This window comes from Magnolia sinica, chromosome 17 (assembly GCF_029962835.1).
Source record: "Magnolia sinica isolate HGM2019 chromosome 17, MsV1, whole genome shotgun sequence".
Lineage (NCBI taxonomy): Eukaryota > Viridiplantae > Streptophyta > Magnoliopsida > Magnoliales > Magnoliaceae > Magnolia > Magnolia sinica.
The window spans coordinates 70075189-70219367 of NC_080589.1; the positions used below are offsets into that span (position 1 = coordinate 70075189).

The window sequence follows — 144179 nt, forward strand, 5'->3', positions numbered from 1 at the left end:
CACTTTCTAATAAAGAAAGCGGCTCAAGTAGTACCTTGCAAGGAAGATCCGGGGCGCATGATAAATGAAGGCAGAGTAATCTATCCTTCAGATGTATGGTCTCATAGTAGGGGCAAAATATTTTGACAAGCCGATATTTGTTTGTTTTCCTTCATTCAAATTTGTGTGATCCTATTTTAGATGGAAAATAATTAACATTATGGAAACATTACTGTGGGTCCTAGGATGTTTTGAGTGGTGGGGCATTCAATGACTATTTTTTTATAGTATGGTCCACTTGAGATTTGGATATGTTTGATTTTTGGGCTTATGTCCAGAAATTATTTGGCAAAATGAATGGACAACATGAAAATAGAACACATATATCTAAATGAGCCCCATGTAAGGGCTTGATGTACACAAGAGCATAAAAAGGTGAAGAGGAAGATCAACGTCTTCCTCAGGTGATTAAAACCTTAAATCCTCAAGGGTTTTTCTTCAATCCACAAGAAAAAAGAGAAATTTCAGACAAATTTTATTGAATAATATGTATGTATATAATTTCTTCGTCACAGTACTAATAAATAAAAAAATAAAACTCTAATTCAAAATTACTCAAAATAGAAAATTCTAAGACTCCAAAATTAAGGAGATATGTAAAAAATCAAAATTACTAACAATAGTAAATTTTTTTGAAAATCACAGTTTTCAACTGGAAGCGTACGTTTTTTCGTGAAATGGACAGATGTGACTCACATTAATGGGCGGTTGACCTCAAATGACCCACTACATAAAGATCGATAGGTCTTATATTTCGTGATATTGCCCAAATCAAAAGTTCCAGTTGATTTATGGTCCAAACTTTGAATGGAAATTTCTCTCTACCAGGAATGAATTTCTTTGATCCGGACACCCTTGGGGCTTAGTTTTGTCATGCCCTATGTAGGACTAGGCCCAGATTTGATGAACCTCTTTCGTTTTCATTTAGGCTTTTTTTGGTCTAGTCGTGCTAAGAATATGTTTGTGTCAAATCCTACATTAGTTCCCTCCACTTATAAAGAACTCGTCCTCGAGTTATTCAATGGAATTGGCTTATAATACTCATAAAGGTTTGCCACATTAAAAGTCCATGATGAGGTCTACATACCCTTGGGAAGATCAACATATAAGTCTTAACATTAATTTTTTTAAGGATCAAAACAAGATCGATATTCTTATTTCTCGACTTGTTATACATTCTGATAGAAAATCTCCTATTGCACAAGTGAACTAGCACATTATCACCAACTTCAAACATCTTTTGACATCGATATGTTTATCAATATCTTCCTTTTACTTGGCGTTGGACTCCTGTAATTTCTTCTAGACATCGGCATGCACTACCACGATTCGGCTGCCATATTTTCTTTAGCAATACTTATACCTAGTAACTCAGGCCATAGGACTAGGCTGAGCATATGCATTTAGATCACGACGATACACAACCTCGAATGAAGACTTGCTGGTAAATCGATTATGCATGTTATTGAAGGTGAACTTTAGCTGAGTAAGATCAATATCCCTCATAGGGGTAACTTGTTGAGAAGTTCATCGGGCACAATCTCCTTAAACTCTTACAACACTGGTTTTAACTTCTATACGATGTTCATGAGTTTTACTTCCTTTTCCTTTATAACTAATGTATTAATCTCCCACGTCTCCTCAAATTCCTTAACGAAATCTAGTAAGATTACAAGAGATCACTCCTCCACTTTAGAATTCCTTAATTGGGCTTCCTTTGAGTGATGATAATCTTTCTACCATCTTTAATAAATATAATTATGTTATCCCATCCTCTTTGCATGACATCAACATCACACTACCATGGTTGACCAAGTAACATGTGACAAACTTTCATATCGACCACGTCACACATTAAATCATCTTTATAATATTTACCAAGGGAGAATGGAATACGACATCATTCAGTTACTTTTATTTCGTTGACCTCCTTAATCCATTCAATCATGTAAGGAGATGGGTATTTTTCTATCTTTAATTCCAGTTTTTCCACCGTAGTCTTTGACACAATATTCTCATTGTTCTCTTTCTCCCCTAGTAAATATTATAAGTATGAAGTAATATTATGTGACATCATTGATATGAAAGCTTGTCATATGTTACTTAGTTGACCATGACAATCTAATGATAATGCCACACATAAAAGCTGAGATAAATTTTTATTTTTGTTAAAGAAGGTAAAAGATTACCCTTGCTCCTATGAGAATGGAGAACCAATCCAAGACTTCTAAACTGGATGAGCAGTCTCTTGTAATCGTACCAAATTTTGTTACAGAATTTGAAGAGAAGAGGGAGATCTATGCATTAGTTGTAAAGGGAAAAGAAGTAAAACCTAAACACATCTCAAAGAAGTTGAAACCAATGTTGCAAGAGTTCAAAGGGATTATGCCCCATTAACTTCTTGACAAGTTTCCCTCAATGCGGGACATTTCTCTTCCTCAAATGAAGTTCTCCTTCAACAACACGTAGAACTGATCCACTAGCAAGTTTCCATTCAAGGTCATGTATGGTCATATTCCAAAGCATACATTCGACTTGGTTCCATTGCTTAAGTTACCAGGTATGAGTATTGTTGTAGAAAATATGGCGGACCAAATTATGGTAGTGCATGCTGATCATGTCCAAAAGAAGTTATAAGAGTGTAACACCAAGTACAAGAAAGAGGCTAATAAACCTCTGCACCAATAAGTGAATGAAGTGGGTGATAACATGCTATTCACCTACGCAAAGGAAAATTTTTGACTAGCATGTATAACATGTTGAGCAATAAGAAGATTGGTCATGTTCTGATCCTCAAGAAAATCAATGATAATGCCTATTGTTGACTTTCTCAAGGGTATCGAAACCTCACAGACTTTCAATGTCACAAACCTTTATGAGTATTATGAGCCAAGTTCATTGAATATATAACTCGAAGATGAGCTATTTCGAAGGGAGAGGGCTGATGTAGGATGTGACACTGATGTATCCTTAGCACAGTACCAAAAGAAGACTAAATGAAAACATAAGTAGTCTGTTAAATATAGGCCTAATCCTACATAGGGCATAACATAACTAGAGCCCGAGCGTGTTCAGATCAAAGAAATTCACTCCGGATAGGGAGAAATTATTATTCAAAGTTTGGACTGTAAATCAACCATAACTTCTAATTCGGGTGTGGTCATGAAAGACACAACCTATCGATCTTTATGTAGCGGACCATCCGGGGTCAACTGACCCACAGTATAGGTCATGTCTGTCCATTTCATGAGAAAATATATGCTTCATGCTCAAAATTGCAATTTAAAAAAATATATATATACTATTTTTAATAATTTTGATTTTTGTCGTATCTCCTTAATTTTAGATTTTAAATTTTCATCTTTTTTAGAAATTAATTGCAATTATTCAGTAATCCACTAATAAAATTAATTTAGGACTTTCTATTTTTGGTAAAATGTACTATTTCCGGTAATGCCTATTCTAGTCAACTATGACTTCTATTAAGGTTAGAATTTTGCTTTGGATAATTTTGGATTAAGATTTTTATTTATTTATTTAGTAGTGGTATAGTCAAGAAATCATACACATTGCAGATTATTCAATAAAATTTATCCAGAATTTCTTCATTTCTTATGGACTAAAGAAATATCCTTATGGATTCAAGGTTTTAATCACTTGAGGAGACAGTGATCTCCATACCAGGGCTGAGTTGGGTAAAAGTAAATGTCGATGGTGCAGTCTCAAGTAACCCCGGGCCATCTGGGGGAGGCGGAATTTGCATAAACTCAATCGACAATATGTTATTTGCTTTCTCCTCAAGTTACGGTGTCAGGACAAATAACAGGGTTGAACTCTGTGCAATTCATGACAGGATGACGTTATGTATCTCTCTTGGATTCACGAGGTGATCTTAGAATCTAATTCAAAATTTGTGGTGGATGCATTTAGGGGTATTTCTAGCCCCGCGTGGAAATGGAAATATTAGTTGGCTAGGATAAAGGGGCTCAGTAGACAATGCAGCTTTTCCATTTCCTTAATTCCTAGGGAGGGGAACGGGCTGGCTGATGAGATGGCTAGGGAAGGGGCGAAGACTCAAAGGAACATTCTAATCAGGGATGTGACTAATTTACCTCACTGTATTAGAGGTATGCTCATGTTGGACAAGGTTGGTTTGGGCGCTATTAGAGAAGCTAGCGCATAAATAGGCTCGGGTTGGGGAGGTGTGTTTCATTCTTCTTCTTCTTCTTTTTTCTTTTTTTTCTTTTTTTTTTGTATATGGATATGATAGGCAGCCCTAGAGTTTTATCTTTTGATCCTAGGGCTGCCCGAAATTTTGTAATGCTTCCTCTTATATATATATATATATATATATATATATCCCGTTTTTCAAAAAAAAAAAAGACAATGATCTCCATCTTCACTTTTGCATGCTTTTTCCTGCATCAGGGCTGCATTATCTTAGGTGAGGCTGGGGCCGAACCTAATCTGCTCCCAATTATAGAGGACATGGATTGGCTATTGACTTAGTGTTGAGGGTCAAATATTACATATCAGACCCCAGTTATTACCTGGGTTTACGAACATGATACTGATTAATGGTTTATTTTAATCGTGTTTGTGATGCAAGGTGAATTTACAAGGGTGGACTGAAAAGGATGCTAAAAGCATGGAGAAAGTTCTCCACCGACTCCACCAGACATCAGACCGACCCTCTTCCAGCCTCCCATTTATTTATTTTTATTTATTTTTGGTAAAATCTATTAATGGCTTATTTTAATCGTCTTTTCACTCCGCAAATCCCTGTTGCTGCACAACTTCTTGCGGAAGTTCTCCACCAACTCCACCAGACATCAGACCGACCCTCTTCTAGCCTCCCATCCATCGTCTTGCATAGTTATAAAGAGAGAGGAGAGAAGGAATCATGGAAGTTTTTGGGACGTGCCTGCATAAGAGAGATTAGTTAGATTTTAGTTTCTTTTATTTTTATTTGTTTTTTTTTGTTTAAGAATTAGCTGCATCATGGCGGGCTAAACCTCTTAGCTAGGGCTAAGAGGTGAAGCATGTGGCGTGATTGAATGATCCTACTGTTTTGATTCATGTTGAACTTATTATTAATTAGTTTAATTTTAAGGAAGGCTTTAGTTTTTAATGGTTTATTGTGACTGATATTACAATAAATCTGCGATGACTTGAGTATTTCCTTTTCATTATTCTGATTATGTGGTTAGGAAGCCGTGTTGTTCACCATCGTCTCCTGGGCATGGTTGGATAACAGAACTCTTCCTGACATTCATACATCTCTCTGATTGGTTGTGGATTAGTTTAATTCTGTTGTTTACTTTGTCTCATGAGCATGGTTTTGTGATGGAATCTACTCTAATTTACATCTGTCTTATCTCTTGAAAACTAGGTCAAAAGAAGTTCAGATTTGATTTTCATGGTATATCTTCTAACTGGATGAAGATAAGACTTGAAGTTTAGTTGAGATCATGAATCAAGCGTAGATCTCCCTAATCTCTACAAGTGGATTCTTGGCACCCTAGTTTCCTACCTTTGAATTTCTTAAGTTTTAGATTAATATTTCACCATTATTCCTCAAATTACATTCGATTTAGATTTTATCTTAGTCTAGTTCTAGTTCTACTTAGTTTCAGATAACGTACAAGGTTTCAGTCCCTTGGGATTCGACCTCGGTCTCACCGAGTTTATTACTACATCACAACCCTATACTTGGAGAATGAACAAGTTTTTGGCGCCATTTTCGGGGATTGACGATTACGTTTTCTGAAATTAACTAGTTTTAGGATTAGTTTAAGATTAGGATTTTTCTAACTTTAGGTTTAGTTTTTTCTGATTTCTAGAAACTAACTTGTTTTCCTGTTTTGTAGGATCCTGACATAAACCTCTAAATTGGTAATCTCTTCTAATTCCTCTACTTTTTCTATTTTTAGAATTAGGGTTTGAGTTTTAGAAATTTTCTAATTCTAGGCTTTCTTTTAATTTTAGAAATTTTTTATTTTCTAATTTTAGAAATTTTTCCCTTTTTAGAAACTAACATTACTTTCTATTTTAGGATTATGTTTTTTTTTTTTTTTTAAGAATTTTCTAACTTCAGGTTTAGAACGTTCCTACTTATTTTTAGAAACTCTCTAATTTTAAGTTTTATTTTCTCCTTTTAGAAATTTTCTAATTCTAGTATTTTTTTATTTTTAGGAACTAGTTTATTTTTAGAAACTTTTCTCTTTTGTTTTTAGAAACTAGGTTAGTTATTTCTGTTTTTAGAAATTTTTTCTAATTTTAGAAACTAACTCATCTTTCCTTTATTTTATTTTTAGAAACTTTCCGTTTTTAAGAATTAGTTTATTTTTATAAATTTTTTAATTTTAGGTTTAGATTTTCTATTTTAGAAACTTTCTAATTCTAGGTCTTCTTTTTAGAAATTAACTTAGCTTCTAAGTTTAGGGAACTTTCCTTTTTAGAAACTAACTTTCTATTTCAATTGTAAGAACTTTCTATTTTAGAAACTAATCTCTTTTGTTTTCTTTTGCAGGATCTTAACATAGGAACTTCTCATTTGGTACCTTCTTTCTAACTTCTCCTCCTCTTAGTTTCCATATTGTTGTAGGATCTTTTCTTTTATTTTTGTGAGGATTAGATTTAGAGTTCGGGTTTCACCATGTATATGCATGAGTGGGAACGTCAGTATGTTGAAAAGAATAACATATATTGGGATGATGATGATAATAATCAACCAATGTCTCAAAACTTTTCTAAAACTATCATTGCAAACCGATCAGAATATAAAGATCCACCGGTTAAGAAGTCCTTACCCCCCCCCCCCCCCCCCCCCTTTTTTTTCTAATTCTCTCATCTACTGGGATCGCTCCCTAGATAATTTCCACATGAAAACAGAAATCTTAATGGGCAACTTTGAATCCCAAATCCACTTAGCCCAAGGCTTCAACTACCCTCTCAATCTGCAAACCTCCCAACCAGATTTAACAGAGAAATGCCCCGATCGATCATGGGGCCAGATGCGCTGGTAAGGCTCATTTGAGATACAAAATCCTCCCCTAATGATGTGCTGCACTACTTCCTTCGGGAGTAGCACCGCCGCTTGGGAATGCTGGATGACCCCTCAAAGTTGACTACATCTTGGACTTTCAGTTGGCGAAGATCTGCTGTGATTGGGTGGATAACTGTATCTGCTCGAGGGCCTAATCTAGTCCAATTACAATACTAGAAGTTGATTGAACCATGGCCCCACCTGCCATTGTAAGTTGTTATCCAGGAGGGGGAAGAGCTTAGTAAGACTTTTCGAAAAGGGGGATGCATTGACAGGAGGGACGTAACCAGGAGGAGGAGACCGGTAGGATCCGTATTTTGATTTGACGAAATCAGCCCACAAGCTGCTACCAACGTCGATTTTAAGAGACCATACCATTTTTAGTCTAAGGGCTTTCATGACGTCTTTCAATTTTCTTATACCTAGCCCACCTTCTTCTTTAGGCAATGATATTTTGTTCCAACTCAGCCAGTGGAATTTTCTTTTGCCTTCATGCCAGCCCCAGAAAAAAATCTGGGAATTTCGCTTCCATCTTTGACAGAATTTGGGACGGGATAATGGCTACAGCCATAGTATGAACGGGCTGACATATTGTATTTATGAAATCCACCAAAAGATTTTCCTATTTTATGGCCCAAATGAGATGTGGATCTGGCTGGAGAGACGCCATATTGTCTATAAGATATTCAATTAATCCATAAGGTGTGTCCCTGTGTATGCTCCATGTGCAATGAGGTGCATGTGCACTGAGATGATGTGCCTTGCTTAGCATTGGTTTTTAGAATGGGTGTAGTGTTGACTTGAGATGGCATGTTTGATTGACTTGGAATTGCCACTAACCAATAAAGCTTAAAATCCATTGCCAGCTAGATACCATAAAATTGTACAGTGATGAGGAATTGGTGAATCGGTGATTTCCCAACTCAAATGACTTCTAGACAAGATTTACAATTGAAAATTTTAAGTAAGGACCTCATTGACAGAGAATGAGTGGGTTAGGCACCATTCTCTGCTAGCACTTACATGCAATCTGTACCTTATGGGATTTTAGGATTTTTATGGATTCATAGGGTTCCAAATAATTCTATCTAATTAGTTAGTTGTGAACACCATTAAAAAAAAATAATAATAAAAAAATAAAAAAAATAAAATAAAAATAAATTTAAAATGGACAAAAGAACTACTACTCAACTCTGTTACCTAGGAGATCGCAATGTCCAAACCTTAGTAGAAACTAAAGGAGATAATAGTTGCAAACAGAAAGAAAAGAAAGAGCAAATAAGCAATGAACTAATAAACAAATAGAAACAAAGAGTAAAATCAAGTAACACTTGTTTTATGATACACCAAGATCTAAGGATTCGACAAGCTATAGTGCATACACTCAAAAACCACTTGAAAATAAAGCAAAGAGCGTGTATGAGAAGGGAGATACATAATAAAGAAAGAAAAATAAAATGAGTGGTTGGATTGACAGCCATGCACATGAAGATTTAGGAAGAATAAAAGAAAGCTACGACACTCCTCCCAAGAGAGAAATAATTACGACACTTCACCCAAGGGAGAAATAATTGTGGATCTTAGGCCCCGGCCCTTATCTAATAAACTTGAACAATCTTTGGATGCTCATAAAGGTGGGCACTCTCTCCTTTCCATACTCTCTCTTCCTCACTTTTCCTTTTTTATTATCACTTTCAAGTGTAGAGAACTAATTAGTGTTGTTGAAATGAGAGGGGGAATTGGTAATTCTTTTAGAAAAACTCATGACATTATTGTAATAAGTGGGAACTTAAGGGGTAGAAATGCCATGTGGAGATGTGTGGTTGGCTGAGGGACAAGCAACATTTCTGGGTTGGCTTGTGATAAGTTCGTAATTTCATCTCTGTTGGAGAAAAATCAACTATTTCATCCCTATGCATCAATTTCAGATTGCTGGGATGAAATGCCAAATTTCTCTTAGCCGTCCTAGAAATCTTAGAGATTTGTGCACAGAGTACATAGTGATGTTGACATGGCTATGCCCTCACAAATTTCACATTTTGATAACATCTGCAACGGGATGAGCTTTGCACCTATATATATATATATATATATATATATAAAAGCTCATTTTGTCCCATAGAGACCTTATGCCTTAATATGAACTTGGTTATGAGTCAGTTGGGTATTTTTGGGTGATTGAGGTTCCTAATATGTTTCCTAAGCGTTTGCGGATTTTGAGTTAGTCATCCATTACGTTTTAAAATGAGTACGCAATTTGTAGTGGTGGGGGTGTTTACAGCCCTCAAAGTTCAACTATGTGGCCAAAAATCAACCAGATACACAACTCAAGTTGCCCACATCACATGGAATACGTATTGGACACCAACCATAGGTTTCTGTGGTGGGGCCACCAGGGTGTGTATCAAATCCATTCATTAGGTGTGGCTCACCAGGATGGAAGGAAAACATAAAAAGCTCATCCATATCTAAAACTTAGTGTGGTTTTTCTGCTTTGGGTATATAATAGTCGGGCCCGATTTATCTTTTTGTCTATCGTGGTCCTGCCCGAATGGTTGTAAATTCTCCTTCGTCAGTGAAATTCTGGTGGTAACTGCCCACCTTCCTTTTTAAAAAAAAAAAAAAGAAAAAGAAAAGAAAAGAAAAAAAAAAAAAGAAGCATAAATTTACATCATCCAAGTGTTGTGGCACATCTCACTTTTTTTGCTGATATGTACTGTGAACATAATTAAAGGATTATCGGATGATGGACATATTGTTCGTCAAACATACTATATAGTGGGCTCCAGGAGTTATATGCATAAAACAAGAGTTGTTAATGAGCATGGAGAGAGGGGAGAGGTTTTCTTGCCGAAGTGGACTTGGGGAAGTTAGGTACCAGCAAAAATGGTATTTTAGTCACTCCATTGAATTTTCTTTCTTGACTCTCCATCATCAAGTGTATAAAAATAAAAAAAATAAATAAATAATAAATAAAATAAAATTAAGCTATAATAGTAATTAGATGACCAATATGTAACTGCAAGTATACAATCGATATGGGTTTTGCGAATAATTTTCTCTGTAAGTTATAATCCTCCTAGTTGCATTTATTTGAATTGGGGCAATTGGACTGCAATCCATTGATCTAGACCATTCATTAGGGCCAACTCACATTTCATGGGCAACCTTGCAAGCGTCACACCTCTCTGACAAACATTAACCATTCAATTAATGGTCTTTAGCATGAATAGTCAAGATCATTCATACAAAAACAGTTTTAGAGACCATCATGGATTGCTTATGATTCTAAAGAATCAACTTTGTTAGGAATTTATAGCCATTGGCCATGGCTTGGAAAAATAGGGCTATAGAAAATACGGCCAAATCAAGAATCCATTTATTCATCCGATCAATTTTATTTTTGCATAGTAGCCTAAGAAATGTACTTTGAACTTAAATGTACAGTTCATATTAATCAATTGGACTGTCTAGTTAAACCGTTGGAACTAGGAGCATGATAACTTACTAGTGCTTTCAAGAGAACTAGAGCATTTTCCCTAGAAAATATCTAAGCGATAACCCGCACTTACATGGGCTGATATCTATAAGATCCAGGCCGTTCATCTTGGTCCCTGCTATCGTTTGGTTGTACCCAAAAAATCACACTGGTTGGGCCATCGTATCTGCTAGTACATGTCTCTACCCCATTGAATGTTGACCATTGGTTGAAGTTTTCATTATCTGTCCATTTGCCATCCACAGAAGCCCTCCAATAATTACTAGGTTCATCCAAGCTAGTGTAGTTTTTCTGGGTACGCATCTAGGTGAAGGGACTGGATCTAACACATGTAGATCCATAGGTGGGTCCTTACTCTTACACCGGTAGTAGACTTTCAGGAGTTTCAACACCTGGTTGAGGGTTCGAGTACCCATGGGTGGCGAAATTCCACTACTGCGTGAGTGTACGTGGTGGTGTGTGTGCGTGTAAAAAAAAAAAAGGTCCAAAGTTCTAAAACTCGCTGACTTGAAACTCAGCTTGACTTAGTGAGAGTTGAGCAACGCAGTCCTTGAAACTCCGTCTCAGCTTAAATCGATTCAGACTTAAACGACTCATCAGCCCAATCATTTAGTCTAACTCGAATTGACTCAAGGTGACCCAAACCCTCACTGAGCTGCTCCCTGTAAAGAGAAATCTTCCTGGGCTCTTAAAGCATTATAAGTTTGCATCTATCACTTGGACAGTACAACTGGTAGATCTGAACTGTTAATTAAGTCCAGATCACATTTTATGGGCCATTATTCAAAAATCATATTGATCAGATGATCAAACCCATCCTTCATTTATCCTTACTTTTGAAGCCCTCCTTTTTTTGAGCCACCGATGGGACGCTTAGGATTGCATACCAAAAATGACTCTTTAGAACCATAAGCGATCGAAGTTGGGACAAGCTAGCTAGTAGACTGATCAAATGGTTGATTGGACCTATTTTTGTATAGACAATCTTAAACATTCATATTAAAGGCTAATGATCAGATGCATGGTTATGATTGTCAGATTAGAATGATATTTGCATGGTAGCCCATGAAATCAACGTTGGACCTAATTGTACGGTGTAGATCAATTGGTGGGACATGACTAAGTGCACTAATGGGGTCAGGTTCCACAGTTCGGTGGTAAACACACTGCGTTTCAACACTGACGTCTTGGGTTTTGACTACCTATGCGGCATGGGTGAGTGAGTGCAATGGTCATAGGTGGCCATCCGTTTTCTTCACAAAGGTATGGCCTGATTTATGATTCACAGGCATGAACTCAAAATTGTACATGTTCCATGCCGTAACTCAAATGGAATGGCCTCATTTATGGATTTTGAAAAAAAAACAAAAAAACACTACGATTATTGGGCAATAGCTTCATTTTTGGGGCACTAATAAGATGGACGGCTTCAATCATCCGACCATCTCTACAAGTGGATACAGAAGCAACAGATGTCTGTGATCGCAGTGACAATACATACAAAATGGATTCGTTTAAGATTGTTCAATCGGTGTGATTTCAGGCGATGCTCCATGCAAAACGGGCCCCACAATTTCCAACCCCACTATTTGGACAGCTTGAATCGATCTATATGTGCAAGCAAGAATACGGTGGATGAGCCACCACCATTAATAAAATGGTTGTGAAGAATCTATTACCAGTCTCATGCAGTAATGGTTGGCAGTTGGAAAATAATAGAGGCTCCACCTTCTAACAGTGGGATCTGGCGAGCATTTAATAGTCCACCGATCTATAGATATTTTTTTCTAAGACTCGTATTGCGTAGGGTCTTGTGTTGAGGTTGCAAAGTTCCTGGGACCCTTCATGATGTATGTGTTATATCCACACCATCCATCCATTTGCCGGATCATTTTAGGACAATAGCCCAAAAATGAGGCAGATCCAAAGCTCATGTGGATCACACCACAGAAAGCAGTAGGGTGGTTTGGATCAACCGGATTCTTAGGCTAGAGCATGATATAGGTGGTGCCACTCATGGATGGATTATCTCTGACCTATCTTTCCATGCTGGCACATGTGTGGGTGTACATGAGCTTTATAGCAATGCTTGTGGGCTTAGCAGAGTTGTGTAAAAAGTTGCTAATCTATATCAAGCACTGTATCATGGCCAACGTTTATGGGATCTAGGCCGTTACCTTTGTCTCTATCAAAAGTAGAGCATGCCACGAAAATCACACTGGTTGTGTGATCTTATTTCCTGACCGTGAAAATCACACTGATGTGATCCTACAAAAGTCCTTCAATCAGCAAAGAGGACCATGTCATCTTTTGGTTATGATCCATCAACGGTATGGTACAACTGATGAATGGCACTGATTGCATACATTGAGTCCATGTGCTCAGTACTATGGATATGCTCCCACCTGTACATCTATTTTAATCATGGGAGTGCGTAGTCTTCATTGAACAAGTCAAACATGTTATTTTATTTCTTGGACCACAACCAAAGTTGGGGTCCACATGTCTGGTAGTATAGAGGATCCGGACTCGGCAATGAATGGATTGTCTGCCTCTAGAAGAATGTCATTTTCATGCTTCCCAATTGTGTACTATACACGTGGCACATATTTGATGACATGAATCATGGCATCAAGTGCTTTCAAGCGTTGATTGGCCACTAATTTTATTTTTTTTTTATTGTTAGAGATCTCGGAAATACCATAATTTATAATGCTCCTGGTTGGAAGGGGTGGTCTAGTCAATTTAATCTAAACTGTCCATTTGTCATATAATACATTTCATTGGCTACCATGCAAAAATCATGCTAATTAATTAGAGGAACAACCACCGTTGTTTTGATCTAACTTTACATAGCCTTCCTTTTCTGAGCCATGGATGGGGTGATTAGGATTACCTAATTATGTAGAGTGGGTCGCGGACACTGTCATGGCAAGGATGGACCAGAGAATGATTGATTGGAGGCGGAAGTGATCGGGACCATCAAAACCTTAAACAGTCGTATATCACAAACCGAAATGAGTTTTTCAACGTATCATATATGATTAGTGGTAAGAGAAGCTACTTTAGCCAACCAACACCGCTATGCCTGGTTGCCCACACTGGATTTGCGAGATTCCATCGGATCGATGGTCAAAAGTCCATTTTAATTTTGTTTTTATTATAAATAGTAAGTTTAGTTCGATCATAACTTTTGATCCTTTTGAGTTTTAGGAGTGTTGCCCAAAATGAAAAGGGCTTAGAAAAATTAGGAGAACAAACATAGTTAGGCCAAATTGGACACTTATTATTTTTGGCCGAAAACCATGAGGTCTAGTAGGAATGATGACCATCTATAAATAGTAAGTTTGCTATTTATAGTAAGTCACATTTTTTGGGAGTTTGAGTTGAAGTTTGAGTCTAAAAATTTATCCTCGATTTGAACTCATTATTTAAATGATTCTAATTTCATTTTTATCATCAATCAATTTATTTTCTAACTTATTAGAATTTATTTCTAGGCTCTAGATTACGAGTCATTGAATGAGAAACATGAAAAAGGTTGCATATGCTGTTAGAGGCCAGATGCATCGCTGAGCTTCGGAGCTTCAAAATGAAGGGGAAAAGGTATACATCTGTCTTTGGGCTATCTTCCACTTCTGTTACTGTTGTTATCCCATTTTTTATTTTTATTTTTTTGGTTTGTTGGTAAACTGATTCGTATTGTTCTGTTCAATGATCCTTTGTCCTCAGCTCTGTTCTTTCAAAATGCAGTGCACACATGTTGATTTTACATCCATTTAACTATTATGATGTGTGAATATTGCTAAGTCCTCATTAGATCAAAGACTTTGACCCAGCAAAGGTTTGACATGCATTGGCTGGCCCCAATCTTCCTATGGCCCATTGATTGCACAACAAGATTTACCAACATCATTCAGTGTACAACAAAATACACAGTTGAGTTAATTAATTCAACTGTGATATGAAATAAGGATAATGAAACCCATATTGAGGACTTTTGAGTAGGCATTTGTTTTTTTCTTGCACCTTTATTGTAGATTTGCATGTATAGTGGCATTTCTTGAAATTAGTTTAGCCGAAGCATTCTAAATGAAGATGATGATATCATGCAAGAAAGTTTTAGGTTTGAGCAGTTCTAAGGGAAAGCTCCTCCTTCAATCAACAGATAAGACCTTATTCAGCCTTATACCAATCTTTCTTAGTCTTTTGGGCAGTTCTGTATTAACTTCATAAATGAGAAATTTCAACAACATTTACACTAGCTAAGGCATCAGTTTACCTGATATTTGCAGGTCACAATTAACTTTGAATTGTTTTTATAGATATAAGAGGCATGTATGCTATACTTTTTTGGCACGTGTTCAGTATGGAGCATGAACTTGATTGGAAATACAAAGTTTCTTCATAACCAAGACATCTTGGATCTTGAAATGTTTTGGCTTCAAATTTTTCCTTCGTAGTTGCTATTCTGAAAAACACATCTTGTTTATTGTAAAATTATTATTTTACTTTATAGAAGTTTTAGGAGAAAGAAACATAAAAAGATTTATTGTCGACTTTCTTGAATCAAAGATTTATTGTCGACTTTCTTGAACCAAAGAAAGTAACTGATGGCCTTTTTGGATTAGACGGCTCGCAACCGTCGGTAAATGAAACATTAAATATGCTTCTGCGGGGTTTTTGACCGTCGTTATTTGTGACGGTCCATAATCGTCATTTCTGAACGACTTTTTTTTTAGAACGTCTGGTAATTTTTACGACAGCAAAATAAGAGCCCATGCGACGGTCCAAAACCGTCGAAAATTTCGATTTACAGTAGTTTAAACCATTGTGTTTTCATTGTTTTTCTATAATGTCCCTATCATACTACTAGAGAAAATAATGTTTGAGTGTGGGAATATTAAGGCAAGTGACGTGTATATCTCTACATATCCCTGCAAGTATATTCTCTCATGCTTTCAATGATACTCCTATTGAAAAAAATTAGAATAGAGGGGAGTATTAGTTTTTAAAAAACAAGTCATAAGTAAAAATGACTCCTTACGAGCACACCTGTCTCCCTCTTCTCCTTTGTTTGTATGAACTGACAGTCTAGTTTAACTAGGCTTCTAACATTCCTTTCTCCTGTGGTGTTACCTATGTAAGGGGAGCAAGAGTAATGATAGTTGTATTATTCAATCTTCTAGAAATTTTTATGTGAGTTTCTTATATAAGGAAGAGTGGAAGAGATGGGCCTTGTATTTTTATTTAGTAAAGAAAAATAATAATAATAATAATCTATGTTGTTGTGTCGTTCACGCATGTATATTATCGAGCCATGTAAATTTGTGCTTCTTATCTTTTATTATTAGTTTCGCCTTTTAACTTTTAGCCTCTTCTTTTTATGGCTTTATTTTGCTTACATTGATCGTGTGCACAGGGGATTTTCCAGAACAAGTTCCAGTACTATTACCTTCGTGTGAAAAATATTATTACATACCTCACCTTTCAATAATTTAAATATTACATATACCTCCTTTTGATGTTCTTAATGTCCATAGAAATTGTAATTACTAAAATCTGCTACCCTATCAATGGGACTAAAATTCCAAGATTCTATCAACAAGACTAACACAATAGTAACAATGCATGCATAAGAACTCTATGAGCCGAAGGAATTGAGAAAATGAAGCATATTTTTGTCATTTCCGATACTTCAACAGTTTAGTGCACTCTTAATTAGTCAAGGAACCACTCGATACTTTAGCAAGTAACAATGTTACATGGTAATTCTTTTATTTGGTTAACATCACAATTCAAAAATTGTTTTCTTCCCAACTGGGATCTCTATTAAAAGTGCAGGAAATACTTTTCCCTCCACCATGGGATCTTTGCCAAATTTTCACATAGCTCCCTGATTGGTGGAAAAAGTTTTCCCACCACCTTGTGATATTCTCTACCAGATTTTCACGGAGCCCCATAATTGGCAGAAATATTTTCCTACCAGCTGGGGCACTCTAGGTCGTTCTTCAAATATGGAAATGGCTCACCATCACGTGCCCCTCTGCTCTATTTAGGTCTTCTACATGGGCAGCTGCTAGAAGGTCCATCCGCCTCAACTACCAATGTTGTCCTCTAGTCAGACCATTCATCAGGTATTCTGTTTATTTTGTACAATACAGTTCACCTAATGAGAGTGCTGGTACACCTTTTTGTCAAGTCACCTTTCTTCTTCTTCTTCTTCTTCTTCTTCTTCTTCTTCTTCTTCTTCTCTCTCTCTCTCTCTCTCTCTCTCTCTCTTGTCAAGTCACCTACACGGTGGGTCCCACCTAAGACACAACTCAAGTTTTGGGCCAAGCCTTTTTTATGCCATCAACAGTGCAGATTGGGTTCAATGGTGGGTTCTGGCCCATCTATGGTGGGACGTCTTTGATGGTCTCCTGCAGGTTAGACCACCGATTAATTAGGACACCCACTAGTTTTGTATACTGAGGCCTACCTGGTGATGGACAAGTACAATTATGAACCAAAATAAACACAGTGGGGCCCACTTATTGTTGGAGTTGGATGTCAGACAAAAGTGCCAACTTAGCATGTTTTCTGGTGTGAAGATGGCCACACACATAATTGGAATAATATTAGGCCTGGTCAGGTACGAGGAAAAGAAACGAAAAGAAATTGTAAGATACTGATTTCCCAAGATTTCCAAGAGCACTTGATTTTCACGAATTCCATTTCTGGGATCACGTATGGATTGCAAGTGGAAGTCTGATCAAGTTCTCACAATGATCACCTCATATTATTTTTTTGCGTAGCGTTTGTGTAATGACTGTTTTTGAAACTCAATATTTACTTTGATTTCTATGCACAGTGAACCTTCTTATCCTGAAAAAAAAAAAAACTCTTTTTTTCTTTTCTTTTTCCATCATCCAAATAAGCCCTCTAAGCAAACTGATCATACGTAAATATAGATAGGATAATTTCTACCTTAGCTTAGTAAGTAATGCTAGACGTGATCTTGTACAATCATAAGAACCACAATCCAAAGCCATTAAGCAAATTCAACCCTTCGCAGGCTTTTAGATGCCCACTCGTGTTGCCAGCTGTGGCTTCTTTTTTTTCTTTTCTTTTTTTTTTTCCCCCCTTCTACTAATGTGTTCGGTGCAGCTGTGGAAGTGAATTTCGTGGCTCTGTTTGGTGGTTGTCTTTAGCATTTGTTGTGACTCTGTCTTTAGCATTTGAGAAAAAAAAAATGTTTTTCACGATTACGCTGCCTTTACAGCTATAGGACTCCTCACGTAGTGCATACCGTCAGACCATACCAGCTGCCCAAACACATACTCACTAGCCACTCCACTTTCCTTGGCCTGTAGACTCACGTTGAATGTTTTCTCTTCACCAATCTTCTCAAATTTCAAGCTCATGGGTTCGATCAACACAGAAATTCCTGATGGCGCATCGATGTGCACTGTGTATGTGCTTGGTTGTCCCACATTCTTTACCGTCCGGCTCACAGTGGTGACACCAGCCAGATCCGGAATGGTTATAGAAGGATAATTGAAGTTCAAGAGATTTAGGGAATTGGGACTACATGAGTATGGTTGTTGGGTAAAATTTGCAAACTGGGTCTGGTTGTATCCGATGGCACATAAGAAATTCAAGTAGTCCTCGATGGTTAGGTCGTACACTAAACCAGGGTCCACAGCACGGTTTGGGTCCACATGTCCTGCACCGTAGCTAAAAGGGTTGGCCCTAGATAAGGAAGAGTAGCTCAAGGGCCCTCCCATGTTGTCTTCTGTTCGTGCCGTGGTCATGATTGCTGATCTGATCACCGATGGGCTCCATTCAGGGTGGACAGTCTTGAGAAGGGCAACAATGCCAGAAATATGAGGGCATGCCATGGATGTCCCAGATTCTACGTTGAAGAGTACTCGGCGTTGATCAGAAAGGATAGCGCTAGGCCCTGTATACTGGCTATATGCTGCGAGGACATTGACTCCTGGTGCGGTAATATCTGGCTATAGAAAAAAATAAAATAAAATATCATTAATGTATTGAATGTGAAATTAACCATTTACGAATATTTAAAAATAAAATCACCCATTTGTATTGTTTGGGGAGTAGGAAAATGAGAAGAAATTATTGCCCATTCCAATTTTCCTTATTTTGTATGTGATTGTTTTTTTTGGGATAATTGTAAACACCTCTCTCCAATGTTTTAAAATTTTAAACTCTCCTCTGTTAGGGACATTAGAGGAATCGACACCAAATGACAAAAAATACATGTAAATGGTATCCAACTTCGCTGCCAAAGTTCATGCTCATAAATATTGGATATAAAAGACCCTAAATTTTAAGTGGTGAGTCACTTGATGGTTGGATCAGCCAAACTTTTGAGGTCTCCATGCTTTTGTAGTGACCATGACAATCGGATTAGGTGACATAGACACAGTATGGTAGGCCTACATGGCCATAACTAGTTATCTATGAGATAGGGGTGAAAGGACCAATTTCTCAAAAAATACTATACTAATACATCGTGTAGAATGGGGGTGTCAATAGGCCGGGTTGGCCCGTTGGGATATTGGGACTCGCTCGCTTTGGGCAGGCTTAGGCTCAACAATCAAGCCCATTTCAAAATCGGGACGAGCTTGGGTGTAGAAGTCTGAGAAGCCTAAAAGCCTAGGCCGAGCCTTCAAGTTTTGCATTTTGTTTCTTACATAAAACTCCCTTCCTTCCTCTGTCCCTCCCTCTCTTCGTACATCCCTCCTTGTGTGGGAGTGTTAAGTTGTTTGATATACATTGATTACACCATCATCTAACGGTTTGAGCTTCCAGAGAAAGTGCCATGTCAAACAATCACTTTCTCTAGAACCTTGAGCTGGTAGATGATGGTGTAATCAATGTACATCAAGGGACTTAACACTCCAACACCTTATGACTGACAAATTGAAAATCGAGACGGAAAATTTCAATTTGAAATCCCTCTTTGTACATCCCTCCACGAAGGGAGTGAAAGTCAAGTGGAGAAAGGCCATCTGAGATCCTCAACCTCTCTGCCTCAGCAGCCTCTCATGGCGAGAAAAAAACACTTTTGTCGCTACTCTCCACAAAAACACTACTTCTCAACTCCTCCCAAAACAAGTCGACCTGGTCCTCTCTCTCTCTCTCTCTCTCTCTCTCTCTCTCTCTCTCTCTCTCTCTCTCTCTCTCTCTCTCTCTCTCTCCCCAACAACCCATGCCTGCTTTAATCCACCACCCCACTGCTTCAATCCAACAACCTACCCCACCCTCGCTGCTTCAATCCACCAACCCATACCCCTTTCTCCATTTCGGGATCGGACTCGAGCTCGGGCTGAGCATACACATATGGGCTGTGTTGGGAGCCTTGCATAAAACCTTAAGATCTAGCCTCCCGAAACAAATCAGAATTATGGAATAATAAAGCAATGAAATAAATCAAAGCATAAACCACACGACACCAGGAAATTTTACGTGGAAAACCCTCAAAGAGGTAAAAACCACGAGATCTCATCCATATCAACAATCCAATATAAAGCAGAATGTTACAATCGATCACAAGCACACACCGCTTGGATCAAACCTTCTTCATTCACATAGAAGTGGATAAACAAGAAGAGAACAAAAGAAAAACGAAAAGATCTCATCGATCACGAGGACGTAGAAGAGCTAAGACGTGGACTGCGAAGTAGATCACCTCTACGAACAGAATCTCCCTTCCACAAGCTTCCTCTCTCTCTTTCTCTCTCTCTCTCTCTCTCACCTTTTGATAGCCCTAAGCCCTCTTAGAGTACCTTTAGGAAACCTTAGAAAACCCTGGAATACACCTCAATCCCACATACACCCCTTTATATAAGAATAAAAAGAGGTAGAATCAAAATAGAAAATAATTTCTGTAAAATCTGCGTTTCCGCAATTACATCTACGTAACTCTTCGATGATATCGAAGGTCTCTCGATGACAGCCTTCGATATCATCTAAGGTCCTTCGATGATATTGAAACAGGACCAAAACTGTCCATTGACTAGGGGTGAAAAAATTCTACAATTATCGATGTCATTGAGGATCTCTCAATGATAGCCTTCGATATCATCTAAAGTCCTTCAATGATATCGAAACAGGACAAAAACTGTCCAGCGACCAGCAGTGAAAAATTTGACAATTATCAATTATATCGAAACTGGTTCGATTTCATCGAACCTAGCAATGAGGAGACAATCTCCATCAAATCTCCCCCTTTTCGACTCAGGAGGAATTCACATTCTTTAAGTCAGCTTGGTTTCTACAAACCTCAAACTTGCCCTTGAGCAAAGCCTTGGTCATCATGTCTAACCCATTATCGTTCGTGTGGACCTTCTCAAGTTGTAACATCTTCTGTTTTAAAGTTTCCCTGATCCAGTGATACTGCATCTCTATGTGCTTCGACTTGAAGTGCTGACTTGAATTCTAGCTCAAGTGTATAGCACTTTGACTATCGCAATAGACCACGTGCTGCTCCTACTTCAGGCTAAGTTCCTATGGGAACCTCTCCATCCAAAGTATCTCTTTACATGCTTCTGTGACTGCAATTTACTTGGCCTCTGTTGTCGACAATGCTACGACCTTCTGTATCTTGCTCTGTCAAGAAACCGCTCCTCCTGCAAACGTGAACATGAACCCCGATGTAGACTTCCTGGATTCTATGTCATCTGCCATATCTACATCTATGTAGCTCTCTAACACAGGTTTTCCGTCACCATAGCATAAGCTCAACCTGGATGAGCCTCTTAGATACCGCAGTATCCATTTCACTGCTGCCCAATACTCTTTGCCAGGATTGGCAAGATACCGACTGACAACGCCAACCGCATATGCTATGTCTGGGCGTGTACACACCATAGCATACATTAAACTTCCTACTGCTGACGCGTAGGGTATCTTCTGCATCTCTTCCACTTCTGCCTTCGTCTTAGGACACTGTCTGTCGCTCAATCTGAAGTGACCATCCAGTGGAGTATTGGCCGGCTTCACTGCATTCATATTGAACCGCTCTAGGAATTTCTCAATATACCGCTCTTGTGACAGCCAAAGCTTCCTTCTGCTTCTGTCACGGGTTATCTCCATTCCTAGGATCTATTTAGCTGGGCTCAAATCTTTCATCGTAAACGACTTGCCTAACTCCTGTTTCAGCCTGTCGATCTTCTTGATATCTTTTTCTATGATGAGCATGTCATCAACATATAACAGCAGAACTAAGAAATCACCATCTGAGAACTTGCGTGTGAATACACAGTGGTCCGACTCCGTTCTGTCATACCCATGCTTCAACATAAACGAGTCAAACTTCTTGTACCATTGTCGTAGAGCTTGTTTCATCCCATACAAGCTCTTCCTCAGTCTACACACCATATGCTCATTGCCCTTGACTTCGAACCCTTCTGGTTGGTGCATGTAGATCTTTTCTTCCAGGTCACCATGGAGAAAGGCAGTTTTAACATCTAACTGCTCTATCTCCAGATCCATGCTCACTGCCAACCAAGCAACACCGGTATAGATGTCATCTTCACCACTGGTGAGAATATCTCCTCGAAGTCTATACATTTCCTTTGACCAAACCCTTTCACCACAAGTCTAGCCTTGAACCTCGTCTGTGAATTCTTCTCCTCAACCTTCTTTCTGAACACCCACTTATTACTCAAAGCTTTCTTGCCCTAAGGCAATTTCACCATATCATAGGTATGGTTCTTATGCAAGAATTTCATCTCCTCTTGTATAGCTTTCAACCACTCACCCTTATGCTCGTCGGCTAGGGCCTCAGAATAATCTTTTGCCTCTCCCCCATCAATGAGCATAATGTACTCATATGGCGAGTACCTCTAGAACAGTTGTCTGTCCCTAGATGACCTCCTCACTTGTGGCTCAACAGGTGGATCAAGTGGGGGCTGCTCCCCTGGTCCATCTTCTGAAGGAACTACCTCGTCCTCTGCACCTTGCTGTACTCCCCCATCATCAGGCACCATGGGAGAAATAATCGGATCCATGTCCTCTAGCTCACCTGAACTAGGCTGGTTCTTGTCTGGCTTAACAATGTCTTCTATACACTGATCTTCAAATAAGACCACATCTTTGCTCCTGATAAGTTTCTTCTCAGTCGGATCTCACAACCTGTAACCGAACTTTTCATCACCGTACCCCAAGAACACACATTGCCTGATCTTTATATCGAGCTTAGACCTCTCGTCCTTTGGTACGTGAACGGATGCCCTGCATCCAAACACCCTGAGATGACTGTACGATGGATCCTATCTAGTCCACACCTTCTCAAGCACTAATCTATTCAACGGGACTGATGGAGACCTGTTTATCAGATACACCGCCATGTGCATTGCTTCTCCCCAGAACGTCTTGGGTAACTTCGCATGTGATAACATATATTTGATTCTCTCAACAATGGTGCGATTCATTCGCTCAGCTACACCATTATGCTGGGAGCTCTTGGAAACCGTCTATTCATGCCGTATACCCAGGGACTTGCACTACTCATGAAAGTCGCCAATGTATTCGCCACAATTGTCAGTGCGGATGCACTTCAATGATCTACCTGTCTCTCTCTCTCGACCATAGCATGAAACAATTTAAACACACCAAAGACCTCGTCCTTGGATTTCAAAGTATAAACTCAAACCCTCCTAAATGCATCATCTATAAAAGTGACAAAATACAATGTCTCACCCAAGGTTTTTGTCCTCATAGGATCACAAACATCAGAATAAACCAAATCTAATGCATGCACTTTATTAACATAAGAAGCAGTTTTAACGAATGAAACTCTGTGTTGTTTCTTTGATAAATAATCAAGACAGGTTTTGAGAGGTATACATGTTACGTCTGGAATGAGTCGCTTCCTCGCTAGTAGTTGAAGCCATTTTTCACTCATATGGCCTATACGCCTGTGCCACATGTCAATAACTGAATCTTCCGCTGCGTTCAACCCACCCTTGCACACACTGACACTTGCCTTGTAAAGGGTGCAACACTTCTTTCCTCTGGCCGAGATCAACGAACCCTTGATGAGCTTCCAGTGCCCACCAGCAAACCGGCTTTTATAGTCATCATCATCCAACCTTCCCGTCGATATCAAGTTGAGGCGAAGGTCTGGGATATGCCTCACATCCCTGAGAACCAATGTGCATCCTACATCTGTCTTCACACAAACATCACCGACCCCTACGATCTTCGGTACGCCAGAATTTCTCATCTTCACGGTCCCATAGTCACCTGACTTATAGCTTATGAAAAAGTCCCTGCGTAGAGTCGCATGAAAAGAGGCTCTTGAGTCTATCACCCAGTCAGTGTCCTGACTCGTAGCCGTGAGACAAACATCATGATCTACTAAAAGAATAACTACAACGTCGCCATCTGAAGTGACCGCAATGGAATCTAATTCATCTTCCTTCTCCTTTCCTTTTCCTTTCTTGTCATTCTTCTCACCACGACATTCATGCTTGTAGTGGCCCTTCTTACCACAATTCCAGCATTCAACATCCTTCCTGGTACTCGACTTGCCTCTTGATTTATCTCGGGCCCTCCCGCCCTTCTTGTTCTTTCCTCTCCCCCGTTCCTGTGTCACAAAGGCATCTTGCTGAATGGACCCCTGAGACTTCCTCATTGTCTCCTCATTGAAGAGACAACTGGTTACTTATTCCATAGATATCTTTCCGTCTAGCGCGGAGTTACTTAGAGATATCACCAATGTCTCCCAACTGTCAGGCAATAAACTAAGCAATAGCAAGGCCTGCAATTCATCATCCAAGACTATCTTCATAGCGAAGAGCTAGTTCACTATATTGCTGACCTCATTCATGTGCTCGGCCATAGAACCACCATCTTTGAACTTGAGATTCACAAGTCACCTTATTAGAAAAATCTTATTACCGGCTGTTTTCCTCTCATACAACCCTTCCAATTTCAGCCATAGGCTAGCGGCTGAGGTCTCCGTAGACACATGGTGGAACACAGAATCATCCAACCATTGTCTAATAAGCCCCACCGCCTTCCGGTCCATATTCTTCCAATCATCATCAGACATATCCTTGGATTTTGCTAATATGCCTAAAATTGGAGAATACAGGTCGTTGCAATTAAGCAAGTCCTCCATCTTAGCCTTCCATATAGTCCAGTTAAAACTATTGAGGCTGATCATCCTTGATGAGCCACCTTCCATAATTCCAAACCGATCCTACCCGTTCAATGAACTTAGCTTTGATACCACTTTGTTTGGGGCCTTGCACAAAACCTTAGGATCTAGCCTCCCGAAACAAACCAGAATTATGGAATAATAAAACAATGAAATAAATCAAAGCATAAACCACACGACATCAGAAAATTTTACATGGACAACCCTCAAAGAGGTAAAAATCACGGGACCTCGTCCAGATCAACAATCCACTATAAAGCAGAACGTTACAACCGATCACAAGCACACACTGCTTGGATCAAACCTTCTTCACTCATGCAGGAGTGGATAAACAATAAGAGAACAAAAGAAAAACGAAGAGATCTCACCGATCACGAGGACGTAGAAGAGCTGAGACGTGGACTATGAAGTAGATCACCTCTACGAGCACAATCTCCCTTCCACAAGCTTCCTCTCTCTCTTTCTCTCTCTCTCTCTCTCTCTCTCTCTCTTACCTTTTGATAGCCCTAAGCCCTCTTAGAGTACATTTAGGAAACCTTAGAAAACCCTGGAATACACCCCAATCCCGCATACACCCCTTTATATAAGAATAGAACGAGGTACAATCAAAATAGGAAACAATTTCTGCAAAATCTGCATTTCTGCAATCGCATTTGCGTAACTCTTTGATGATATCAAAGGTCTCTCGATGACAGCCTTCGATATCATCGAAGGACATTCGATGATATTAAAACAGGACCAAAACTGTCCAGCGACTAGGGGTAAAAAATTCCTACAATTATCGATGTCATCGAAGATCTCTATATGACAGCCTTCGATATCATCTAAAGTCCTTTGATGATATCGAAACAGGACAAAAACTGTCCAGCGACCAGCGGTGAAAAATCCAATAATTATCGATGATATCGAAACTGGTTCGATTTCATCGAACCCAGCAATGAGGAGAAAATCCCCATCAGGCTGGACTTGGACTAGACCTTTAAGGCTCATTACGGTTGACACCCCTACTGTGTAGGAGGAAGTTTTAATCTATAAACTAGAGGGGCTACATTCAGTGTAATCCACTGTAGAGGGGATGTGTTTACAATTATCCATCATTCTTCCAACTGGCTATTAAATATAGAGACATTCCCCATGCCCCAGTGCTCCCACAACACTCAAGTTATAATGCTCCTAATTACATTGGGACAACAAGTACAATCTAATGATCCGGACTATTCATTACCTCCAACACAGATTCAATGGAGTACGATGCAAATATCACACCAATCTGTCAAATAATAACCGTTTGATCAATAGCCTTTAATATAAATGGTTTGGATTATCTACACAAAAAAACCTCCAATCACCAATTTGATCTATCTATTTGTTAGGTCCCATCATCGAGTTCATATGATTCTAAAGAATCCTTCTTGTTAGATAAATAATAATCATCTCATCAATGGCTTGGAAAAGGGATGGTTATAAATAAATAAATAAATAAAAAGGCCAAATCAGGGATGGGTTCGATCGAATGGTAGTCCATTAAATGGCTTCTAGACTTGATAGACAGTATAGATCAGTCAATTAAACCATCCGAGTAAACTGATGCAAGGAGCATTATAACTTATAATGCTCTGGGTGGGGCATTTCTCTAAACTCGTTTATTTATTTATTTATTTAGAGTAAGGCGACATTTGATAAACTGAAAAATAAGCTCTAAAAATTAAATTAAGTGTTGAAAATATAAAAAGTTGAATTTTAGTATTTATGAGTGCTCAAAAGAATACTTGGCAATTTGTATGAAAAGTTCTTAATATTTGAAAATAAACACTTTTTTTTCACAAATGTTTTTATTAAACACAAACCGCATGCATATGTATGAAAATGAACAATTTGTCATATCTGTCCCTATTGTCTCAATTTCTACCATGAGTGTGAGATAAAACATATTGCCATGCCGCCAGATTTTGCATATGCCTAATCGAATAAAATTTCAATACTTCCCTACCAAATAAGCTTAGTAGAAGAATGATTTGGATCTTTTATGATTGCCACATTCAATAATATAATACTGGTCCCTGGAATATGCACTATATGTTAAAGTTTTCTATTTCTAATCATGTGGCCTTTAGTTCTATGATCAAATGACATTGGTGACATAGGCCACACCATTGATGGCCATACACTGTATTCTTGGTGATAATCAGAACCCTTCTATTGGTCGCATTAGGCGATAAGCACAGCAAGTGAACGATGCGGACTATCTGATCTTACCCAATATATATATATATATATATATATATATATATATATATATATATATATATATATATATATATATATATATATATATATATATATATAAACCATTATAGTGGGCTCCATACAACATGATGTGGCCAAAGAACTTTTTCATGTGAACATGTGAACCGTGCCTTGTTCTACACCACACAATCTGAGTCCTTCGACAGCTTGCACAAAAAATCACTTAGAAATGGGTAAAGTTATCACATAAAAAGTTTTAGTGAGATTTTAATGATTGATGAGGGATTACAACATAAAATCACTTACCACATTGGGTGTTCAGTGTTAACTGGGGGAAGCTTAATAAAAAAATTCATATTTTTAGTGAAAATCAAAATTAAGCTCTTAATATTTTGATATATATATATATATATATATATATATATATATATATATATATATATATATATATATATATATATATCGAGTCATGCTCACTTGGTCACCTAGGCACATGTGCACCTTTGCACACGTGTCATGGTCATCTAATCCGAACGGTCCATGTGACGCGGAATCCTATGAAACTCCAAGGGACAAATTTTCACCCTGATCTAAAATTCTGGTGGACCATAACAAAGACAAATGCAAATCAAGGGAGAAAACTGTTTTCGCTTTTCATGGCGCACCAAAGTATTGGATCAAAGTAAAGATTAAGCCCGAGGGGTTTTACGAGGTGTTGCTTCACCTGGACCGTTCAGATTTTGGAGTTACATCACTTATGATGAGTTCTCAAAAAAATTGGCATGAGTTACGTGTGAACTAGTAGGCCCGCAAAGCATTCGGCTACACACACACAAATAGCCCATTTCATTATTAAAGTGCTGAAAATAACCTTTGTCGACAGGCTCTAAATACATGAATTGAATATGGGGTGAACCGCATTGAAACAAAAGTGGTGTATATATATATATATATATAAAAGATTAGCCCATTTCATTATTAAAGTGCTGAAAATAACCTTTGCCGACAGGCCCTAAATACATGAACTGAATATGGGGTGAACCACGTTGAAACAAAAGTGGTACACACACACACACTGAAAATAGCCCATTTCATTATTAAAGTGCTGAAAATAACCTTTGCCAACAGGCCCTAAATGCATGAACTGAATATGAGGTGAATCACATTGAAACAAAAGTAGACTCGGACCACTGAATCGAGTCATGACTCGGTTCAGTTTCTTCCGGTCCTAAGTACCAAGACTCCTTTATATTTAAAATTTTAAATGACTTGTGTAAATACTCTCGATATTGATGATTCCTTGTCAGGTACTGGGAGTTTTTTCTAGCTCACCTTTTGTAGTAAATTTCGAGTTTTGGCCATGCCTATTTAGTGAACCAGATTGACATAATTCACATGTGGGCCACATTCATAGCATTTTAGTACTTACCTTGAGGATCTCCGGCGTGATCGAATTGGGCCCTAGTGATGAGAATGCAGCCATCGTGGGTGCGGGCTTAGTTCCAAGTTGTGTTGTGGGACGGGTTATGAAAGCCGTTGGCGACGCTGTGGACCCAATGTAGGATAATACGGCAGCAGCTCCATCCTGATCGATATCTGTGGCTGGTAGGACGTGAGGTCTGGCCTCGATTTCGGCAGTGGGCCCATTCATGATCATGATGATCGCCCCGATGCCTCCTGCCTCTTTGACTACATTGCCCTTCTCTACACTACTGATTAATCCAGCGGTGCAGGTGACGATCTTTCCTGTTACCTTCATAGGATCAAGGGACCCTGGTCGACAGTACTTGGCATCGCGAGCCGTTGAATTGGCGGATACAGCATCAATGGATGTGATCAATGGATACGATTTGTTAGCAGGAAGGGCTGTTGTCGAGAGGCTCTGTCCCTTGATGCGCTTGTTATTGCCAAGCTGGACGTATGATGGGAATTCCCTGTCCATTGTACTGGCCCCCACAGTCATGATCCAAGGGGCTACATTTGCAACCGTACCATTACGTGGGCCTGAGTTCCCAGCCGCGCAGACGACGGGGATACCGTTCATGACAGCATGGAGCGATCCTACATCGATGCCACTTCTAAAGTAATCAGTGGGTGGCGCAGCAAGGGAGACGGATATCACATCCACACCATCGTGGATAGCGGCATCAAAGGCTGCGTATGATGTCTGCGTGGGAGCAGGTGGACCAGCAGACTTTGTATGCGGCCACACGAGCATTGGGTGATCCGCCTTTCGCTGTACCATTGCCGTAAGTGAAGATGTTTGCTCCGTGGACGAAGCGACCGCCAGCTGTTGAGAGGGTGTGGGTCCCATGGCCAACGGTGTCACGTGCCGTTGAGAGTGTGGAGTTGATTGGGCCATGTTCGGCCTCGTATCCTTTCTTAAAGTATCTCGCTCCGATAAGCTTCCTGGCGAATATTCCAATATTAGAGTGATCAGATACAGTGGCTGTATCATAAGTTAAGATACAGCTTTCTTTTTCCACGTACGTGTGACACATATAAAATATCCTATCCATACAAAAGGTGTTTCAGACCATGCCGATCAGCTGATATGAAAATGAAGACGATCCAGATAGACACCAGGACACAATCTCAATATCAATGGACAGACAAGGGTGAACCATATTTTGAATTATACATCAGACAACTTCCATTGTTCAGCGCTAAAGATTTTCTGTGTCATCCAGTCTTTGATGAAAGAATCATTGATTTTAGTATGAAGAAAATTAAAAAGAAAAAAATATTGACACATGGCACCCTCTCTTTTTGTCCAATCACAAATAACATCTCAATGCATTTTATTAAACAACAATTTGCCCTTTTCAAGTATGATTAAATAAATAAATAAACAAATAAGTAAGCTGTCGTAAATATTCTGATGTACAGAAAAATTATATATACACACACACACACACACACACACACCCAAATCCTTACCCTAATCATTTGACACAGAGAAGTGAGAATGCTGCCCGACCCATGAACTTGTTGTAAGGTCCGAAACTGGCTCGAACTCGGCCCGATTGCTGATCGGGCCGAGTTCGGGTTGGACATGTTTGCTCGGTGACCGGTTCAGGCTAGGTTTAGCTGGTGATCAGGCCGGGCTGGGTTGAGCCCAGCTCAACTTGGTTCGGCCCAATGTACACCCATATATATATATATATATATATATATATATATATATATATATATATATATATGGGAAAAGGTTCTATGTGGTCAAGCTAATGGGAACTTCCCATGAGGTCGAGCAGTGTGGGCCCCACCGTGATGCGTGTCGAACATCTACCCCATCAGTCAGATGAACCATCCCACTAGGGATTAAAAATCAAGTCAATCCGTGACTTGTTTGGGCCACACCACATACAAAAGTTGAGAGGGATTTTCCTCCATTAAAACATTCATAATCATTTGTTCCGCCCACCAATATATGGTTCACAAATCCAGCCCATCCATTATGTGTTTCCCACTTGGATGAGGGGTCAGACCAACTTAAGACGCATCCAAATTTCAGGTGGGCCCCACCAAGTGCCTTTATATGTTTTAGGTATGTCTTCACGTGATTTTAAACGGTATGGCCCACCTGAGTTCCATATACGGATGATTTTTGGGATATCCAATAATTTAAAGGGGACCCATCAAATGCATGGTGTTAATGTTCAACACGCATCACAGTGGGGCCCACACAACTGGACCTCATGGGAACTTCCCATGAGGTCGAGCTGTGTGGGCCCCACTGTGATGCGTGTCAAACATCTACCCTATCAATCAGATGCACCATTCCATGGAGGGCCTAGGGCTTAAAAATCAAGTCAATCCACGACTTGTTTGGGCCACACCACATACAAAAGTTGAGAGGGGTTTCCCTCTATTAAAACATTCATAATCATTTGTTGGGCCCACCGATATGTGGTTCACAAATCCAGCCCATCCATTATGTGTTTCGGATGAGGGGTCAAACCAAACTTAAGACACATCCAAATTTCAGGTGGGCCCCACCAAGTGCCTTTATATGTTTGTATGTAGGGGTGCATATCGAACCGGTAGAACTGTGGGACCGAACTAGAACTGACCAAATAGTCCGGTTTGGTCTGGTTCTAGAGTGCACCGGTTCCGGTTCCGGTTCCGGTTCCAAAAATTAAAGAACCATTTAATTTGGTTCGATTCCAATTTGGGGGTATGTACAACTAAACCGAATCGAACCGTGAATCCGATCTGTGGAACCGAACTTGGAATGAACCATGGAACCGAACCTAAAATCATGAGTTTACAATATATTTTAGTTGTATATTTGACTCATGATTTATGGTTTACAATGCACTATTTGCTTGTTTTCATAAATGTATTTTTTCACACCATATACAATATCTAAATCATTCATCAAGTGGATCATAACACGAATGGACATAAGCAAAATTATAAAATAGAACATGCAATTGGGCCGAATTATAAAAAGCCCAGAACCATGGAACCAATCCGGAACCGAACTGGTTTTCACGGTCCGGTTCCGGTTTGGTTCTAGGGTGCTAACAGTCCAGTTCAGGTTCCGAAAATCCTGGAACCGTAAGGAATGGTTCGGTTCCGATTTCACCCCAGAACCGGACCAAACTGAATCGTGTGCACCCCTAGTTTTAGGTATGTCTTCACATTATTTTAGATGGTATGGCCCACCTGAGTTTCGTATACGGATGATTTTTGGGATATCCCATAACTTAAAAGGGACCCATCAAATGCATGGTGTCAATGTTCAACACGCATCATGATGGGGCCCACATAGCTGGTTGAGCTGTGTGGACCCCATTGTGATGTATGTCGAACATCTACCCCATTAGTCAGATGCACCATTCCATGGAGGGCCTATGGCTTAAAAATCAAGTTAATCCGTGACTTGTGTGGGCCACACCACATACAAAAGTTGAGAGGGGTTACCCTTCATTAAAACATTCATAATCATTTGTTGGGCCCACCGAGATTTGGTTCATAAATCCAACCCATCCATTATGTGTGTCCCACTTGGATGAGGGGTCAGACCAAGTTTCAGACGCATCCAAATTTCAGGTGGGCCCCACCAAGTGCTTTTATATGTTTTAGGCATATCTTCACATGATTTTAGATGGTATGGCCCACCTTAGTTCCATATATGGCTGATTTTTGGGATATTCCATAATTTCAAGGGGACCCATCAAATGCACGGTGTTGATGTTTGACATACATCATGGTGGGGCCCACACAGCTCGACCTCACCTTCTTCCCTTGTATCGTTCTTTCCGGTGTTGGGTAAAGGAATGGAACCTCTATCTCATCCCTCTGAACCACCATAACCTTTGTATCTCCACCCCACCTGATCACCTCCACTGCTTGAAGTGATTGTTATGACCATGAAGAAACGACGAATCCCAACTACAGATATATAAGGGCCAGAACTGCTAAGGGCATTCCATCCAGTGTAAGCATCTGGATCTTTTTGGACAATAGTTTTGCATTTCGCAAAGACAAAGGAAAACCATCTTTCATATGGGTTCTATCAAAATGTTGTTATATGTTAATTTGATTCCAAGTTTACAAACTATAAGTTGTGGGAAGTTCCCATGAGCTCGACCACATTGTGTGTGTGTGTGTGTGTGTGTGTGTGTGTGTGTGTGTGTAACATAATTGACTGTATTTTTTTCACATGCATACACTCACACTTTAATGGGATTTCATCACCTATGGTTACACAAATCCTTAACCTGGTGTTGAAACTCTTGTGAATATACAACCGGAATGGTTACAATTCTAATATTCTCAAATTACGTATTTGTAATTTCTGTAAAATAAAGAAAATAAACATAAATTATTAAGAACGGACTGAAGCACATGTGATTACATTGTCCTTAAAATGTTATTTGTCCATTCTCAAATTAATAGAGACTACTAATAAGTTGCACATAAATAGCTTGTAGGATAAAGAAACCACTAGTGAAACTATATGTACACAATTTGCTGGTAGCTTAAAATTTTAAAGACAAATCCCAAATCAGAAAGTCAAAAAAGAAATTGTTGGCTTATACCACTACATTGGTTTGTTTCTTAAGGACTTGCTTACTGATGAATAAGATTCATATTGAACCTTGTTGGCTAATTAGAGAACACTTTTTTTTTATATATATAAAGAAACTGAGATTATATTGATTGGAAAGGGATGAAATTACAACCTAGAAACTTTGGGCAGGAGACAGAGAAAAAGGATCTGCCCCGCCTATCATTTGCTATACAAAAAGCCTAAAGACCCAGCAGAACAAGAAACTAGAAAACCGAACCAACCGGGACCCAAAACCAGATGGGAAGGAGAGACTAGCGCTAAGGCCTAGGAGCTTGCTCTTTGATGGAGCCAAGGCCCGCCTTGTCAAGAAGAGAGAGGCCTCTAGTGATGCGGGGCAATGAGGAAATGGAAGCAAATACATTGTTAGTCTGCGTCTTGCTGCCGAGCTTCGCCAAACTATCAGCAGGGTCATTAGCTTTTCGAAAAACATGCGCTAGATGAAAAGAGCCTCTACTCAAGAGGGAATAAATTCTAGATAGCCAATATGCCCACTTCCAGGAGGGGGTGCAGTTCATTTGGAGACAACATACTACCCAGGCTGAGTCCGACTCAATAAGGATATTGTGAAGACCCTTGTTCAAGCAAAGAAGAATGCCATCGTGGACAGCTCTCACTTCAGCCAAATTGTTTGAGGAGTTGCCGTACCCGTTAGCGAATGCGAAAAGCACATTACCGAGGTGGTCACGAACAATACCACCACCACCTGCAAGTTCGGGATTGGACAAGGCCAATCCATCGACATTTAACTTAAGAAAACCCTTCGTAGGTTTCATCCATTTGACAACTGAACCAATCCGATCAGTTCCGGGAGAACGGGGAGGATTGGCTGCCGCAGTCCTGGGCTGAGAAGGAGAAGGCGTAGCAGAAGAGAAGGACGGGAAGAGAGTAGAAAGCCACCATTTCACCCTTGAGAGTAGCACAAGCGCAGAAATCTGTTTATTATCGAAACTCGCCTCATTTCTCGCTTTCCAAATTTCCCACAAGATAAAAATCAGGGCTAGCTGAAAACAATTTCGGTTGATGGAATGAGGCAGGGACCTAATCCACCACCAATGAAGGCGATCCTGGATGGAGGAGTGACTGAAAACCTGCAACCTGAACATAGTTGCAGCTTAGAGCCAAATGCAGGAGGCTAGCGCACCTTCCAAGAAAAGGTGGTATGGGGATTCTGCACAAGGGCCAGAGGTGTGCTCATTAGGACAACAGGAACATTTTGAAGCCATGTGAACCCCCTTCTGCTGGATGAGAGCATCGATGGGGAGGGCCCGATACAGAATTTTCCACATTATGAGAGAAATCTTTGGGGGAATCACCAAGTTCCAGACAAAATTCGGCCAAGGGAGCACAACTCCCCGCTCACGGATGGCATTCCAAGCGGAAGAAACAGTAAACTTCCCCATTGGGTCAGGAGGCCAAACAAGTTTATCATCGCCGTCAGAAGTGCAGAATCCTCCTTGGGCAATAATCTCACGAAACCAGTCAGGGAGAGGGACAGGGATGATATGTTTCAGCCTATTAGAGTCGAAAAAATCTACAATACATCTGTCAGCTGACGACGCAGGAATGTGTAAGGAGTGAGACGACATCAACAGGCCTAACCCAGACCAGTTACTACGCCACATACTGCTGGAACCAATACCAATGAGCAGCTGTGCATGCTCATCTAAAATGGGGAACAGGTGAATCAGAGCTTTCCAAAAGGGGAAGGACTGACCAGTCCTGCTGGGAGAGAGAACTGATGGCGTGCCCTACCAGTACTTTGAATGCATGAAACACCCCTATAGGCTCCCTTACCAGTCAGTTTTTATGCCCCAGGCCAGCTTCATATGGAGACAGCGCATAACCTCTTTCAGTCTTTTAATGCCGAGACCACCCTCTGACTACAGCCTGGCGAGAAAGGCCCACTTCTTCTAATGAAGCATGCGTTTTCCGTCTTTACAACCCCAAAAGAAATTAGCAAACATCATCTCAATGTCCTTTAAGACTTTCTTTGGGACCGGCGTAGCAGCTAGAGTGTGGATAGGAATCCCACTTAGCACATAAGAAATCAAAGCTAGTCAACCTGCTTGAGAAAGGATCCGAGCTTTCCAACCACTGATTCTCATGGCCAGCTTCTCAATAAGAGGGGAGAAACGCATTGCATCTAATCCTACCCTTGAGCATCGAGACACCCAAGTAGGAGAGGTTGCCAGACGATCTCCCAATCCCCAGGATTTGAGCGATATTTCTAATTCTGGAAGGCGCAAGTTTAAGCCGTACAGAAGAAGGCACTCTTGCTTAGGTTGATCTTTTGGCCAGAGATGGACTGGTAGAGCGAGAAGAATGCCTTAGTTTGGAGAAGTGAATTTTTAGTCCCATTGAGAAAGAGAATCGTATCATCTGCATATAGCAAATGAGTCATTTGCTTACAACCTCTTTTAACTTTGAACGGGGTACAAATCCCACTAGTAGAGAGATAGGAGAGACCTCTAATGAGGACTTCTGCTGAAATGATGAAGAGACTAGGGGAGAGGGGATCTCCTTGGCAAAGACTGCGGGAAGATTTGAAGAAGCCGCATTTACCAGAACCGAGAACCAATTGTTGCACCAGCAAACCTCAATAAGCTGGACCCACTTTGAGGCAAAACCGAACCTGAGGAACACCTGCTTCAAAAAATTTCAATCCACCTGGTCGTAAGCTTTTTCCATGTCGAGCTTCACAACTATGTTGCCCCCACGAACTCTTCTGTCAACGTCCCTAAACACCTCTTGACAGAGGGCAATGTTTTCGGCGATAAAGCGGCCTCTGACAAAGGCCCCTTGCTCCAAGGAAATCATCTTAGGAAGGAGGACCGCCAGTCTACCAGCTATTATATTCACAAAGATTTTATAAACGACGTTACACGAGATGATTGGTTTATAGTCAGAGAAGGATTTGGCCCCCGATTTCTTAGGAACTAAACAGACTAGGGTAGCAGTGAAAGCCCTAAGCAGGGCGCCCCCATTAAAAAATTCAGCAGCTGTTGCGTGAACATCTCCCCCAATGATCGACCAACACCTAGCAAAGAAGGCCGCAAACAGACCATCTAGGCCAGGAGTCCCATCTTTGGGCATCTTAAGGACTGTGTCTCTGACCTCTTCAAAGGAGGGGCTACGAAGAAGTATCTCATTGTCGCCTACAAAGATCAGGGATGGGATGTGGGAGAACAGATCTTCAGTCAGGGGAGAAGAGAGGGATGGCAAATTAGTGGTAAGCAAAGAGTCTATAAATTTTACGGCCTCCTGCTGAATGGAGGGTTGGTCATGGATACAGCTACCATCAGCCAACTGAATCTCATAAATCCCCAATTTGCATTTCTTCTCAGTCGCGGCAAGATGAAAAAATCTTGTGTTCCTATCGCCTTCCTTGAGCCATGAAACCCCTAATTTCTGCTTCCAGAAAATTTCTTTAGCTAGCTCCATGTTAAGTAGCTTGAGCTTGGCCCTAGCAATATCTGTAGCCAACACCAAACCGTCCCTTTGAGCGGAAGCTTCCATAAGAGTGAGCTCATGTTCTGCTTTAGCTACATTCTGAAAGATGTTACCATAAACATCTCTATTCCAAATTTTAAGTCGCATTTTAACTTTCTTCAATTTCAGCAACAGGTTGACCATCGGCAATGGAGAGAGATCCGTCCATGCCTCGGCAACAATGTTGTAAAAGGAGTTACAGAGCAGCCACATTCGTTGGAATCGGAATGGTTTGGGAAACGAGGGGACTGCACTAGGGAAAGAGAGCAACAAGGGGGCATGATCCAAGTTAACCTTTGGGAGATGCCTGACCAAAAATTCGGGGAAAGCTTACAACCAAATGGTGTTGCAAAGAATTCTGTCAAGCCTAGCCCAGGACCGAGAGCTACTAGCATGATTGTTGCACCAGGTGAAAGAATTGCCGACAAATCCAGCGTCAAGCAGTCCAGCCGTGTCAACTGTGTCTCTGAATTCCTAGGAACTGTCCGAGTCAGGATTACCGTAGCCGATTCTTTCCGACGAGTCGAGAATTGTGTTAAAATCGCCGCCCACCAGCCAAAGGCCTCAGGTGGTAGCAGCCAGCGAGGTCAAGGAATCCCAAAGAGGCCTTCTGCTGAAACGAGAGCATTTAGCATAGACGATAGTAATCCTAGGGGATAAGACTTGATTCAGGACAAAAATATCGATAGAAATCAATTGATTAGTTACACCAATAACTGAAACTCACAGATCATCTCGGTGGAAGATCCATATCTCCCCCTCACTGACGTTTGAGAAGGAAGAATGAAAACCAAGCTTAAGGCCAATGCCCACCCCTACGGTTATCTCTAGCCATGGGTTCTAAAATAGTGACAATACTTGGCTGATGGGCACAGATGAACCTTTTTATAGTACAAATCATAGCCACATTGGCTACACCGTGGGCATTCCAGATAAGGAAACTATCCATCAGAAACATTACTGGAGTAGACCGCCCTATGCCTCATTTGATTCCAACGTCTATCTCTACCTTCTGAATGAATGAGGAGGGTCTTGGGGTCGCCCTTGTTAAGAGAAATATTGTACGACGAGAGGTCAACTGAGAGATCCAGTTGCATATACACTAATATACAGCCATCAGTTAATCCCTTCATGGGAGGAATGGCGTTATCCCCATTTTGGATTCAGTGTGGGGTGGGTTCTAGAGAGGGATGCAGAGGTGGGTCCTGATCCTTGCTACTAGCTAGGTTAGAACCAGGAGGTTGCCTTGTCGAACTGGTGAGATTTGGAATGCCATTCTCACCTTGGAGGATTAGAGGAGGTAGCAGCCGCAAGTTTTCTGCCAGCTCTTGGGAATCATTGCCATGAGAGATTGAACATATAATCGCATCATCATGAAGATATGGAAGAGGACGACGCACCTGAGCAAAGAGACCATCACCTTGGGTATGAGAGGACTTAGGCAGGGAGGAGTGCTGACAGTGATGGTTCTGTTGAGCAGGGGATGAAGTGAGCTACATCGGTGGCCGAAGCTGTTGCAAAGGCTCTGAAGGGTCAGTTTTCAGAACAGACTACGACACCTGAGAGAACTTCTGCATATGGAATTGGTTGTTGACGTGTGTCCCTTTGACTGGACTACAACTAGATGAGTGCTGCAACATAGCAGGGTGGACAGGGAATTCAGCGTCGTTCTTGTTGGAATTTTGACAAACATGTAGCGGGCGACATCTCTGCACTAGACGACTGTTATCAAAGATCACCATCTCCGATGAAGGACCGAGCCCCTATTCTCGGTTAGCACTCATTTCTCTGGGATGTATGTCAGATGGTGGAGGAGAGACCTCGTCCCGGGCAGTCGATGTATCTTCAAGTCGGATGGATACGCTTTTGGAAGAGCCCAAACTGTGTACTGATTATCTGCCACAAGTAGTTGAATAGGGGAGGGAAAATATGCCCCCTGTTTGATTATAACCTTAACTCGGACGAACATCTAGAAAATCCAAAACCTAGACATGGTATCTATCTGAGAAACTTCACCAAAACAGCTACCAAAGTCCCAAATGACTGATTCGAACCATGCATGGGAAGGGATTCCAATTAGGCAAATCCAAGCTTCATCCACAGCCATGTGAGCTTCAGGGGACCATGGCGACAGCTTCTCTAGGCCCAAAGATCGCCAGAAAGGATCATCTCCCCAGAAATCTAAGAGTTCGCATCTCGCCTTGAAGGTTAACAGGAAAGAAGATGGGGAGAGTCTGGCCACATCGATAGCTGATGCTTGAAATCTAGAGTCTCTTAACCCATCTATGATGTGGAGAATGGGAATGTTCTTCCCCCCGGTGAATCCTACGAGGCTCAGTTCCAGATCTGCAAGTCTGCGAGCGACCTCCGCCAGATCCGCCATGACTTGGGCCACACCAGGGATCTTAGGAGCAGAATTAGGTGGAATGGTCAGCCTTTCCCACCCGCAATTCGGCTGCTTCTCTGGAGCCTTAACAGGTATTGTGTTGACTGGCCCTTTATCGCGGCCCGAATCATCTGGGGTAGGAACTGTAGCGACGCCTTTTCTAACCTGAGGTTTAAGGTTAGCCCCTTTTATAGAGACGACTCTCCTGTCGATTTGTCTTCCATCCAACATGCCTTTTACATCCCTAGCATCATCCTCGTAAAAGAAAGTAACAAACCCATAGCCTCGATGTTTACTCGTTCCCGGGAAAAGAGGGAGGTAAACCTCAGAAATTCGACCGTACCATTGGAAGATGATGTAAAGATCCTCCGTGGAATAGCTGAAAGGAAGATTTCCAATAAACAGGCATTTCGGATCAGGGAGGGTTTTCTTGCGAGATCTAGGGTAGGTTCCGGACCTCCTAACGAAAGAGGCCCAAATAGAGGGGTGACCCCTCATTTGCAACAATCGCCAGCAGAAATCCTCTTGATTCTAATTAGAGAACACTTGAGTTGTTATTGGCTGGTTCATATGAGAGAGTGCTTCGACTGGTTGGTGATGGTCCAATAAATCATCCAACCTCTGTTTATATAGGTTAGGGTTGTTAGACGTTTTGGTCTAGGGCCATAACTCTAAATTATTGTTTCTGACCGTAAGAAACTAGCCATTATTTGGTAGTTTCTAACCGTTTTATATGTGAAAAAACTAGTTGCATGCTAGCCATTTAGACTCAGTAGCTAGCCATTTCTGACTGTTGGGTTAGCCACATGCAACAATTTCTGCATGGTTTAGTTTATTGTTGTATGAGCAATTACATCAGGCCTATTAAACAGCTAGTTTTAGCCGCTCTGTAAGGCAAAGATGTCTCTCTCAAACCTCTTACCCACGGCAATCTAGCCACATTCACACTTGTCTGGCTCTGGTTCGCGTAAGATCATGTGCGAAGTGAAAAGTGTACCACTAGTGCTTCTACAACCACACTCCCTCACGTGCCTATGCCCTCGCACCGAGCTCGAGACTGAGACTATGAATGTGCCTGTGACCGTGCGTGCGCGTTCGCACTAGAATACGCAAGTCTCAGTAAGGATTCACCAAGCAAATAATAAGGTACTCAACACTATTTATAAAGCTAAAATTTTATTCTCTCCTTTCCTGCATGGAACTATTACCCAAAAAAAAAAAGTTTTAACGAACCTTGCACACACACATATATATACTTATTTATTTAAAAATATTTTTTAATCAAAACATTTTCTACAACAGGAACAAGGGCAAAGACCCAATAATAACGGACAACATGGACTTTTTCAAATACCCAATATCCCGACTAAATCCCAACCTTTTTCTCTTTTTTCCCCAAACTAGGTCTGGTTCCTGGAGTTTTAGCTGTTGGCTGAGCCTATTACGTGCGACCACCATGACAAGAGCAAAGACCCAATAATAATTGATAGTATTAACTCGTTTTCAAATCTCCAATATCCCAACTAAATCCCAACGATTTTTTTCTCTTTTTTCCCCAAACTAGGCCTGATTCCTGGAGTTTGAGCTGTTAGCTGAACTTATAACGTGGGCCCCGTTCAAAATATTGATTCTGCATGAGTTAGTTAAATGTGGACACTAACCAAATCCTAAGAGTAGTCTTAAAAATGAAGGGTTAAAAAAATATTATTAATAAATTTTTATTTTTTTTTAAAATAACTTTTCTGTTGGCAACAGTAAATCATGACCGCGTTACTTGTGTTCTTTCACACATCTAAAAACGCGTCCAAAAGCATGACCGAAGTCCTTTCACACATCCAAATATGAGTTGGATGTCAAAAACACGCCGCGTCTAATCAATTCCCACATACAAAAGCAGTCTTTGGTGCTTTTGAAAGCAGTCTTCGGTGCTTTTAAAAAGGACTCGGATTCGGTAGTAACCCCTCCAGCAATAAGGTCAATAGAAGTCAGTGATGATCCGTGTTTTGTAGCCGCACCATCGTGTATATGTTTTATCCACGCTGTCCATCCATTTTTCCAGCTAATTTACATATGAGACGACCAAGAATGAGGGAGAACCAAATCTGAGTTGGAACACACCACGCGAAATAGTGCTGATTGAATGTCCTCCGTTAAAAACTTCTCAGTGGCAACAAAAGTTTTAGATAAATATGATATTTGTTTTTTCTCTTCATCTGGGTCTGTGTGTGCTAATCAACAGGTTGGATGGAAAATAAATACTACAGTGGGCCTTATGAAGTTTTCAATGGTAGCTATTCAATTACCACTGTTTCTTGTGGTGTGGTCCAACTGATATTTGGATATTCCTAAGTTTTGGGCTCATTACCTAAAACGAATGGGAAAAATGAATGGTTGGCTCGGATAAAACACATGATGATTAAGGTCCACTGAGCACCGACAATTGCCGACCTCGTGCTGGAGGGTCATCATTGAATCCGAGAACCTTTTCGAAAGGTAGAGACTTTATTTTGCGCGTTCCTTTTAAAAATACGGAGACTTTCTTTGGCGCGGGAACCCGCGGCAAAATCAACCTGGTGGACACGGATTTCCTGAGAAAGACTTTCCCAAGTTCCTGCGCTGCTATGCTAGGTGGGCCCACCCTAATGTTTAGGGAATATTCAACCATTTTTAGATCTTATTTTAGACACAAAAGTTCCATGTTAGGCTAGGTTTTTCATGTTTTTACTTCATCCACGTGGGAATAACCTCATAAACAATTTGGATGGCGTATAAACATCAAGGTGGATTCTTGAAAGGTTCCACTGCTAGTAAATTATTTTCCCAATTTTCCCTCTAGTATGGTCCACTTGAATTTTGGATCCACATCATTTTGGGTTGAATGTCCTAAAATCAGATCGAAAATGGATGAACAGGTTAAATTTCCCCCCAAACATCATGGTAGGCCCCAACTAGCATCCCAGCACATGAACTTCCTGTTAAAGCCGCGTCCCAACATGGGACCCGAGCAAGGCCTTGTATATATATGTCGTCCATCAATTTCTCTATGCATGCCTTGTTTATATATGCGGTCATCAATTTTTCCAACTCATTTCATGGTATTAGCCGAAAAGTAAAGCATATACAAATCTAAGGTGGAACACACCACGGGAAATAGTAGTGAATGATTATTAAAAACTTTTCATGAGGCACAAAAGTTTTCAAACTAATATTTGTATTTTTCCTTGGTTCATGTCTTTGTGACCTTATAAAATAAATGTTACTGTGGTTCCTGGCAAGTTTTTTGGGTGGACGATCAAGGACTACTGTTTCGTGTGGAGTCCTCTAACTGAGATTTGTATCTGCTTCCTATTTTGTCTCATGCCATAAAATGAGAAGACTAGAGACGGCGTGGACCCACGGTTAGCTAACACCCACATCGCTGGTTCCAGAGACGGAGCCAAAGTCGCGCCCGCGAAATAGGAGTAATGGAAAATCAGTGGAGAGAATTACCTGTTACAACGAACTCCACCTTCACTATCACATGATCCCTTCCAACTCGCCGGAATAGGCCCCATTCCATCATCGTCGAAGCTCTCTGATTCCGGCCAAACACCACTATCAAGATTCCCAATGATGATATCCTCGCCAAACCTCGCCTTCTGCCACAACGATCCTTCAGGAATCTCTCCGTTCATCTCCAACCCCAGGAACTCCCACGACCGAGTCGTCTGTAGCTCTACCATCTCATTCAGAAAAATTGATACAACATCTGGATGCTTCGATATCTCATTGGCTTCCTCCGCTTCTAAGTTCGCAGCAAAACCATTCACATGGTTCGTGTAGGAGTAGAAGATGGCATTTTTTGCTTTTTCTTTGCTTCCGACAAACAATTCCAAGAACTCCTGGTGGGAGTTCATCACTCGTTCGTAGTCGGTGGAAGATGGTTGGAAGCCATGAGAATGGACTCCAAGATAAACCACATAAGATTTCTTCTCGCTAGCAAATGTGGGTGTTTGGAAGAAAGAAGAAACAAGTATTAGAAGGAAAAGAAAGAGGTTTGTAGCCACCATGTCTTCTTGTTTTTTTTTGTTCTCTCTCCTCAATGAGCCTTCTTATAATGGGTTCTACGCGGCAGAACTTTAAACCAATCAATATCGTCTAAATCTTGGGGCCCATTGTGAATGGAGAATGGGTGAAGAAGATTGTGCTGATCAGATTTATGGTTAGTGGGTGTGATTAGATGTTTAAGATTGTACCATTAATGTAATTTTCTGGGACTACTCCAACAGTGGACCCCACGATTTGGACAGCCTTGATCACTGCATGTATGGCGTCGGTGTTGGGTAGATGAGTCATCAGCACTTGAAAAATGTTCGTAAACTATCATCACAGTCTAGACCTTTAATAACTGGAACAGTACTGATAATTTTCACTGCACATGTGGCCCGGATCCTCTGTTTCCACGAAACAGAGCAGCTGATTCCACTTTTATTATTGGTCCATGACAGTGTAATGCCACGTCACCAATTTTTTTAAATATATTTAAAAGATTTACATATCAGAAAAAATTTAAGAAAACATTAACTTCTAAACATAGTAGAGACGGTATCCATTTGGGGATTCTTATCGGAGTGCAAATAGTTTGTTTAAACGCACACCAATTTCTTTCTTCTGAAATTTAATTAGGCCATGTTATCTCACAAAAATTTTATAAGATTAAAAATATATATTTTTATAAAATCTGCCTAATTAGTAAGGAATATTAGCTGCAATATAGGATGAGTAATGTCTGTGAAAACCACACCATGGGCCCACCTTGATCTATGAATTGTATATATATCCCATCCATCCATTTTCTTATATTATTTTAAAGAATTGTACAAAAAATAAAATAGATACAACTCTCAGGTGGACCACACCACAGGAAACAATGGTCATTGAATATTGACCATTGATTCGGTGTCTCCTGTAATGTTTATTTGCCATCCAAGAAAGAGAAGTTGAATTTTGAGTCGCAAGGTGCGTCTATTGAAGAACCTGTTAAGGTGATTGTGGTTATGGATATGCAATCATGGCTATAATCAGGAAAATAATCCCAGCAGGTTCCTACATGTACTTCTTGCCTACCAGGCTTTGACATGTATCTGCTCACAGCACTGACTGCATGTAAAATATTCAGTCTCGTAGAAACCATGACATGCATCAAATAGCCAACCATGCTCAAGTAGGGCACACGAGATATAAATTGTTTTTCTTCATATGTAATGAGACATTGATCTGAAGAAAGCTGAAAGTGAGCAACATAGGGTGCGCTAACTAGTTTATCCTTATCTATCACAAACTTCGCCAACATCTTCTTAAGGTAGTGGACCGGAGACAATCAATAAGCTGCTCCTCTACCTATCTTTATGTATAACAATACCAAGAATCATCCTTGCATCCCTTAGATCTATCATTTCGAATTTATTTGATAACTAAGTCTTTAATATATTGATCTCAAACATGCTATGATTGGAGATAATCATGTTATTAACATATAATACAAGTACAATGAATTCTCCATTACTGAGCGTCCTAAAGTAGACACGATAATCATATGCACTTCTGGTAAACCGTTGACTCACCATAAAAGTATCAAATTTCTTATACCACTGCATAGGTGACTTTTCAGGCCATACAATGACTTCTTCAACTTGCAAACAATATTCTCTAATAGATACACACTTGACAAACGGTGTAAACACTTCACTGAAGTCAACGCATTCTTTATAAAAATACCTTGTTGTAACCAATCTCTAATTGTATCTATTATATATGTTTCTTCCTATAAATATATTTACATCTAGTCGGTTTACGCCCAACGGAAAGTTCTACCAGCTCCCACGTCTCATTTTTATATAAAGAATTCATCTTGTCCTGCATCATCGTCATCCACTTCTTAACATCTGAGTCATCCAATGCTTCCTGGAAGGTAGATGGATCCCCTTTATTGGTAATGAGAGCGAATGCAATATTCAAGTGATTTCTATATCTCATCGGTAATTTGTGATCTCTCAATGAATTTCTCCTTATAAGTAACTACACAATCTACTTCTTTACTTAATTCTTCCTACGACTCAACTTTTTCTTGTGTCTCACCTTTTTTCGATTTTGACATTAATAATTACTGATTTTTTCATTTATTTATGTTTATCCTTACGGAACAATGAATCCTCATCAAACCTAATGTCACAACTAATTGTGATCTTCCATGTGACCTGGTCATATATCATGTATTAATTCACACCATCATCATAACCAATAAATATGCACTTCTTCACCCTATGGTTTATCTTATCTCTCTTAACTGACAATACATGAGAGTTAGCACCGTAATCAAATACTCGCAGCCCTGAGTAGTCTGTATCATGAATACTCCACACACAACCGATCGGCATGGATGTGTATCAATTCACTAGGTAGCAAGCCATGCTAATGGTCTCAGTCCTTAACTCCTTACCTAATCTAACATTGCTCAACATTCTTCGGGCTCTCTCCAAGAGAGTTCGATTCATTCGTTCAACCATACCATTTTGCTCTGGTGTGTGCCTAAATATGTTATGATGTATAATCACCTCATTTTTACAAAACTAATTGAATTCATTTTTTAGTGAATTGTCTACCATTGATTGTCCTTAATATTTTCAAATTCTGCTCTGTCTTCTTTTCAACATTGCCTTCTACATCTTGAAAGTGCCAAAAACATCGAATTTATGCTTCATAAAATAAACTTAAATCTTTTCTAAAATAGTAGTCATCTATAAATGAGATAAAAAATGATGACTCATCTCTATAAACAACAGACGACGGCCTATATACATCTGAATGCACATAAACCAGAATAACCTTACATGTTTTTCAAATTTAAAAGAAAACTGTGATTGATTACCATATATACAATGTTCGCATATATTAAAATCAACACTTTTAAAAAGACGAATCAAGCAATGATTAGTAAGGACCTTCATACCACACTCATTCATGTGCTTAGACATGTATGCCACAAACGTGATGATATGGACTCTGGTACAGACATTATAACTACACCCATTTCAGTATTCCCAATCAACTTGTATAAGTTACCACTCCGTCGGACCTTCATCACAGTGAGTACCCCTTTTAAAACTTTCAGGACACGACCAAATCCGATGAACTTGCACCCAATTGCATGCATCAAGAGTTCTAAGGGATATCAGATTCTTTCTTAGTTCAGGAACGTATCTCACATCTGCCATGATACAGTATTCTATTAAATATCTTAATATGCACCGATTTAATTCCAATAATATTACATGCAAACTCATTGCCCATAAACAGCTGGCCACCATCACACTCGTAGTAACTAATGAACTAATTCCACTAAAAAAGCATGTGTTATAAAACTCCCAAATTCAAAATCTACCCATTGTTGACATGCCCATATTCGGATGTGGTCAGAACATTGCAACCACCTACCACCTCACTAGATTTCGCTGTGTTGTCCTCCTTCAGTGTTTCATCTAATTTTTTCTCTTTTTAGGCTTTAGGACTTCGACAATCCTTCTTCGTATACCATTGTGTCACATAATTCCAACACTTAATCTTTCACTTGCCCTTAGACTTAGATTGAGAGCACAAGTTTTCCTTCTATTGCTTAGAATTTATTCCCCTAGCAATCAACGCATTCGTAGAGAAACCATCGCCACTATCATTCTTTCTCAACTACTTCAAATGAATGGTTGAGATGACAGTTTCGAAGTCTATAATCTCTCTATTGTGGCACATAATGTTTAAGAAACTCTAGCAAAACTGTGAAAGAGAGTTCAATAGAATTAGAGCTTGATCTTCCTCGCTAATCTTTACTTCCACACTCGTCAATTTGCAAAGTAATTTATTAAACGCGTTGATATATTTATTAATATCTGATCATTCTGCCATCTTCAGATTATATAGTTACTTTTTCAGATATAGACGGTGAGAGAGAAATTTCATCATGTATAAGCTTTTTAATGTCGTCCAAAGCCCTATGATGGTCTTTCGATCAAGGACATTTTAAAGGACATTGTCAAATAGACATAATTAAATCGAAGTTTTTGTTCTCTCATTCAATTGTTCCCACTCTTTATCGCTCATAGTCATTGGATGCTTTGTTACACTAAGAAGTGAATGTTGTAATACATGTTAAACTAGAAGGCTTTTAACCTTTACCTTACATAATTAAAATTTTTTTTTTTCATACTTAATGTAAGATTCCTTCATCATCATGTCTCAAATTCAAACTCGAATCCCAACATATAACTCTAATACCACTTGCTACGGGACTGAGGAAGCAAACACTAAATTTGAATCAAATAAACAAAAGCAAATGCAAGAAAACATGCATAAAAATACATAATTTTTACGTGAAAAAACCATGGCATAAAGCGACAAAAAATCCATTATGAAACTGATATTATAAGATATAGAACTTAGTTATAATGTAAAATTCTTCTAAAAATCCTAGCCTCCATCTAAACTAAGCCCTTCAATCTCTTTAATACCCTAATCATGTATTATATCTATATATATATATATATATATATATATATAGAGAGAGAGAGAGAGAGAGAGAGAGAGAGAGAGCAATTGGCCCCACGCCAATGGCTTGATAAGCTCATCTTATTTGGATATTGGCATTACGCTCATCCAAACAATTGAGCAACCTTCGAACAATTGAGTTCCTATATTCGATCAATCAAACATACTCAAAACTGTCTAGAGAGTTTATAAGTATTTTTTGAATTGTGTTGATCGCTTGAACCTTCAAGGTCAATCGCTTGAAACTTGTCTAAAACTGTCTAGAGACTAATCTGTCTAATCCAGAATTTACTTAATCAATTGAGCCTATTCAATCAGTCAAACTTCTCTATTTCTGCACAAATTGAAGACATCAAGACAACATATAACAGATATTGGTCGTCTGTGATTTCCTTTCTAACCTTCTATTTTCTCCACAAAGGTATGATCACATAATGAATGGTATGACTTAATTTATGATTCACAGCATGCACTCAAAATCGGACGTGTTACATGCACGGAACTGAAATTGAATGGCTTGGTTTACTGCTTTTGAAGTACGATTATTGGTCAATAGGTTCATTTGTGGTGACACAAAGATGGACAGTTCCAATCATCCGAATATCTAGGCATGAGGTTATGAGCGATGGACGCAGATTGCGTCCTACCCCCGCCCAGACGGTAATCCATCCAAGAAGGGCTCTGTGGGGCCCACCGTGATGTAAATGTTTTATCCACTCCATTCACCACTTTTATCAGATCATTTTAAGGTCAGATACTAAAAATGAGGCAGGTCCAAAGCTCCTGTGGACCACACCAAAGGAAGATGCACTGATAATGATACCCACCATTGAAACCATTCTAAGGGCCAAAGTGATGTTTTATTACCATCCAACCTATAAATAAGGTTATGTAGATGTGGATGAAGTGAAAATACAAATATCAGCTTGATTTGAAACTTCTCTAGCTCCCAAGAAGTTTTTAATGGTGGAAGTTTAATCCCCACTTTGTGGTCCACTAACGCCTTCTACCTACTTCCTTTTTCGGTTCTTACCTTGAAATGGTATGAAAAAAAATCGTTGAACAGCATGGATAAAACATTTAGATCACGGTGGAACCCACAGAGCCCTGCCCGGACGGATTATTGTCCAGGCGGGTGTAGGACGCAATCCGTGTCCATGAGCGACAGATGGTTGCGATTGCATTGACAATATAGGCAAACTATACTCGTTTGAGATTGTTCAACCAGTGTGATTTCAGCCGATGCTCCATACGAAACGGGCCCCACAATTAGAAACCCCACTATTTGGATAGCTTGAATAGACATACACACTCAATGCAAAAGTACGGTGGATGAGCCACCATGGTTTACCTAATGCTCGTGAAGTATCACCAGTGTCTTACACTTTAATGGTTGAAAGTTGGAAACTGACAGAGGCCACCCTTTTTACCGGTGGGATCTAGCGAGTGTTTAATTGTCCACCGATCTATATATATATATATATATATATATATTTCATGTGTACTATTGCCAAGGGCCAAAAGTCGGGTGGGTTCAACCCGACCAACCTGACATTAGGTTGGGCTCGGGCAGGATGTAACGGGTTTGGTCTCGAGCTTGGGCTATATAAACACCAACCCGATAAAGGTTGGGTCGAGCTTGGATCGAGGTCTCGAGTTGCCTGACCCAACCCAAACCCGACCAATATATAAGTTATAAATGATAATTGAGTGTAGATCATCTATGTTGAAGGCATATGAAATTCTAGTGACGTCAGGTCTAATTGGTCTACACCATTTCTGATGACTCAAGCTAACAAGATATGGCAGATATCTCTATCTCAAATGGATTGTGTACTACATAACATGACTTTTAGAGGAGTAGTCATATATTTTAACTAGTCTCTTCAGAAAAAAAAGTTCTTTACCATAAATAACCATTATATAGTTAATAAAATTATAGGTAAAAAAATAAGAAATGTATTGAAATATAATAGACTAATGTAATAATGAAAATAATAGCACGTATCCGCTAGACCAACCTGCCCAACCTGACCGAGATTGGGTTGGGTTAGGGTTGATGTACAGGAACCTTGGGTTGTGTTAAGGTTGAGCACCAACCCGTTCCAATCCGCCCGACATTCAGCACTACTACTGCCTACCAGAAGATAACGATCCAATGCCTGTTGAAAGGAGCTTTGCAAGGCAACGCGTGTGCAATAAAGCTTGCGTACACATCACACGTGTGCTAACATGGCTGCTGGTGCGTGCGAGATCCAGTCCATCCTACTGGTTGGTACATGCTTTTTAAAAATAAAATCTGATCTAATATGTTGTACTCTATTTCTAACAGTAGATGAAATTGTCAGTTAAAAAGTGGCGTTTCAAGAAAAATGTGTAACGTGCGAAAGATTTTTAGAGATATCTGTATAAATGGCTAATATTTATGAGATCCAAACCGTTTATCTTGGTCTCTATCATGGGTAGGTCATGCCACGAAATCACACTTGTGTGATCTCAAATCCTGATCACAGAAGCGTGCCATTTTAACGTTGACCATTGCATTTAGTTATCTTTAGTCCACGTGCAATCTACAAAGTTGTTTGGGAGCGTGGACTTGGAACCCGGATCCGGAACCCCCCAAGATTTGAAATCCTCCTAGTGTGTTTGGCACAAGGATCGTAAATAACTTTAATCCAAAATAGCTATATATGATATATTTATAAGAGTTTGAATTTAATTACTAAATTAATTTTAATATCTCTAAATAGTGAGATATGTAATTTTTGACCCAGTAGTTGTGATAAGCCTGCTGAAATATATGCTTTGTTGAAAATGATGAAATTTCATGTCTCAGATGTGCCACAAGCATAAGATCATGTCTGAGTGGCTAACCAACTATTTTTTATCTTGGACAATGTACGGACAGAGCTGGACAATGTTAAGACAGTGCCAAACGACCCCATAAAGTCCTCCCATCAGCAAAGAGACCATCTAATTAGTGTCATCTTTTGATGGCAATCCATCAACGGTATGGTCCAATCGATTAATGGCACTGATTGCATACATTGAGTCCATGTGCTCCGTACTATGGATAAACTCTCACTTTAATCACGAGCATGCAGTCTGGGTTGAGCAGGTCTGTCATATCAGTTTCTGGTCTACGGGGCAACCGTGCAAAGTTGAGGTCCACCATGTGGGTCCACGTGTCTGCGACTACAATAGACTCTGCTCCACAATATCTTTAAAATCCCCTGCCTATATAGGGCAGGGAGTGGATTACGCACCTCGGAGGTACGGAGGAAGGTCATTTCCGCCGGAAGCGGATTGGCTGGTGTACCATACACCACATACCTGGTGTTTTTATGTCACCAAGTTCTGTGGTCCCATCACGAGGTATGTATTATATCCAAACCGTCCGTTCATTTGGTAAGCTCGTTGTAAGGCTTAAGCTGAAAAATAAGACGGATCTAAAAATCAAGTGGACCACACTCCAAAAAACAGTGGGATTGAACGTCTACCATTGAAACCCAATAGAAGTTTTGGATCAGTACAATACTTGCTTTTCCTCCTCATCCAGGTCTGTGTGACCTTGTGAACAGATTTGATAGGAAAATAAATATTATGGTGGGCCCTACGAATGTTTCAATGGTGAGAATCATGGTCTCGACTACTATTTGTCGCGTGGTCACTTCTAGTGTGGCCACTTGAGCTTTGGATATTACTTATTTTTGTGCCCGTGCTCTGAAACGATCCGGCCAAATGAATGAACATTTTGGGTACAATAATAAGTAAATCATTGTGAGGCTATGTAACTTTGATCTCTAATGGACGCTGATACAACTGTCTCCTCTTTACACTACACAATCCTCTTCCTTCCATGCCTCGACGGTGGGAAGCGGATTGGCTGGTGTACCACACACCACCAGCTTGATTGGTGTGTTGAGGTCACCAAGTTTTGTATATCCTATCATGAGGTATTAGTTATATCCAAATTGTCCGTTCACGTCGTGATCTCGTCATAAGGCTTGAGCCAAAAAATAAAATAAATCCAAATATCAAATGGACCACACTGTAACAAGCAGTGGGGGATTGAGGGTGTACCATTGAAATTCTTTTGGGGCCACATAAACTTTGAATCAATATTAGTCCACTTCATACTGGCATGACCTTAAATATAGATTGGATGGAAAATAAACGTTGCAGTGGGCCCTATGAATGTTTAAATGGTGAGGATCACTGTCCCCACTATTATTGTAGTCCACCTGAGCTTTAGATATGCATCATTTTTGGGATCATGATCTAAAATGATCTTAACAAATGGATGAACGGTTTGGATATGATAAATACATCATTGTGGGGCCTATGTAATGTTGATCTCCTTTGAACGGTTCATACAACTCAAAGCTCGAGGAGCATCACCGCTTGTTTTCGCACGACACGTACCCACACCACCAACCTCCGCTGTGTTGACTTCATCAAGTTTCATGGGTCCCATAGCGATGTATGTATCTGTATATCCATTTGGCGAGCTCATCAAAAAGCTTGAGCTGAAAATAACACAGATCCAAAGATCAAGTGGACCACACTGCAAAAAGCAATGGGGGATTGAATATCTACCATTGAAACTCTTCCGAGGTCACAAAAGTTTTCCATCAATATGATATTTTTTCTCTCTTCATTCAGCTTGTGTGATCTTATGAAAGATTGGACGGAAAATTAATGTTATGGTGAGCCCTGCATATGTTTTAAGGGTGAGAATCATTGTCCCCACTGTTATTTGTGGTGTGGTCCACTTGAGCTTTGGATATGACTCATTTTTGGTGTCATGGTCTAAAATGATCTCTCCGAATGGATGAACGGTTTGGATATAATAAATACATTATTGTGGGCCCATAAAACTTTGATCTCCTTTGAACCGTTCGTACAACTCGAGGTCGATGATCATCAGCGCTCGTCCACGCACGACACGTATCCCACAGCAGCGAGGTCGCTGGTGTGTGGTACACCACTCAATCCGGCGCGTTTCTCGATTGATATGAATCAAAGCGTCATGTGCTTTCTCAGCCATTGATTGGCCCCTAAATATTTTTGCTTTGATTGGAATATCTTAGAAAAATGCTTCGGTCCTCTCCGAACACTACAAGTTATAATACTCGTGGTTGCATAGGATCACTCGCATGGTCTAATAAATTTAATCTAAAACGTTCAGTTCATTAGTTATAAGGGAGAGGCGTTTCAACGAGTTTCAAACTCATCATCCTCATTGACCATAAAAGTAGGGTCCTTGCTCTTGCTCCAGTGGTAGACTCTCAGGGCCCGTTTGGCCTAGTGGATTGGAAGGGATTTAATGGTATTAGGGTGGATGGCATGGATTTCTAGGTAATGATGGTGTTGTCAGTGGATTGTCTTGAGATCCATGGGATTGCTATATCCCTGAATTGCTACATCCAGTCTGTTTGGCACGCCTGGCAAATTCCGGGATTAAACCTTCTCATCCCTTCTAATCCTTCGAACCGAACGCATCCTAGGCAAATTTGAACGGATTAGGGTGAATTGGATGGGATTTAAAGGTAATGATGGTGTTGTTAGTGGATTGTCTTAAGATCCATGGGATTGGGATCAGATCACCGACTCTGTTGGCACACCTGGCGAATCCCATGATTTAACTTCCAATCCCTTCCAATACCATCTAGTCCCTTCCAATCCGACCGGCCAAACGGGCCCTCAGGAGTTTCAACACCGGGTCAAGGGTTCGAGCGCCCATAGGTGGTGAAATCCCACTAATGCGTGAGTGTGTGCTAGTGTGTGTGCGTATTAGAGGTGGGCATTTTTGACTCGATCCGGTGGATTCGACCCGATCAAACCCGATTCGACCCGTTCCGAACCGAACAGACGGCCTGGATCGGGTAGGATCGGGTAAGATCATTTAGATCCGACTAGTTTTCGGATCAAGATCGGATAGTGGTTAATCCGGACCGTTCCGATCCGAAAACCCGATCCGAATAGATCCGGACCATTCCGATCCGGCCAGATCCGGAGTAAAAAATCAATATTTTTACTTTTTCTTATGGTGTGGTCCACTTGAGCTTTGAATATTCATCAATTTTGGGTTTAACAGCTAAAATAATTTGAAAAAACAAATGGACGGCGTGGATACACCACATGCAATCACGGTGGACCCCAACAAAGTTTTTTCACATATGAGAGTTACTTGCACGGCACGTCAACAGGCGGGCAACCGCTGTTTACTTGCTTTGCAAGTCAACATGGTAGGTTGTGAGAGTATATATTAAAGTGGCTTAACCAAGTTACTTGGGCCTCACCATGATGTATGTTTTGTATCCAACCTTCCATCCATTTGGAGAGATCATTTCAAGGCAATATCCAAAGAATGAATGAAATCCAAAGCTCCAGTGGACCCCAACATAGAAAGTTCCATGGACAGAGACGCCCACCATTAAAAACTTTTAAAGGCTACAAAAGTTTTAGATCAACCTGGTATTTGTGTTTTCCCTTATTTCTTTATTTTTCAACTTTTGAAGAGGTTGGATTTCAAATAAACATTACGGTGGGCCTTAGGATAGTTTCAACGGTGGGAATCATTCTCCCCACTTTTTTCTGTGATGTGGTCTATCACAGATTTTTATCTACATCATTATTTGGCTCATGCCCTAAAATGATATCTCAAAATTGATGGACGGTGTGGATATAACACATACAGTGTAGTGGGGCCCACAGAACTTGGTGACGTTACTTCAGTAGCCTGCCTGATGGGACGTAGCCTGCCCGATGCGACAACACATGCAGCAGGCGTTGATACAAATTTTTTATAGTCATGTGGGGCCCACCTTGATGTATATATGTTATCTAAGCCGTTCATCCTTTTTGACATATCAATTTAGGCGTTGAACAAAAAATTATGATACATTAAAGATTGAAGTGGACCACACCATATGAAATGATCCGACTAGTGTCCAACCCGATCCGACTTGGTTTGCCTCACCGAGTCAGACTCGGATCGGGTCAAATAATTCAAGCATCAGTTCTGTCCGAGTCAAGTGACTTGAACTCGATCTCGGATCGGATCGATTTCGGGTCAACCCATTAGAATTTCGGATCTGACCAGGTTAGGCCGAATCCGGTCCGACCAGGACCGATGCCCAGCTCTAGTGCGTATCCTGAAAAAAATTAAAAAAAAAACTATAAAAGTAGAAATGGGTTTCAAGCCTTACATATCTTAGAAGGTTAATCATATAAGGCTGTAAGGTATGAAAGACCAAGACACTCGGTTTATAAAGATGACATTTCAATCAAGTACACATTTTAGTTCAGGTTAATCAATCCCATCTTTGATGCACATGCTTTCAATTCCGCATATCTCATCTTTGATGCACTGTTCGATGCTTTCAATTCCGCGTCATAAGTTATACAACCAGGTTATAAACGGAAACAGATTAGCTGCTCCCCCGCCACCAGCCCGGTGGCTGTGTTCGGTGCTCTGTGGGCCCACCATGATATATGTGTTTCATCCATTATGTCCATCTATTTTTACGGATCATTTTATGGCTTGATCCCAAAAATGAGAGGGATATAAATCTCAGGTGGACTACGCCACATGAAAACAATAGTGATTGGATATCCACCATTAAAACCCTCCTAAGGGCCACTGTACTGTTTATTTGACATCCAATATGTTGGTTAGTTCGTACAAACCCAGATGAAGGGAAAAAACAAAGATCAACTTTGTCTAAGACTTGTATGGCTCCCAAAAAGTTTTTAATGGTTGACATTCATTCAACACTGTTTCCTGTAATATGGTCCACTTGAGATTGTGATATACCTTGTTTTTTGTATCGTACCATAAAATGATCTAAAAAAATAGATGGACCGAATGGATGAAATACATACATCATGGTGGGGCCCACAAAGCACCGAGCACCAACCATTGTCCGGTGGCGGGGGAGTAGCCAATCCGTTCCCCCTATAAACACTGCATCCACGCCCAACCCAACAGCCAGTCAACATCTAGCAGCCAACTACCATCAGCAAACTCTAGCTTGTCTTTGAGTGCTCGCAACATTCCTCGTTCCCTATAGCAGAAAACGTACCACACCATTGAGATGCACTGGAAGCAAGACTGCGCAGTCGTATCTAAAATAGATCTGATCTTGCTTCATTAGAGGTGTAAACGAGTCGAGCCAAGCTGAGCTTTGCCCAGCTCGTACTCGACTCGAGCTGCTCGAGTCTCAGATTGTGTTCGGCTCAGCTTGGCCTTTGAGCTCAGAACAGCAGCTCGTGCTCGGCTCAGTTGAGTTCAAACAGAGTTCGAGCCAATTTTTCGAGTCGAGTTCGAGTTCGAGTCTTTAAGTCTGTTTCGAGTCTTCGAGCCAGTGGTCGCTGGTCGGACTTAATATACATTCAACAGGTCCGTCCAGCCAGTGGTCACTGGTCGGATGGGTTCGTCCGGCCAGTGGTCACTGGTCAGATGGGTTCCGCTACTCGGACGACCGGAAAAAATTGGAGAGAATGAATGTCGAAGGATTAGACCCACTTTCAAAAGAAATGCCGCTGGACAGACACTGGAAGAACGAAATGCTGCTGGATAGACTCTAGATGAACGAAATGTAGCCGGACGGACGACCGATTTGGGCGATTTGAAAGGAGAAATGGGACGATTTGGGGCAATTCGGACGAAAGGGAGGGAGAATGGGTAGGGCTTGCTAGTTTGGGCGTACGGGTAGGGTCGGGTGACTGGGTAGGATTTTTTTTTAAAAAAAACTTTATATATAACTCAAAGTCGAGTCGAGTCGAGCTTAATACCGAGTCGAGCTATGTCCAGCTTGAACTCGACTCAAAATATTCCGAGCACTCAAAATATGGCTCGACTCGGTTCGAACATCGTTTCGATTCGAGTCAAGTTGAGCTTTTTCGAGCCAAGTCGAGTAAGTTACTGAGCTTAGGCTGCTCGTGTACCACTCAATGCATCATAGGAGGGCAAGCAGAACACATAGGCAGCCAAATCCGAAGCAGAAGAACCCTACCACTCCAGGAGCCTCCTCATGATCGTAGTACTCCCTTTTCTTTTTTTATTTGTAGTTAACCCCTTTTTAAAATTCAATATTTATTTTGCTATATATACATAGAAAAACTACACGTCGTGTAAAACTCATCTTTTTTTTCTTTTTTTTTTTTTCCTTGGAAGCAAATTCATACTTAAATATCGGTAGGATAAATTCTAACTTATCTTATTACTGCTACACATGAACTCGTACAATCACAGAAACCACAATCCAAAGCCATTAAGCCAATTCAACCCCTTTCCAGGCTTTTTGCTGCTGGCTCGTGTTGGCAGCTGTGGATTTATTTATTTATTTATTTATTTTTTGTCCTGTTTCATGGTTGTTTTTAGCATTTGTGGTAGCTTTATTTTATTTTATTTTTTTATATTCCTTGAAAAACTTATTGTTTTGCAGGGAAAAAGAAAAAACCTTTTCAAGCTTTTGTTGCGTTTACAACTATAGGACTCCTCACGTTGCGCATACCATCAGACCATGTCAGCTGCCCAAATACATACTTACTAGCCACTCCACCTTCCTTGGCCTGTAGACTCACCTTGAATGTTTTCTCTTCACCAATCTTCACAAATGTCAAGCTCACAGGGTCAATCGACACAGAAATTCCTGGCGGTGCGTTGATGCGGGCTGTGTACGTGCTTGGGTTGCCCACATTCTTCACCGTCCGGCTCACGGTGGTTAGACCAGACAGATGTGGAATGGTTATAGAAGGATAATTGAAGTTTAAGAGATTTAAGGACTTGGGATCGCATGAGTACGGTTGTTTTGTGAAACTCGCAAACTGGGTCTGGTTGTATCCGATGGCGCATAAAAAATTCAAGTAGTCCTCGATGGTTAGGTCATACACTAAACCGGGGTCCACAGCACAGTTAGGGTCCACATGTCCTGCGCCGTAGCTGAAAGGATTGGCTGGAGATAAAGAAGAGTTGCTCAGGGGCCCTTTCGTATTGTCTTCTGTTTGTGCAGTGGTCATGATTGCTGATCTGATTGCTGATGGGCTCCATTCGGGGTGGACCATCTTGAGAAGGCCGGCAATGCCGGAAATATGAGGGCATGCCATGGACGTCCCAGATATCATGTTGAAGTGAACACGACGTGGATCCGAAGGGAGACTACTAGGTCCGGTGTACTGTGCAAATGCTGCGAGGACATCAACTCCTGGTGCGGTAATATCTGGCTACAGGAAGAAGGAAAAAAAACACACTCATTGGTTTCATTTATTTTATGTATGATTGCTTTCTGGGATAATTGCAAACACCTCTCTCCACTTTTTGAGAAATTTAACCTGATGATAAAAATGAATTCAGATTCCCTGTTCCTGGCAAGCAGAAATTTCTCATTTCTTGCAATTTTATCAAACTATGCAGATTACAATAGTACATGGTGATGATATGGCCAAATAACACATTGCAAGGAAAATAAAATTCCTGTTCACCACCAATAGAGGATTCGTCTTATGAGTTTGTTTCATCTACAAGTGGGATCCACCATAGTGTATAAATGGCATCCAACCATGCTGCCGGGGTTCCTCTCCATAAATATTGTAAGTGAAACCCCCCCAAATCTTAAGTGGTATCATCTTGACTTTTGAGGTATCTTTTGGTTTTGGAGTGACCATGCAGATTGGGTTAGGTGACATATACACGGTATAGAGTAAAGACGGAATGTGCTCGAGAAACGATGATTGTGGAGCTATGATGGAGACAAAGTAGACATTTATGATCGAGTACAACAAATGAGTAATGGAGTGTGAAAATTGAAGACACGGTGGATATTAATTATTTTCTAATGTCTTAAATTTGTCTATAATAGAGTTTGTCGATGCCATTGACGGATCACTCTATTCCATCGAGCAGCTCTCGATGCCATCAAGAGATGCTCGATTCTATTGAGAAAATATGAAAAAAATTCTTATTGATTGCTGGATAGTTTTAGAGGTTGCTACTGAATGGCATCGAAGGTTCTTCGATGTCATCGACTGGTCCTCAATGGCTATCGATGCCATTGAAGATGCACGCAGAACTGCGTAAGTGCACACTTTGTTTCCTATTTCTATTGCAATATTATATATATCGGGTGTAATCGGGATTAGGGCAAGAATTATGGTTACTTAAACGTGCTTAAGGGTTTGAGAGGGTTTTGAAGGGCAAAGGCCAGGGCTTTTTCTCTTGGGGCTTTGATCGGTAATGTTTTATCTCTTATAATTTCATTTTTCATAATGCATTCTTGTTTTGTACAATGGTTTTTTTTTTTTCGGAAGGATTTCTCCATGTAAATTCAAATTGTTCTGCTGTTAGATTTGTCTATGTGATTGTGTTTATATTGTTTGATTCTTCTTTGTTTGCTTACAGGAGTCCCAACACTTCTCAGGGCCCACATTGATTTTTGTGTTAGATCCACACAGTCCATCAATATTTCTAGATAATTTTTAAGCAAGATCCAGAAAATGAGGTACATCCTAACCTCAAAGGGCCCACACCATAGAAAGCAGTAGGGATTGAACAAACTGTCTTTCAAACCTTCCTAGGGCAAACCGCGGGGCGTCTTTGCCATCTAGCTAATTCATAAGGCCACCCAATTCCTATTATTCCCCTTGGTGTAGTCCACCTGAGGTTTGGATCTTCATTCTTTTAAAGCTCATTTCCTAAAATGATCCGAAAAGAATGGATGTACCATGTGGATCTAAGAAATACATCATCGTGGACCCCACACAAATTTCTCACGTCAAGAAATTCCGTTGCCGGATTGCCGTGGCCGTATCATGTTGTATGTATTAGACCCACACCGTCCATCAAATTTTCTATACTTTTTAGGTCATAAGACCAAAAATATAAATAAAAAGTAAATCCAAGGTTGATGTAGAGCGGGTTACGGACAGTTACATGGCCAAGATGGATCAGAAAAGGCCCGGTCGACGACAGAAGTGATCCAGACCATCGAACCTTAAATCAGGCGTATCTTGCAATCCGGAATGAGTTATCTGACGTAAAATATATGATTTTGGGGTAGAACGAGCTACTGAAGCCAACCAACCCCGCTATGCCGGGTTATGCAGCCCGGAATTGCGAAAAACCCCTGGATCGAAGGTTGTTTCCCTGTTTTAATTTCGTTTTTACTATAAATAGTAAGTTTTAGTTTGATTATAACTCTTCATCCGTCGGGCTTTAGGAGTTGCGCCCAATGTGAAAAGAGCTTAGAATAATTAGGAGAACGGTTTGGTGAAGCCAAATAGGACACTTACTATTTTTAGCCGAAAACCTTGCACACTAGTAGACATCACGACCGTCTATAAATAGTAAGTTTACTATTTATAGTAACTCACAGATTCTAGGAGTTTGAGCTGTAGTTTGATTCTAATTTCTTTCCCATTGCTTGGTACCCCTATTTAAAAGGTTGTGAACTCCTTTTTAGTCATCAATTAATCAATTTTGAATTTCTTAAAATTTATTTTTATTTTCTGCTTTCTTTCCTCATGGATTCGAGAAGTCTCTGTGAGGAGTCCAGAGAAGCTCCATGGATTCGGAGTAGTTATCCTCATCACGTTCATCCCTACGTCAAAGGCTCAAGCGGTTCACACCAAAAGAAACTGTGGGAATTGGAAACCTACTGTTCAAAACGTATTAGGGCCACAGGAAGCTCTGGTAAATTTAATATTTGTGTTTTGCCTTCATCCAGGTAGGCGTACCTTATAAAGACGTTAGATAGAAAATAAATCTCACAATCGACATTAGAAAAGTTTGGATGCTAGTCTTTCAACCCCTCTGTTTTCTGTTGTGTGGTTTACTTGAGCTTTCGATGTAACTCATTTTTGAGCTAATACTATGGAAATTTTGATAGACGGCGTGGATCTAAAACATAAATCATGGTGGGCCTAAAAAGTTTTGGGTTGTGTTGTAGGCAATCCGTCCGTTACGAATAAAATGGAGAAAATAGGCGTGTTTTGTGAGCCGGCCTCATCGGCAATGAGGTGGACCAATGAGAAGCACCGGCACTGATGAGAATGCATTTTTACTACTCACCTTGAGGATCTCCGGTGTGATCGGATTGGGTCCCTGTGATGAGAATGCAGCCATAGTTGGTGCGGGCTTGGTTCCGAGCTGTGTTGTGGGCAAGGTGATGTAAGCCGTTGGAGACGCTGTGGATTCAATGTAGGACAATAGGGCGACAGCTCCATCCTGAGAGATATCTGTAGCTGGGAGGACGTGAGGTTTGGCCTCGATTTCTTCAGTGGGCCCATTCATGATGATCGCCCCGATGCCTCCTGCCTGTTTGATTACATCGCCCTTCTCTACGCTACTGATTAATCCAGAAGTGCAGGCGACGATCTTTCCTTTTACCTTCATAGGATCAAGGGACCCTTGTCTACAGAAGACGGCATCGCCAGCCGTTGAATTGGCTGATACAGCATCAATGGATATGATCAATGGATACGATTTGTTGGAAGGAATGGCTGTTGTTGAGAGGCTCTGTCCTTTGATGCGCTTGTTATCGCCAAGCTGGATATATGATGGGAATTCCCTGTCCATTGTGCTGGCTCCCACAGTCATGATCCAAGGAGCTACATTCTCAACCGAACTACTATATGGGCCGGAGTTTCCAGCTGAGCAGACGACGACGATACCGTTCATCATTGCATGGAATGAACCGATCGAGATGCCGTGTCTAAAATAAGGACGGGGTGGCCCACCGAGGGAGATGGATAACACGTCGACACCGTCGTGGATTGCGGCATCAAAGGCTGCGAGGATGTCGGCGTCAAAACAGCTAGACCAGCAGACTCTGTATGCGGCCACACGGGCGTTGGGTGATCCGCCTTTCGCTGCACCGTTGCCATAACCGAAGATGTTTGCTCCTGGGACGAAGCCACCACCAGCCGTTGAGAGAGTGTGGGTCCCATGGCCATCGGTGTCACGTGCTGTAGAGAGTGTGGCGTTGATTGGTCCAAATTGTGCTTCGTAGCCTTTCTTAAAGTATCTCGCTCCGATCAGCTTCCTAATGGGTCCATTCATTAAAGTAATCAGATACAGCAGCTGTATCATAAGTTAAGAAACAGCCTTCTTTTACCACCAACGTGTCACAGTTGTAAAATGTCCTATCCGTTCAAAAGGTAGTCCACACCCGAAACGGATTGGCTACTCCCCCTGCTACTAGCCTGGTGGCTGGTGATCGGTGATCTGTGGGCCCCACCATGACTTATGTTTTTCATCCATGCCATTCATCCAATTTTACATATCATTTTACGCCTTGAACCCAAAATTGAGAGGGATATAAATCCCAGGTAGACCACACCACAGGAAAAAAATAGTGATGGGATATCCACCATTAAAATCCTCCAAAGGTCCAATGTACTGTTTATTTGACATCCAATCTGTTGATTAGGTCATACAGACCTTAGATGAAGGGAAAAACAAAGATCAGCTTGATCCAAAACTTTTATGGGCCCCAAAAAGGTTTTAATGGTCGACGCTCATTCAATACTCTTTCCTGTAATGTGGTCCAATTGAGATTGGAATATACTTCATTTTTGGCCTTATAACCTAAAATTATCTAGAAAAACAGTTGGACGGCATGGATGAAACATATTCATCATGGTGGGGCTCACAGAACACCGACCACCAGCCATTAGGCTGGTGCGAGGGGGAGTAGCCAATCCGTTTCCGTCTACACCGTGCCGATCAGACCGATCCAGACAGACAGCAGGGAAGAATCTCAATATCAATGGACAGCAAATGTGATGACATTGAGTAATGGCGTGGCGCCCCCGATATGTAGATCCACCTGATTTCACTACCATCTAATCATCATGGTGTGGCCCACTTTTCTATTGATAGGATACTCTCTATGGATGATCTGTTTGGGAAAAATAATGACTGTATTAGAACTATAAGGAGGCAATTTGGCTAGTGACCCCAACACCAGCCAGCTTGCTGGCGTCAAAGCTCTGTCGGCTCCACCATCATGTATGTGTTTTATCCATGCTACTTATCCACTTTTCGGCTCAAATACGCGGCAGATCTTATTCTTAGGTGTACCGCACCATAAAAATAATGGGAATTAAACACTTACCGTTAGAAAACTTTTTCGAGGCAAAAGTTTTTGGATAAGTTGATATTTTTGTCTTCCCTTCATCCATTACCTTGGATGGAAAATAAACATTGCAGCAGTCCTTGAGAATTTTTTAAGGGTGGATATTCAATCACACTACTTTCCAATGGCTTAGTTGACCTCGGATTTGGAACTGCCCTTCTTTTTTTTTTTCTTTTTTTTTTTTTGACGTAGAAAAGGGTATAATGATACGGATAACTGTTTATCTCAGGTGAGCAAAAACCTTGAATTTATAAAGTTATTTACAAAAGGAGAAAATTTAAATTTTTTATTAATCAATAATAATATACAGGATTTCGATTACATCACCTATAAAGGAAAGGAAAACCTGACTAAACTAAAATTTACTCAGAAGAATAAAATTGACCAAAAATAAAAAGTTTTAATTTAATTATTCCGATGATTCCTGATATTAATTAGAAGTAAATCCTTTAAAAAAAAAAAAACCGTATATAGTAAAACTCTAAACTAAATGAGAAATGTAAGACCTAAAAGTGCAATTTTGAATTAGAAGGAAGCGTGTTCTCGCGAAATGGAGAAATGCGAGTCGTAACAATACTTAGATTAAAAGTTATGGTCGATTTATGGTTTGCACTTTGAATAACAATTTCTCTTTATTCCTATTGAATTTCTTTAATCTGGATGTGCCTAGGATTCAACTAGGGCTTAGTCTAGCCCTACATATATAGAATTAGACTTGGATCTAATGGACTAGGTTTGTTTCTGTTCGGGCTTTCTTTTGGTCCAGTTGTGCCAAGAATAGGTCTGCGGCCCATTCTACATCAGGGCTCAAGCGGTAAAATAAGAAGGAAAAATGGATGGACTATGTGGATAAAACACATAATCATGGTGGGGCCCATAGAACTTTAACACCAACTATTTGGCATGTGTTGGGATCACTAGTCAAAACATGTCCAAACTATAAGACGTCACATAATTAGAATCCGAAATGACCACAGACGTTCAAAGGTATGTGAAGCTCTGATGAGGTCCAGGCATGGGTCCATTGTATTGTTTTTGTGGGACCCTATTTCAGACCGTTCTTGGGAGAAATTCAATTGGAAATGACATGTGTTATAGCAAGGGAAAGATATATCATGTAAAAGATCTTCAAGATCTTGGGAGTGTTTTTGCGGAATTACAGTTGGTATAAATCCAGTTTTACACATTAATAGATGGTCGATAGAGTGATGTGGTCGAGTTATAAGTGAAGAGGGAAATGTGGTCGAGTAATTTAAGTTATAAAAGGCGAACGAGAGGAATAAAGTTTGGCTAATAGATAAGGAACTGTCACAAAAAGAAACATAACAAGAGAAGGATTTAGACAAAAGGAGGATCCAGAAAGGCTTTTTGACTAATGTAACCATCGCAATAATGGAAGAAGAATACAAAAGAATAAGGTACAACAGAAATCTATAAATAGTAGAGGAATGTGATAGAGAAAAACCCCAATCAACAACCAATAAAATCTATCAATTTATCTTTTATCTTAGCTTATCATAAGAGTAGCGGTAATTCTTAGTTATCTGCTAGACCGATTGTAATTCAAGTCTATGCTCTATCAAATATAGCTCAGTTCTTTCAAGAGATGCATTCTTACGTTCCTCTTAGTGGCCGATTGTAAGTTTTTCATTTTATTTAATTGTACTAGTATTCTAAAAGTCTTTTCTTGTAGAAGGCACAAAGTAACCCATCTTCGGAGGAAGAACCTCACCCTTTGATTATTGCTTGATCATTATAAATTTCTACAAGTGGATGAGTAAGCGACTAATCTTTTTATAATTTGATCATATACATTTATATTGGATGTATCTGTTTATTTCAATGCTTGGGGTCGACATTAATTGGTTTAAATCGAGCTACTTTATCGATTCTGGCATGCCTGTGTACACTACATATGACAAAAAACAAACAGAGTGCCCAACATTTTTGGCACACCCGGTGGGACTCCAAACTACTTGGTTGCCATGAAATTCATTGTGCACCAACCATACGGGCAATAATTTTGGCAAGTGTCTAACATTTTTTGGCACGACCGATGGGACTACAAACTACTTGGTTGCCATAAAACTCATTGTACATCGGCTGTGCAACAGTTTTGGCAAGCGCTAACATTTTTGTTACACCCGGTGTGACTCGATAAATTACTTACCCTTCATCAATTTTCCTTTTGTACCAACTGTGCAAAAAAGAACATTGATGACACAAGTACACTTACCGGTGTAGTAATTTCTCGAAATCATGAGTCGAAGAGGTGGTCGTAATACTTCAACAGCCATTGTTGTAGCTAATGAACCTCCTACTCACGAGGAGTTGTAAGTTAAATAGGTGATTGAGTAAGGAAATCCACCACCCAGTCTATTGCATGTTCCTCAAAATCCAAATACACCATCGACATTTCAAGTTGAACTTCTTGAGATTATGTTACCTGGGATAGTTGATATGCAAAAAGGGGGATTCAACATATCGCAAAATTATCACCAGTTTAGGCTGAAACTTTAGGCAAATGGATAGCCAATAATGCCGAAAACATGGATAAGATAGTGCCTATCTTTGTCAAAAGAACACCTGTGGCACCTCAGCAGCATGTCAATACTAGTTCTTTCAAAAATATGACACTGGCACCATAGGTACAACTTGTGGTGTCAGCACCATAGTTGGCACTATAGGTACCTCTTATGCAATGAAATAAGCCTCATCCAGTGTAGGGAGTGTGAAATGTTTCTTTGCCTGCTGAATTTAGGCAACCAGAACGGGAGGTCATAAATGTCATTCTTAAAGAAGAAAACTAGGGTATACCTAGGGGGCAACCCTTCCTTAAAAATCCACTGTATCATGGAAAATAAAATTAGGTAGGCCCTTAACTACTTCCAATGGTCGAATCTCATCGTTTGAATCGTGACCAAATTATTCAAATGGTCGAAGAAGTAGTAGACCAAGTTATTGACTATATTACTACCTTGGCAAACTATTAGCCACATTCAGAATGGATTAACTGACAATCTTCATTGTCACGACTAACTTTTTCATTTTTCGATTAGGACGGTCAAGTTTGACTAAGATGGCCGAATTTACGGTTTCTCGATCAAGACGGAAGAATTTATTGTCTCTCAATCAAGATGGCCGAGTTCAACCAAGAGAGTCGGATTTGTCGTTTTCTCAATCAAGATGGCTGAGTTCGACTAAGACGACCGGATTTTTCATTTCTCTATCAAGATGGTCGACTTCAACCAAGACAACCGATTTTGTTGTTTCACGATTAAGATGGTTGAGTTTGACCAAGACGGCCGGAGTTATCATTTGTTGATTAAGATAGTTGAGTTCGATCGAGACGACCGAACTTGCTATCTCTCAATCAAGATGGTCGAGTTCGACTAAGACAACCGAACTTGCCATCTCTCGATCAAGATGACTGAGTTCAACTAAGAGTGCCAAAATTTTCATTTCTTGATCAAGATGGCCGAATTTGACCAAAGGGGTCGAATTTACCAATTTTTTTTACTATGATGGCCGAATTTGCTATTTTTCGACAAAGACGATTGAGTTCGACTAAAATGGTTACATTTATCATTTTTTGACCAAGATAGCTGAGCTGAGTTCAACCAAGATGGTTGAATTTGCTACTTTTCTACCAAGATGGCCAAGTTCGGCCAAGTCGATCGACTTTAATGTTTTCCAATCAAGATGGTCGAGTTCGATTAATATATCCAAAATTGATGTTTTTACACAACAGAGTAGCCACATTTATTGAATCAAATAATAAATTAATATTACATTCACCTTTTACCAAAGGTGAAGCAACGTGGGGGCAATGTTATACCATATTTCTAATCGTTCTTGAAAAACTCAATTGGGAAGTACATGAGTTATAGTAGGGGAAAGATATAGCACGGAAAAGATCTTCAAGATACTTAGAGTGCTTTTTGTGGGATTGCAGTTAACGTAAATCCATTTTACATGTTAGTGGATGGTCGATAGAGTGTTGTGGCTGACTTACAAGCGAAGAGGAAAACACGGTTAAGTAGTTTAAATTAAAATAGATGACCGAGAGGAACACAGTTTGGTCGATAGAAGAGGAACTTTCACAAAAAAAGTAACAAGGGAAAGATCTAGATAAGAGAAGGATCTATAAATCTTTTTTAGAACTGTAACCATTACAATATTGGAAGAAAAATCTAGAGGAATAAGCTATAATAGAAATCTATAAATAGTAGAGGAATGCGACAGAGAAAAATTCCAATCAACAACTAATCAAACCTATCAATTTGTCTTTTATATATGCTTATCCTAAGAGTAGTGGTAATTCTTAGCTATAATCTATGCTTATCCGCTGGACCAATAGTAATTCAAAGCTACACTCTATCCAATATCACATAGTTCTTTTAAGAGACGTATTCTAGCAGTTGCTCGTGGTGATCGTGTGAGACCCGTATCCTAACCCGTACCGTTCCGTAGGATTCTGCGGTCCTCCCAGTTGAATTTTGGCAACCCGCGATCTATCACCGGCATTTACGCGCGATCCTGAGTCGTATCCCGTATTTCAGAGTCGGCTCGACCCGAGACTTGTAACTTTGCGATCGCATCGTCGCTGCATCTAGCACGCTGAGGCAATACCCGGGCTAGGAGATGTGGGCCCACGATCAGTTCGAGGAAAACGCTGCGTGTTGCAAATCCCAAGAGAATTCATCACATCAAATGTCAAGTACACATCATTCCCATCCCCAAGTACAACCACCCTCCCCAAAGTCAACTCTCTCTTACAACCAAGTACACCCATCCATCACTCACCATCCCTCTCTCCCATCACTTCTCTCCCATCATCTCTCTCTCTCACATTCTCTCTCTCTCTCTCTCTCTCTCTATTTTTAAGCAACCCCTTGAGAGGTGGACGCCCAAGCTTCCATGAGAGAAGCTAGGTATGGTCCACTCCCTACCACCCAATCCCACCCTCCATGACCCATCTCAACTGTTGAAATTGTCCCCTTGGAGCTCTAGCATGCGTTGATGAAAGAAGAAGTCTAAGAAGATCTACCGGTGGGTGTTCATCATCTCGGTTTTTTATTTAGGGCCCACTTGTAATGGAACCCACTTGATGTATGCATTTTATTTAGAGGGACCCATAGTGGTAGGGTCCCTCCCATCTCCATCGTTATCTCTCTCTCTCCCTCTCTCTTTCTCTCTTTCTCTCTTTCATTTTTTTTTATGTTGTTGATGATGAGGTGTGTGGCCCACCTAATGGGTTCAATTGAAATTCAGGCCATCAAGATTTTTCAGACATCCAGTTGGTGGAGCGCATCTCACTGTCCATTGATGGACAGCTTGGATGAAGGAATCCACAAATATCAGCTTGATTTAATGAGTGGGCCACGTGTACGTGGACCCACCTGATGTGTGTGTGAAATACACACCGTCCGACAATCTGAACGTGGGTGTGATCCCCACCGTGATGTTTATGTCATCCACACCGTCCAAATCTCTGGATGGTGGGCCCCTTGTAATGCATATCAACCGTCTGGACCGTCCAAAGTTCATCTAGACACTGGACTATGTGTAATGTTATATGTTATATATAATATAATATAATATAATATATATTAAATATTATAGCTGGTGGGCCCCACGTGGGACCCACCTTGATGCATGGAATAATCCACACCGTCCAGCATTTCTGGACGGTGGGGACCCAACTTGATGTATTTGTTTCATCCACACCTCCAGATGATCTGGACGGTGCTGGATCTGTTTGGACAGCGATGGTGGATGCCATCGTGATACATGGGTTTTATCTGCACCATCCGTGTGTGGACCCCACCATGATATATCTATTTTATCCCAGTCGTCCATCTAATTTCAGGACGGTGGGCCCACTATACTGACGTCAACATTGGGATTTGATCATCTAGACCGTCCATTTTGTGGACCCCACCACAATATATGTGTATTATTCATGCCGTCCATCTGTTTAGAGGTGGGCCCACCCCACACGTGTGACACATGTGGGCTGGTGGGACCCACCTTGATGTATATGTTTTTTAACCACACAGTCCATCTGGACAGTGGTGTGGTGCGCACCATGATATATATGTTTATCCAGTCATCCCTTTATTTTGAGATGTGGGGCCACCCCACATGTGTGGCACGTGTGGGGGTGGGACCCACCTCGGTGTATATATTATATATCCCCATCGTCCATGAGCTGGGACGGTGGGTTCAGTCATGAGATATGTGTTAGATCCTTCACCGTCCACTTCATCAGGACGGTGGGACCCACCTTGATTTATTTATTATAATCCACACCATCCAGATTATGCTGGACGGTGTTAGACAATGTTTGGATGGTATTGATTTACATGGATAATGGTTAGACGGTGTTGATTTGCACGTCCAATGTTGGACAATGCTGATCATCATTAGTGGGCCATGTGCCGCATAGAATGATAGTGTACAATGATACACATGTTACACTTGCAACTAGTGAAATGATTTTTTTTTTGGTGTGGTCCAAGCCCATTTGAGGCCCATTGGTGTGACCCATCCATGAGGCCCATCATGATATTTTTTTGGGCCCATGTACGGGGTCCACCTGTTTGTATTTTTGGCCCATGTGATGGGGCCCACCTATTTTGTATTTGAAGCCCATCTGATGAGGCCCGACTTAATGTATACGAGGCACATTGTGATATGTATTAGGCCCATGCGCGTGGCCCATTTGATGTATTCGAGGCCCAGATACGTGGCCCATTTAATGCATATGAGGCCCATGTGTAGGGCCCACATGTTATGTATTTGAGGTCCATGAGCAAGGCCCACCTATTGTGTATATGAGGCCCATTGTTGTGGTCCATTAATGTGCCCACTCGTTGTATATGAGGACCATTAGTGCGGCCATTGATGTGACCCATTATGATGTATATTGAGGCCCATGGATCATAGCCCATTATGATGTATTTGAGGACCATGGGTCGTGGCCCATAGTGATGTATATTAGGGCCGTGTATTTAGCCCATTATGATGTATATTAGGCCCTTGAGTGAGGCCCATCATGATGTACATTAGGCCATTTTGTGAGGCTATGGGCCCATTATACGTTTAGCTCTATGTGGGCCACTCCTTGGGAGCAATGTTGGTTAAATAGCCACATTGATGGGTGATGATGGTTAAATGTCTACATTGTGACCTTCCCTTGGGCCCTTTGTTAGGCCGATTATCAATGTCGATTATCGGTGTCGATTGTCAATACTGATTATGAGTATGTGACAACATAGCATCATATGCATGCCTATACGCATCATCTGCATGTTTATTATGAGATGTGGTTGACTATTGCATATGCCGCAGGGCAGGTTGTTCATGGGGCTCCCTAATAAGCGAAGTTGCCCTATATGAGCACACGGTATGCACAGGATTGATGCGTGACTAGATTGTATGACTCATGCATTTTGCATTGTGTATTGTAATTGCTGTACGCCCAGCGACGTTAGGATCGTGGCCTCCACAGGCATATCGTGGATGACCAAATGGGACACTAAAAATGTTTAGCTCTTGCATCAGGCCACCATAGATGGCCTTGAGTGAAAATCTGTAAACCCTCTTGGTACCAAAGAACGCCCCAACGTCTAGACCGAGTAGATATATATGAGCGCATGAGGGTCATATACCAGTAGGCCGTGTCTCTCACTGTTTCATGGTCGGTTGGGAGAGGGTGTGGCCTTACCCGCCTGAGGGAGTAGGCAATGCTAGGTTGAGTTTGACCAGCTTGAGGAATGAGTCCACTATTGATGAGCCGGGCTCGATATTGGCAGACGGATAGTGAAGTCTCTTCCACTTACCTAGTTATGCGCTTGATGGGGTAGCAGGTGGCGTAGAGTGTACTAGACCCTGGTGATGATCCCAGAGATTTACAATACTGATATGTGAACTTATTGAACAAGAACTCATTCATTCATTAATTCATTTATTCATTATCCGCTTGGGCTAGTGGTGCGCAACTATTTGTTACATGTACCTTCGCAATGGTCAAGATTTTGGTTGGGGTGTGCGACTAACCCGAGATCAGGAGTTTACCACATTGAGTCTGACTATCCAAATTTAGATATGGGACTGGTTTGGATAGAAGTCTCTTGTGGTAGACCCTGTAGCCTGCAATACTATGTACTATCATCCCGACTTCACACTCCAGCATGGTCATTCCATTCGCACCGTATATTGCATTGCATCCTCGACATCTGATATTCGACTCTCTATGATTCCACGTTTGTATAACTGATCTACATTACATATTCTGATATTATATGACTCATGGACATGTCAGTATTTTCGCTTACTCTGATATTGTATGATTCATGATTTTATTAGTATTTCCGATGATGTATGATTTATGGGCTTTATTGTATACTTGACACTTACCTTACACACACTTTCATCACCCTCTAAGCTTTCTATAAGCTTATGCACGATAGATGCGTGCAGGTGGCGTTAAGTCGTAGCAGCATTGAGCTTGGAGCGTGCAGCTGTCTTCTGGACCATTGATTTCGATATATGTATTTCTCTTTCAGCATTGTATTCAACTGTTTATATTAGTGGATATGTGATGATGATGTTGCCTTTGTGAATTGATTAAACTTATGGTTATGCTTCTTACAAGGCAAATGTACATTGGAAAATCCTCCTTGTAAGATCCCAGGATCGGAATCTGGCGTATGGACGGTGGGAGTCGAGAATGGGGTACTATGGAAGCTGTCACACTGGATTTGGTAATTGAAAATTTTGTGAGCCCGATTTCCGGGTTTGGGGCGTGACAGATCGATTGTGAGTGTTTTCTTTTGTTTGATTGCACTGGTATTCTGAAAGTCATTTCTTATGGAAGGCATAAAGTAACCCATCTTTGGAGAAACAACCCTACCCTTCGATTATCGCCTGATCATTATAAAATTCTGGAAGTGACTGAGTAAGTGGTCAATCTTCTCAGAATCTGGTCATATACATTCATATTAGATGAATCGAGTCACTTTATCGATTCTAGCATGCCCACGCACATTATACATGACAGAAAACAAACCGAGAGACCAACATTTTTGGCACGCCTAGTTGGACTACAAACTACTTAGTTGCCATAAAACTCATTGTACACCAGCGGTGCAATAATTTTGGCAAGCGCCAACATTTTTGGCATACCTGGTGATATTCGATAAATTACTTGGCCATCATCAATATTCATTTTGTACTAACTATGCAAAAAAGAATACTATTAACATATGTATACTTACAGATACAGTAATTTCTCAAAATCATGAGCCAAAGAGGTGGTCGTAATACTTTAAAAACCAATGTTACAGCTAACGAACATCCTGCTCTTAAATCAAGTCTGATATTGGTCCTGTCGATGTAATTGACAGACTGTTCGATGTCACCTTCGATGACATCGAACAGTGTTTGATCCCATCGAGATTTTTTGGATTTTCTTTAGTTAGTCACTAACCTATCTGGGCATTTTTTCAATGTCATCGAAGGGTGTTCAATTGCACCTTCGATGTCATCGAACATGGCTCGATGTAATCGAGAATTTTCGAAAAATCAGGTTTTATCTTTGGACATTTTGGGTGTTAGTTCGATGTCATCGACTCGGCTTTGATGCCATCAAAGGGGCATTTGATGACATCGAACTGATCGATGCAGATTTTCATATTTTTGCGAATTTGTGGGATTTTGTTTCCTATTCTGATTGGGCTTCCTCCAAAGGCTATATATTAGAGTGTAATCGGAATTGGGTGGTTATTCCAGCCTTCTAGGGTTTCTAAATCGTCCAAGGGTTTCAAAGGGTGTAGCAAATGTGAGATTCAAGGTTGTTCGAATCGGGTAATCTCTTCTCTTTGTAATTTCTGCTTTCATTTCTTGCTTTGTGGTGTGGTTTTTACCCGTACTTTGTAAGGATCAAAAAATAAAAAAGGATCGAATAGTAATATTTGCGGTCAATAGGGATGAGAGGAACTTTACTGTAGTTAACGGCTCCACCTATTAAGAATTTGGTAGTGGAGGCGGCAATAGTACCTATTTGAATTAGGTAGGCAGTCTTTGAAAAATAGTTTAAAACCTAGACCCAAAAAGGAAGGTGGAAAAATCCATATATATATGTGTGTGTGTGTGTGTGTGTGTGTGTGAGAGAGAGAGAGAGAGAGAGAGAGAGAGAGAGATGCTCACACACAAATTGTTGGACCATACATTTTGGTCCAACTAGCTGGGCATTTAATGATTTTTTTTCTCTAATGCTGATTAATGTTGAGAGAGGGGGGGTGTTTGCTTCATGTTTGCCTTTTAAGAGGTCTCTTAAAACTAATCTCTAACTTGGGCGGACCTCACTCTGGTGTTAATGTAAAATTCACCTTGACCATCACGTGTGTCACCCCATGTTAGATCTAAGAACCGAAAATCAACTCCATCCATGGTTTAGGTGGACCGCACATTTGGAAATAGTACTAGTGTTAAAAAAAAGCTCACCTTTTAAAATAATTCCTTTCATGAGGCACACTTAAATCAAGTATAGACCTTATTTTTAAGTTTTATGCCTAGCTTTTGATGTGACATCTAATGGTTGGAATGGATTTCACTTACTCATGATTGTAGGTCCTTTAAAAATCAAAGGTAGATGTCTCTCCCTCTACTGTTCTATTGGTATGTCCTACATAAATCATTAGCTTAAGTGGGACCTTTTGTGTTGTTAATGTAAAATCCACCCCAACCATCACGTGTGTCACATCATGTTAGACTTATGGACAAAAAATAAACCCCATTTGTGGTTCAGATGGATCACACAATTAGAAACATTATGCTAAAAAAGCTCACCCTCCAAAATGATTGTTTGATGAGGCCCACTTGAATCACGTATGGATATTATTTTTAAGTCCTGCACTAAGTCTTTAATTTCGCATCTAATGGTTGGAGTGGATTTCACATGCTCATGATTGGGGTCCTGTAAAAATCAAGGGTGGATGTCTCTCTCTCAAATATTCTATTGGTGTGGCTCACCTTAATTACAAATCTACTTTATATTTTCTCTCTAGACCTACAATGAGATTGCACATCTAATGATAGAGAGTCGATCTTGCGTGCATACATGATACAATAGAACCTATCAAAAATCAATGTAAGCTTTCTATCGTACCGTTAAACTTCTTCGTATTCCTTGAGAGAAAAGGTGCCTGTTCCCAAAAAAGTGGGAGTACATTGGGTGCAGCCTATCCTCATGCAGTACTGTGCATTCCTGATCCTGCGCCTACCTTGAAAAACGTACTGTATATCCATTCTCTACCTCAATATTTTTAGCTAGTGATAGGACAGGATGCAAAAATTGAAATAGATACATGTTTAAGGTCGGCCACACCATAAAAATAGTGGTGATTGGCCCTTAAAAACTTTTTGTGAGCCAAAAGTTTTGGATTAAGCTGAAATTTATTTTTAATTTTATTTTCCTTCATCAAGGTTTTTGTGACCTTATCAATAAGTTGGGTGGCAAGCAAAAAATCACATTGGGCCCTAGGAAGTTTTAATGGTAAAAGTTCAATTTTCACTATTTTCTATTTAGTGTGGACCACTTGAGATTTATAATTGCTTCGTTTTGGGATCAATGTTCTAAAATGAGCTGAAAAAAATCAATGAACCGTGTGGATATACAATACATATATGAACATGGGCGGCATGGTCAAGGACAAAGTGTGTTGCATAAGCAATGAATTGCACTTAATTCACTCCTTATATTTTTTCTAACATGGATCTCTTTTTCTTGTAAGCCGGAAGAAGCTCAAGTGTAGAAGAGGAATGTCTAACCTTATTTTTATTAGGCCCACCACCATGATGTCTTGATGTGCATGTGAGATCCACTGCGACCATCAGATGTGTGATCTTATTCTACATCTAGAGACAAAATATCAGGCTGACTTTTGATTTATGTAAGACACACTAATAGAGCAATAGAGGGAGAGACATCTACTTTTGATTTTTATAGGACCCACGATTATGAGTAAGTGAAATCCATTCCAACCATTAGATGCTACATCAAAAGCTAGGCATAGAAGTCAAAAATCAGGTCTATACTTGATTTAAGTGTGCCTCATAAAAGGAATTATTTTAAAAGGTGAGCTTTTTTCTTTTTTTTTAAACACTATTTCCAATTGTGCGGTCCACTTGAACCATGGATGGAGTTGATTTTCGGTTCTTAGATCTAACATGGGGTGACACTAGTGATGGTCAAGGTAGATTTTACAATAACACCACAGTGGGGCCGGGCCCACCCAAGTCAGAGATCATTTTCAAAAGATCTCTTAAAAGGCTAACGTGAAGCAAACGCCCCCCCTCTCTCAACATCAATTAGCGTTGGAGAAATTTATTTTTTTCATTAAATGCCTAGCTCGTTGGACCAAAATGTACGGTCCACCTAGTTGTGTGTGAGCATCTCTCTCTCTATAAAAATATATAAACCGGTAAAACTGCCGCGTGAGCTACACCCTATAAAACAAAAAACAACCCCACCACCTTCCAAATTTATTTGTGGCCCACCTAGTTATTAGATTGTTCATTGTTTTATATGTACATTTTAATTGGTGCCGTAAACACGCAGCTTCAGCTTCACAATACCAATTACTTCTTCGGGAAAACAATGGATAAGGCTAATCTCAATCATTCCACACATTCAAAAACCTTCTGCGTTACTCTATAAAAGGTGGAGGCTTTATTTGGTAAAATTGGAAGTCTTCCAGGAACTCTGCAGTAAAATCAGAAGTAGAAGAAAACTAGAAATAATCTAAAATTAGTGGAGAGAAAATTACCTGTTACAACGTACTCCACCATCACCATCACATGATCCCTTCCACCTCATTGGAATGGGCCCCATTCCATTATCATTGAAGCTCTCTGATTCCGGCCAAACGCCTGAATCAAGATTCCCAATGATTATATCCTCGCCAAACCTGGCCTTCCGCCACAACGATCCTTCAGGAATCTCGCCATTCATCTCCAACCCCAGGAACTCCCATGACCGAGTCGTGTGTAGCTCCACCATTTCGTTCAAAAAAATTGATACGACGTCCGGATGCTTTGATATCTCGTTGACTTCCTCGTCTTCTAAGTTCGCAGCAAAACCGTTCACATGGTTCGTGTAGGAGTAGAAGATGCAATTTTTTGCCTTCTCTTTGCTCCCAACGAACGATGCCAAGAAGTCATGGTGGGAGTTTGTGACACGTTCGTAGTCGATGGAAGAACGTTGAAAGCCATGAGAATGTGCTCCAAAATACACCACATAAGATTTCTTCTTTCTAGCAAATGTGGGTTTTTGGAAGAAAGTAGAAAAAAATATCAGAAGAAAGAAAAGAAAGAACTTTGTAGCCACCATGCCTTTTTCTTCTTTGTTTCTTCTTATCTACTCAATGAGCCTTCTTATAATGGGCTCGACGTGGCATAACTGTAAATCAATCAATATTGTCCAAATGGTGGAGCCCCATGGGGATGGAGCATTGTCTTACGCTAATCAGGTTTATGGTTAATGGGTGTGACAGCTATTTAAGATTGTACAATTAGGGTGTTTTTCGGGCAGTACCCGTTCCACGGTGGACCCCATGATTTGGACGGTCAGGATCCACTTGAAATATGTGGTTGTGAGTTATCACCGCAGTCTACCCATTCAATAAGTAAAACCACTTTAGGCGGGGCCCACTTTTCACTGCATGCGCCCTCCGCTTCAGACATATTTTTGCCTACGGGAAAAGTATCTTATTATGCTTATAGAAAGGGGAAATGCTCAGAGCCCTCGGAGGACTTCGGTTGAGGAAATTTACAGTAGGATGCCTGTATTTGGACGCGGATTGGGTCCTGCCCCGCCCCAAAGGGACGCGGATTTCCTGCGAAAGCCTTTCGCAGGAAGTTCCTGCGCAAGAATGCTGTGTGGGGCCCACCATCATGTTTTTGGGAAATGTACTCCGTTCATCCGTTTGGTGACCTCATTTTAGGAAAATTGACCAAAAACGAGGTGGATCCAAAACTAAAGTGGGTCACACAAGAGGGAAAGAAATACCTACCGTTGAAAGCTTCCTGGGCTCCACCTTGATGTTTATATGCCATCCAAACCGTTTATAAGGTTATTAACACAAGGATGAAGTGAAAATAAAAAAAATTTAGACTGAAACAAAGCTTTTATGGTCATAAAAATGTTTCAACGGTTCTAACTGAATCCCTACTCTTTCCTCTCGTGTGGCCCACTTGAGTCTTGGATCCACCTCGTTTTTTGTAGCTTGTCCTAAAATGAGGTCACCAAACGGATGAACGGAGTACATTTCCCAAAAACATGATGGTGGGCCCCACACAGCATTCTTGCGCAGGAACTTCCTGCGAAAGGCTTTCGCAGGAAATCCGCGTCCGCCCCAAAGGACTCAGCCCAGATAAATGGGCCCACCATGCATGATGTATGTATTTTATCCACGCCATTCATAGACTTTTTCATATCATTTTATGGTATGAACCCAAAAATGAGGCAGATATATCCAAGGCTCAAGTGGACCACACGGTGGGGATTGAATGCCCACCATTAAAAACTTGCTTGGGAGCTGCATAAGTTTTGATTAAGTTCATATTTGTGTTTTCCCTTCATTTGGGTTTACATGACCTTATGAATAAGTTGGATGGCAAATAAACATATCAATGGGCTTAGATTCCATTGCCGGGTGTCATTATCACCATTGCTTCCTGTGGTGAGGTCCACTTGAGCATTGGATCTGCCTCAATTTTTGAGCTCATGCCCAACAAAAAAGGAAAGACGTATTGACTACATGGATAAAATACATGCATCATGGTGGCCCCACATAATCCCTACTTGGGATGACACCGTCCAAGCAGGGCAAGATTGAGTCAGCTTACCCATATTTATAGTATAATTACAGGCTTTTTTTTAAAAAAAAAAAATTTTAAACCTCTCAATTATCTAATTACATTATGCACTTGAATTTTTTATTTTTTATTTTTCAACCAAAATTTTCAACTCTGAGGCAACTATACAAAGGAATTACAATTCCGGCGGGACCTCGGCGATAAAAAGGAGAGGAGGTGCCTACTTATAGAGCTGTACACGAACTAAGTTAGCTCGGTTAGCTCACTCGACTCAACTCAAAAAAGTTTGATTCAACTCAGTTTGAAACTAAATTCAAGCCAAGTCGAGCTGATTTTTGGAGCTCGAAATGATTACGAGCACAGTTCGAGCTTGCGAAGCTCGACTCGGTTCAACTCGTGTACACCTCAACCTACCTATCTTAACCTCAGCATCTTTCTCTAGCAGTTTGGTCTCACTTATACTCCCCTATGCACTAGGAATTTGATAATACTTTATTTATACACATGGTCAGAGTAAAATAAGTAAAATGAAAAAAAATATGATTTTTAATAAGTAACACACTCAAGTAGTACTATGAAGATGTGAGACAACGTGAAATGCATCATCTGATCATATTAACACATTCAACCATGTGAGATCAGACTCCCACCCTCAGATATGCACAAGGGCTGACATGAATTTCAAAACGGTCTGTTCACCTGGATGAGATTTAGGGTCTGAATGGCATGGATTTCATATATACTACATGGTAGACCTTCCAAGCAAATCCATGGAAAACATTTTTTATTTCATATGATGTGGCGTACCTGATTCATTGATTATCCTTATTATTAGGTTAGCTGATTGGATGTTGACCCTGGTAAGTGGATGTGGACTGGGGATTTAATTGGGGCATGTGCTACTGTCGGTTCAGTAGCTCTCAACTGGCCCATCTCCCGGCGCGTGGCCTAATCTCCCTACACACAAAGCAAGTAGGGATGGATATCCCTGTTGCCCAGGCAATCTGCTTGATATTGTAAGGCTGATGTGATGGACGTGATGTATCTTTATACATCGCCTGGGCATAGCACCGGTGCCGGTGCACTCAAGAGCGCTGTTATTAGTATTCTAAGGGTATTGTTTTGTTAACAGTCGAAATCGTCCGCAACAACTGTCCATGTTGTATTTTTGAAATCCACCCAAAGGTTTTCCTATTTTATGGCCCACCTGAGCTGTGGATGGGGCTGATTTTTGGCCCTTGGCCTAAGCCTCAAAGAGAACACGTGATGGACGTAGGGGATTTCATATATACAACTCAGTGGACCCGAACGAACTCATGTGTTTTTGGGCCGCTACTAAAAGCAGGTGTCGCGGTAGATTCCTGACCTTTCAAGAGTAGCACATTCCTGAGGTGTAGAGGGACCGATGCCGTGACTTGCGGGGTCATGTTGACTCTTCATTTGGATGAAATCCACCCCATTAATCACCTGTATCATCTTGTTTTTAGACACTGGCCTAAAAAATTAGGGCAATTCAAAGGGCAGTTGGGCTAAACTATTAGACACGGCTGCTATATGGAGGCTGGGGTGTAGGAAGGGAGGTGATGAGGATGATCACCGTCTTCCTCTGTGGATAACTAATCCACGGAGCTCTCTTGATTTCTTGGAGAGCTTCCTCGGATCTACGATGGATGAATGCAGGAATAATTTCTAATAAATTTGAAATAATTTGATTCATTTATTGCATTGGGACAACTAGACCATCCAATCCATTGATCTAGTCCGTTCACTAAGGCCAACAAACATTTCAGGGCCGGGGCAACCTTGCAAGCATCACATCCATCTAATAAATATTAACCTTTCAATCAATTATCTTAGAAGTGAATAGTCAAGAACACTTAAAAAAATATATAGGTCCAATCTGTAATTAGTTCCACCCATTTGTTAGAGACCATCGTAGATTGCTTAAGACTCTCTGGTTGCTTTGCTATGGAGCCATTTCTCCTCTGTTCTTTCGATAGCCCTCCTCCCAAACCAATCAGCTGGCCTGAGAGCTTCCCAATGGTGGGCCATGGCCAAGGAATCCTCCCTATTGGGCGTCCTCAGGGGGCTCACCCCAGCCCTGATTCTTTGGGAAATCTGGACCGCAAGGAATGCCCTCTGTTTTGACGGGACCCGGTTCGACCCATCCCAAGCTATTCACAAGGTTTGGTCTTGGCTCTTTCAAATATCTAATGCCTTTCCCCTCCCCCCAACCAAGAACTAGGCAGATAGGGAAGTGGTGGAGGATCTTTGGCTCGCTCCTCCAGCCGGCCCCCGCACTTCGGTGTTTTATGTTAGATGGGAGAAACCCAATAGGGGCGCCGTGAAGCTCAACGTTGATGGCTTGTCCAGGGGAAACCCCGGGCCATCTGGCAGCGGGGGAGTGTGTAGGGATGACAAAGGAACATTTTAGTTTGCCTTCTCTAAAGGGTATGGCATTGGATCCAGTTTCCAGGCAGAAATGAAAGCTGTAGTCCATGGTCTCACCATCTGCATAGAGCAGGGGTTCTCCACTATTGAGGTTGAGAGCGACTCCCTATCTGTGGCGAATATTTTCTCCAAAGCTAGCACCCCCCCCCCCCCGGTATGTGATTTATTGGAAAAACCAATTTGATTGTATTAGTTCTATGGGTAACATGTCTATAAGGTACATCCCTCGTGAGGCCAACAGGGTGGCCAACAGTCTTGCTTGTTGGTATAGCTTCAATCAGCCGAAGAAGCTTTTCCAGGTGCCTTCTAATCTCCCGTCTCTTTCCCGTGGGGAGCTCGTCCTTGATAGGATGGGGATTGGAGTGGTGCGTATGTCATAGACCTTTTGTTTTTCCTTTGCTTCTCGATATGATAGGAGGGCCACTCAGTCTAGCCTTACCGAATGTGAAGAGTTTCTCTCGGGGTCTCAGGGTTATTTTGTCTGTCTCCCCTCCTTTTGTACAAGATTTTCTTTATCAATGAAATGTTCATTTTGATTATTAGAAGAAAAAAGAGGAAATCATAGCCATTTACCATGGCTTGGAAAAAGGAGGGTTATAGAAAATAAGGCCCAATCAACCAAGGGTTTGATCCATAGCTCAAGTGGTAGACTGAGTGAAAGATACCTCGTTTCAACACTGAGGTCTTGGTATCGATCCCTAGTGGGGGTGGCTAACACTGAAGTGTGAATTGACAGTGGGGTGTACTAACAAGCTAACCCAAAAAAAAAAAAAAAACTAGTGGGGGTGGCTAACACTGAAGTGTGAATTGACAGTGTGGTGTACTAACAAGCTAACAAAAAAAAAAAAAAAGTGACAACGAAGGGTTTGATCATCCCATGAGGTTTATTTTTGCATGATAGCTTGATAAATGTATATTGAACTTAATCTACAATTTAGATCAATTAATTGGACTATCTAACAATCACAATTGTGTAACGACCTAAAATTTTAACCACATAGGATCTTGGATTAATTGAATTAAAATTAAATTTTTTATTATTAATAACAAAAATAAAACATTTATCAAGTTGGTAGAGGTACTCTTGGTAGTGGGTAAGGTTAAGAGGATCAATTCTTGGCACTATACTATTTAACTTTTTGGTGCAAATTTATAAAACTCTAGAGGAATCTTTCAGATCCAGGGCTTATCTCTTTATAAAAGGATGGATCATAGAGATTTCTCTCATCAATACCCTAAAGAAAAGAGTAAGAGAGAGAGAGAGAGAGAGAGAGAGAGAGAGAGAGAGAGAGAGAGAGGAGGGCTGTGGAGAAAGAGTTTTTGCTGGTAAGTCCCTAATTCTAATTTTTCTAAAGTTTTATGTATTTTCAATTAAAAACCCTAGGTCTACATCATGAATGGGGCAGATCAACCATACGTCCATTGTTTGATCTATGGGAAAGGTTTGTAGAATAGAAGAATGCTTTGTGTGAGATCTCTTATAGTAGAGATTGAATTTGAACTATCTAGCGGTGTCTATCTTGATCAGTTTGAATCATGGATTCTTTAAGACCAAAACATACCATGGCCCTGAATTCTAGAGTGATCTGACTGCTAGATTGTCCACAATGATCTATGGATAGTAGCAATAATAAAACTTGTCGTAGAACAATTATAGATGACGATCGTAAATTTTGGTATTTCGGATCCAAGCAATCCTTTAGTTTTACCAAAATTAGTGATGGGGAAATCATTAGATTATTTGGACCTAATATATGAATATGATAAATCCATGAAAGTCAAGAAGATAGAGGAAAAACTCTAAAATTTTTGGAAAACTAGATTGTGTAATATAACTTATTCGACTTTCGATCTATTGAGCATATCAATTTTTGTCTAGCAATTAAAAGTTAAAATTTAAAATTTTGTTTGATTGATCGATGTTTGGCTTCGATCGATCGAGGGTTCCTCGAGCAGTCTTAATCGATCGAAATTATCAATCAAAGTTAGTAAAACTAGTCCAACGACCAAATTAAATTAATATTGGGTTTTCTCTATCGATTGACAAGTAGTTTTGATCGATTAAAAGTGACCAAAAGTATCCAGAGACTTAAATTATAAAATTTGAACTTCCTCAATTTATAATCAATTGATCGAAGGGATTGTTCGATGGACTTCGAGCTGGCTCGATCGATCAACCGGATTGATCGATAGTCCTCTGAATTGATTGTTAGATTTTAAAACTAAGATATTTTGATTAATAATACCATAATACATGTAATTTTCTTGACTCAATTATTAATTAATTAACTAAGAATAATGGTTCATCTTGAATTGATCAAAGGCAAGCTAATTAAATTCATGATTGTTTTAATTATTTTAATAGGGATCCGAATTCTAGATTCAAAACCATACGATTGTTTGGCTAATTTAACTCTGCCAAGAACGGGTGAATGAATCCCAACATGTCTCATATTTGTACGGACAAGATGGATTGTTTGATTGTTATGATTGGTGGTATTACCTTGTTACGTTGAATTGTTAATATATAATGATTATGATGAAGTGTTATAATTATAAAATTTTATATATGAAAATGTACATCATTATAATAATAAATTCATTGTTTCCTCTCATGTGGAGAGATGTGTATGTCGATGCATAATGTATTGAGCATGCATTACATACATTCATAGCACTCATGTGTTGATTCCTAAAAACTTGCTCCAGATGACTGCATGCACACCTCATGCTTGGGTTCCTGGATGATCTCCCTAGATTATTTCCTAGTAGAATTGCTACTGCATGCCCACATTTAGTGGAAGCCTAGCCAATGAGTAGATGCGGGCCTTGCCCATGCCTACCTATGATAGAAGCTTGTTAAGTGTAGATGCAGGTTGAAGGATATTCAACCAAAGTAAGTAAATGATTATCCCACTTGACATGCATTTCTTGACATCCTTGCATACATGCTAATATCTACACAAATATATTTGGTTGTTGCTTGTACCATCTTATTTGTGCTTGGTATGAATCATGATGGGTCACTCACTAACCTAGCTAGCTGACGTTGTCGAATGACAATCGTACAGAAGTGATCGAGATAGGAAACATACATCAGATGCTGGAGAGTGAGACCAAGCACCCGAATGATCCACGGGATCAATGGCCACACTTATCTGAAGATGAACTTGCTATGACGGACTGACTAAATGGATTACTTAACAATAACTAATGATTATGAATTTTATAATTTCATTATGTTACTTACTTGTAGTTAGATGTTGTTTTGGAAAGTTGTTAATAGACATTTTTGTTGAACGATGTTGGTTATTTATGAATGAATAAAATTCCAAATGGGTGGACATAGTTGAATTTCAAAATTAGTGACGTGAAATGAGAATGTGATGTTTGTGATAATGGAAAAAATGTGATAACATATGGCTTGTGTGGATGTTTAAATGTTAAATGTTAGTAAGAACTTGGAATACATTAAACTATACTTCCAAGTAACCGTATGATGGGTCAATATATGTATACTCGGTGTACAGGTCATGGACTATAACTCGGATATGATGCTGCATACTTTGTATCCAAATTGAAAGGTGTGACAAAATGATATCAGAGAGAGACTTTCATTAAACCTAGAGTGACACATAGGAATTATGTCCCCATATGTACTTACATAATTGGTAGATCATTGGAATAAGAAACTTTATACTTAAGAGCCACTCGTTGATTGTGATGATTGATATAGAACTTAGAAACCACATTTAGGTATTACCAACACTTTGAATTGTGCATACAATTTGATAAATGAAATCTGAATTTTTAATCCACACTGTTATGCTGAATAGAAATGGATAGCAAGAACCATCTATACCAAATTCTAGTCCCTTTTGTAAGACGTGATGGCCCCAAAGAAGACATGTAACTTACACGATACTGTCCCATCAACTAGTGTTATTGTTCCCCGTGAACTAACAAAAAACCCTAATATCTAGTAAAATTTGAAATGATAGTTAGAGAGAAAGATGAGAATTTTGTTGTGGAGGCTAAGAAACAAAGCCCTGCACCTCCCCCTCCAACAATTAATTTGGGTAGTGTTGGACCAAGCATACAACTCCCATTATCATCAACAGTCATGTGTAACCTAGTAGCTGGATCTAGTTCACAACCATGGGATGCCGCATTCGGATTGGTAACTCAAATGGTAGCTATGTTGATGCAACAAAAAGATCAATTCGTAGCCCAATGGAATATGATGGCAAGCATGAATGAAGCACCTCAAGCATAGTAGAATCTGACATTTGTTAGACACGAGCAATCAAGTGGAGTAAACTTACTCAAGAAATTTATGAAATTACAACCACATCGGTGTTCAAGGGTGCTTTAGATCTGATGATAGTAGAAGATTGGTTTACGTAGGTTGAAAAAATACTGTTGCGGGCCTTGCACAAAACCTTAGGATCTAGGCTCTCGAAAACAAACCAGAATTATGGAATAATAAATCAATGAAATAAATCAAAGCATAAACCACACCACACGAGAGATTTTTATGTGGAAAACCCTCAAAGAGGTAAAAACTACGGGACCTCATCCAAATCAACAATCTACTATGAAGTAGAACATTATAACCTTCTTCGCTCATGCAGGAGTGGATAAACAATAAGAGAATAAAAGAAAACCAGAGAGATCTCACCGATCATGAGGACTTAGAAGCGCTGAGATGTTGAGTGTACAGTAGATCACTTCTACGAGCATAAGCTCCCTTTCACAAACTTCCTCTCTTTTTTTTTTTCTCTCTCTCACACCTTTGATAGCCTTAAATCCTTTAGCAAACCCTTGCAAAGCTTTAGGAAACCATCTTGCTTTACCTCTTAAATGCCCTAGAAAACCCTAGAGACCTCCTATTTATAGTTTAGGAAACTCTCTTTCGCACCCTTGCGAAAGCTGCCTCAAAATTTCGAATCCCGCACAAAATCAGACTCAAATCTGCATAACTAGGACTAGTCGTACAGGCTGCGGGACTGGTCAAGCACTGTTCACTCGACTGGTCGAGCCGACCCTCGACTGGTCAAGCACTGTTCAGAGAGCTCGCTAGACTTCGAGTCGAGAGACCCATGACTAGTCGAGCACTGTTCACTGGACCAGTTGATCAGGTTGCAGGACTGGTCGAGTAGCGCGGGGATTCCACTGTTTGTGGCATCCGAACCGCACCTCATCTCCTCTGACCTAAGGAGGAAAATTCCATCAAATCTCTCCCTTTCTGACTTAGGAGAAATTCACCTTCTTCAAGCCAGTCAGGTTTCTATAAACCTCAAACTTGCCCTTGAGTAAAGCCTTGGTCAACATGTCTTACCCATTATTGTTCGTGTGAACCTTCTCAAGCTGTAACACCTTCTGTTCCAAAGTATCCCTGATCCAGTGATACCGAATCTTTATGTGCTTCGACTTGGAGTACTGACTTGGATTCTTGCTCAAGTGTATAAAACTTTGACTATTGTAATAGACCATGTGTTACTCCTGCTTCAGGCTAAGTTCATGTAGGAACCTCTACATCCAAAGCATCTCTTTACATGCCTCTATGAGTGCAAGGTACTTGGCCTTTGTCGTCGACAATGCTACGACCTTCCATAGCTTGCTCTGCCAAGAAACCACTCCCCCTACAAATGTGAACATGAACCCCGATGTAGACTTCATGGAGTCTATGGTGCCTGCCATATCTGCATCTGTGTAGCCCTCTAACACAAGTTTATTATCACCATAGCATAGGTTCAACCTATATGAGCCTCTTAGATACCACAGTATCCACTTCATCATATCATATGTGTAGTTCTTATACAAGGATCTCATCTCCTCTTGCATAGCTTTCAACCACTCCCCTTTCTGCTCGTCGCCTAGGGCCTCAGAATAATCTTCTGAGTCTCCCCATCAGTGAACGTAATGTACTCATGTGGCGAGTACCTCTTGGACGACTGTCTGTCCCTAGATGACCTCCTCACCTGTGACTCAACAGGTGGATCAAGTGGGGGCTGCTCCCTTGCTCTATCTTCTAAAGGAACTCCCCTGTCCTCTAAATCTTACTTTACTCCCCTGTTATCAGGCACCACGGGAGGAATAGTTGGATCTATGTCCTCTACTTTACATGGATTAGGCTAGTTCTTCTCTGGCTTATCAATGTCTTTTATACACTGATCTTTAAAGAAAACCACATCTCTACTCCTGACGAGCTTCTTCTCGGTCGGATCTCACAATTTATAACTGAACTTTTCATCACAGTACCCCAAGAAAATACACTGCTTGATCTTTATATCGAGTTTGGACCTCTTGTCATTTGATACGTGAACGGATGCCCTGCATCCAAACACCCTGAGATGACTGTACGATGGATAATGTCCAGTCCACACCTTCTCAGGTACTTCTCTATTCAACGGGGCTGATGGAGACCTGTTTATCAGATACCCTGCCGTATGCATTGCTTCTCCCCATAACGTCTTAGGCAATTTCGCATGGGACAACATGCATCTGATTCTCTCTACAATGGTGCGATTCATTCGCTTAGCCACACCATTATGCTGGGGGGTCTTGGGAACCGTCTGTTTATGCCGTATACCTAGGGACTTGCAACACTCATAAAAGTTGCTAATGTATTCACCAGCATTGTCAGTGCAGATGCACTTCAATGATCTACCTGTCTCTTTCTTAACCATAGCATGAAACAATTTAAACACACCAAAGACCTCGTCCTTGGATTTCAAAGCATAAACCCAAACCCTCCTAGATGCATCATCTATAAAAGTGACAAAATATAATGTTCCACCCAAGGTTTTTATCCTCATAGAACCACAAACATAAGAATAAACCAAATTTAATGTATGTACTTTATTAACATGAGAAGCAGATTTAATAAATGAAACTCTATGCTATTTTTTTGATAAACAATCAAGACAGGTTTTGAGAAGTATACCTATCACGTCTGAAAGGAGCCGCTTTCTCGCTAGTAACTGAAGCCCTTTTTCACTCATGTGGCCTAGACGCCCATGCTACATGTCAATAGCTGAATCTTCTGCTGCGTTCAACTTACCCTTGCACACACTAACACTTGCCTTGTAAAGGGTGCAACACTTCTTTCCTCTGGTTGCGATCAACAAACCCTTGATGAGCTTCCAGCGCCCACCAGCAAACTAGCTTTCATAGCCATCATCATCCAACCTTCCCGTCGACATCAAGTTGAGGCGAAGGTTTAAGATATGCCTCACATCCCTTAGAACCAAGGTACAGCCCACATTAATCTTTACACAAATATCACTGATTCCTACGATCTTTGATACGCCAGAATTTCCCATCTTCACGGTCCCGTAGTCACTTGACTTGTAACTTATGAAGAAGTCCTTGCGTGGAGTCACAGTAAAAGAAGCTCCTGAGTCAATTACCCAGTTGGTGTCCTGACTCGTAGCCGTGAGACATACGTCGTGATTTGCTGAAAGATTAACTACAACATTGCCATCTTTAGCGACCACAGTGGAATCTGATTAATCTTCATTCTCATTTCTTTTTCCTTTCTTATCGTTCTTCTTACCACAACATTTATGCTTGTAGTGGCCCTTCTTGCCACAATTTCAGCATTTAACATCCTTCCTAGTACTCAAATTGCCTCTTGATTTATCTCGGGCCTTCCCACCTTTTCTGTTCTTTCCTCTTCCCTGTTCTTATGTCACAAGGGCCTCTTGTTAAGTAGACCCCTTCCTCCTTGTCTCTTCATTGAAGAGACAACTAGTTACCTGTTCCATGGATATCTTTCCGTCTGGCGCGGAGTTACTCAGAGACACCACCAATGTCTCTCAACTATCAGGCAATGAACTAAGCAATAACAAAGCTTACAATTCATCATCCAGGACCATCTTCATAGTGGAGAGCTAGTTCACTATATTGCTAACCTCATTCATGTGCTCGGCCATTGAACCACCATATTTGAATTTGATATTCACAAGTCATCTTATTAGGAAGATTTTATTACCGGATGTCTTTCTCTCATACAGCCCTTCCAATTTCAGCCATAGGTTAGCGGATGAGGTCTCTATAGACACATGGTGGAATACGGAATCGTCCAACCAATGTTTAATAAACCTCACCGCCTTTCGGTCCATCTTCTTCCAATCATCATCAGACATATCCTTAGATTTTGCTGATATGCCTAAAATTGGAGAATATAGGTCCTTGCAATAAATTAAGTCCTCCATCTTTCCATATGGTCCAGTTAGAACCATTAAGGTTGATCATCTTTGATGAGCCACCTTCCATAATTCAAAACCGATCCTACCTGTTTAATGAACTTTGCTTTGATACCATTTTGTTGGGGGCCTTGCATAAAATCTTAAGATCTAGCCTCCCGAAAACAAACCAGAATTATGGAATAATAAAGTAATGAAATAAATCAAAGCATAAATCACACCACGCAAGAGTTTTACGTGAAAAACCCTCAAAAAGATAAAAACCAGGGGACCTCGTCCAGATCAACAATTCACTATAAAGTAAAACATTACAACCTTCTTCACTCACGCAAGAGTGGATAAATAATAAGAGAATAAAAAAAAATCAGAGATATCTCACCGATCACGAGAATGTAAAAGCGCTGAGATGTCAAGTGTACTGTAGATCACTTCTACGAGCATAACCTCCCTTCCACAACCTTCCTCTCTCTCTCTCTCTCTCACCTTTGATAGCCCTAAACCCTTTAACAAACTCTTGCAAAGCTTTAGGAAACCCTCTTGCCTTACCTCTTGAATGCCCTAGAAAACCCTAGGGACCTCCTATTTATAGTTTAGGAAACTCTCTTTTGCACCCTTATGAAAGCCGCCTCAAAATTTCGAATCCCGTACAAAATCAGACTCAAATCTGTGTAACCAGGACTGGTCGTGCAGGCTGCATGATTGGTCGAACACTGTTCACTCGACTGGTCGAGCCGACCCTCAACTAATCGAACACTGTTCACAGAACTCGCTGGACTTTGAGTCGAGAGACCCAGGACTGGTCGAGCACTATTCACTCGACCGATCGAGCAGGCTGTAGGACTAGTTGAGCAACGCGGAGATTCCACTGTTTGTGGCATCCGAACTGCACCTCATCTCCTCTGACCTGAGGAGGAAAACCCCATCAGATACTTGAAGCTATGGGGTATCTAGATAACCAGATGGTTAGATTAGTGACATTCATTCTCAAAGGTAAATCAAATGTTTGATAGAGATTGGCTAAGTGATTGGTCCCAATGGAGTATGTGTGGACTTAAAGTGAATGCATGACCAAGTTTCATGAGGAATATTTACCTGAGGTCTATCGTAGTTAGAATATGGTCGAGTTCATGAAGCTAGAGTAAGGGGCTATGGTAGCTTAGTATGAAGCAAAGTTCATCGAATTGTCTAGATATGCCTCGAAGGAGTGGAAGATGAGGAATATATATAAAGTTCAGAAATTCGAAGAGGGACTTCGCCAGAATATTAGGACCCAATTTTGTTGTGTGGACATCAAAAAATATTATAAGCTTGTTGATAAAGCCTTGTGAGCTGAGAGAGATAATGAACAAACCTGTGCACATTTGAGAGAACATCAGAACAGGACCACACATGATTAGTGTAGCTTAAGTGGGAGAATGTAAGATTCCATTAGGTGGCTACACATGATTATCGGTTTAGATCTAAGCATTGGATTATTGATATTGAGTGATTCAGTGGGCCCCACAATAGTTTGTGATCATTATCAATAGGTTTTGGGTGAGATGCTTGAACCATGGTCCATATATACAATTATTAAGTCGGATATGGAAACATATGGTGTGAAGACTCTAGATGGGAGAAATATGATGAGTGAGCTTCTTCGGCCATATTTTCTTATAAATATATGTCTTGGTCTCCTCACTCACACAGCGAGAAAATTAAACCCTAAAACCATTGAGAGATTCTCCTAAGGGTGCAAGCTGTGGAAGACTAAGATCCTCTCGATAATGTCACGATATCGGAAATGTCTTTCTTACAGGGTATGCATTTATGGTTAAAGTATTGGATCTCCGTAATTAATGTATAAGTTATCCATCTATTACGCTATTAAAATCACGCCATCAACAAACTCTAGCTTATCTTTGAGTGCCTGCAACATTCCTCCTTTTCCTAGAGCAGAAAAGTTACAACACCATTGAGCTGCACTGGAAGCAAGAGTGCTTAGTCCCAGCTAAAAGCGTTTTGATCTTGCATGTGGTCAAATCTGAAGCAGAAGAACCCTACAACTCCGGGAGTAACGTAGGGAGTGACGTGATGAGGCCGATCACCGTCTACCTCAGGGGATATCTACTCCGAATCCATGGAGATATCTGGACTCCTCATAGAGCTTCCTCGAATCCACGAGGGATAAAATCAGCAATAATTCCTAATAAATTTAAAATAATTTGATTAATCATAAAAAATGAAATTACAACTCTTTAAATAAGGAACACAAACCTAGGATAGAATTTTAGACTTAGACTCTAACTCAAACACCTTAAAAACATGACTTACTATAAATAGTAAAATTACTACACGTGAACTTGTACAATCACAAAAACCCCAATCCAAAGCCATTAAGCCAATTCAACCCTTTTCCAGGCTTTTTGTTGCTGGCTCCTGTTGGCAGCTGTGGCTTTTTTTTCTCCGTCCTGCTTCCATTGTGTTTGGTATAGCTGTGGAGTGAATGTTTGTCAGTCTGTTTGGTGGTTGTTTCTAGCATTTGTGGTAGCCTTTTTTTTTCTGCAGAAAAAAAACCTTTTCAGGCTTTTGTTGCGTTCACAACTATAGGACTCCTCACGTCGTGCATACCATCAGACCACATCAGCTGCCCAAATACATACTCACTGGCCACTCCACCTTCCTTGGCCTGTAGACTCACCTTGAATGTTTTCTCTTCACCAATCTTCACAAATGTCAAGTTCACGGGCTCGATCGACACAGAAATTCCTGGCGGTGCATTGATGCGGGCTGTGTACGTGCTTGGGTTGCCCACATTCTTCACCGTCCGGCTCACGGTGGTCAGGCCCGAGAGATGTGGAATGGTTATCGAAGGATAATTGAAGTTTAAGATATTTAAGGACTTGGGATCACATGAATATGGTTGTGTAGTGAATCTCGCAAACTGGGTCTGGTTGTATCCGATGGCGCATAAGAAATTCAAGTAGTCATCGTTAGTTAGGTCATACACTAAACCAGGGTCCACAGCACGGTTTGGGTCCACATGTCCTGCACCATAGCTGAAAGGGTTGGCCACAGATAAAAAAGAGTCTCTCAAGGGCCCTCCTGTGTTGTCTACTGTTTGTGCAGTGGTCATGATTGCTGATTTGATTGCTGATGGGCTCCATTCGGGGTGGACCGTCTTCAGAAGGCCGGCAATGCCGGAAATATGAGGGCATGCCATGGACGTCCCAGATATTATGTTGAAGGGAACTTGGCGTCGATCCGAAGCGAGATCACTAGGCCCGGTGGACTGGGTATATGCTGCAAGGACACTAACTCCTGGTGCAGTAATATCCGGCTACAGAAAAATAAAATAAACCATTAATGTATTGAATAAGAAATAAGCCATTTACATTGATATAAAAAACACCCATTTGTTTTGTTTCTGGAGTAGAAAAAATAACAAGAAATTATTGTCCATTCCATTTTTTTTTAATTTTTAATTTTTTTTCTGGCTGTTTGTTTTTTGGGATAATTATAAACACTTCTCTCCGGTTTTTGAAAATTTTTATATCCTCTGTTAAGGACGCTAGAGGAATTACACCAAAATACCATGTCTTTTGAGTTTTTCCACCTGCGAGTGGGATCCTCCATTATTTTAAAATAGCATCCAACCTTGCAGCAAGGGTTCCTCTTCATAAATATTCGATGCGAAAACCTCTAAATTTTATGTGGTGAGTCACTTGATGGTTGGATCACCCAGACTTCTGAGGTCTCTTGTGCTTTTGGAGTGACATATATATACGGTAGGCTCACATGTTTATAACTAGTTATCTATGAGACGGTTAAAATGGCCAATTTAATTTCCAAAGATTACTGTACTTATAGACCATGTAGGGGAAGCTTCATTGTATCTTTAAACCAGGGGGTGGGTTTGTGCTAAGGGGAGGCATTTACAATATCCTTCACTCTTCCAACTAGCTATTTAATCCAGAGACATGCCCCACTGATCGCACAACATTATAAGTTATAATGGTCCTAATCATTGGGACACCTAGTACAATCTAATTCAGTGTTCATTTCCTCCAACGCATATTCAATGGACTAACACCACCCCAATCTGACAAACAAGAGCCATTTGATCAATTGCCTTTAATATGGATGGTTTTGATTTTTTCCACAAAAATAGGTCCAGTCAACAATTTGATCCATCTATTTGTTAGGGCCCTTGTTAGAGTTCTTATGATTTTAAAGAATCCCGCTTGTTTAGATGAATCATAGTCTTCCCATCCATGGCTTGGAAAAGGGATGGTTATAGAATATAAAGGCCAAAGTAGGTATGGGTTGGATCATTCGATGTAAGCAATCTTTAAATGGTAGTCCATAAAACGTTTTCTAGACTTGATACATGGTATAGATCAATCAATTGAACTATCGTAGTAAACTGATGCAACTACGTGTTGGGACTCACCGAAGCATACGGAGTGGAATCAAACAAGGTAATTACAATTGCACAACTAAATTCAAGGGAGAACACTCTGAATTTACATGGAAAAACCCTTGTTGGAAAAAATGATAGCACAAAACAATAATGTACAAAGTTACAAGAGATGAAAAACCTTACCGATTCTGATTTAGAGCAGGTCGCAGATACTTTCATGGCCAAGATGGACCAGAGAAGGCCTGATTAGAGGCGGGAGTGATCAGGACCATCAAAACCTTAAAACTATCATATCTCGCAAATCAGAATGAGTTTTTCGACATATCATATTTGATTTTAGGGTAGGAGAAGCTATTTTACCCAACTGACCCTACTATGTTGGGTTATCGATGCCGGATTTGCGAGATTCCATCAAATCGATGGTCAAAAGTCCATTTTATTTTCATTTTTACTATAAATAATCAATTTTAGATCACGTATAACTTTTGAACCTTTAAGTCGTAGGAGTCGTGCCCGACATGAAAAAGGCTTAGAAAAATTAGGAAAATAATGTGGTTAGGCCAAATTTGACACTATTTTTTTGCTAAAAACCATCAAGTCTGGTAGGAATGGTGACCATCTATAAATAATAAGTTCACTATTTATAGTATGTCACACCTTTTGGGAGTTCGAGTTAGAGTTTGAGTCTAAAACTTCGTCCTAGGTTTAAGCTCATTATTTAAAGGATTGTAAATTCATTTTTCATTACCAATCAATTTATTTTTGAATTTATTAGAAATTATTTCTATTTTATCCCTTGTAGATTTGAGGAAACTCTATGAGGAATCTAGAGAGCTCTATGGATTCACAGTAGTTATCCCTGGGTAAGACAATGATCGACCTCATCACATCCCTACCTATGTCAGATTTGAAGCCCTAAGAAAAAAATCCTTAGCTTATTCTCTCCAAAATCCTCTCAAACCCTTAAGCACGTCTAACGTTAACCTTAATCCCATTTACACCCATATACTTAAGTAAAAGTGAAAATAGAAAAAATCGTGTAAAACTGGGTGACTCGTTGACCGGTTGAAATGCATTAATTGGTCGAAAACTCCAAAAATTGTGCAAGGAGTTTTGAAAAAAAATGAATATTTTCGAGATCCTTTGACCAATCGACTAGACTGTCGGTTGATGGCTCCTGTTTTAGCATTAATTTGAGGTATCCAATTTTCAACAATCTCCACTATGACTTAAATCTTCATGCTACAATATGCCATATTCGATCCTCCATCTCTACTTTGTTTCTATTATAACTCCACAATCATCGCTTCTCGTGTACAATCTGTCTTCACTTATCTTTGCCAAACTGAGAGAAGTTGCACAGAAATTGAACTTCTCTACAAGAACGACCTTCGTAAGTATGTTAGCTGGATTCACACTTGTGTAGATTTTCTCAAGATTCATGCCTCCTTCCTCAAGCACATGTTGGATAAAATGATGACAAAGATTAATATGTTTAGTTCTAGAATGGTAAATCGATTTCTTTGCCAAATTAATCATACTTTCACTGTCACAATTAACCAGCATGGCCTTCTGCTAAAGCCCTAATTGATTTATCATTCCCCTCAACCAAATGACTTCCTTAAATGCTTCTGTTAGTATCATATACTTGACTTTGGCTGTGGAAAGAGTCACCACTGACTGAAGCCTCAGCATCCAAATGATCGCTCTACCCCACTAACACAAATGAGTAACCAGAAGTCGACCTTTTATTATCTACATTGCCCACGTAATCTAAACTCACATAGCCTACTAACTTGTTCTTTAATTTTTTGAATGTCAAGACGTAGTCCTGTATATTTCAAATATATTGAAGTAGTCATTTCACTGCCTCTCAGTGTTGCTTGTCAAGGTTAGACATGTATCTGCCAATAAAACCCATCGCATATGAAATATTTGGTCTTGTACAGACCATGACATACATCAAGATGTCAACTGCGCTTGAATAAGTCATAGGAGACATAATTTGATTTTCTTTATCTGTTTCAAGACACTGTTTAGAAAAAAGTAAAAAATGAGCCATGTGGGGAATGCTAATTGGCATTGCCTTCTCCATCCCATACTTCATCAATACCTTCTTAAGGTATTTAGACCGAGTTAACCATAACATATTCCTCTTCCTGTATATGTGTATCTCAATGCCAAGAACACTCTTTGTAGTCCCCAAATCTTTCATCTCAAATGTCCATGATAATTGAGCTTCCAATATGTCGATATCAAACATGTTATAACTGACAATAAACACCTCGTCAACATATACAAGGACAATTGGCAGGGCTGGCTGTCAGGAGTCCAACAGCTATTCAGGGAGGGTTCAGTGTTACAGAATTCTAAAGCCTCTCCTATCAGCCTGTCAGGCCCCGTCCTGTTTAACAATGATGAAAATTTGATCATCAAAACTAGAGAGAATTGGGCAGAGCTTTCTGTAGTTCGTGTGAAGCCGATGGTGCTGGATGCAGATAATTGTCAGCTGTTCAGCAAAAATTATGGCCTAATTGTAGCCTCTGTTGTTACACCCAGTTAGGTCTTAGCCAGCAGAACAATTTTCTAGGTAGCGGATCGACCTGTCTCAGCAGCAGAACAACCTTCCAACATTGTCCCTTCTTCTGATGTCAGAGGTATAGAACTCTGGGTTGACATCGATTCAGGGGCTATTTCTGAAGAATCTGCTGAATCAGACCAATCCGAACCGGCCAATAAGGGGGAAATGATCCCGAATATCCCAGTAGCGATTGCAAAAAGGAAAGGTAGGCCAATTACATCCTTGATCAAAAGGAAAAGTCAGAGGCTAAGAAATATCCGTAGAAAGGTCGAGATGAATGGATGGGTTTCAGATGTTTACCATTCTTTCTTAGAACGTGAGGTAATGCGCAAACTACCTGACACCTGCGGCAGTTGATCAAAAAGTATAAGGTTGCGGTTCTAATCCTCCAAGAGCCAATAGTTAGAGAAAGTAAGAGGGATCGCGTGGAAGCTAAGCTAGGGTTTGATTTTCATGTTATAGAAGAAGCCATGGCTGGTAGAATTTGGATTCTAACCAACCATGGTATCCAGATTCAAACAGTCAGGGCATCTACGCAGTGTACTAGTATCCTACTTTCGTATGTGAGCTTGCCTCCTCTTTTGGTGTTGGCCATTTATGTAAGTTGCGATAAGGACCAGAGAAAGATGTTGTGGGATGAGATTTGAGCTACTTCCAGCTTGGCCAGCGGCCCGTGGTTAGCCTGTGGGGACTTTAACTCTACAGTTAGCATTGAGGAGAGACTGGGTGGCACTCCTTCTTTCACAACATCGATGGGTGACTTCCAGGAGGCTATTAATGACTCCAGTTTGATTGATGCAGGATTTGCTAGATCTACATTCACCTAGTGCAATAATAGATCAGGCAAGGGGCGTAGATCGGCCAGACTTGATCGGATGCTCGTCAACTCAAGGTGGGTTAACTCTCTTCCTTCATTTGCTATTGACCACCTTATGCAGGCCTATTCCGACCATTCTTCTCTATTGATGAGATTCAAGGATGCAACAACGGATTTTCCCCGCCCATTTCGGTTCCAAAGCATGTGGACCACACATGAAGATTTCAAAAGGATGGTCAAGGAAGCCTGGGATATTGACGTGGCTGCGGCCCCCATGTATAGAGTTCTGTTTAAAATGAAGCACTTGAAAAGGATCCTTAAGGAGTGGAATAAATCGTCTTTCGGCAATGTGCATAACAATGTCCAAAAGGCGGAAGAGGAGATTATGAGAGCTGAAGCAGCTCTCCTGGTTACTATGACGGAAGCAGGTATTGAAAGGCTGAATTCAGCTAAGGAGAAGCTTCAGTTGGCCCAGCTTCAGCAGCAACTATTTTGGAAGCAAAAATCTAGAATTAAATGTCTACGTGAAGGGGATAGAAATACAAAGTTTTTTCATGAGTCTGTGATGAACAAACGCACTAGGATGACAATTAATAGCCTTAAGATGTTGAATGGGGAAGTGGTGGAGAAGAACGAAGATATGGTAGGGTAGCTGAGGAGTACTTTCACGGACCTGTTTGTTTTCTTCACAGCTAGGGATGTCCTTGAAGCTATTTTGTCTTGCATTATGAGGCTTGTCACAGACCAGATGAATTTTGAGCTGATGGGGCTGCTCTCAATTGAGGAAGTTAAGGCCGCTGCTTTATCTATTCCCATCGATAGTGCGCCTAGGCCAGATGAGTTTGGGGGTGCTTTCTTCACTTCATGCTAGCTAGGATACTATCAGTGACGATATTTTTGCAGCGGCTAAGGATTTCTTTGCAGGTGGCCCTATCCTTAGATCACTCAATTGTACTCATATCTGCCTTATTCCAAAGAAAACTAATCTAGAAACCATGGCAGACTTCTGTCACATTAGCTTATGCAACGGCATAATGAAGATTTTCACTAAGATTATGGCATCCAAGCTGGCTTCCATTATTCCCTCCATCATCTCTTAAGAGCAAGGTGCTTTTGTGAAGGGTAGATCCATCGTGGAAAACATTTTGATTGCTAGGGAATTAACCCATGAGCTGGACCACAAAGCTTTTGGTGGTAATATGATTGTGAAGCTCGATATGGAAAAGGCTTACGACAGGGTTGAAGGGTCATTCCTCGCTGCAGTCCTTATGAAGTTCTGCTTCCACATTACCTGGATCCAACAAGCGGAGCGGTGTTGGTCGGGCAGTTGGTTTTCGATTCTCATTAATGGCAGGGCTTTTAGTTTCTTTCCTTCGTCCAGAGGCCTTAAGCAAGGAGATCCACTATCTCCTTCTCTTTTCATTCTAGCAGCCGAGGTTCTTAGCCGCCGCAAACTGTTCATGTCTGGAGCCTACCAACCATTCAAGCTCCCTATAAACTGCCCAATGCTAACCCACTTATTTTTTGCAGATGATGCCATCTTATTTTTGAATGGCAGGATCCGAACATTGTGCGCTCTTCTGAGGTTCATTAAAGATTATGAAATAGCGTCTGGGCAAAGAGTGAACACCAATAAAACATCCTTCATCCTTCTTAAGAAAGCACCGTCAATTAAAGGCCAAAAAATCAGTAACATGACAAGGTTCAAGCAGGCCTATCTCCACTGTACCTATTTGGGCATTCCTCTAAAGAAAGGTAAAATCTGAGCGCCTCTCATGCTTCCATTGGTTCAAAAAATTCTAGCTAAGATTGCAGGATGGAAAGCAAGACTCCTCAACCTTGCTGCCAGAATGGTCCTTATCAAACATGTATTGAGTAGTATCCCAATCCATATTATGTCAGTGGTCAACATCCCCAAAGAAACATGTGGCTTGCTTGAATCAGGACTGGCAAACTTTTTCCAGGGGAACGCGAAGGGCAAGATGAAGAAGCATTGGATTAGGTGGACGAAGTTGTGTTTCCCTTCGCAGGAGGGAGGATTGGGTTTTAGATGTATGGAGGACATCATGCAAGCATTTAGGAGTAAAATGAGAAGGAATTTTTTAAGGGGCGATCTTTATGGGTGAGACTCATGTCAACTAAGTATATTAGGAAGCTTATCAGGCCTACGAGCTCGAATTCGGTGGTCAACTCGACAGTTTGGAAGGATATGTAGAAGACTCCCCTGTTGGCGATGCTTCACTCTAAATGGCTTATCGATGAGGGTTGTGTTAATTTCTGGACCCAAAATTGGAGTGGGGAGGCCTCCTAGCGGGATTGGTGGAAGGCTCATCCCAAACCACCTAAGGGAGGCATTGGTGAAGGATTTTTTTGCCCAGGTAGCTACTCTCACTTTGCAGGAAATCAGCAACATCCTCCCCCTGGACATATATCTGTTGTTGAGGGACAACCCAGTCCCGCTGTCCCACAGGGAGGATAATCTGGCCTGGGAACTTTCGACGTCTGGTAAATTCATGGTGAAGTCTGCTTGGCGGGGGATTAATTCTTCAGCGTAGGCAGAAACCTGGGTGGACTAAATGGCTTGGGATAAGGTTCTCCGACCCAAAATTGGTATCCTGCTGTGGAAAATCATGCACAACGCTCTTCTAGTGGACACGACTGTCCAGAAATCAAGGGTGTGTATTACATCGCGGTGTGAGTGTTGTGGCAGTAAACTTGGGTCTTCGACAGGTAGCAGGCTAGGCTCGCTCGCTGCAAAGTCTATTCTGGGCAATCTGAACGTGTGGCAATCCACGACCAGCATCCAAGCTGTGCCGGATCACGATCCCTCATCCCAGAATCTGCGCCAGCGTTCCAGCGTCCCTGATAACACCTTTGCTGAACTAGAGATCCACTCTTCCCTGTCGCAGCAGACTGATGCTCACCCCCCCTCCCCAATGATCGCAGTAACTTACCTGCTTAGGTCACCAGATCCCCTATTTTTTACGTTGAGAATCTTGACCATTTGTTTTCTCCGGGGACAGTTGCAAGTGAAGTTTGGGCCCACTTTCACCGGCTGTTTGATGTCCCAATAATCCCTTCTCATTCTATTTAGTAGAAAATATTCTTCTGGTTGTCTCGGGCATCCGTGTCAACTCGCCTCAAGCGGTTACTCGGCCTGACCCCTACTCTCATCGTTTGGGAGCTATGGCTTAGTCGTAACTCCTCCCGGTTTGATGGGATCAAGATATCAGGCCATTTCATAGTGGGCCGGGTTTCTAGATGGTTACAGGAAATTCGAAATTCTATACCTACCAGCCCATCCTCCTCACTCAACGACACCATGAAAATTTAAGCTCTATGGATTCGGCCTAATAAGGTGCTTCCATCGGCCAAGCCTCTGGTGCTCAGGTGGTTAAGGCCCCCTTTGGCATGGGTAAAGCTAAATGTAGACGAGTCATCTTGTGGCAACTTGGGTGAGAGCGGAGGAGGGGGAGTTTGCAGGGACTCCAGGGGCCATCTAATCTTTGCTTTTCATAGAAATTATGGCATCGCTACAAACACCTCGGTGGAGGCTCAAGCCATGCTTGATGGAATCACCCTTTATAGTTGTCTGGGCCTCTCGAATATTGTGGTTGAATCCGAAATCGTTGTAGATGCTGTGACGGATTCTTCTGGGCATTGCCCTTGGAGTATTTGGTATAGGATGGGTTCCATCCACCAGCTCAGCCGTGTCCTTAATATCTCTTTCAGCCATATCTTTCATGAAGGAAATGCAATGGCGGATGCTTTAGCCAGAGAAGCTAGTAAAGGTCGTGGAAATTATTTCTTTATTTCTCCTCTGGAGCTCCTAGGCACATTCGGGGATCCCTAGTCCTTGATAAGGCTGGCATGGGGAATCTGAGAGCCTAAGGAGTCTGACGTTTTTGGGGCTGGACGGGGTCTTGGTTTTGCTTCTAATAGACTCATATGTTTAGTCGTCCTCCCTACCTACCCTTTTGGTGGTCTTTCTTTTTCAGTTTGTTGTTCCTTGTCCAGTTTTTAGGCATGCATATGATAGGCAAGGCCTGCTCCTTTTTGTCAAGGCATGCCCGAATTGGTTGTACAGATTTCCTCTATGAATGAAAGATGGTGGCATAGTTCCATCTTTTAGAAAATAACATATAATACCAAGATAATGAACTTTCTATCACTCAGCATCTTGAACTAGATACAATGATCATACTCACTCCTAGTAAACCTTCGACTCATCGTCAAAGAATCAAATTTCTTGTATTACAGACTGGGTGACTGTTTCAAGCTGTACAACAACCTCTTTAACTTGTAAACCTTGTTCTGTTCCTTGTATTTTGAACCCTTTTATTTACTTCATGTAAATCTACTTTTCAAATTCTTCATGTAGGAAAACAGTCTTTACATCCATTTATTCCAGCTCAAGATTGTATTAGGCAACCAATACAATACAAATCTGATTGATACTTGTTTCACTACAAGTTTGAAGATCTTAATGAAGTGAACACCTTCTTTCTAAGTATATCCCTTCGATATCAATCTTATCTTGTACATATCATGTTTCTTCTTGAAGATTCACTTGCACCCAATCGCTTCATGGCCGAGGGGAAACTCCACCATCTTCAATTTTTCATTTTTATATAAGGAATTCATCTTTTCATGCATTGCCACTTTTCACTTTTCGGTATCTATATCATCAGGAGCATCTTGAAAAGTATACGGATCCCCCTCATTCATAATGATGGTAAATGCAATATTCGAGTTATCTTTGTATCTAATTAGTAACTGACGATCCCTTGGTAGATTCCTTCTCATAAGTGGCCACTCCACCTACTCCTGTACATTTTTCTTCATCTCGGTATTAGCCCGTGTCTCTTCTCTATCTATCTGAATGTCGACAACCAACTTATTTGCTTCCTTGTGCTCATCCTTACAAAAAAAAAAGTATCTCTCGTCAAATTTGACGCTATGATTAATGATTAATGATGACATACAGCTCTGCCCAAAGCTTTATATAGTCTTTTCTTATTTTATGAAGATATCCTTTTAAAAAAATGATTAATGATGATTTTCCATGTAACCCAGTGATACAGCCTATACCCCATCATACCACCATAGCCGACAAAGATATACTTTTTATCTATTTGGTCCAACTTATCTCTCTTAACTGATGGTACTTGAGAGTAAGTATATCACAACCAATACTCTCAACCTCGAGTAGTCTACCTACTGACTACTCCACACTTCCTCTAGAATTTTACAATCTATTACCGTATAAGGAGATTGATTCATCAAGTAACAAGCTATGTTAATGGCTTTAGTTCACATTTCCTTGTCCAAACTAGTATTACTCATCATGCATCGGGCCTTCTGCAAGTGAATCTGATTTATTTGCTCAACCATACTATTCTTCTCTGATATGTGGCACATCACTACCAATTGCCAATATCAGGATTTCGATGCGGTCAACACGTCACTAGTAATTGCCCCCTCACAGGTAGGGCTGTACATCGAGTTGAACTGAGTCGAGCTGGCCTCAGCTCGACTCGGCTCAACCACTTGTTAACCTTAACTCGAACTCGGCTCAACTCGATCCTCGAGCCTAATTGGCCAGCTCAGCTCGATTCGGTCAGCAGCTCAAGCCACCTCAGGCCGAGTTTGAGCTAAGATCAAGCCGGGTTTGCCATTGAGGTATTTTCATAAACACTTGGATTGCACCTTCAAAATCCCTCTGTGAAACAAAAGCAATGGTTTTACAAGTATTTTATCAAACACCTTCTAAGCAACATAAAAACTAAGAAAAAAGGGTATTTGTTTCATGTACATACCTTCCTTGTCACCAGCCACACTTCGTTGAGTCATTTTATCAAACACTTGGTGAGCAACATCAATGGCAAAGTAATTGAGTCACCGAAATCCGAGTTTGATTCGAGCTGGATTCGATCCGAGTCGAGTCAAGCCGAGGCCTACTCGAACTCATTTTTTAGCTCAAAAAATTAGCTCGACTCAGCTTGAACTCAGCTTCGAACCAAGTCGAATCGAGCTTTTTTGAGTCTAGTCGAGCGAGCTAACTGAGCTAGCTCAGTTCGTGTACACCCCTACTCATAGGATTCCAGTGTTGTTCTCTCAAGAAAAACTCTCTGATTTCTTCTTCCTATACTTAAGATTATGACAATCCTTCTTGATGTGCCCTATCTTGCCACAATTCCAGCACTTCGGTTTGCTTTTACCCTTGCTCTTGAATTTAGATCTCGATCGCAAAGATCCACTATCTTGCTCAAAATTTCTCCCCTCATAACTAGTGCATCTGCAGAAGCACACACTTCACTGCTTTTCTTTCTCATCACCTTTTAATGAAGAGTTGAGATAGCAGTCTCAATATTAATGATTGTCTTACCAGTGCACACAGAGCATTTGAACAACTCATACAATTTTGGAAGAGAAATCAACAAAATACATGCTTAATCTTCATCCTTCATTGCCTCAACCACATCCAATGGGATCAGTCGGCTAGAGAGTGAGGTTATTCTTCTTCTGGGGAAGCAAAGTCGTCCCCTCTACTACTTGAACCCTCAATTCAGAGGTCTTCATCAACATGTTATGAGGCTTTAGTCTTTGGCGACAATTTGCAAACAAGCCTATTGAAGTTACTAATGTGGGTCTCAATGTCAGCCCCCTAGTCATCTTTCGATTGAACAACTATAGTTTCAAATACAAACGATTTTCAAGAGACTTCTTCACATATATGTTCTCTAACGTTATCCATGCATCAGATGCAGTCTTCTCTCTTATAATATTATAGATGACCTTATCCATAAACAACTAGAGTGAGATATTGATGTTTTCATTTAATTTAGTCGACTCTTCTTCTTTCATTATTTTATATCACTTTTCAAGGAGTGTATCTTCCAATCCTTACTGAACTAGAAGACCATTCATCTTCACCTTCCATAATTTATTTATTTATTTTCTTCGTAATACTTGTTTGCATTGAACTTTATGTTATATGCCATAGATACCTTGCCTTAAGATTTGATATACTTCCCAACATTATTTCTAACACTACTTGTTGGCACTTGCAGAAGCACACAAAGTAAAATCAAACAAGGTAATCATAATCACATAAGCAAATCTAACAGAGAACACTTCAAATTTACATGAAAAAATTCTTGTAGAAAAAAACCATGACACAATGCAATTAATAGTGCACTATGAATAACAAATTTACAAGAGATGAAACATTACCAATTCGAAGCCCCAAGAGAAAATTCCTAGCGTTTTCTCTCTCCATTGCCCTCTCAAACCCTTAATCATGTCTAGCATTAACTCTAATATCGTTTACACCCATGTACTTAAGTAAAATAAAAAATAGTAACATATCGTGTAAAAATTACGCAACCCATCGGCTGGTCGAAATACTTCGATTGGTCAAGTCGACCGGTCAAAAACTCCAAAAATTGTCTAGAGAGTTTCTGCCAAAAAATCGAATATTTTTGAGATCCTTTCCACCTGTTGATTAGACTATTGACCAATTGATAGCCCTTATTTCAATATAAATTTGTGGTATCCGATTTTCAACACTAGGAGCATTATAACATAGCGCTCTGAGAACATTGGGGTATCTCTCTAAATTTATTTATTTAGATTAAATACATGAACTTAATACGGTGTGAATCACGTTGAAACAGAAAGTGGACTCATCAGACCATTGAGTAGAGTCATGAGTGTGGTTGAGTTTATTCTAATCCTAATTACTTCAAGATTTCTCGGGAATGCATTTGAGCAAAGAATGCTTTGTCCATCTGAAATTAGAGGGAGACGCTTTATGAAGAATAAAATTACAAAAATATCTTTATTTTCTTTAAAAGTAGTGAAAGTCAAGATTTGCGAAGCCCACATGTCAGTGTACAACATCTAAGCCATCCAACATATGCAGCCCACCATTGCTTACACGTGTATCATATATTTTGAGTGCTATATATTAATTTTTATAGATTACCCCTACCTTGTAATTATATCGACGGTATTTTTGGCTTGTCTAATATTCACTGATGATTTCATCCAATGAATGAGCTGGATGTTAGACACATGTTACATGAGCTTTACAGTTATTATTTCTTTGGGAAGAAGAAAAATAAACCTAATTTTGCTTATGAAAAATCACTGCCGAGATTATTTATTCCAAAGGCCACTTTTTGGTAAAATCAGAATCGTGGAGGCCCTTTGTGGTAAAAATCCAAATTTCAAATCACTTGTTTAAATATTTTTTTTTTAAATTTTTTTAGAGAGGACAACCTAAGAGTCGTTGTAGTCATGAGAAGACTTGACCCGACTTGTCAACAAGTCAAGTCGAGTTTTATAACTATGGTCGGCCTTAACCTATTCAAAATATTGAATTTTGGTGGCCCATTATTGCCATGAACCAGATTACTTAATACATGTGGGCCACATTCATAGCATTTTATTACTAACCTTGAGGATCTCCGGTGTGATTGGATTGGGCCCAAGTGATGAGAATACAGCCATAGTTGGTGCGGGCTTAGTTCCAATTTCTGTCGTTGGCCGCGTAATGTAAGCTGTTGGTGATGCAGTAGATCTATTATAGGAGAATATGGTGATACGGCCGTCCTCAGCGATATCCGAAGCTGGTAGGACGTGAGGCCGGGCCTCGATTTCGGTATCGGGTCCATTCATGATAATCGCCCCAATGCCGCCCGCAAGTCTGACTACCTCGCCCTCCCGCACACTACTTAATCCAGCTGTACAGGCGACGATCTTTCCTGTTACCTTCTTAGGATCAAGGGACCTTGGTTGACAGAAGTTGGCTAGTCTAGCCGTTGAATTAGCTGATCGAGCATCAATGGATATAATCAATGGATACGATTTGTCGGCCGGAAGGGCTGTTGTTGAGAGGCTCTGTCCTTTGATGGTCTTGTTATTGCCAAGCTGGACATATGATGGGAATTCCCTGTCCATTGTGCTGGCCCCCACAGACATGATCCAAGGAGCTACATTCTCAACCGAACTACTATATGGGCCGGAGTTTCCAGCTGAGCAGACGACGACGATACCGTTCATCACAGCATGGAATGAACCGATGGAGATGCCGTGTCTAAAGTAAGAACGGGGTGGCCCACCAAGGGAGATTGATAACACGTCGACGCCATCGTGGATTGCGGCATCAAAGGCTGCGATGATGTCGGCGTCGAAGCAGCTAGGCCAGCAGACTCTGTATGCGGCCACACGGGCGTTGGGTGATCCGCCTTTCGCTGTACCGTTGCCATAACCGAAGATGTTTGCTCCTGGAACGAAGCTACCACCAGCCGTTGAGAGAGTGTGGGTCCCATGGCCATCGGTGTCACGTGCTGTTGAGAGTGTGGCGTTGATTGGTCCAAGTCGTGCCTCGTAGCCTTTCTTAAAGTATCTCGCTCCGATCAGTTTCCTGGTGGGTCCATCCATTAATGTGATCAGATACAGCGGCTGTAATAAATTTAGAGCTGGGCATCGAGTCGAGTCGGACCGAGTTAGGGCTGATCCGACTTGATCCGGTTTTGAAATATGCCTGGCCTGAACTTGACCCGACTCAGTACCGAGTCCAGTATGCGTGACCCGATGTGAGTCTGGTATGCGCTGGACTGATCTGGATGGAGTCCGAATCGGTCAAAAGTACTGACTCGAGTCGAGTTGGCACCGAGTCAGATCAAGAGATGAGGGAGGGAGGGAGGGAGGGAGGGAGGGAGGGAGGGGAGAGGAGAGAGAGAGAGGAGGAGGAGGAGGATGAGGGTGGTGATGGTTGTGGGTGGCTGTAGGAGGGAGGGAGTGAAGAGAGAGAGAGGGAGAGGGTGGTGATGGTGGTGGGTGGTTACCGGACTTGAAAGAGGAGGATGAGAGAGGGAGTGAGAGGGTTTGGGTTCGATCGAGGCGGGTACAACAAGTAGGGTTAGAAATACTATATATATGAATCTAGTCGGGTTTCGAATAGAGTTGATTCTGACCGAATTGAGTTTCGGGTCAAGTTATTGGGTAACTTGGACTTGATTTGAATTTGGATTAGGCAAAGCCTACTCGGTTCAGACTGACTCACCCATTCTGTTCCGGTCGAATTGTATATTAACGAGTCGGAAAAGTTGAGTAAGGTGAGTCAAGTCATCCGGTGCCCAACTCTAGGCTGTATAATAAGTTAAGATACAGTCTTATTTTTCTACCAACGTGTCACACGTGTAAAAAAATCCTATCCGTTCAAAAGGTGGCCCATAACTGTGCTGATCACCTGATAAGAAAATTAGGCCGATCCAGATAGACAGCAGGACACGATCTCAATATCACTGGACAGCAAATGTTATGACAGTGTACTGGTGTGGCACAGATGGGCCTGATTTCAGAACCAATTGATCATCATGGTGGTCCATTTTTCCATGGACAGGATATTCTCCATAGGTGACGTGTTTTTGAGAAAATAAGACTGTATCAGAACTATATATAAGACATCATGTAATCAGAATCGGATACAACCACAACCACAGGCGTTCCAAGTAAGGTATGTGTAGTTCTCATGAGGTCGAGACATGTGAGGCCCACTATGGTTTTTCCGGGTGATCCAACCCGTCCTCAGATTTCAGGCTGAATTATGAAAAAACCCAAAATGAGCCTAGTCCAAACTAAGGTAAGCCACACATAATGTAAATACACAAGGATTTGCAATAGGGACATTTATGTCTTTCCGCTTGAGTGTAACCCCTTTGTCTCTCGGGAATTACAGCATAACGCATCAAGGGAATGTTTTAACGCGTGGAACTTCTACTGCCCCACCACAATGTATGTGTTAGATCCACACCGTCCATCTATTTTGTCCGATCATTTTAGGACAGGAACGCCAAAAAGAGGCAGATGCAAAGCTCAAGTTGACCACAACTGGAGCTATCAACAGGCCAGGCCTAGGGTAGGTCTTAGCCCAGATTTAAACTATTTCGATTTTTAAGGCTTAAACCCAGCCTATTCATTTAAACTATTTATAAGGTTACATAACTCTATGAAGGGAAAACACAAACATAAGCTTGTTTTGATAACGATTTTGCAAAATGGATGGAAAATGTGGATATAGCACATATCATGGTGTGCATTACCGAAGTTTGCTATATCGGCAGGGTCTATTGCTACCTTCTGTACTACGCAGTCGAGGTCCGGAAAAACAAGCCGGCACCGAATGTAAAAATTCATATATGATTAAAGTCTACATAGATATGTATTTTTATTTTTTATTTTAAGATTTTAAGTGGACCTCATCTGACGTTATGACTGGTGACGTGGATTAATAAGAGGTGGCACAGGAATTCACATAGACGTTCGGCCCTCATTCTCATTACCCCTGATTAGAGGCAATTCAAATCCATCAGGTGACTGCAATTGTTTGGTGCTGAGGATATTCTGAGCCATCTGGGACCACCTGTAACTTATTTTAGCCTAAAAATAGACATTCATCTGCCCCAAATGCATTTTTTATGAATAACACCTTGCATTTTTTGATAGAAAAATGAACCCTGGTTATAGATTTTTCTTTTTAAATAATTGATGGTATTGACTCTTTCTGGAATATCCAAAATCCTAACTTGACCCGGGCCTCTCCTCTTAAAAATAAATAAAAATAAATAAATAAAAACCAAACCTGCCTAGTTATTGGTAAGCCTGGGGTCCGGATTTTAAACTGTCTGGCCAAGCCTATTAGGTTGGGCCTATTCAAAATATGAATTTTGTATGGGCTCCGTCCACCATGGGTTCTAACCAAACCCTAGGAGTAACCTTAAAAACGCACGGTAAAAAGACTTTTTCCATGGTCATTGGTCAACAACCTGCATTTCATTATGTTTAGCTGACTGGGTTCTTTGAATGAAAATGAAAAAGGTAATAGTTAAAGGAGGGTGTTATTTGTCCTTGAGTAAAAAAGGAGCTAGCATGTGTCAATTAAGAATCTCGATTGCTTGCCACAAGCAGGAAAATCGTGCTTCTTGCAATTTAATTGGACCACATCATTACGCATTGCATTCAATTGTAAGTGATGATGTGGACCAATCACGATGCTGGAAAGCAGGATTTTTCTGCCTTCGGCAAGCAGGGGATTCAGATTCATCGATTAAACCTGCTAGAAAAATTCCTCACCACTTGTAATTTCATGAGTCAAAAGCATTGTAGGTCTGCATGGTGTTTGTATGTCAACTAATCGGTTCAAGTAGTGCTTCCAACAATCCTGTTCATATCTTCATGTCTATATATGGTTGAATGAGTTGGGGAGACCCAAGAGGTGGTGAGGCCATATAAAAAAAAGATTTGATCCAATTCTATTGAGTTTGACTCATAGCGAACATTTATTAAAATAAGAAGGAGGAGAAGAGGAGGAGAACAGCCGATAAGATTGCCGCGTGGGCTATATCATACAGAACAATAAACAACCCCCACAACCTTCCAAATTCATGTGTGACCTACCTGTTTGTTAGATTGTGTGTGTGTGTATATATATATATATATTATTAGAGTGAACCTGTTGGATGGGTTGGATGTCATATACATCCAGTTTCAGCCTTACAGTATATACTTCAATGGGGAAAATAATGGATAAGGTCATCTCAGTTATTCCACGCATTCAAAAGCTTTCTCTGGTGCTTATAGAAGTTGGAGGTTTTATCTCGTAAAATTGAAAGTCCGCGAGGAACCCTTCAGTAAAATAAGAAGCGGAAGAAAAATAGAGATATTCTAGAATTAATCGAGAGAAAATTACCTGTTACAACGAACTCCACCATCACTATCGCATGATCCCTTCCACCTCACGGGAATGGGCCCCATTCCGTCGTCATTGAAGCTCTCTGATTCCGGCCAAACGCCTGTATCAAGATTCCCAATGATTATATCCTGGCCAAACTTCGCCTTCTGCCACAACGATCCTTCAGGAATCTCGCCATTCTTCTCCAGCCCCAGGAACTCCCATGACCGAGTCGTGTGTAGCTTCACCTTCTCGTTCAAGAAAATCGATACAACGTCTGGATGCTTTGATATCTCATTGACTTCCTCCGCTTCTAAGTTTGCGGCAAAACCATTAATATCGTTCGTGTAGGAGTAGAAGATGGCATTTTTCGCCTTCTCTTTGCTCCCGACAAATGATTCCAAGAACTCATGGTGGGAGTTCGTGACACGTTCGTAGTCGATGGAAGAAGGTTGGAAGCCATGAGAATGGGCACCTAAATACACCACATAAGATTTCTTCTTACTAGCAAACGTGGGTGTTTGGAAGAAAGAAGAAAAAAATATCAGAAGAAGGAAAAGAAAGAGCTTCGTGGCCGCCATGTCCTTTTCTTCTTTGTTTCCTCTTTCTCGCTATCCTCAACGAGCCTTCTTATAATGGACGCCGATTACCTACTGACAGGTTTAGTAGCCAGACTCGCTACTGAAGTGACATCACCAAGTTCTGTGGGCCCACCAGGATGCGTGTATTGTATCCACACCGTCTATCCATCATGGAGAGATCCTTCTATGGCATGACCCAAAAACTAAGTAAGATCCAAATCTAGAGTAGACCCACCACAGAAAACAATGGGAAGAATGACTCCCACCGTTGAAAGATTCCTAAGGACCACCATGTTGTTTATTTGAGATCCAACCTGTTCATAAGTTAACGCAGAAAAAAGAAATATCAGCTGACTTTTGTGCGGCCTTTAAAAATTTTTAACCGTGGGTGTCACTCTTCCCATTGTTTTCTGCGGTGGGGTCTACTCCAGCATTGGATCTGACTCATTCTTTGTTCATACCTTAAAATAATCTCTCCAAATGGATGAACGGTGTGGATATAAAACATACATGGTGTTGGGGCCTACATAACTTGGTGACCTCACTTCATAGCATGTCTGCTACTCAACCTGTCAGTAGCTAATCCATGGGATAACTGTAAATCAATCAATATCGTCCAGTGCAGCCCCTTGTGATTTGAGGATTGGTGCCGAAGGTCACTTTGATCAGATCAAGGGCCTGTTTGGGAGCGTGGATTTGAAACCTGGATTTGAAATCCTCTGGCTATGTTCGGCACCCTAAATTGAGAATCAACTTTAATCCAAAAGTAGCTATTCACAGTATATTTGCAAGGATTTGAATTTAATTATTAAATCAATTTTAATATCTCTAATTAGTGAACTTATGTAATTTTTGAGACAATGGTTGTAATAAGCGGCTGATATATATACTTTGCCAAAAAATGATGAAATTCCAAGTTGTGGATGGGCCAAAAGCACAAGATCACCTAACAAACAATTTTTAACCGTTGATTTACATGGACAATGTTTGGATGGTGCTGATTATCATATTAAAGTAATTATAGTAATGCAATTGATAATCCACTTATTTTAAGATATCATTAGTGGGCCATATGTCCAATGGATTACTAGTCTAGTGAAACACATGTTACACATGCAACTATGAGAATAATTTTAGATTTAATCAAACGTCTCACCTTGGATTTCAAACCCTGATTGAGGGGATTTGAAACCCCTACGGTGCCAAACAACACCCTCAAATCTCCTCAAATCCCCTCAAATCCATAGTGCCACACGGCCACTAATGAGTGTGATAAATATTTATGATTGTACAACTAGTGTGTTTTTCGGGGAGTTCTCCTTCCACAGTGGACCCCACGATTTGAACGGCCTGGATCACTGCATGTATGGCGTTGATGTGCTGGGTGGATGAGTTATCACCCTTGAAATATGGTTGTGAGTTATTACCGCAGTCTACCCTTTCAATAAGTGTAACTATTTTAAGTGGGGCCACTTTTCACTGCCCCTTCAGGTCACACATCTTTTTTGCCAGTTCACACATTTTTTTTGCCTACTGGCAAGATATCTGATGATGGTAGAAAAGAGAATGGATCAACACCGTGGAGGGGGGAGCGTAACTTGAGTGAGACCTCCCAACCATTAATGTAGATGAGACCCTGAGCCTAAATGCCACTTCAATGCACACATTGTATATCAATGCCGTCCATCTGTTTTTGCGGCTTATTTTAGGATAAGATGTTAAAAATGAAGACAATTTAATATTCAGATAAACCACACCATAGGAAATAATGGTCATTGTACTCCCACCATTAAAAGCTTCCTACCATCCACTTAATATTTATTTACCATCCAACCTATGGATAAGGTCGTAAAGATATAAAAGAAAGAAAGAAAAAAAAAAACCTGCTTTATCTAAACTTTTGTAGCTCACAAAAGATTTTTAATGGTAATTAAACACTCTTACCGGTGTAGTACACCTAAAATTTGTATGGTCCTTTTTTTTTTTTTTTTTTTTGGGACCATGGCCTACAATAAGTTAGAAAAATAGAATCGGTGCCGGTGTGCAACGCATACATCTAGGTGGGTCCCTACAATCAGGTCTCACCCAAATCACTGGTCGTGGATCTCACCCAAGTTGCACTCCTTGGGATGGTGCTGCTGCTAACTGCAGGCCCCACCTCGATGAATATTCATTAGATCCATGCTGTTCATCTGTTTTAACAGTTTATTTTATGGTGCGATCATATAAACAAAGCAGATCTAAATCAAGCGCAGACTACACCACACGAAAAAGTGGTGGTTGATCATCAAAATCTACCTGTGAGCTACAAAAGTTTTTGATCAAGCTATTATATGTGTGGTCCCTATCATCCAAGTTTTTGTAATCTTATCAATAGGTTGGATGGCAAATAAACATTCCAATGGCCCCAAGAAGCTTTTAATAATAGGTATTCAATCACTACTATTTCTCGAGGTGTGGTCACATGAGATTTGGATCTACTTCATTTTCTGAATTATTCCTTGAAATAAACTTTAAAACAAGTAGTCAAAATAGAAGTCTGTGTCAATGCTGGTAAAATACAAACAGGGCCATGGACAAGGATCCACCCACCTAGTGGATCCCTAGATCCACATAAGCCACACCCCCTTGAGACTTTAGTCCGGGAGAATTACAGCCAGCTACCCATATTTGGTCATGGATTGAGCCTTGTGGATTGGCTCGGCTTGGGATCTTAGGCCCAACATGATGTATGCATTTTATCCATGCTATCCATAAAAATTTTCCCAATCTTTTTAAGGTATTGGCGCCAGGATGGACATTATGCAAGGTTGGCTACTGTCTTCCCCTAGAGATATTTACTTTGAATCGATTGAGGTCTCCAGACTCTTTACACAATTTTCTTGAATCCATGGGGATAAAAGTATAAATAATTTCTATTAGATTCAAAAAAATTAATTGACAATTAAAAAAACCAAAATTATAACCCTTTAAATAATGAGCTCAAATTTATGACAGAGTTTTAGACTCAAACTCCAGCTCAAACACCCTAAAAACATGAATTACTATAAATGTTAATCTTCATTCCTACCAAACTTTATGGTTTTCAGCCAAAAATAGTACAAGTGTCCAATTTAGCCTAAACATGTTATTATGCCATTTTCATGTTAACAAAAGAATCAAAAGTTATACTCCAATTAAAACTTACTAATAGTGAAACAAAATTAAATGAGACTTTTGACCATCAATATGATGAAATCTATCAAATACAGCATTGCATGTCCACGTAGAAGAGTTTGTTGGCTAAAGCAGCCTCTCCTACCCCAAAATCATATATGATACCTCAAAGAGCTTATCTCATGTGTGAGATATGACTGATTTAAGGTCCTAACAGCCTGACTCTATTCCATCTCCAATTCAACTTCTTAATTTGGTCCATCTTTGCAATGAAAGTGTCCGTACCTGTTCTACATCAGGTATGAAGCCCGAAATTGAGATAGATCCAAAACTCAATTGGACAACATAGTGGGGATTGGACACTCTTAAGTTAAAATTTTACTTGGGAGCTGCAGAAATTTCGGGTAAGATGAAGGGTTTAAATGGCATGGATTTCACATACATCACATGGTAGACCTGCAAAAATCAATGGCAAACTCTTTCCCCCAATTTGTTTCATGTGATGTGGCTCACCTAATTCTAACTGGATTGCGTGATAACCGGGTCATTGGATGTGGAAGGGTGCATGTAATACTTTTAATGTGGGGCTATGTAAAGCATGTTTGAAAGTCATTTGATCCAGGTGTTAATCAATCCACCAAAATTCAGGCACGTGGCCCACTCTCCCCACATGCCAAACAAGTAGGTATGAGTATCCTGGTGTCCAGGCAATCTGCTTGGGATTGTAAGGCCCTACAGGTGACATGCTCTGACCGATCGATGTGAGGAGGTTGGAATTTCATGAATGCATCACGTGGACATAGTAACGGTGGCACTTAAGGAGAGCGGATTAGGTGAGACCCCGAGGCCATCTTGATGTATGTATTATGTATCTACACCGTTCATCCATTTTTTCAGATCATTTTATGATATTTTCAAAAAAAATAAAACAGATCCAATTACCAGGTGGACCATAACAAGGAAACAGTGTTGATTTACCATTAATGGGCCACAAAATTTTTGGATCAAATTGATATTTGGTTTTTCCTTTCATCCAGTCTCATGTGACCTCATCAGCAGATTGGATGGCAAATAAACACTACTGAAACATAAAGTTGAGCCATACGAAGTCTGTAATGATAGGATGGTCAATCAGCACTGTTTGTTATGGTATGGTCCACCTGATAATCGGATATGCTTCATTTTTTAGATAATGCCCTAGAATGATCTGGAAGGACGGATGGATGGCATGGATACATAATTCATGTACAACAAGGTGGGCCTAATCCGCTCTCCACTTAAGAGAGCTGCTCTTCATATACCTAGGGCAGTCTATGTTGCATGTGTGAAATTCACCCGACGGTTTTCTTATTATATGGCCCACCTAAGCCGTAGATTTCACATATACAACGCGGTGGGTCCCAACGAGCTTGGGTGATTTTAGAGCACTACTATGAACAGCTGTCGCGAAAGATTGGTGAGCTTTGAATAGCACATTCGGTGTGGAGGGGCCGATGCCGTGACATGCGCTATCATGTTGGGGCGTGACTTTTCGTTGACGTACATGGAATGACTTCATTTGCATGAAATTCACTGCATTCATCACCTGTCCCACCCTGTTTTTGACATGGGCCTAAAAAAATTAGGGCAATTCAAAAGGTAGTTGGGATAGGGAGGCCATCATTCAAATCCTTCAGGAGGGGTCCACTGTGCTGTGTATATGCCATTTCTATTCATCTGAGATGGACCACTTGGATGAAGAGACGCTTTGAAAATCAAGATATTTCAACACTCACGTGGCTGCACCATATGAATTTACAGGTTTTAGGAATGCTTGGCACTGTTCCTTATGGTGTGGCCCATCTAAGTCCTGATTTCAACTGATTTTGGGAATACATGGTGAAAATGTGGTAGCAAACCGGATGGACTGAGTGGATCTAATGCATGTTCATTACCCTTAGTGATCTGGTCCGTCAAAGCAATTCATGCCCTCTGTGTGACAAGTCCTTCCCATAGTGCATACAACACCTAGTTACATGCGAGCACAATGTTATCTATAAGACATCTAATCCGTCCATATGGTGTTCCCTCTAATCTCAGCAATGTGGAAAAAAAAACCAATCAGATCTATAATTCAAGTGGGACACACCATATGGAACAATGGGCATTGGACATCAACAATAGGTTTGTGTGGTGGGGCCACCATGGTCCGTATATTCCATCAGACCCATTCATCACATGTTACTCACCAGGACGGAAGGAAAACACAAAAAATAACCCTGATCTAAGACCTGGATGTGGCACATGGCCTGAACTTGTACATTTTAAGGCGCAATTTTACACCGTTGCCAGTGTTGTTGCCCACCTGATTTTCTTTATGAGGTTGGTCTTTGGATGTATGGGGACCCTAAGGGCTATCAGATGATGGATGTATTGGATGTCGTAGTTACAACGTGGTGGGCCTCAGGTGCTGTACACAGTGCATAAAACAGGTGCTATTAACGACTATAGAAAGAGGGGATCGAAGCAAGGTAGGTTTTATTGAAAAGAATGTTTTGGTCATTCCAGTAAAAAGAATTGTTAACTCTTTAACCAAGTGTAGAAGCAAAAGTGCTGTAAAAGTTTTAAGGAATAATAGTAACTAGATAAATTATAGGCAGGTAACTGCAATTATACAATAAATATGGGTGGTTGCCTGTAATTTTCTCGAGAGTTATGGTGCTGCTAGTTTCAGTTTCATTTAGTTGCTTTGGGACAACTAGACTATCTAATCCATTGATCTAGTCTGTTCACTATGACCAACAAACATTTCCGGGGCAACATTGCAAGCATCACACCCATCTGATAAATATTAACCATTGGATCAATAGTTTTTACTGTGGATAGCCAAGATCATTTACCAAAAATAGGTCTAATTTGTAATTACATCCACCTATTTGCTAGAGACCATCATAGATTGCTTAAGACTCTAAGAATCACCTTTGTTAGGAAATCATATCTCTTATGGAGAAAATAGACCGACCAACTATTGATGAGCCAAAACAACTATTCAAATAAGTGACCTATGTGACCTAGCAGCTGAACCTCAATCTCCTCCACTAAGTATGGGGAAAGGCCGGGCTCCACCTACTCGACTAAGTATGGGGAAAGGATGAGCTCGACCACTTTGCATGAGAACAAGGCCTTCGCTAGCCAACTACAATGTGAAGCAAGTTATCTCGCCTTAGGTTAGCGAAACCCATCCTTAGACAAACACAACATTGACTTCAGCTGTGACCTAGTTTGGATTACTTCGAGACAGTTGAACCTGACCTCAATCAACTCTCTTCGCGTTCTCAACCGAAGATCACGGAAACCGACTTTCACACGGATCACCCCAAAATTCTAGCCAAGGATCTAGAAAGATCCGCTGCGTAAGGAGTCTGAATCCTACTATAATCAAATTACTGCCATTCGGGAATGAGATCTCCTTTATGACACCGCCTCTCCTCACCTCTAAATAAAGTAGCTCTAATGGTAAAAGGTACATAAAATTACTAGCCCTAAACCCTCAAATATTCAACTAGACCCAAGTTCCTCACTTAGGCATCAGAGGGTGCCCTGCACGAGCCAGGGTCTTTTGTGTCTATCCCTTGTGCAGGTTCGCGAGTCCTGGGAAGGCTAACCGGATTTTTGCATCAACAATATCCATTTCCCGTTCAACGTTACATTGGCACAAAATGATGTATTTATTATATCCACACCATTTATCCATTTGGCGAGATCGAGATCATTTTAGAGCATGAACATAAAAGTAGGTCATTTCCAAAGATCAAGTGGGCCACACCATAAATAACGGTGGTACAATGATTCTCACCCCTAAAACATTCATAGGGCCCATCATAACGTTTATTTTCCATCCAATATGCTCATAAGGTCACACAGACATGGATGGAGAGAGAAAACAAATATCATACTAATCCAAAACTTCTTTAATCCCAAAATGGTTTCGACGGTAAACATTCAATCCCCCACTGTTTTTTACTGTGGTCCACTTGATCTTTGGATCTATCTTATTTTTTAGCTTAAGCCTTAAGACAAGCTCTCCAAATGGACGGACGGTTTTGATGTAACACATACCTCATGTTGAGACCCACAGAACTTTGACGTCAGGTCCGTGCACCAGCCAATATCAAATCTGCCTCTGAATGAGCAGTCAACCTGATATGACTCAAACCTAATCCCACTGCTCCGTGACTCACATTGTTATTATTAATAATATGAAAAGAGAAATGCTCTAGTGGTCTTAAAGCGTTGTAAGTTTACATGGGTCACTTGTACAACAGATGGATATGACTGTTTGTTAAGTCAAGAACGGATTTTATGGCTCGGATTAGATAGTGACCAGTCAGGAGCGCATTTTATGGACTCAGATTCGGTTTTATGGGCTCGGATTCGGTAATGACCCCTATAAAGCACATTTTATGGAGTTGGATTCAGTGGTAGACCCTTCGAGTACCAATGTCAGACTTTAATAGGCTAAAAAATGAGGTTGATCTGAATCTAAGATGTACCACACCATAAGAAATAGTGGTGATTAAATGCCACAGCTGAAAACTTTACGAGGCCATTGTAATGTTTATTTGCCTTCTAATATGTTGATTAGGTCACACAAATCTTGATAAAGGTGAAAAGACAAATATCAGCTTGATCGATGACTTCTATAGCCATAAGAAGTTTTAATGTTCAATGCTCAATCACTACTTTTCTCATGGTGTGATATACGAGATTTGGATTGATGTCAATTTTTTGTCTCATAGCCTAAAATGAGCTGTCAAAACTGATGAAGGGCATGAATAAAACACATACATGAAGTAGTCACTACCTAATCCTAGTCTACATTTTATAGGCCACTATTCAAAAATCACATTAATATGATAGCTCTGTGATCAAATTCCGGTCAAGGGATCAGTATTGCTTAGAAATCATATTCCATCTATAATTTATGATGCAATGGATCTCAATTTTTTTTTCTTTGTGATTATAAATAACCTAACTTTATTGTTCAACATCTTTTATTTGCAATGACTTGCTGGTAATTAGTTCTTTTCTTTTCTATCTTTCATTTATTTATTTAGTTATTTACTAGAGCAATTATGATATGGAAGTCAATCCGGGGAAGTGTTCAGCTTTAAACACACCTTTTTAATTTTGTAAAAACCTTTCCGGACAATTAAACCCATCCTTGATTTATCCTTATTTTTTAGCCCTCCTTTTATTTGAGCAATAGATAAGATGATTAGGTTGTCATCTCATAAATAGATTCATCAAATTGGACATTTTTATTTTTATTTTGTATTGATGATTGTTATGGGTAAAAATGGACTGACTAAAGAGAAGAGGTTAGCTTGGACATCTCAACAGGACATGAGGTCGGCCAGCGCTGGTTATGACCAATGAGCTCCTCAATGGCAAAGGAATAGATGTCAACCAAAACCACCTTGGCCTCAACAGGTTAGCTCGGCCTCAGTAGCTCAGCTTGGACCCAATGGGTCCCCTCAGCCTCGGCGGATCAGCTTGGCCTCAATAGGCCATAGCTCGGAGCGATTTAGTCATGCTTGGGTCAATTCGAGTAGTCCATGACCGAGTAATAGAGCTTAGTTATGGTGAGCCTAGTCCAAGTAGTCCTAGGCCGTTTGACAAAGCTCGGTTGAGATAAGCTTAGCTCTGGACGTCTTTGCTCGACCATGAAGGCTCGACCAGATCAGTTATGTATGAGATTCTTTTCTAGTAACACATGACATGAGTAACTGCCCATGACGTGATTCTTGCATAACTTCCAACATACATCACTCCCTGACATCTCGTATAATGGTTGAAATTGTGCCCAGAATTACGGATTACAATATCCTATCTTCACTATAAATAAGAGGCCCATTTAGATTGGAAGGTACACAAAATCTCTCACCCGAAACCTACCCACACAACTTAGACCCAGATTCCTAGCCTGACTTTGGCATCAGAGGGTTCTTTGCTCTAGTCAGGGTCTCCTTTGTCCTCCTCCTGTGCAGGCTTACAGGTTCGGAGCGAGTGTTCGAAGCTCAGTGAGGGTGAACCAGATTTTTGCATCAACTATGATCTTGATCGTTCATATTAATGCCCAATGATCAGATGGTTATGATTGACATAGTCAGATATTTGCGTGGTAGCCCATGAATTCTACATCGGACCTAATGGGTGGTGCAAATCAATCGGTGGCATTGTTCAAGTGTCCCAATGCAACTAGGAGCACTGCAACTTACAGTCTCTGAGAGCACTGGATCACATACCTCAAATGGAAATGTGAGTATAGCAGCGTGCTGTTCTTGATTGAAAAGGCCTGTCTTATCAATTTAGCACGGGTAGTCCAAGGTGGGCCCCCCATATCCTCAGCCTAGATAAGCTACGGTTGGGTCCACATATTGGTTCGTATAGACTTTTACAATATATATATATATATATATATATATATATATATATATATATATATATATATATATATATATATATATATATATTTCACACACCCATGGACTCAGTGTTGATGGCCGGTGCTATGTGGACCCCCACCATATATGATATATGTGTTTTATCCACGCCTTCCATCCATTTTGAAAGATAATTTTAGGGATTGATCCCAAAAATGAGGTAGATCTAAATCTTAGGTGGACCACACCATGGGAAAACAATAGTGATTGAATGTCCACCGTTAAAAACCTCCTTGGGCCCACTATAATGGTTATTTGACATCTAAAACTTTTTTTTTTTGACATCTAACCTGGTGATTAGGTCATGGATGACTATGTATATCGGCTTGATCCAAAACTTTTGTGGCTCTTAGGAAGTTTTTAATGGTGGGCGTTCTATCAACACTGTGTGGTCTACTTGAGATTTAGATCAACCTTATTTTTGGGCTCATACCGTAAAAATGATCTAGAAGAAAGGGTGGATAGCACGGATGAAAAAAGACATCATGGTGGGGTAACAGAGCACCGACCACCAGTCGTTGGCTAGTGACAGAGCCCGTAGCCAATTCATTTGCTCAGTATACCACCGAAGGATGGTTTGGATCCCCAGTCAGATAGACTCCGCGTAAGGAAAGATTAAAGAGCTTAATCCTGCTACATGTGACAATGTGTTTCACATGTCTGAGATCCGGACCATGTACCAAGTGACCTTCAATGTGAACATGACATGTTCGGAAATCCAGGTTGGTCCACTCAACAGGTGGACCACGTGTGTACAGAAGGTATTAGCCGTAGGTGATTTCCTTTCTAACCGTCCGTTTCTTCACAAAGGTATGATCGCTTCCTGAATGGAATGGCCTGATGTATGGTTCACATGCATGCAGTTAAAATCGTAAATGTTGAACGCACATAACTCAAATGGAATGGCCTGATTTATGGTTTTGAAGCACGATTATTGATAAGTATGTTCATTTGTAGTGGCACCAAAAAAATGGACGGCTCCAATCATCTCACCATCTCTGCATTTGCGTATGAGCGACAAATGGATGTGATCGTGGTGACAATGTAGGCAAAATGAACTCGTTTAAGATTGTTCAATCGGCGTGATTTCAGGCGATGCTCCATGCAAAATGGGCCCCACTACTTGGACAGCTTGAATCCCTATATTTGCATATAAGAGTACGGTGGTCCCCAATGTGAACATGCCATGTTCCGAAATCTACGATGGTCCACTCAACAGGTGGACCACATGTGTACAGCAGGCATTGGTCGTAGGTGATTTCCTTTCTGGTCGACCGATTCTTCACACAGGTATGAACACGTGATGAATGCAACGGCCTGACGTATGGTTCACACGCATGCACTTAAAATGGTACAGGTTTAATGCACATAACTCAAATGGAATATGGTGGTGGCATGAAGAAAATGGACGGCTCCAATCATGTGACCATCTCCACATGTGGGTATTAGCTTGAAATCGTGTTGACAGAAAAATGAACTCGTTTAAGATTGTTCAACCTGTTGCTGCTTGGTTTTTGATAGTTGGAATGCGTGCCTACTAGAATTGAATTTGTGGCTTAATTCGAACTCAACAATTATTACCCCAAGAACGGAGATATGCTAACACTCATTCAATGTGTAAACAGGATAAGGTGATATTCAAAGGGTAAGATTTTACCTTTGATGATGGATTACACCTTTATTTTCCGTGCTAAAGGACTTTTTTTTTTTTTTTTTTTATTATTGTATATAAAGTGAAATAAGAAATGGATTTTTACCGTCAGTAGTAGTGAAGAATATTTGCAAAATACATTTTCTAACGCAGAACTAAATCTAACGTGCCGGTGTATACTCAAATTACAATTAAGATTATCAACTACTTGATTAATGCTACGGATTATATTACGGAATGTAAATGGTAAGTAGAAAGTAAATGATTACACTACGGAATGTAAAAAAGAATTAATAATTAAAAGATAATATTTGGTTTTAATTGGGTTGGTATGAGACACATAGTGTATGACAGAGATTTGATGAGATCAGTTGCATATTCAGACACTCACTCAATGTATAAATAGGATAAGGTGATATTTAATAGACAAGATTTGTCATTTGATGATGAGTTACACTTTTGCTTTCCATACTAAAAGATTTTTTTATTACATATAAAGTGAAATAAGAAAGAGATTTTTACTGTCATTAGTGAATAATAGCTGCAAAACAATTTTTCTAATGCAGAATTAAATCCAACGTGCTGGTGTAGACTCAAATTACAACTAAGATTATCAATTAATTGATTAATGCTATGGATTACACTACAGAATGTAAATGGTAAGTAGAAAGTAAATGATTACACTACGAAATGTAAAAAAGACTTCATAATTAAAAGATAATGTTTGATTTTAATTGGGTTGGTATGAGACGAAATCTTTTTCATGCATTCATCTTCTATTTATAACTTTACCATGACCATTTAGATTCTTCCCACATTCTAACGATTGTTATACTAAGCATTTCAACATTATTAGGCTTTTTAAATGCTTCTCATGTTCTAACAATTGCTATAGCTGACCTACACTACATGATCTTCCAGAGACTTCCTTACCACTTGTCCTAGTAACCGTTAGGCCTCTTTACTGACTCTACTGCATTTCAGTCGACTACTTGATCGAGCTCCAAGATGATTATCGGTTGCTTTATCAAGCTCTTGGATGACCATCAGCTGCTTGATCAACCTCTTGGATAATTATTGGTTGTTTGGTCGACTATTTGGTTTGCTTTTAAATTCCTCTTAACTCTTCAATGTTTTGTCATTCTGTTGACTGTATTTCGTAAAAAGCACTAATTAAGCATCTTTAGAAATCTCTAGTCTGCAATATTTTTTCCTTGCTATAACACCTATTCTTTTAAACTGGGTTTCCCAAGAATGAACAGGAATATGGTACAACACAACTGATGATAATATAGGCGAAGTGACCCTCACAATTTTGAACTCCACTATTTGGACAGCTTGATCCCTGTATTTGCATGCAAGAGTATGGTGGATGAACCACCGCAGTCAAGTGTGGGAGCCCACTAGGTGTTATATATCCCGGTAAAACCTTAGTAGGTGTTACCCTTACCGTGGGCCCACCTTAATGATGTGTTGTATATCCATGCCATCCATCCATTTTTTACAGCCCAGTTTGGGTAATGCTCTGAAAATTTAAGTAGATTCAAATCTCAGGTAGACCACATCATAAGAAACAGTAGTAATTGAATGCTCACCATTAAAAACTTTCTAAGGCCCACTGTAATTCCTGCCATAATGCTTATTTTCCATTTAATCCATTGAAAACGTTAACCAGGCCTGGATGAAGGGAAAATATAAATATAAACTTGATTCAAAACTTCTGTAGCCCATAAAATGTGTCAATGATTATTCACCACTGTTTCCAGTGGTTTGGTCCACCTGCTAGTGATTTTGATCTGCGTAAGTTTTGGGATCACGTCCTGAAATGATATGAGAAAACGGATGGACGGCCACACACACTGAGAATAACACCAAGGGGTTACCAGGAAACAACTGGCCCAGCTTTTACTGGTGGGATACGTTTGGACACAGATTTGATAGTGGCTCCTCCAGTACCAACATCGGTGCAAGGCAGTGTTGTCCGGCCCCACCACGATGTGTGTGTTTTATACACGCCATCCATCCATTTTGCAAGCTTATTTTAGACCCACATTGGTGGACCATGACCCTAAAAATCAGTATCCATGATTTAGTGGGCCAAACCGTAGATAATAAATGAGAGTGGATGCCCGCCCATTAAAATCTCTGTGATTGTTTATATGGTTCAAACATATAATCCTTCCATTGTTTGTGTACTGCTTGAACGAGGGATCACACCAAATTTTAGGCCATTCCAAATCACAAGTGGGCTCTACAAATTGCTCTTATATGTTTTAGTCATGATTTTACATTGTTTCAAACCATCATGTGGATACCATCTAGTATGGTCGTGAACAGTAATATAGTGCGTTACTCTTGATCGGATGGTGACATAGGGAAGGACGTGATGGGGTCGATCACTATTTTCCTTGGGAATAACTACAAATCCATGAAGCTCTCTGTATTCCTAATAGAGTTTCTTTAAATCTACGATGGATAAAATAGAAATAATTTCTAATAAAATCAAAAATAAATTGATTGATGATGAAAAATGAATTTACAATCCCGTAAATAATGAGCCCAAATCTAAGACGAAGTTTTAGACTCAAACTCTAAATTTAACTCCCTAAAAACGTGACTTACATAAATTGTAAACTTATTATTTATAAACGGTTATGATTCCTACAGGACTTCATGGTTTTCTGCCCAAAATAGTGTCTAATTTAGCCTAATCATGTTATTCTCCTAATTTTTCTAAGCCATTTTCATGTTGGGCATGACTCCTGTAACTCAAAGTATCATAAGTTATGATCAAATTGAAACTTACTATTTATAGTAAAAATGAAATTAAAATGGACTTTTGACTACAGATTTGATGGAATCTTGCAAATCATGTATGGGCAGCCTGACATAGCAGGGTTGGTTGGGTAAAGTAGCTTCTCCTACCCCCAAATCATACATGATAATTCCAAAAACTCATTCTAGTTTGAAAGATACGTCTATTTTAAGGTTATGACGGTCCTAATCACTTCCTGCCTCTGATCGGACCTTTTCTGGGCCATCTTGGCCATGAAAGTAATGGTTAAGTCACAATTTCATCTCATGGTTTTCAGCCAAAAATAGTAAGTGTCCTATTTAGCTTAACCATGTTATTCTCTTAATATTTTTAACAACTTCTCATGTTGGACACAACTCCTAAAACTCAATGGATCAAAAGTTATGATCAAACTAAAACTTACTATAAATAATAAAAATAGAAATAAAAAGGATTTTTGACCATTAATTCGATGGAATCTCGCAAATTTGGTGTGGGCAACTTGGCAAAGCAGGGTTGGTTGGATAAAATAACTTGTCCTAACTCAAAATCATATATGGTATATGGAAGAACTCATTCCAGTGTGTGAGATATGCTTGTTTTGAGGTTTGGACAGTCCGTATCACTTCTACCTCTGATCAGGCCTTCTCTAGTCCATCTTGGCCATGAGATTGTCCGCAACCCACTCTACATCAGAAAGTGTCAGTGACCCGCTCTACATCAGATGGGTTATAGCGTTATACAAATCACTAAAAGCCAATCTTAGCCGTCACACTAATAGTATCCAAATGAGGATGAAGTCTTTAATGAGTCATAAACATAAGCATGTTCTGCATTTTTTTATTAGGTAGTTTCATTCTACATGGTATTTAAATTTAAGGAAAAAAAAAAAGAGAGAGAAGAAAAAAATGGAAAGTGCAGACCTTAAAATGTTTCTGAATTAGTTCTAAGAAGTTTCCTAATTTCATACCAAACAATGGTGCTAATAAATTTTTTTTTGATAATTCATGCATAAAAGAACATTAGCTCAAATGACCTCCAAACTACAACATGTAAACATATAGACAAAAACAGGAGGAGAGAAATTTTCTCCTTGCCAAGCAAAAAATAATCATCCCTTTCGTTTTCAAATGTCTTTAAGAACTCTTATGGTCTCAAAAGAGTCATTTGCTTTTTGAAAGTGGCAATCAATGACTATTATGAAAATGAGGTGAACATATTTTAATTGGCCGACAAAAAGGTTCTAACATTAGGTAAGATACCCTTTGAGAAGGAAAACAATTTATCTAATGTGGAGGAAACGACCTAGCATGCATGAAATCCATCCCGTCTATCAGGCACATTACCCCTTCTTTAGCCTCGATCCTACATATAAGAGTCATTCAACACTCAGGTGGGCCACCTCATAAAATTCTATGTAAAATCCTTTAAATTCACGTGGTATGGCCCATCGGATTTTTGAAATCCTGAGACTTTTGGGTAATTCTTTTATCCTGATGAAGCCCATTAGATTTGGATGAAGGTAGCTGGTTGTGGTCCCTCGATCGATCTTGGCTATTTCAGATATTTTATTGGCAATAAAGTAGTGGTGGTATTCTTGGATTGCATTTAAACACCACAGTGGGCCCAAGACAACAATAATGCTGGGCGTCTCAACTTGGACATTACGATCATCCAATTTATAGACAATTCAACATTACAGTGAATGAGGAAAAGAACTAGTGGAAAATGAATGAAATCTTGCAATGGAAACACCTACTTATGCAGCTTAGAAAAAAGGGGTCCTGGGGCTGAATTTTCAAACTACATTCATGATGAAACGTGAATCTTCAATACTTATTTAAAGAATTTGGGACCATCCGTTGAATCATTTCTATCAATAAAGTTACCATCGGAGAGGTAACAGAGCCAAACTGGCACATGTGATTGAATCTGGAACAGTTCAAGGGAATAGTATGATCCACATGGTACGTGTCCTCTCATAAAGATCAGGGCAGACCAGTCATCAGGTTAGAAGTAAATGCATAGACATCAAATGTATACCATTGGTTATCTGTCTCTGTTACATGGGTGGTCCACATAAATTTTCAAGATGGATTTTTTTTCTTTTTAAATTTTTTTTTTTTTTTTTAAAGGGGTTGTTTGGATGCAAGTGAACTCACCCTATTACACACAAACAGAAGAAAATGAGCCAAATGTTGCTCAAAAATCATCTGTTAGTGCTCAATAGGTTAAATGGATTATGCAAATTACGCGACTTGTATGTGCCCTCCAACATATAGATATTTCTGTGCCGGGGGGGGCCCACAGAGATGTCCATGACAAATCCACTCTGTCCATCTGCTCTGAAAGACCACAATAGGATAGGATTCTAAAAATCAGACAGATCCAAAACTCATGTGGCTCATACTATATGAAATAGTAGGGATTGAATGCCTAGCAGTGACAATAAGTTTTTATCAGGATGATATTTGTTCCTACGGTTTATTTGGGTTGCAATGGTTTTATGAATGGTTTGAATGGAATATAAACATCACGGTCAGCATGAAAAAGGTTTCAAAGGTGGACATTGTTGTTCCCACTGTTTTTCTACGCCATGGTCACACACAATCCACTCCTTGTATTAAAACTCTTGTATGGTATATACTGTCCGTCACATGCATCATGTGTGTAAAATGTTTTACATATGCATTCATCCATATTTAAATACACAGGTGTACCATATTTTGTGCACACACACCTCAATGCAAAATAGTTATGTGCCTATCTGGGAGGTGGGATTAAGTGGTGTGGAAGTGCATTCGGTATCATACAAAGTCTATCCTGCGTTAGAAAATGATAGGAAGGATTGAATTGCCTAGGTATCATATTATCTAGTCCCAGATAGCACGAGATTTCTGATAGATTTCACAATCCTCATGTGTTTTATCCATGACATCCACCAATATATACCATTTACACGTGGCATTTGAGTTGCATATGTGTAAAGGTGATTGGCATCAGTTGTGAAATCTGGTATGTTGATTACAATCATAATCTACAAAAGACAAGTTTCACTAAATACAATGTTTTTCTTAAAGGAAGAGTTTGATCCCAAACATAGGATTGGATACTCGAAATACCATGGTATTTCCAGACATACAATCATTATACAATAATATTAATGTTAATTCCATCTAATGTAATTCCATAGCGTTTAATCCCGCATTCCAAAGAGGCTATTAGTTCTCTGCATGTTCCGGCATTGCATGACCTGTCTAGCATGTTCCAGACAATATCTTCGTTACAACATTTGTGGTACACAACTTCGTATATATCAAAACAAATCCTAAGGAACTTTCACCTTCGGGACCACTCTATAAACACAAGCGTGGCAGTCGAAGATGGAGAGTCTGGAATTAAAATTTTTTATTTACAACGTTTCTCTTTCAAAATTTTCCATTCCACTTTCTCTGCTCATAAAGTCAAGGAAAATGTCCCCTTCAAAGACCGACTGTCCGAAAGATATGCCTACCTCACGCGTATTCAACTGGTCCCCTTCAAAGACCAACTGTCCGAAAGACAAGCCTACCTCACGCGTATTCAACTGGTCCCGCAATGTGGACTGAGCGGCTATTCTTGGTTTTTTTTAAATAACGTATCTTATGTGAAAGAAACTTAGATACTCTGCCAGTGTTAAGGTTCATACACACGCTAATTAAGACATTGTGCTTGGGTGTCCAAATGTGTTGAAAACAGAAGAAAATTTTTAGACCGCAGCAACCATTGCTAGGGTTAGGTTGACCATGAACCAGCCTAAGCAGGCTTGTTTGCCTGCACTTGTTACTGCTAAGGTGATTCACAAGATCGTGCAAGAGCTGGAGAAATCATCAGGTGAGCCTATATGAGTGGACCGTCACGCCAAAAGATGTTAGTATTATTCAACCTAATAATGAGTGGAACATCATGAGTTTTAAGCCACTACATTTTGCAGGGACCACAAAGGTAATCTGATTTTTGCATTCAGGATCTTGTCCAATCATGAGGCTGAGCTGCAGGCAGTATATGATGGAATGATGTTCTGTTTGTCTCATGGAGTGGGGAATGTTCTTATTGAATCTAATTCTAAGTAGGTGGTGGATTACATTATGGGGAAGTCCTCCCGCACTTGGAAATGGAAGTATTGGATTTTCAGAATTAAGATTCTTAACTCGAGGGGCTCCTTTCGTGTCCCCTTTATCCCCAGGGAAACAAATGGAGTGGTGGATGGATTAGCTAAAGAGGGCAACAGGAGTCAGGTTGACAGATTTTTCATCGATGTCCTTGCCCTTCCCCGGCTTTTTAAGGGCTGCTTCCTGATGGATAAATCTGGCTTAAGCTCGATTAGAAATATATTTAGTCCTCCTTTGCGTAGGATATGATAGGTGGGGCAGGACTTTGGGCCTGCTTCCTGCCCCACAAACATAGGCTTGATCAGTTTCCCATATCAATAAAGCTCAGATTTAAAAATAATAATAATAAATTAAAAAAAAAAAAAAAAGAAAAAAGAATTGTCCAGATCTCGTGGATACCCTACTTGGCTTGGCGGGAAAGAATGTTGAAAAAGGGTAAGCATACTGTACTAAGGACAGTTCCTTGTATATTTCAAATACTACTTAAAATACTTTTAAGAGTGCTGTTATAGTCATCGTTTGTGGAAGTGGGGCTATGGTCCAGTAATCCAAACGGTTGATATTGTGGGCCACTATTTAATGAGCTATGAACCAATAGTCCTATTAGAGGAATCCTAAAGTTTAATAGGTTAGAGAGAATATGCAGTAACTATTAGAGCTGTACCTGAACTGAGTTAGCTCGGTTAACTCGCTTGACTCAACTATAAAAAGCTCGGTTCAACTCGGTTCAAAAGTGAGTTCGAGCTGATTTTTGTAGCTTAAAAAAATTTCGAGCTGAGTTCGAGCTTGCCCTAGCTCGACTCGACTCGGATCGAATCTGCTCGGTGACTCGGTTATTTTGATATTCATGTTTCTCGCCAAGTGTTCGATGAAATGACTCGATGAAGTGCCATTTCGGGTACATACATTCTTGGTGAGATTAGCTAGTGGTGAGGGAGGAATGGATACAAAACAAATCACTACAAAAAAAAAGAAAAGAAAAAAAAAAGCCCTAACTTGTAATTATAAAACTGCCCTCAAATCATGATTTTAATGTTGCCCATATAGTACTTGATGAAACACCTGCATATTACAATTACTGTTTTGCATTTTGTGAAAAATTGAAGGTGCACTCTATGCGTCTGAGAAAATGTGGCATGGGCTCAATTTGGGCCGTGTTGCTGATCGAACTGAGCCGAGCTGGTCAGTCAGGGTCAAGGACTGACTCAGGTTGATCGAACCAAGCCAAGTTGGTGTTAGTTACTGGCCGAGTCAAGCTGAGCTGTGCCAAGCCCGACTCGGTTTGACCGGTGTACAACTCTAATAACCATTCACGTGCAACGAAAAAAAAAAAAAAAACAAAACAAAACAAAACGGTCAGTAGTTGAATTAGAGGGATTTTTGGTACGCGGGACAAACCGGTGAGACTTGTCATTTCAACGGTTTGGATCATTTGAACCATTGGCTCCACTCTTACAAACTGAAAACCCAAAACGGTGCTGTACAGTCCTTCGGACCCATCATTGAGGCTCCTGCTTTCATATATAAGCGGCCACCGTTTCATGACCTATATCATTGAGCTGGTGGACTGCTTGACTTCCGTGGTTCAATCTTTTGCCGTTCTTTTTTTATATTAGCTGTGTAGACCGTTGCTGTATTGTAATCTTATCCATCCATACGGAGGTCACTGATTGGTTGGTTATTATCTTCTAGTCTCCGACCTTATTTTGAACACCTCCCATCCATGTTGCAGCTGAGCAGATCTACTGTCGGGATCATGGACCCATGGGCTCCACACGATGAATCTCTCTGTAGCCATCAAGAAACGGTGGTTTCTCTCTGAAGTAGTACATTTCGAACAATGTTCCTGCGTCCAACATGGACCAAAATTGAAGATGAATGGCTCAATTGGGCTTATATTCAAAATCAATTGTCCAACTGTATTGATATTAAGGATGAATTAATGTCTAAGTTGAAGGGTCTAATTGGGCCAAAATTAGAGATGAACATTCCAATTAGGCCAATATTGATTATGAATGGCCAGAATGGATCAATATCAATGATGAATGGTCCAATTGAGCCATTATTGATGATCAATGGTCCAATTAGGCGAATAATAAAGATGGATGGTCTGATTGGACGAATATCAAATTCAATTGGTTTAATTCGGACATATTGATGGTAAGAATAGTCTAAAATTGAAGATCAACGGTTCAATTGGACCAATATCAAATTTCAATGATGTAATTGGGACGGAATTGGAGATGAATGATCTAATTGTACCCATATTGAACATCAACAATCCAATTGGGCTATACCGAAGATAAATGGTGTATTTAGACACATGAACGATTAGATTGGATGCACGAGTCATTCAATCAGATCGATATTGAACATTAATGATCCGATTGAGAAGATATTGAAGACTAACACAGATTAGCTAAAGTTGAGGATCAACGGTCCAACCAATGATCTAATTGGGACAAAAAGGGAGATGAATGGTCTGATTATGCTGATATTGAAAATCAATAGTCCAACTAGGTGATAGTGAAGATAAATGGTGTCGTTGGATAGATGAACCGTCTAATTGGATAGATGAGTGGTCCAATAGGATCGATATTGAACATTAACGACCTAATTGGGAAGATATTGAAGATTAACAATTTGATTGGACCAATATCAAATATGCATAGCTTGAATTGGTTGAAATTGGAGATGACTGGTCATATTATATCAACATTGGTGATCGACAATTTGATTGGCCCGATGTTAAAGATCGATGGCACAATTGGGTCAATATCAAAGATTAATTATTTGATTGTGCCAATTAGATAATTGATCATCGCTATTTTTTCTATCAAACTATTGTTCTTCAATTTTAGACTAATCAGACCATTGAATTTCAATCTCATTCAAATCATATCATTCAGTTTTGGGAATGCTCCAATAAGACTGTTCATCTTCACTGCTAATCTAATGAACTATTGATCATTAATATTAGCCTAATCAGACTGTTCATCCTCTCTTTTGGCACAATCAAACCATTCATCTTTGATATCAATCAACTCATAATGTTGATTTTCATTGTCTACGCAATATCAGACCTTTTGTATTCAATATCCAAACAGTCACACTTCATTTCCAATTATAGACAATTCAGACCATTCAACTTTGATATTGCGCCGATCATACCATTGGTCTTTAGTATCCTTCCAATTGGACCTTTGATCATCAACAATGGCCCAATTTGACTATTCATCTCAATTTTGACCCGGCCATATCATTCATCTTTGATGATAGTCAAATCATATTGTTTATCTTCAGTATCCACTCAATTGAACCATTGATCTTTTATATCGAACCAAACTCACTATTCATCTCCAATATTAGACAAATCAAACTGTCATATTAGATAATAGTACAATTATATTGTTGATCTTTAATATCAGCCAATTAAATTGTTGATCATCACTATTGGCCCAATCAGACTATTTACCTCTAATTTTTCAAACCATTTATCTTTGATATTGAACTAATCATATAATTGATCTTTCAACATAGACCCAATGAGACAAATAATATTTAACATCCAACCTATAAGGCCATGCATCTCCAAATTTGGTTGAATAAGTCTATTCATCTTTGATTTTAGTCCAATTATAATGCTAATCTTTAGCATCGACTTGATCAAATAATTTATTGTCAATATCCAACCAATCACACCATCCATCTCCAATGACCAAAACTAATCATTCATCTTTGATACTAGTCAAATCAGATGGCTCATTCCTATTGTTCAAATCAAATCACTATATTTGACATTGGTCCAGTCGGGCTATCAATCTTCCATATGTAGCCTGTTTGATTAAATGAGTCATGCTTGGGTTGAACCCTACCCTACCCAAGCCGACTTACCCGGTTAGCTTATTCATGGGTTGAGCCAAATGACCTTATCTGACCTAGCCAAAATCCCAAATAATTTAGTAGAGTTACTATATGTATGTTCGTTTGTATGCACAAATTAACCATGTCTGACATACCTTTGGCCCTAATTAAATTCTATCCTAAACACAAATGCGGGTGTGTTGGATGAGGTTTGGTTGGCTGAGATTACAATTAAATGAGTTTGATTGGTTAATGATGCTGGGGGTCGTGCGGAAGAAGACCCAAATTCAAACTAACGAGATGAAATCAAACGAAAGTAAAAGATAAAGAGAGCATGCATGTTTTACATGGAAAAACTCTCACAGGAAAATACCACGGCACAAAGTGAAAAAAAAAACTACTATGAAAACAATATTACAAGAGATGGATGGATTTACCAATCCAAACAACCCCTAAAAACCTCGAAAACCCTAGCAATGCTCTTAAACCCTTAGGAACGTTTTGGAGAACCCCAAACCATACCCTAATCCCAATTATACCTTATATACATAATACCACAACCGGAATATGAAACAAATCGTGCACTTATGTAGTCATGCACGCGCCTTCGATGGGACCTTTGATGGCATTGACAACCATCAAAGACTAGTCGATGACATTAAAGTACCTTCTATCCCATCGAGTAGCAACCTCAAACTGGGATTTTTCTTATTTTTCTCAATGGGATCGAGCATTTATCAATAGCATCGATATTTGCTTAATGAAATCGAGTGGTCTGTTGATGACATCGATAGACCCTGTTACAGACATTAATTAAAACATTGACAATAATTTACACCATGTCTTCAATCTTCACACTCCATTTTTTTTTACCACAACCATCTTCAATTTTCTTTCATCATATCTTCATCGTCGCTTCTCGTGCAAACTTCATCTTCATTAATCCTTCGCCAATCCTAAAGAAGTTGCACGAAACTTAAGCTTCTTTGCATAAACCACCTTTATAAGCATGTCAATTGGATTCATGCTTGTGTGAATTTTCTTTGGAGTCACGATTCTTTCGTTATGCATCTATCAGATAAAATGATGACAAACATCAATATGTTTAGTATATAAGTGATAAACAAAGTTCTTCACTAAATTAATCGCGCTTTCGCTGTTACAATGAATTCACATGACCTCTTACCGAAGCCTCAACTGATTTATCATCCCCTCAACCAAACACATTCTTTCAATGCTTCTATCACCGCCATATACTCAGCTTCAATTGTGGAAAGTGTCACTACAGACTAGAGTTTTAACATCCAGTTGATCACTTGACCCGTTAACATAACCGAGTAACCGGAATTCAACATTCTATTATTCATACTGTTTACGTAGTCCAAATCAACATAGCCTATCAACTCGTCCTTTGACTTCTCAAACATCAAGATGTAGTCCACTATACTTCGAATATACGGAAATAACCATTTCACTGCCTCTTAGAGTTGCTTGTTGGGGTTAGACATGTTTCTACTAATAACACCCACCGCATGTGAAATATCTGGTTTCGTAGAAATCATAGCATACAACAAATTGTATTTTAAAATAAACACAATGATCATACTCACTCCTCGCAAACCTCTGATTCATCATGAAAGTATCAAATCTTTTGTACTACTGCCTAGGCGACTGTTTCATGTCATATACCGACCTCCTCAACCTATAAACTTTATTATCCACTCCTTTTACTTCAAACCCTTCTGGTTACTTCATATAAATTTACCCTCCAACTTCACATGTAGGAAAGCATTCATCACATCCATTTTTCCTAATTCTATATTCTTTTGGGCAACTAATGCCCATACAAATTTGATAGACACCTGCTTAATCATGTGTACAAAGATCTCGCTGAAGTAGACACCCTTCTTCTATTCATACCCTTTTGTGACCAATCTTATTTGGATCTATCTAGCGTCGTCTTGAAGATTCGCTTGTAACCGATCTATTTTCGCATCATTAGAAGCTCCACCAGCTCCTATGCCTCATTCTTATGCAGAGAGTCCATCTCATCATACATGGCCACTATCTACTTTTTAGCATCATAATAATCTAATGCTTTATATAAGGAATACGGATTCCCCTTACCCATAATGAGGGCGAATGCAACATTCTACTCATCCTTGTATATTATTGGCAATCTGCGATCTCTCAGCGGATTTCTTCTGAGAGGTAACTACTCCACCTGCTCATATACTTCTGTTTGCGGCTCGGCTTCAAACTATGTATCACCCTTTTCAATTTCAATGTTGATCACTACCGATTTTTCTAGATCCTTACTTTCATCCTTGAGGAACAAGGAATTCTCATCAAATTTGATGTCGCCCCTTAAAGTGATTTTTTGAGTGACCCAGTCATGCAATTTATACCCTTTCACGCCATCACCACAGCCTACAAAAGTAAGTTTCTTCACTCTTTAGTCTAGCTTATCTCTCTCAACTAACGGTACATGCGATTAAGCATCGCAACTAAATACACATAACCCTGAGTAGTAACATCATGACCGCTCCACACTTCTTAAGGAATTTTCTAGTTTATCAACTTGGATGTCGACCTATACACTAGATAATAGGCCGTATTCACAACTTCATTCCACAGCTTCTTGCCTAATCAACATTATTCAAAATGCTTCGAGCTCTCTCTAAGAGAGTCTGATTCATTGTTTTGCTATACCATTCTGTTCAGGTGTGTGTCTCACTATATTGTATTTTATAATTCCATTATCTTTATAAAATTAATTGGATTTCTTTGAAGTGAATTCGCCTCTATTGTCTACCCTTAAGACCTTCAATTTTTGCCAGGCATGTTTGTTTCTCAACCATTTCCTTCTACACTTTACATGTAGTGAATACATCGGATGTATTTTTCAGGAAATAAACCCACACATTCCTTTAGTAGTCATCTATGAATGAGCTAAAAAAGGATGACCCTCTAATGGAAACAATGAGTAATGGTCGCCATACATCTGAATGCACATACTCAAGCACTCATTTACTTATATGGTTTCTAGTCTTAAAAGTTAGCCGAGATTTTTAATCATATATACAATGATTGCATATATGAAAATCAACACTTTTAAAAACAAAATTTAAGCTATGACCAGAATGTACCTTCATGCGGCACTCGCTCATGTGGCCCAAACAATCATGCCATAAATGTTTTAATGCGAACTCTATTATAGATGCTATAACTCCATAAAATACGATATTCCCGATCAACTTATAAAGATTGCTATTCCATTATGCTTTCATCACTATGAGATCTCCTTTATAAACTTTAAGGACCCGATCAAAATCAGTTAACTTTCACCCTAGTGCCTCTAGTGCCCTAGGAGAGAGATAAGATTCTTCCCGAGGTCAGGAACGTGTCATACATCAGTCACAATACACTCTACCCCATTAAACATCCTGATGTATACCGAACTGATACCAATCACCTTTCAGGGCACCAGTTCGCATAGGACTTGTGAGAACTTTTTTGAGAACTCATTATACGTGATGTGACTCCAAAATCTAAACGGTCCACGTGAAGGAGCACCTCATGAAACCCCCCCCCCCCCCCCCCTTTGAGTCTGTGGTGAGTCTGATCTATCTTATTATTATCCCCTCTAAGAGGTTGTATCAACATTCCATATCCCTAACATTTCCAGTTCCTGTGCCCCCTCCATTCATTCCTTTTTGAAACGTGCCAATGGTGAGCTAGAGTTTTTTGTTATGCCCAATTTTCTCTAGTAAGGAGTTGTTAGATTAGTATTGTCGAGGTGAGACCTTTATTCTCTTCTTCCGAATCAAGCTGACACATAGTGTTGGAATGGGCCCAATTTTTACTTTGATCCAAAACTTTGGTGGGTCATGAAAAATGAAAACAATTTCTTCCCTTGATTTGTATTTCTCTTTGCTATGGCCCACAGAATTTTTGATCATGGTGAAAATTTGTCCCTTGGGGTTTCATGGGATTTCACGTCACATGAACCGTTCGGATTAGATGCCCATGACACATGTGCAAAGGTGCGCAGGTGAGCATGACCATATATATATATATATATATATATATATATATATATATATATATATATATATATTGTATGCGTAAATTCAACGTCCCTACATACAGAGTTAGGACCCGTAGAGCAGAGGTGCTCTCATGTTGGAAGGACTTGCAGGATATGAGCAAATTCAAAAACTGTTGCAATGAGGTGAAATCATATCAGCCTTTGTTGCTACTCAGGAAAAATTAGGAGGTCAGCTTAGTGTTATATAGGCAAAAGGACAGGAATCCGCTGCAGGAAAGAAATAGGGATTCCCCTGCCAGGCTGCAGTCATGGATAGATATGGAACGTTGTTGCAAGCAGTTGCTGCCCGGTTAGTTGGTTTATTATTATTATTATTTCTAGATGGTTCAGATCTGGGTTGGATTTAGTTGGCCTTGTCTGTGTCAATTTAACGGCTATTCGGTTCTTTTTTCTCTGATTTCTTTCACGAGTTGTATAGTTGGCCATGTCATGGTCAAGGTCTTTCATTGTTTATAGAGTCGGTCTAAAATGTCATGTACAGCTTCTTTTCGTAGAAATAAAGTTATAGTGGGTGTGATCCCACCTTTATGTAATAATAATAATAATAATAATAATAATAAACCCTTAAAAAGATAGGCGCCCATACCCACTCAGTCTTCTGTCCGATCATTGGACGTGTAATAGCCTCCTTGCTTCTATCAACTTTCCACGGAAGACTGACTAAAACAACCAACATAGACTCGATCGGTGCCGGTCAAGCAGCCAGTAAAGTCACCTAGCGTGAGATAACAGGTGGAGCAGATTAGGTGAGACCCGATCCACCGAGGTGGGTGGGACCCCTGACTGTGGGGCTCACAATGATGTATGTACCTTAAATCCACACTGTCCAGATGTTTTGAAAGCTCATTTTAGGACATGATCCCAAAAATGAAGCAGATCCAAATCTTATATGGACCATACCACAGGAAACAGTAGCTATTGAATCCCCACCATTAAAAAATTCACGAAGGCCACCAGAATGTTTATTTGCCACCAGGATGTTTATTCGCCATCCAACCTTAGATAATGTCACAAAGACCTAGATGAAAAAATTATACAAATATCAGCTTCCTTCAAAACTTTTGGCTGACGAGAAGTTTTTAATGGTTGATTACCACTGTTTCCGGTATTATGGTTTACCTGAGATTTGGATCTACATCATTTTTTGGATTATGCCCTAAAATGGGCTTTCAATATGAATGAACAGTGTATAGTCACATACATAATAATGGCCCCACAGTCAGGGGGCCCACCCACCTGGGTGGATTCGACCTGCTCTCACCTAATCCGCTCCAAAAAAAAAAAAAAACTTGAATGCTTTACTAGCGTGTGACCGTCGCTACACGTGCTCAGAAATGGCCCATGTGGGATACAATTAAAGGAACCTAAACCGTCTAGATAGAAAAAGCCTTAATTTGGATTATCATAAAACGAAAGTTACACTATTTGATTCTTTAACAGTCCAAATTTAATGAACAAAAGTCCGTTAATCATAGTTATGGATTACTCCATCTGATTCTTAGGTGATGACCAGCCTCTGGTAGCCAAACAATTTGGACGAATTAATTTGAATTATTGTCTCAATACAATTTCCCAGCACCTGCGTATAGACTGCAATATTGCCATAGTATCAAATCATTGCTTCATCATATATTGAGCATTTATATATATATATATATATATATATATATATATATATATATATATATATATAATACTTTTGTTGACTGTCAGGAAAGTCTTCCATGGTTGTCCAGCTAGCAGTCATTTTCAAAATTATTGAGCCGTGGGACCTCCACCAGACGACTTGGAACTTCTGCCATACTTTTTTCGTTTCTTTTTTTTTTTTTCTTTTTTAATAAAAAGTTAACAACCCACCATCTGTAGTTTCGTTGAAATGGTGGAAAAAGGATATACTACATTCATTCAGGTGAGTTCCAGAAAAAGACCATTCAGGTGGTTCCACAAAAAGACGGGCATCACCTATCCAATTACCAGAAGAACAACATCCATAGCGTAGGGCCTACCATGTTGTATGTGTGTCATTCACTCGGTCCATCGTGTGAGAATCCTTATATTCACCTTGCAAGAAAAAGATAAGGTACGAGACTTAGTTGGGCCACATATAATTTGCGTCTAAAATCTCTAAGTTCAGGTGCTGTGGTGTGCCTGAGCTTTCTATCAGGCTTACTTTTGTATTTTCTCCTCCACCAGGTGCGCCACAGCTGATGATTAACGGGTTTGACGAAACACACACACCATGGGGGCCATACACGCAAACCTATGGGGTCTCATAACCATTGTTCCTTGTGATGTGCCCCAGCTGAGTTGTGGCTCACACTGATTTTTGGCCAAGGCCTGGAATCTAGGGGTGCACCTGATGAGCACCTGGTGAACAGAGTAGATGTTTCACATAAAGCATGGTGGGCCCACAGAGCTTTATTGTTGCATGTGTTGGATAAAACAGGGTGTTTTAGAGGATTTAAGTCAGATAAGGCTACACCCAAATCCATAGCTCAACTGGCAGACTGAGTGGATATACCTCGTTTCAACACTTGAGGTCTTGGTATTGATCCCTGGCGGGGGTGGCTAACATGTAGTGTGTGTACTGACATGGGTGTGGACTAACAAGCTAACCCAAAAAAAAAAAAGAAAAAAAAAAGGTCAGATAAGGCTGGCAATGGGCTGGGTAGGCCACTTGACCTCATGAGCTTTGACCTAGCTTCGGCCGGGCTTGGACCTCCTGGTTTGCCTATTGACATGGTTATTTTAGCACAACCACGTGCAGCCTGTTGCGATCCCGCTTTCTATGTAAACGTGCTAAATCTGACAAATATCGTTCCAATGCTCGGATATATGTAATCCATCCATCTTGAATGGAGACCATTGGTTTCATTCCTCAAAAATATTTATTTCCTTATGGATTTATAGATCACTTGATTAACTGTTAGATTAGAAAATTTGAAGTGATAATAGGAATTTTATCAATTTTCAGGCCAGACTGGTCTAAGTTGGGCCTGGGCCTTACTCATTTTCTTGAGCTTGGGTTGGGCCTGATGATATGATCGGCCATGTTAGGCTTGGGGCTGGCTCGGTCCTTGGGAGTAAGTGTCGGCCCAGGCTGCCTTGGCTCAAACTTGGACCATTGCCACCCTATCAGGTGAACCACATGATGTGTCTCATCTATCTTGAACATGAATCTTTATTTTTATTTTATTTATTTTATTATATTTTGAAAGATTACATTTAGGGATCATTTGGATATACACCAACAAATAAGTAGCTTTTTTAAGTTAATAAGCTACTTTCATTAATTAATTTAGTATGGTTAATCAACTTAAATAAGTAGTTTATTAAATAAAGTAACTTATTTCTGTAAGTTATTTTTTATTGCTTTTTAACTTATAAGAAGTAACTTAAACTACTGTCCTTGCCAGGAGTTCCCTATAATCGTGATGAATATGCATGTGGGAAATCCACATGTGATGTTTTTGAGACTCCACTCTTTCAATAATTTTATTCATCTCATTTTAGGAGGTGGGCACAAATATGATGTAGATCCAAAACTCAAGCACGCCACACAACTTACAATAATGATATTGAATGCCCACCATTAAACTGCACCCATTGTTATATGGCCCAACATGATGCTTTTTAGAATCCAAACCATCCACCAGTTTTTTTCTGCTGATTTTAATCGCTATGCAAAAATATAATGAAGATCCAGTACTCAAGTAGATTGGGCAGCTTGAAATAGTGTTATTGAACCCCCACTGTCCAGCTGATCAGGAGCTCAAAAATTGGGAGTGTCCCATCAGGATGTTTCTAAAAAATCCTTTCTATCGACCATTTTTTCCAGCTCATTTTAGGCTGGGGCCCAAATATGAGACAGATCTAACACTCAAGTCAGCCACACTAATTGAAACAGTATTATTGAGCCTCCATTGTTGAAATAGTCATGAAGCCTACATTGTTTTTTTATTTTTATTTTAAAATATCTACCTGTCCACCGGTTTCTTCATATCATCTTATGGGTGTGGGAATGACCTTATGACCTTAGGACCCGTTTAGATGGCATATAATTAACATCATAGGCCCTGTCAAGATTTCAATGGTGGTCATTCAATTTTCATTGTTTCCTTCAATGTGTCTCACTTAAGCTTTGGATCTATCTCATTTTTGAGCCCATATCCTAACATGATCTAGTTAAATGGATGGACAATGTGGATATCTAAGAAACATCAGTGGACATATATAGATCCACCAATCCGCTTCCAATGCTTAGGTTAGCTTGGGAACAAAACGTTGAGTCAAGCCATGATTGTGGACTCACCTTGATATATGTGTTGTATATAGATGCCTTCCATCCATTTTGCCTGCTCATTTTAGGCATGAGCTAAAAAATGAGACATATCTAAATCTCAGGCACCATGAGAAACTCAGGTGAATGAACACCCGCCATGAAAAACTTCCTGTGGGCCACAAAAGTTTTGGATGAAGCTGGTATTTGTGTTTTCCTTCGTCCTGGTCTATGTGAGCTATGATCTTGCATATGGGAGATATAGGGCAAGTACATCCATGAGGGGAACATCTGATCAGTGGTTTCTGTCAATGAAATGTGTGCCCTACAGATCTGGACTAAGGGCCCTAGGATAATATGCACTACCCTGGACTAAGGACATTTAAATTAAAGATATTAGAACTCCAGTGGAGGAATTATCGATCTGACATCTCAGCCGTTGGATCATGTGCTAACCCACTTTATCCGGGCTGGCCTTGGGCTTCTAGGCTCAGCCAATGGCAGGCTTGGGCCTGTCTCGAGTTCGGCCTTATGTATGGGCCATGCTGGGCCAACTGTTCCCAGACCATTACCATCCTACTCGGCTTGAGCTTGCTCCTCATCTATTTCGGACGTGCATCTTATAAAGTAGATTGCTGTGAAATGGTTGGTACGTACCTCCTTGTTATGTGATCTTGCGTACATCATTCAACCACTTGTTCTATTGTTCATTGGCTTTCCATGCATCAGCACCATTCAATTCTGCACTTGCAAGGCTGATGCGCATGGACCTTCATATTCTTAAGGATCACAAAGACGGGGAATGATAACATGAAATCACAAATCAATAAAATGAATTGTCCAAATTGATTACCACACAAGGGGTTTTGCTTGCCTGATCAGAAAATCCATTTACCATTTTTTTTTTTCCTAATTTGATCAAAAAACTTAAAATTTCACAAAATCAATCTGTTTTGAGGAAAGAACTAAGTGCAATGAGGAAACAAAGCAGGGAACTCAGAAGATTCAATAACAATATTTCATGAAGTTTGGTAGAACCAAATGCACCTTTGAAATTTTAAATGGTCTTTGTATAAATGAATCTTGCCAAACGGATATGTGTGTATGTTTAGTTTTTCCCTAATAAAACTTGGAAGGGTCTGCTTACCCAAAAGATAAAAGATAAAATAAAAATAAAAATCAATGCACCCTTAATGCATTTGCCCATGTCTTGTGTGATGTATTTGGAATCTGTCATTCATAAGGTCGGTGACATACGGCCGGCCCAGTCTTTTAATTAACCATAAAATTTATTATAATCTGGAAATCACATCTACTGCTAATTGTGTGAGTCAATTTTAAGCACAAGGCTCAAAACCATGCACATCAAGTAGACCAAATGATCGGAAAAGATGTACAAGAGACACCCACCTTTCAAAATATATTTGTTGGTATAGCCCACCTAATTAAATCACAGAATATCCTGATTTTCACCCAGCACAAATTCTAGCATGATATTTAATGGTTTGAGTGAATTTTACATAAGGGCCCGTTTGGCCGGTCGGATTGGAAGGGATTGGATGGTATTGGAGGGGATTGGAAGTTAAATCCCGGGATTGGCCCGGCGTGCCAAACAGAGTCGGTGATCTGATCCCAATCCCATGGATCTTAAGACAATCCACTGACAACACCATCATTACCTTTAAATCCCATCCAATCCACCCTAATCCGTTCAAATTTACCTGGGACGTGTTTGGTTCGAGGGATTGGAAGGAATGGGAAGGTTTAATCCGGGATTGGCCGGGCGTGCCAAACAGACTGGATATAGCAATCCCATGGATCTCAAGGCAATCCACTGACAACACCATCATTACCTGGAAATCCATGCCATCCACCCTAGTACCGTTCAATACCTTCCAATACACCCGGCCAAACGGCCCCTAATCATCACAATGGGTACCTCTCTAACAATTGTTTCTTTTGACGTGGTACGTCTTAATCACGGGTCAGCCTGTTTTATGGCCTTGTAACTGGGCTGGGGTTACATATCTAATGGTTGGAGTGGATTTCACGATACATTAGATTCTTTTGTTTTAAATATAGAAATGAAAATTTCTTGCAAAGGTAAGCATATTGCGTGCACATTACTGACCTGAGGGGTTGATATCACCAAGTTCTGTATCCCACTGTAATGTATATGTTATATTTACATGTTCATTCATTTTGCGGGATCATTTCAAGGCATGTGCCAAAAAATGAGGAAGATCCAAAGTTCAGGTGGACCAAACCACAATGGACAATAATGTCCACAGTTGAAATCATTTTAGGGCCCACCATGATGTTTATTTACCATCCAACCCATTCATAAGGTCAAAGAGATTGAGATGAAGAGAAAGCACACATATCAGCTACATCAAAAACTTCTTTGGCCCTAAGAAATTTTCAATGGTAGAAATTCAATCCCCACTACTTTCTATGGTGTGGTCCACTTGAGCTCTAAATCTTCCTCATTTTTGGATCCATGCCCGAAAATGATCTTGCAAAAAGTATAGAAGGTGTGGATATGACATAAATATCATGTTGGTGCAACATATCTTGGTGACGTCAACGCATCAGGGAGGTTGGTGGCGTGTGTGACACATGGAATCCGGCGTAGCACGTAGCACGGGCGTCAGTATATATGTGTGGTGCTTGAAAAGCTCTATCGGCTCTACCATGATTTGTGTTTTATCTACGCCGTCCATCCAAATTTTCATAACATGAAGCTAGCAGTGAGGTAGATCCAAATCTGACTGCATCGTAGGAAACAGTGATGGAACGCCCAACATTAAAAACTTCCTCAGGACTAAAATATTTGTATCAAGCTGATATTCGTGTTTTTCCCTTGGTTCAGGTATGTGTGGCCTATTCAACAGATTAAATGGCAAATAATAGGAAGTTTTTAGCAGTGGGCGTTCAATTGCCACTTTCCTATAGTGTGGTCCATGTGAGATTTGGATTTACTTAATTTTTTGAGCTCATGGCCTATAATAATATCACAAAATAATGAACTGCATGGTTATTTGCCATCCAACAAGTTGATGAGGTCACACAGACCTAGATAAAAGGGAAAACACAAATATCAGCTAGAATCAAAACTTTTGTGGGCCACAAAATTTTTAAATCACCATTCGCCACTGTTTCCTGTGTAGTCCTCCTGAGATTTGTATCTACTTCAGTTTTGGGCTCATTCCATAAAATAAGATGGTAAAATGAATGGACGGCATAGATATGTAACCTATACATTGAGGTCGGCCCTACGGTCAGGGTACCAGGCGCCCACTCAATAACTTCAACTTCCACTCAATAATTTCAACTTTCTCACTCAATGCGCTCAATAATTTCAACTTTCCTAGATAATCTACTCTCTCTCTCTCTCTCTCTCTCTCTCTCTCATTTGTAAGTTTGAGGGCTTTAAAGCTTCCATCCATACTCGAGAAAATCTAGTTTTGTGCATTGTGAGAATGGGTTGGTCAGTTGGAGTATTGAAACCATTCGATCTACTCCTTCTAGTGGAGCAGCGAACATTGTTTGTATAGAAAGGGAGAGGCGAGCCCTTTGTTGTTAGATGCCTTAAATTTGACAGTTTTTTTGGCCCTCGATCGGCTCGACCGATCGAGTGGGCCACTCGACTAGTCGAGGCCCGCTCAACTCAAAGTCCAGGGAGCTTGTTTTTTGGGTGTCCGTGATGCTCGACCAGTCGAGGCCTCGGCTCAACTAGTCGAGGTTACGCAGATCTTGCACGAACTACATAAATTTGAAGCGGTTTCCGGACTTTTCCAAAGAAAATAAGTAAGTGGAGTTTCATGAGCTATAAATAGGGGTCCGTAGGGCTATTTGGCAATAGCGGAAAAGAAGGATAGAGTGTGCACGAGAAGTTATGATGTGATGAAGAGATAAGAGAAGAGGTCAATAAGTTACACGGTTGAAGATTGAAGGCATGGTGGAGATTGTTGTTAGATGCCTTAAATCTGACAGTTTTTTCTTTGCCGCTCGACTGGTCAAGGGCCTGGCTCGACCAGTCGAGTGGGCCGCTCGACTAGTCAAGGCCCGCTCGACTCAAAGTCTAGCAATCTTGTGTTTTGGGTGTCCGTGATGCTCGACCAGTCGAGGCCTCGGCTCGACTAGTCGAGTTTACGCAGATCTTACGCAGACTACGTAAAATTTGAGGCGATTTTCGGACTTTTCCAAAGGAGGTGCGTAAGTGAAGTTTCCTAAACTATAAATGGGGTCCCTAGGGCTATTCTAAGGCATTCTAAGGCTTTCTAAAAAATTTTCAAGAGTTCCTAAAAGGGTTTTACGGTTTCT

At 40.2% G+C, this 144179-nt stretch overlaps 2 protein-coding genes and 1 pseudogene across 2 annotated transcripts; all 3 read right to left on the bottom strand.

The window, feature by feature from the left end:
• Positions 1–17710: 17710 nt before the first annotated feature.
• On the bottom strand, positions 17711–43042 carry LOC131230361 (subtilisin-like protease SBT5.3; annotated as a pseudogene).
• Positions 43043–57016: 13974 nt separating this feature from the next.
• Positions 57017–76092, bottom strand: LOC131230359 (subtilisin-like protease SBT5.3). The gene is made up of 3 exons (XM_058226242.1): positions 75526–76092; positions 60622–61594; positions 57017–57779 (listed from the first exon to the last, which is right to left on the bottom strand). The coding sequence occupies exons 1-3, from the start codon at positions 76086–76088 to the stop codon at positions 57021–57023; spliced, it is 2295 nt and encodes a 764-aa protein (XP_058082225.1). The 5' UTR covers positions 76089–76092; the 3' UTR covers positions 57017–57020.
• Positions 76093–90411: 14319 nt separating this feature from the next.
• Positions 90412–109384, bottom strand: LOC131230360 (subtilisin-like protease SBT5.3). The gene is made up of 3 exons (XM_058226243.1): positions 108800–109384; positions 104503–105472; positions 90412–91558 (listed from the first exon to the last, which is right to left on the bottom strand). The coding sequence occupies exons 1-3, from the start codon at positions 109360–109362 to the stop codon at positions 90800–90802; spliced, it is 2292 nt and encodes a 763-aa protein (XP_058082226.1). The 5' UTR covers positions 109363–109384; the 3' UTR covers positions 90412–90799.
• Between the last annotated feature and the right edge of the window lie 34795 nt (positions 109385–144179).

Coding starts and splice junctions, on each gene's coding strand:
- LOC131230360 (XM_058226243.1), bottom strand. CDS start 109,362: ATGGCGGCCACGAAGCTCTTTCTTTTCCTTCTTCTGATATTTTTTTCT. Junction 105,473..108,799: donor GGTGGAGTTCGTTGTAACAG/GTAATTTTCTCT, acceptor TGGACCCACCAG/GAAACTGATCGGAGCGAGAT. Junction 91,559..104,502: donor TCACACCGGAGATCCTCAAG/GTTAGTAATAAA, acceptor ATTTTTCTGTAG/CCGGATATTACTGCACCAGG.
- LOC131230359 (XM_058226242.1), bottom strand. CDS start 76,088: ATGGTGGCTACAAAGTTCTTTCTTTTCTTTCTTCTGATATTTTTTTCT. Junction 61,595..75,525: donor GGTGGAGTACGTTGTAACAG/GTAATTTTCTCT, acceptor TGGACCCATTAG/GAAGCTGATCGGAGCGAGAT. Junction 57,780..60,621: donor TCACACCGGAGATCCTCAAG/GTGAGTAGTAAA, acceptor TTCTTCCTGTAG/CCAGATATTACCGCACCAGG.